The sequence below is a fragment of the Myxocyprinus asiaticus genome, chromosome 21 (genome assembly GCF_019703515.2).
Source record: "Myxocyprinus asiaticus isolate MX2 ecotype Aquarium Trade chromosome 21, UBuf_Myxa_2, whole genome shotgun sequence".
Taxonomy (NCBI): Eukaryota; Metazoa; Chordata; class Actinopteri; order Cypriniformes; family Catostomidae; genus Myxocyprinus; species Myxocyprinus asiaticus.
Window position 1 is genome coordinate 39655728 of NC_059364.1, and position 144179 is coordinate 39799906.

Sequence of the window (144179 nt, forward strand, 5' to 3'; positions counted from 1 at the left end):
CACTTTTGGAGATTCTCACTGTGGTTGTGTCGCATTTAACAGGTTTTCAGCTAATCTAGCCATAAGTGGCACATTTTTTAGGATGCTAAATCAAGTTAAATGTAGTTTGAAACTTTTGGCGCCTTGCAGCTAACTTGAACATCAGAGCTGTACGTATTTTTATTTTTTTTGACTGTATAGCTGCATGTTGTCTACAGCTGAAGTTGTGCTGACTGCCCCTACTGAATGGGATTCATAAAAACATGAATGTGGTACTTCTAGCTTGAATGGCTCTTCTAGTAAGAAAATTCCTTTATGCTGAATTTATATACAGTCAGGGGGCATGATTAATTGTGTTAATTATTTAAACGTGCTTATCACGCTGTAATAACATGTTAAATTGGCAGCCTTATTTCTGTATAATTAATAGTCATTTCTGTGTTGAATTAACAGCACTTTGTTCGACATTGTACAGAAACCACAAACGTGCTCGTTTCTTCATGCTATCTGCCTTGCATTAGCTCTTTCTCTCTCTTAAACTTCTCTGTTCAAGTCATAGCTGTGACCTTAAAAACTCCATTTGAGGTAGGGCAGGGGTTCTGATAAAAGCCGCTTGGCACTATAATTTATTAATGCTATGCTATTAATACTGTGGGGCTTTTGGAGTAAGTCTTGTTGACTCTCTGACTTAGACCACTGGCATTGAGAGGATTTCCACAAAGAAGTCATATCCTGGTGGTCATCCTTCACACCCCCATACGTGCACTTGGTCACTGGGTATCAAGGGCTTATGGCGGATTGTACTGATGGGGCTTTCTGTGGGCAAAAGCCTTAGTGACTTTCTGCTGTCCATGCAGGTTTGGTTTATAGCATCTAAGTGTCATACTGCACTGTCATGCACAAAGCAAATAAGTAATTTGTAATAGTGGCCATAAATTAAGCAACAACTGTCAAAGGAAACACACACATACGTTCTTTTTCAGCATCTAGTGAGCTGCCTTGCTGCCTACTGCCTGTATATGTAGATGCTTTAAAAACAGCATCCTAACTGAAATGAGCCTCAAAAGTGACGATTTGGAATGCTTCACAAAGGCAGAAAATCTGTGTCTTACAAATAACACTCCTCACGCGAAGCACAAGAAAAACTCAACTTAGAATTGATTTCAATTGAGTTTGGAGTTAGCATGTTGCTAGGCTAACACTGTGGCACTCTAATAAGCATATGAATACAGAGCAAAAACTAATATTGGGTTAAATAGTTTATTTTTTTTAATTTTCACTATTTTCTTTATACAGTATATATCCCTAAAAGCACACATACATCACCCTGACATCTATGTGATGTGTGTGTTTACATCACATTACATTAAATTTTTTATGTTGTCATCTGAAATACATCTGTAAGATGTACACTACCGTTCAAAAGTTTTGAAACACTTCACTGAAATGTTTCTCATGATCTTAAAAATCTTTTGATCTGAAGGCGTATGCTTAAATGTTTGAAATTAGTTTTGTAGACAAAAATATAATTGTGCCACCATATTAATTTATTTAATTATAAAACTAATATGTAATAAAAAAAAAAAAAAATTTTTTTTGAAATTGATGACTTGGACCAAATAATAAAGAAAAGCAGCCAATAAGTGCCCAGCATATAGATGGGAACTCCTTCAATACTGTTTAAAAAGCAACCCAGGGTGATACCTCAAGAAGTTGGTTGAGAAATTGTCAAGAGTACATGTCTGCAAATTCTAGGCAAAGGGTGACTACTTTGAAGATGCTAAAATATAACACAGTTTTGATTTATTTTGGATTTTGTTTAGTCACAACATAATTCCCATAGTTCCATTTATGTTATTCCATAGTTTTGATGACTTTACTATTATTCTAAAATGTGAAAAAAAAAAAAAAAAAAGAAATATAATATAGAATGAGTAAGTGTTTCAAAACATTTGACCGGTAGTGTATGTCAATAAGTATGTCTCGGATGTCATGTAAATCGGATCTTTTTAAGATGTTTAATAGACGCTAATTAGAATGCGACGCTTTCCAGATTAAAAGATCTAAAACAGACATCTCGGAGATGTACGTGTGCTATCTGGGATATATATACTATATATATATATATATACAGGGTTGGGAGGGTTACTTTTGAAATGTATTCCACTACAGATTACAGAATACATGCCGTAAAATGTAATTTGTAACGTATTCCGTTAGATTACTCAAGGTCAGTAACGTATTCTAAATAATTTGGATTACTTCTTCAGCACTGGTAGATTTTTTCACTTGTTTTGACTCTAAAAACTCTGCCAGTACAGTAAGACAAAAAAACACATTCTCTAAAAAACCTAAATATCTTATGCAGTGTTGTTTCTAAAACAAGATAAATATTTTTAAGATATTATAAGATATTTTTATAGGAAAACAATAAAAAATTATTATCAAGAATATGATTTTTGCACTAATATCAAAGGTCTTAGTGGAAACAAAGAAATTATTATCCAACGTGAATTTTCTTGATAAAAATATGATTATGCCTGGTAACATGTGCATGTAAAATGGTTAGAAATAGCATTTTCGCTTGGCGTAAAGCTGACAATTTACACAAGGTTTATTTCTATTTCTTCTGCTCCAAACTTACTTCAAACGTACTTCTCTGTCTGCTCGTATGAATGTAACACATCATTAGAAAGTGTTTCACCGCTGTTCAAATGCACTTTGGATTGCATAATTTATATGTATAGATGTTTTCCATCTGAAAGGACTAAATATTAAATGACAATAAAATGCAAAGTAATCTCTTCAGTAATCAAAATACTTTTTGAATGTAACTGTATGATAATTACCAATGATTAAAACTGTAACTGTAGTGGAATACAGTTACTTATATTTTGCATTTTAAATACGTATTCCCATTACATGTTTTCTGTTACTCCCCAACCCTGTGTATATATATATATACACAGTGCATCCAGAAAGTATTCACAGCGCTTCACTTTTTCCACATTTTGTTATGTTACAGCCTTATTCCAAAATGGATTAAATTCATTATTTTCCTCAAAATTCTACAAACAATACCCCATAATGACAATGTGAAAGAAGTTTGTTTGAAATCTTTGCAAATTTATTACAAAAAAATAAAAACAAAAAAAAAATCACATGTACATAAGTATGTCTCTGTACATTGCTGCATTCATCTTTCCCTCAATCCTGACTAGTCTCCCAGTTCCTGCTGCTGAAAAACATCCCCACAGCATGATGCTGCCACCACCATGCTTCACTGTAGGGATGGTATTGGCCAGGTGATGAGTGGTGCCTGGTTTCCTCCAGACATGACGCTTGCCATTCAGGCCAAAGAGTTCAATCTTTGTTTCTCATGGTCTGAGAGTCCTTCAGGTGCCTTTTGGCAAACTCCAGGCGGGCTGTCATGTGCCTTTTACTGAGGAGTGGCTTCCGTCTGGCCACTCTACCATACAGGCCTGATTGGTGGAGTGCTGCAGAGATGGTTGTTCTTCTGGAAGGTTCTCCTCTCTCCACAGAGAAATGCTGGAGCTCTGTCAGAGTGACCATTGGGTTCTTGGTCACCTCCCTGACTAAGGCCCTTCTTCCCCGATCGCTCAGTTTGGCAAGGCAGCCAGCTCTAGGAAGAGTCCTGGTGGTTCCAAACTTCTACCATTTATGGATGATGGAAGCCACTGTGCTCATTGGGACCTTCAATGCTGCAGAAATGTTTCTGTACCCTTCACCAGATCTGTGCCTAAATACAATCCTGTCTTGAAGGTCTACAGACAATTCCTTGGACTTCATGGCTTGGTTTGTGCTCTGACATGCACTGTTAACTGTGGGACCTTATATAGACAGGTGTGTGCCTTTCCAAATCATGTCCAATCAACTGAATTTGCCACAGGTGGACTCCAATCAAGTTGTAGAAACATCTCAAGGATGATCAGTGGAAACAGGTTGCACCTGAGCTCAATTTTGAGTGTCATGGCAAAGGCTGTGAATACTTGAAGCATCATACTCAAAAATATTTGAGGCTGTAACCAAAGGTGCTTCAACAAAGTATTGAGCAAAGGCTGTGAATACTTATGTACATGTGATTTTTTTCGTTTTTTATTTTTAATAAATTTGCAAAGATTTCAAACAAACTTGTTTCACGTTGTCATTATGGGGTATTTTTTGTAGAATTTTAAGGAAAATAATGAATTTAATCCATTTTGGAATAAGGCTGTAACATAACAAAATGTGGAAAAAGTGAAGCGCTGTGAATACTTTCCGGATGCACTGTATACTGTCTCTCTCTCTCTCTCTCTCTCTCTCTCTCTCTCTCTCTCTCTCTCTCTCTCTCTCTATAAATTTATATACACACTGGTGGCCAGAAGTTTGGAATAATGTACATATTTTACTCTTATGGAAAGAAATTGGTACTTTTATTCATCAAAGTGGCATTCAACTGATCACAATGTATAGTCAGGACATTAATAATGTGAAAAATTACTATTACAATTTGAAAAAAAATGTAAGAATGTCTTAAACTACTTCAAAGAGTTTTCATCAAAAAATCCTCCACGTGCAGCTATGAGAGCTTTGCAGATCCTTGGCATTCTAGCTGTCTGTTTGTCCAGATACTCAGTTGACATTTCACCCCACACTTCCTGTAGCATTTGCCATAGATGTAGCTGTCTTGTCGGGCACTTCTCACACACCTTGCAGTCTAGCTGATACCACAAATGCTCAATGGAGATATGATCCATAACACTCTTTTCCAGTTATCTGTTGTCCAATGTCTGTGTTTCTTTGCCCACCCTAACCTTTTCTTTTTGTTTTTCTGTTTCAAAATTGGCTTTTTCTTTGCAATTCTTCCCATAAGGCCTGCACCCCTGAGTCTTCTCTTTACTGTTGTACATGAAACTGGTGTTGAGTGGGTAGAATTCAATGAAGCTGTCAGCTGAGGACATGTGAGGCATCTATTTCTCAAACTAGATCTGGCCTTCCACATCACTTTCTGTCCTTGTTAGAGCCAGTTGTCCTTTGTCTTTGAAGACTGCAGTGTACACCTTTGTCAAAATTTTATGTAAAAATTTGTATGAATGCATAAGGATAGATGTATATCTACGATTTAAAAGTATAAATATTCAGTATAGTCTCTCAGTTAATGTGAGGTCAATAAAGCTGCTTGCATATTAATTATAAAATAAATACATAAAAATAAAACGTTTTATTGTTTTAGAGATGGAGTATATCCAACTTCCAAAAAGTATTTCATGTAAACTTCAGAAATGCGATGTTGCTTAGAATTTGACCTAAAAATTATCTTTAAGCCTTAAAATGTTGCCTCTGTAGGCAGCTCACTAGGTTTTTGAGCAAAACCTATTAGGGCGAGGATAGGTAATGCACGGTTGTTATCATGGAGCATCCTAGGAAAGTAACCTTTTGTTTTAATGGATGATAAATATCTGTGTGGAAAAGTGCACCATTAAGAACATGTCTTATCTGCAAATAACAAAGACTTGATGCAATATTAATTCATCTGCAGCGCTCACTAATGCTGCTACTTAAGCTGCTTCTACTTATGCGCGAACCAAAAATGCAATTAGATGAATACTTTCTGGAATAACTGTGAGCCCCCTCCGATACACTGTTTGGGGATGCCTACTCTCAAATTAATAAATAATATATGAGAATATTCTGTCTGATAGAGATGCAAAAGGTCAGTCCAAACACATTGGCTGAATGATTTACAGTTTGTGCATATTGATTTGTTTGATTTTAGTATCATGTAAGTGTATACACAAAAAGAAACAATTATGTTTTATTTTAATGCAGTCTCCATTCACTTCCCATAGAATTCCGAACCACACATACATATGTAACAGTACCACAGATATTTCACTTTACCTCCATTAGTAACCCGGAATACACATGACTCTCTCTCTCTCTCTCTCTCTCTCTCTCTCTCTCTCTCTCTCTCTCTCTCTCTCTCCCTCCCTCCCTCCCTCCCTCCCTCTCAGTTCAGTGCATTCTGCTATTAGTCAGAATGTATGAAAATGCAGCAGGACAATGCTTACCCTCTTCTCCTGCTGCATGAATTATTTACAGCTGCATGGGAACTCCATTATGCATACTGCTCACTACTTTAGACCACTCTTAACCAGACAAACACACACATGCACATACAGGATCACACACAGAACACATGCACGCATTCAATAAAAAGCATTTTTACTTAGATTTTTTAATTTTACTTATATTGGTGTGTACAGTTCATGCTTTGTAGATATAATTCTGTAAATAATTCAGCATGAATCACTAAACATACAGACTTGTTTAAACTTTGTTTTCTAGATAATTTTAGACTTATGTGTGCTATTCTTGGTTGTGTGCGTGCCACTCCCAAAAACATTGCAGAGTAGGTGGCGCAGCTGTAAATACTTATAAAACTTAGATCTGGGAATGCCAAAATGTTGAACCAAATTTTCAAAAGGTCTCAATATTCCACTCTCATATAGGTCACCAAGTGTATTGACCCCCCTCACAATCCAATCTGACCAACAAAAATGGGACTTATTAATACATAGTTTAGGGTTCAGCCATATGCTCGAGGCTACGTTTAAATAAATATCAGAATTAAACACTCTGGACACTTTTGTCCATATCGAGTGCAAATGCAAAATAACAGGGTGCTAGTTTAATCGAAAGGCTTTGCAGTGGTGAGATATGGGCAAGAACTTCCTTTTCAATACAAAACCAGGGAGGGGCTCTCTCAGGTGGAAGTGACCAATGAGCCAAATGTCTAAGACCGAATGCATAATAATAAAACAAAATCTTGGGTAGGCCTAACCCATCTTTTTTCAATCGGCCTATGTAACATATTGAAATTTAACCTGGGACGCTTACCATTCCAAATGAAGGACTTCGCTATGCTATCAAATTGCTTAAAATATGAGAGGGGAACATCTACAGGGAGAGACTGTAGCAGGTAGTTGAATTTTGGAATACAATTCATTTTAATAACATTAACCTTCCCAATCATCAATAAGTGTAATGAAGCCCACCTGTCCACATCATTCTAAAACCTTTTTATTAAGGGATCAGAATTAACTCTGACTAAGGCAGACAAAATTGCTGGGAATAAAATTCCCAAATACTTAATTCCCTGTTTGGACCACTGGAAGGCACCCGGCTGGAAGGCTGTTACTGGACAGTACGCTGTCAAAGCCAAAGCTTCGGATTTAGACCAATTGACTTTGTACCCTGAGAACTTGGAAAAGGAGTTAATAATTCTGTGGAGGCAAGGCATAGATCTAGTAGGGTCGGAGACGAATAATAAAATATCATCTGCGTAAAGCAGAAGCTTATGCGCCACGCCTCCCGCAATCACCCCTGGAAAATCCTTTATGGATTCACCTCCTTTCTTATCGCGGCTGCTAATGTTCCAGGGCAAGACAGAACAATAATGGGGAAAGAGGGCAACCCTGCCGGGTGCCCCTATCCAGAGTAAAATAATCTGAAATTAACCCGTTTGTTTGTACCGCTGCTACAGGGTGTCTATAAAGTAACTTAATCCAACCAATAAATGTATTCCCGAACCCATACATTTCTAAAATCTTAAAAAGATAATCCCATTCTACCATATCAAATGCCTTTTTGGCGTCAAGTGAGATGGCAGCGACCGGAGATTGATCATTCGCTACTGACCACATGATATTGATGAGACACCTAACATTATCAGAAGATCTACGGCCTCGAATAAACCCCACCTGATCTGTATGTATAAGTGATGTCATAACTTTAAATATTTCACCACCCGCAGATTTCACCACCCGCAGATATCACTGAGGGAATGGTAGAAAAAGACTCTCTCTGCTTTATATATCTAACAAAAAGCTTCCCTGATTTGTCCCCCGACTCAAAGTATGACTGTCTTGCCCTGAATAACCAAAACTCCACTTTCCGCGACAAAATAGTATTATATCTATATTTCAATCGGGTCAATTCTCTGAGGCCATCAGATGACATACGGTGCTTCAGCTCTGCCTCTGCACTTTTAATATTTCCTTCCAACTCCACAAGTTCTTGTGCTTTGGATTTTTTGGTGAATGAGGCATACTGTATGATCCGGCCCCTCAGAACCGCCTTAAGTGCCTCCCAAGCCACACCCACAGAGGATAATGAGGACCAGTTGGTCTCCATATAAACATTGATTTCAGTCTTTAACATTTGTTGGAAATCAGGCTTTTGCAATAGGGACACATTAAGGCGCCAACTATATGATTTCTTTTTCTCTGTATATGGCAACACTAAACTCACCAGGGCGTGATCTGAGACTAAGATATTTCCAATTGAGCAATCAACAACATATGAAATGAGGGATTTGGATATAATAAAAAAAAAAATCTATTCTAGAATAAATCTTATGGACTGATGAAAAAAATTTATAGTCCCTACCAGATGGGTTCAAAAGTCTCCAAATATCCGTAGACCAAGATTTTTACACATCTTGTGAAGCATCAATGTTGCTCTATGGGGTTTACACACTTTTGCTTCACTATGCTCAAGGACTGAGTCCATCAAAAGATTAAAGTCTCCTCCCAATATTATATCATGAGGGGTGCCAGCGGTTTGCGGCATCCCTTCAAGATCTATAAAAAAGCCCTGATCATCAGCATTAGGTGCGTAAATATTCCCAAATTTTTCAGCTTCCTGCGGGGAGAGATGTGTTTCTTGAAGAAACACTATATCATATTTCTTACGTTTAAGAAAAGAAATAACCTTTCTTCTTTTTATGGGGTGCCCCAACCCATTCACATTCTATGTGGAGAGAGATAGTACACTCATATTAACATTTGACATTTTGATATAATAGAAAAAATAAATTGTGTGTCATAAAAACAAAATTATACAGACCACATTCCCCATTAGTGAAACAATCAAACCCCGAACTTCCCCCCGAACAAAACAAACAGAAAAAAGAAAAACGTGCACGTTAACCCCGCGCACAAAAGCGCCAACTGGCAACAATCCCTCTAAACTCAAAAGGTCCATGAATGCCCACGATCCCCCATGACAAATTTGCCATCTGATTGCTCAATTTTGCCTCACAAATTTGTGAGGCAAAATTACATAACAGAAAACACTTTGTAAAATAAACCCCAGCCAATAGGAAGAATGAACACAAAGAACATGTAGATTCATTCACAGAACTGTCTCAAAGGTGTGATCTTCCACAAAACAAATTCCAGCTGATATAAAACTGTTCATATTCCTCGGACAGACAAACGAATGTTCAGTGAGCCGGCTGTTATGAGTTCAGTGGATGACGTAATCATTCCAGTGTCCCGTAAAAATACTCAACAAAACAAACTCCAGCCAGCAGGAGGAATAAGCACGAAGAATGAACAGATTAATCCACAGCTGTTTGGTTATAATCCCGTACAGTTCCTTGAGTGCCCGGTTGACTCAAGATGGTGCCGAGTATGGCTGCTGCGTTGCGAGCTCCGACACAACATGGTAGTGCTTTGTTTGTTTTGTTTACAATTCTTATGTTTTTTGTCTTGGATGTTGTCTGCCTTATTGTCTACGACAGACAAACACTTTTGGACATTGTTTCAGCAATCACACACTGTAAACCGGACTTCAAATTCCTCAATGCCGACCCGCTGTTTACAAACACGGCAGCGGAGCCCTTTGTCTGGGCTGCCTGGCCGTGGAAACGCAGGAGGAAAAGGGGAAACAGAGCCGGCGTTCTCATCAGAGTAAGATGCCGCACAAATCGACCCCTGCTACCCAGTATTCTACTGGCAAATGTTCAGTCTCTGGATAACAAGCTCTGCGAGCTGAAAGCGCGGATCTCTTTCCACCGAGAGACGAGGGACTGCTGCATTATCTGCCTTACCGAAACTTGGATGTCTGCAGAGATTCCAGACTCAGCCATCGAACCCGCGGTGTTCTCTGTGCACCGAGCGGACAGAGCGAAAGACCTCTCAGGTAAAAGCAGAGGTGGTGGTGTATGTTTTATGATCAACAAATCCTGGTGTGATCAGAGGAACGTACATTCCATCAAGTCTTTCTGCTCTCCTGATCTGGAATTTCTCATGCTTCTGTGTCGACCATTCTGGCTACCAAGGGAATTCACAGCGGTCATTATCACAGCTGTGTACATCCCCCCACAAGCCGACACAGACCGGGCACTCAAGGAACTGTATGGGATTATAAGCAAACAGGAAACTGCGCACCCTGAGGCCGCATTCATTGTGACCGGGGACTTTAACAAAGCCAGTTTCAAATCAGTCGCACCAAAATACCACCAACACTTTTGTTTTAACACATGAGGGAACCGGGTTTTGGACCATTGCTACTCTCCCTTCCGAGATGGCTACAAATCCCTCCCCCACCCACCATTTGGCAAATCGGACCACTCCTTCATTCTGCTTCTGCCCGCTTACAGGCAGAAACTGAAACAGGAAGCACCCGCCCTCAGAACGATCCAGTGCTGGTCGGACCAATCAGACTCTACGCTACAAGACTGTTTTGATCACATGGACTGGGAGATGTTCCGGTCCGCCTCTGATGACATCGAGCTTTACACTGATAGCATAACGTGTTTCATCAGAAAGTGCGTAGAGGACGTTGCTCCGACCAAAACAATACGGATCTATCCAAACCAGAAGCCATGGATTAATAGTGATGTTCGTGCGGCACTTAATGTGCGGACCTCCACTTTTAATTCCAGGAACACGGAGGAGCATAAACAAGCCAGTTATGCCCAATACGCCAGTACAGGGACAAGACTGAAGGACAGTTTAACACCACCAACTCTAGAAGCATGTGGCAGGGAATTAATATCATCACAGACTTTAAAGGGAATGAAAACTCTGCCATGAACACTGCTGCCTCTCTCCCGGATGAGCTAAATACTTTTTATGCTCGTTTTGAGGGAAATAACACTGCCCTCACGGAGAGAGCTCTCACAGCTGAAGCTACAGAGGTTAGTTCACTCTCCGTCTCTGTAGCGGATTAACCCGATCCTTCCGATGGGTGAATATCCGCAAAGCCGCGGGTCCAGACGGCATTCCGGGCCACGTCATCAGAGTGTGCGCGAACCAACTGGCTGGTGTTTTTATGGACATTTTCAATCTTTCCCTCTCTTTGTCTGTAGTCCCCACATGCTTCAAAACATCCACCATTGTGCCTGTTCCAAAGCAATCCAAAATCACTTGCTTAAATGACTGGCATCCTGTTGCTCTGACCCCCATCATCAGCAAATGCTTTGAGAGACTAATCAGAGATTACATCTGCTCTGTGCTGCCTCTCTCACTTGACCCATTGCAGTTTGCTTACTGCAACAACTGCTTCACTGATGATACCATTGCATATACAATACACACTGCTCTGTCCCACCTGGAAAAAAAGAACACTTATGTGAGAATGCTATTTGTAGACTACAGCTCAGCATTCAACACCATAGTGCCCTCCAAGCTTGATGAGAAACTCCGGGCTCTGGGCTTAAACAGCTCGCTGTGCAGCTGGATCCTGGACTTCCTGTCAAGCAGACGCCAGGTGGTTAGAATAGGCAGCAGCATCTCCTCATCACTGACCCTCAACACTGGAGCCCCGCAGGGCTGTGTTCTCAGCCCACTCTTGTATTCTCTGTACACACATGACTGTGTGGCAACACATAGCTCCAATGCCATCATTAAGTTTGCTGATGACACAACGGTGGTAGGTCTGATCACTGACAATGATGAAACAGCCTACAGAGAGGAGGTGCACACTCTGACACACTGGTGTCAGGAGCACAACCTCTCCCTCAACATCAGTAAGACAAAGGAGCTTGTGGTGGACTTCAGAAGAAAAGACAGAGAACACAATCACTGAGGAACTAACATGGTCCATCCACTCTGAAGCCGGTGTGAAGAAAGCTCATCAATGCCTCTTCTTCCTGAGACGGCTGAGGAAGTTTGGAATGACCCGCCACATCCTCACACGGTTCTACACCTGTACTGTAGAGAGCATCCTGACTGGCTGCATCTCCGCCTGGTACGGCAATAGCACCACCCACAACCGCAAAGCACTGCAAAGGGTGGTGCGAACTGCCAGACACATCATCGGAGGTGAGCTTCCCTCCCTCCAGGACCTAATTACCAGGTGGTGTGTGAAAAAAGCTCAGAGGATCATCAAAGACTCCAGCCACCTGAGCCATGGGCTGTTCTCACTGCTACCATCAGGCAGGCGGTATCGCAGCATCAGGACCCGCACCAGCCGACTTCATGATAGCTTCTTCCCCCAAACAATCAGACTTTTGAACTCTTGATCTCCCATGATCAAAATACATTAGCACTGCACTTTATTACTCTTACTATTATATCTCACACCGGACAGTCATAAATTATATTATTATTATATTATATTCTCTCTTAACAACTTACTATCAACCGACAGCCTGAATGCCAATACAGTATAATACAACCTACTGTATATTCTATATATACTATATATACTTTTTTATTGTATTGTATGTATTGTATACTGTACAGTGTATGTTATTATTTGTATATTGTGTTGTGTGTAATTATGTGTATATTAGACTTTAATTGTGTTGTGTTAATCTGATGTTTATTGTAAACTGGTATATGTCTCATCACTTTCATGACTGCTATGTTGCTCGGAACTGTACCCAAGAATTTCACACACTATTGCACTTGTGTATATGGTTGTGTGACAAAAAAAGTGATTTGATTTGATTTGACAGCTGTTCCAAAGGAGTGTTATTCAATAGAACAAGCTCCAGCCGCTAGGCGGAACCAATACAAAAAGAAACAAAACCGGCATCCCAGTTCCCCGGATGGTCGAGTCAATTCACTTGGAGGCCGCATAAAAGTATATACCATGACTTACACCGTCAACTTTATAAAAGACATACTTTGTGTGAGCATGTGGATATTTTGCGGTCATCCGTAGTGTCCACTCTCAAATTGGCGATCTTTTCAATGCAAAAGTAATCTTTCGAAAATGCAAAAGTTTCTTTAAGGAAAAGTGTTATTCACAAAACAAACTCCAGCTGCTCGGTGGAGCCAACGCAAAAAGAAAAAAGAAACCAAAATGACGCCCAGCTTCCTCAAAAGCCAGAGTAAGTACAGCAAGTCGACCCACTCACATGAGAAACATGTAAATACTTTGCGACCGTCCTTCGTTTCTATTCTCAGTTTGGCCGGAAACATCAGAACAAAAGTGATCTTTCGCTGATGTATTGAGTTTCTTACATTCCTTGAACCGAACGCGTTTCTCTCTTGTCGAACTCGCAAAGTCCGGGAACAAGAAAATATTATGGTTCTTCCAAGAAAGCTTCCCTTTGCTCCTCACCTGGCACAACACAAGATCTTTATAGGATGATCTCAGAAATCTGGCCAGCACTGATCTTCCTCAGCAAATCTTTGAGCTGGGAATCTGTGAGCTTTCCAGCTTGTGGCCTGTTATGTCGAGCAGACTCGGGAAAAGCTCGTCTAGGAATTTCACCATATCTCTGCCCTCCTCATGCTCAGGAATTCCAACAATTTAAACATTTTTCCTGCAGCATCTATTCTCAAGATCTTCAAGCTTTTCAAGGAGATATTCCAAATCAACTTTGGTCACGGGTGGATTAGCAGTTAATTCCCTCTCTGAAGACTCCAGACAATCGATTTGTCTCTCAACATCAGTCACTCTTGTAACTAACTCAGAGAATTTTAATTCCATCGCCGTAACCGATTGACGTATTACAGCGAGATCCTCCGAGTCAGCAAGAACCTTCGTCAACATCACCGACATGTTGGACAACTGACGCTGGATCACCTCTCCCACCGTGCCATCCAAATCGAGTCCCCGGTCTGTAGGCCTGTCGGGGCTTTCATCCTGAGCACCTAAGTGTCTTTTAATGTCTCCAGAGAATGAGGATTTTGACTTCTTTGCCATGTTTTGCCTCAAAGAGCAAATGTGTAACTGGGTGTATCGAATTTCACCAGATTATAACATGAAAGTAATTAAAAATGTATCAAAGTGCGCAGAGCTCGTCACTCACACGTCTGCTTCTTGCATGGCCTCATGTAACCATTGCATCTTCATTTTTAAAAATCAAGTTCAATAGTGGAATTCCTAAGAACTACACTACCCATGATCCTGAAGACAAACGATCCACCAATCAGAGAATCACTGCTAACAAAGCATGCCAAAAGAACCCAGCAATGACCGCCCACTCTCATGACTTTCAGGGCAAATAACGTAAACAAGTTGTCTCTATTCTTTCAAACTATGAATATATTGGTATATATTTCAATTAATACAATTTAAATATATTGTTTATATACTTATAATCAACACATTTAAATAAATAATTTTATATTTTTTATACATTTTCATTCACTTACGTCATTCACGTAATTTTTTATGTCCTCATAGAAAGTCTTGCTCCTATCTTTGTTTTTCAAATGATCTGCAAATCAAAGATAGAGAAAAGATGAGATATCAGCAGAACTCAAATATTAGACTGGATTACCATAACTCGATTGAGTTCTAATATCACAGCTCTGTATAAACAGCAGAAACACTTCCCACTTACTTTTGAAAGAAAACCTGAACAGACACACTAGATGTCACTATTGTAACTTGATGCAGAGCTTGTGTTACACACAGACCATGGGAGGGAGCAGTCAGCTGTGAAATATTTTAAACACACACACACAGAGAGATAGAGAGAGAGAGAGAGAGAGAGAGAGAGAGAGAGAGAGAGAGAGAGAGAGAATAAGAAAACAAGATACTACAGCACAACTAGGAGTTTTTTAATGTACTGTTTTTAATTATTATTATTATTATTATTATTATTAAAGTATAAGCCAGAATTGGGCTGTGCATTACAGTGATTTTACCATGGTTAAGGGGTGTTTATGCACAATCCAAAGTGAATAATAATAATAATAGTAGTAAAATAATAATAAAAAAATAATAACATTTAACGATTCTTCCACCAAGTAATAGTTGCCTAAAACCCACTTTCCTGTGGTAAAATCCCTGTAACGCATGACCTTGAGTGTTTTTTTTTAATATATAAATAAGGCTACATCCACACTAATCCATATTTGTTTGAAAACTCAGTCTTTTTCAGTTTTCTAACATCATCGTTTTCCAAAGTATATGGTACCAGAGAGCGTTTTCGAAATGCTCTGTTTTCGTTAGAGGAAAATGCAGTTCTAGTGTGGATGAAAGGCGTAAGCATATCGAAATCCATGTGTTTCCCAAACCACACATTTCTGCACTATTTTACATCATTTTGAAATGTAAGTAGTGTATGCTAATGCTGAAAATTAAATAGAGAGTGTTCCTTGAGTACCCAGGTTATGTACTTCTTCAACCGTCAATGATTATGGAATGTTGGATACAATATGCCATACGTTTCGGAAGGGGTGGAGTTACCTGGCTGCGTTGCTGGTCTGGTCTAAATGTACTATTGTAAATTTACTATTTACAATAGTAAATAATGGAGAATGTAGCAATTAGCAAAACTTCAGTGAAGACAGCACCTTACAAATGTAAGTTGAATACTTTACAATCAACCCACGCTATGTGAATAAGTATGTTGTTTAAGATAAAAGTGTTGAACTGAGGTTGGCTAACATGCTAAAGGTAGCAGCAACACATTGCATGCATTTGAAACATCACTTCCATCAGCTGTTAAACGACGAATGCTTCCGTGTAGTAAAAGTTTTTTTAAGTATTCCATTTGGGACGATACTACACTTTGAAAATTCATACACTAATGGCTAAGTGCATATTGTATTCTGTAAGTGCATAGTGTATAGTGTGTCATTTGGGAAACAGCTATAGTTCCGACACTAAATTATGAATTTTAAATATAACTCTAAATTCATTCAAAAACACAAAACACCATCTATTTTAAATTCTTAATATTAAACGTAAGAATTTTGTGCGTTTATCAGCATTTTACAACAGCTTCAAACTCGGCTCATCCAATCCGAATTTATATACGAAACTATCCATTTTAAAATGACAGACTGACATGTTGAGATATATACATATACATTTCTCATTTCTTACTCAGAAAGGATGAAGAATCATATATATTTTTTACAGCAGGAGATTTGAAAAGCGATGATTAAAATGTTCTTCGAGAGACCTTAAATTAGTTATGTGTCCCACATAATTATGATGGAAAGGCAATCCGTTATTAGCTCATGAATAGATTAATAGATATGCACACCTTTCTTGAGTAACTAATGTTATTGTAATGGACTGAATTAATTAATTGCTAATATGACACTCATCACTTTTTTAATGAAAGAAAATAATTATTAGAGTTCTTATCTTGCCATGAAGGGGATTTGTATATAAGCAAATATAGTTATAAATATGAACAAAATCTGTAATTCCATCTTATTTTTGTACTGTATTTATACCCAATAATTGAGAAGATTTTCTCATATCCTTCAAGATATTTTACATTTTTGGATGCAATACTTTTCAAATTTGCTGCTGTGGATTTGTCTGTAGTTTTAACTGAGAAGACATAACTGAGCAGATGTGGTAGATTAAATATATATATATATATATATATATATATATATATATATATATATATATATATATATATATATATATATATATTAGATAACAAACAAAATACAGTAGCTGATCTGATAATAGGTTTACCTCATTGGCAGATTTTATTTCACTTTCACCATTTTAAAGCATCAACATTGCTGACATCCATTTTCCCAGAGAAGTAAAATGTAACCCAACATACTTTTAACCCTGATATAGCAAAACATCATATTCTCAGAGTAAACCATCTCTTAGATCTATGGTGGTATTCTGAAGTACTGATTTAGATCCCTGCGCCCTTGAGACAGACTCGAATTGCAGTGGAGATCAATCTTAGAGCAAATTATGGTCAAGATACGAATATTAGTCTGGTTTGGCAGATAATGACCAAACTATAAAGGACAACATAATGATAATAAATAATATCAGCTAGACTATGTCTTATTACTACTTCTGGTTTTATGACTGATAATAACAGTCAGGCACAGAAGACACACACACATACACAAATCTGAACATTTGCAAAAAAGATCTGAACATCTCTACTAGATTGTATTACCATCAGTCCCTGGACCAGGATTTAATTGAAAACACATCTTCTCTGTCACCCACCAGATACACAACCCTGAGAATATCTTTAATAACAAAGCAAGATTTCTTTGTATAAAGCTAAAAACAAAGTTACTGTAGTATAGTGTAGAGCTCTTTGGATTCAACAAACATTCATTTTCTTACATTTCTTACTCTCTTGAATCAAATCAGAAATTACACACTTTGGAAAGCAGTCAGTCTGGGTTGACTTTCCATTCATGTGATATTTCTGGAAAGTAAACAAGGCAGTGTTTAAACAAACATATAATTCAAGTGTTTAGAACTGAGACCTTGATTAATCTGACATCAGTCGCTATTTTTGTCCTTCAAGACCTCAGTTCATCCCAGCATGAGCAGACATACATTTTGTGAATGTGCTTGCCGAGAGTGCATGCGTGTATGTGTGTGTGTTTGGTATTAGCGTGTACACGTACACTTTGCGCTAAGGTTACCGTTGGCAGATTTTTAATCTACATGTACGATGTGCCCTCCCGTGTCTTGTGTCTACTCAGCAGTATGTGGTCGAGTGTGATTTGGAGCGTTGGGCCGCAGTGTATTGATTGGCTGCGGCAGGATAGGGCACAGGCAGACGACACACTGGTGACTTTGTTGTAAATGCAGAACGGGTGAGTAGTGGGTGTCAGGCTTAGGGTGCCGGCCAATCATCAATCATGAGCTGTCAGGCCTCCCTCAATCCCCGCAACCATGCTTTTTTTCTGCCTCAATGATCACTCTTTGTTTAAATTGCGCAGTAAGACTCCCGCTAGACCTCGAGAACAACCGCCAAGTTGTTTGCAGGTGCTATCGTTCACAGCTGCAAATTAAAGTCATGTGATTTCCTTTGCCACAGGGCATGGTAAACATAATGTATTTTAATAAATGTATATGCATACAATAGAAAGGTGGACTTTTGTGGAAGCTGTTGCTGATAATGTTTCGGAGGGTGTAAATGCAGACATTTGGTTCATTCATTGAGCATCATCTATGTTTAGCGAGGGCTGGGGACTTCAATAAGAAAATTAGCTTTTTAAGCTGATAAAATGGGAGGATGTGCAATATTTGCATTTAAGAGTATAGCACATGATTGCCTGAATTTATAAAATGTTATAATGTTATAATGGTAATATAAAACCAACAGTTTCGGTCCTGGTTGCTAATTGCTCAATTCTGTGTTTCAGCCATGCTAAAATACAAAACAGAGCACAACAGTCTATTTCGGAAAGTAAAAATCCCATAATTGTTTTCATATTTGAATTGATTATTAATAAGGATGACAGTTTAACATGTTAATTCAGTGTGATTAAATAACATGTTAAAAAATGTACGCAATTAATCATGCCACATTAATATGGAATTTTCCTACCAGTGGAGCAATTCAAGCTTGAAGTGCCATCTCTATGTTTTTGGGAGTCTCAGCAGGGGGCAGTAAGCTCCAACTGTATAGTTAGAAAACCGACAGCTGCTTCTGTTTTTTTAAAGATTCAAACTACATTTACATTAACACAGCGTCCTAAAATATGCTGATTATAGCTAGAGACGCTGAAAATCAGTAAATTGTAATGCAACCTGGGTTTGAAATTAACACCCACCAACCCACCAAATGCGGCAGTGGCGGGTAACTCCATCACTCTAACCAGCCACTTCGGCAGGTTTTTTCTGCATTGAAAATTCTGTGAATGTCGGGCGACTTGGAGCCACTGCCGAAGCAAATGTAATTTTATCTTGCGTTCAGTGCTTTATAAACATTAAATTTGCCTCTCATAAGTTATTAGTGCATCTGTGCGGGCAAAACTGCCGCAGCACACTTCAGAGCACAGCGTACTCCAGAGATAAGATTGCCAGAGCTCTGGGACAGCATAAAGAAAAACTTGCGTGATTCAGTCCGGCTTCACTAGATATCGTGGTGGCTGGCGGAGACTACAAACCTTATGTGACTCATTTGAATTCTACAGAGAACATTCTAGTAAGGAAGTCTGACCTCTCAAACTGCTAGACAGCCCCTACATCATAAACAGCATTGACGAGGTAAAGAGGAGACAAATACACATCATCGGTTTTTAAATCATCCTTACTAAAATGGGGATTTTGGCTAGTTGAAATGCTGAGTGGCTAGTGACCTTGGAACACTAATAGCCACAGTGGCCAAAAAGTAAATTTTAAACCCTGGATGCAACCACAAGCAAACACATCAAAAGCGTCCACCCAACATGTGTACAGACAGAACGCATGAATGTGTCCTGTGAAAACATCTATCTTGGACAGATTGACGAACTCAGTTGTAAAAGGAATGGCTGTGAACAGTAGGCCAGTGATAGGCTTACATTCAACAATATGGAAATAAACCAAACACTATATTGACTTCTAAAGCCACTTTTTGAATTAAGTAATCAATGCTTTACTCATCTGCCATGTCTTTGTAATGTCTTTGAATGATCTGATATTATTATTTTATTATTAAAGAATGTTATATTTGTAAACATTTTGATTATTATATAATGAATTATCTTCATTTGTAACTTTGTTAACCTTTGCTATCATTGTTTCAAAGATGATTTTAGAATTAATGTGAGTCTCTAAAATATTAAGACAGGAGAGAATTAATCCTTTAATACTTTCCCACACACTGTAGCTTGCTAAATGTATTATATTTATTTAAATAGCAATTTTCAGTCTATCAGCGATTTATATACCTGAAGAAGTGTGGCTGTGTAAATAAATAGAATGATTTGTGCATAATAGTTTTGTTTTTGTTATATGTGCACTTTTTATTTCATAGGTTCTTGATTAGATTTTGTACTGATTTATTGTCAGTGTGTTACTTGGAATAAATAAATAAAAAAAATAAATTAATAAAAAAAAATCAAGAGTGAGTTTAAAGTGTGTTCCCTTACCCTACCAATGGCATGGCATTCGCTAATATCAATTTGTAAAATGTATGTATATGATAAACAAAGTATAAAAATTTGTCATATCAATGAAGTCTAGAAGTCTGTTCCAAATGCTGACTAACGCCCCATTGGTCTGCACTCACATCACCAAAATCTGGACTCGGAGGAGGATCGCAATGCCATTTGGGACAGGGCCATACTGTGGCAAAAGAGCTATGCAGCGACTGCCCACTTCCATGACACACTAAAAATGATGCAATCGAGTTTTCTACACTCTCAATATGATATATTATATTAGAATATTTTGCAGTTATACTTATAATCAACAAGTTTAAATCAATCGTTTTTTCCCCCCATAATTTTTAATTTGAATACGTCATCTGCAATGCTTCACGGTATTGTAGTTCATGCCCTCATACCTTTGTCTTTTTGTCCGACTTTGAAATACTTTTTTACTCCAAAGTTTATTTTGTGATTAACCTCGTAGCTGGTTACTATATCGACAATATAGCACAGCCTCTCGTACCTTATTGCTTACTTATAAAGCCAAAAGTAGGACAAAAAGAGAATTTTTCTGGTACCAGTCTTACCATTTGTTCAGCAGGGGCAACCTATTTGATGTATTTGTAAATTTGAGTATATTCTCTGTTAACACATTTTCGGATAGGCACATTAAAGTGTCGATTTAATAATGCATCGTAAAGTGTTTTACTATCCCTGAATTATACTTTTGCTTCTTGTTGGGAAATGACATGTTGTAAATCAGGGGACCCACTTTTAACAGTAAGTGAGAGTAGTCACACTTCTTCATATCGCTGAAGAATAATACATTTCTCAATTTTTTTTATTTATTTTTTTAAATACCATCTTTTGCAGCATGGCACAGACTCGCTTTAAGGCTTGTAATTTACAACACTCATTAGGGTGCTGAAAGCACCTCAGTCACACTACATCCTAACTGCAGTGCCTAGAAAAAAATCAATTACACTTTAAACCGAGGTAAAACTCTAATGCCGTCCTACTATGGAGTGTGCATGTCCATAAAGCTACAGTATGAATAAATTCCTGCAGTCTTCAAACACTGAATGACAAATGATTACTCTCTTCTAAGTGCACTTTTTGATAGGGCATACATTTTTTTTTTTTTAAATCCAAAAAGTTAATTAAGCCAGAGCTGCATTAGCATCTCAGATTTCTTTGTTTATTTGTCAGTGCATACTTGCATGAGCCTGCGGCTTGTGTAATTGGACTGGGAACTCCAACTCTGCCTGTAAGGCTCCGTTTCATGTTGGAAATTTTTTTTTCTCGAGTGCAGTGGCTGATCTCCAGTCAGTGGAGAGCCCTGGCCGTCTCTGCTCCCCTCCACTGCTGATCTCATCTCCATATATGAGCTGCTTTGCACTTCTCGTGCCTGCCATGATTAATTAGCCACATCCAGGTAAAGGAACTTCTGACGAAGTGCCAAAAGCAATAAACATTGATCATAGTCACAGACTTTTTACTGGCTTACTTGATGGAAGTGGAATGAAGCCTTGCGTGTGTGTGTGTGTGCACTCGTGCTGCCTTCATGTGCTATCAGAATTATCCTACTTCCCACTTTTGCAGTGGTAATTACGTGTACATCGCGTTCAAGTGCTTTGCTGTCTGAAAGAACAGAAAACATTGACGACGCCAGGTTCATTCATACATATTTTTGAGGAACTTTTATTCTGACAGCATAGTACATTACTCAGTTAGCTTGCTGATGATAATGAAATTTTGGTCAAATACAAGCTATTTTCATGGTGTAAAAATGTACAAAATGCAGCAAATGGTTGCTGATATACATAAATGAATATGACCAAAACTGCAAGTGTTAACAATTAGCTTTCAATGAATTATGATTTTTAACAATTAAATAATGTTATGAAATTATAGTTTAAATATGAAATTAAGAATACAGACATATTAAATCATCAGTATTAAAATGCCTTTGATACTATGGGCAGAGGTGGGTCAGAGCAGGTATAATTTAGTTTAGCTGTTATACCGTATAGCAACTTTATATAAAATGTTGAGCAGGAACAAAGCAGCCTTAACTGTTGCATTTGCATGGTAGTAGCAAAGTACCCATGTCCTCATTTAGGTCACATTAAGTAAACGTATGTGTATGTGTATGTGTATGTATGTGAATAATGCATCCCTGTGCGTTGGAAAAGACATGTATGAATACACCTGGCCTGTGCATGAGGATGCATTAGGATGGGTAGACCATAATGATCATGTCTAAGCATGCGAGTGTCTGTTGTGAGTTAAACCATAAACCTAATTTTGGAGGGATTTTATTTTCAAGGTCATACTGCTGGCAGCACACAGAGAGCATCGAAAACAATCCCATCTCTTTTTCCAGAGATTGACTGCCTGAAAAAGCACATAAAATGGCAAAACCAGAGCAGAGCATAATGAAGCTGCAAAACAAAAACATTGTGTAATGGCAAAAAAAGGAGAGAGAGAGAGAGAGAGAGAGAGAGAGAGAGAGAGAGAGAGAGAGAGAGAGAGAGAGAGAGAGAGAGAGGGTAATGGAGATGTAATGGAGGCCAGATGAGCTGACAGTAACAAATACCTCCATTAACTGCCACTGATGGAGGACTGGAGAAGTTGAGGAGGCTTTTACTACCATACGGTGGGTAGAGAGGTGCTAGAGGATGGTTGAGTCCACTATATATATACAGTAGGTATGGAAAAAATAGTTAGATTAGTATGGTAGTGTGCCATTCCGAACTCAGCAGATGTGTCCTGTCCAGGTGGGACATTGCAATTTCGAGGAAGCTGTTTTGAATAAAGGCAACTTCTGTGCCCGATGTGCCACCAACATCTGTCACCAAGTATAACTCAGTATGCAAACAGAAGCAATACAGAAGATCAATAGAGTGAAACAGTGCCCACCCACTTTTTCAGCCATCTTGGTTTCCCAAGTGTTTTTTCCATTCATTTTTCCATAGGGATTTCATAAAATCCTTCATAAAAGAGTTCTAATCCATGAACTAAACCAGCCAGCACTAAGGTGAATCACAACATTGATTTGAAGCAAACATGTTTTTGAAAATCAGACAAAAAGACAAAGGTACAAGACTGTGTACTTAACATCTTTTGCAAGAGCATTAACTACAATCCTATAAAGTATCAGGAATGCCATAATCAAATTACAAACGATGGAAAATGTAAATTTTTTTTATTTAACCCCTTATAATCTGGTACATTTTTGGGCTGCCACCCGAAATTTTTCACACTCAAACTTAAAAGCTCAGCACTGCCCTCATTGTTTTATTGTACTAGAAGCTCAATCTAGGTGTCATTAGAAAGCTGAGATCCTCTGCAATGACATATACATTTTTTTCTGATGATTTGTTAAGCATGCTTTTCCTGCTGGATGGCATATTTTGTTCTGGACATTTAAGATATAACAATGGATTATTCAGACAAGCAAGCTCACAGACAAGTAGAAAATTGATAATGTTTTAGAAAACTGCCAAAGGTAAAAGCAGATATAAAGTTTTTGGCTGCTTGGGGCTTACAGCAGCAGTTATTGGAGCATAAAGAGACATTTGGTTTTTTGATGACTAACAGAAATCATATTTCACTTTAAGATTCTTTTGAAAATCATTCAAACTGTGGTATCAGGGCAATAAGAATGAGAGCTTTCATTTGATATATGACTTGTTCATTTAGGTGTTATGTTTAGGACTTTTCTTTTCATATAAATATTTCTACCCCATTACCTCTAGGGGGCGCGAATTTGCAATGCGAATGTTTTGAGTCCTTATTTTGCTAATTTATGTAACAAAAATAAGTGATGGTTACATCTGAAAAGTTCATATTCTAAGCTTTCAAATGATACCTCATATGCCTAACTTATGAATACGGGGACTTTAACATTTTAAACGTAAACCATTTTCGCGATATAGCCAACCCCTTTGGTCCTGCCGGAAGAGTTTATTTTGAGTATAAAAACAATATAATTTAATTCTGTTTCAAAATATTCAGGTATATGCAAATAGGGAGACCGACTTTGTGTCAATTGCATTGTGTCTTGGAAGTGGACGGTTGCTGCAGAGCTCTTTTAGTGTGATTCTCTGACTACTGGATCATTTTCCTTGAGGATCATGGGTAGTGTAGTTATTCACCAGAAATTGTACTATTAAACAAGATTTTTGAATTAACGTGGACTGATGGATTTAGCAGAAGAATCTGCCATCGATTAACAACCTCAGAGCTCACAGTAGGTCTGTCTTTAAAGGTTTAGAAGTTATCGTTAACCATCAATTCACCTATGCAGAAAATTAATGGTATTTTTACTTCTGGAACCAGACTGTTGTGTTCTATTGCCTTGGCTCACTTGGCTGTAATGCACAAACAATGTGTCATGAAAAACATTCTTCCTGAAAAAAGAATGTCGTTACTGGAAAAGCTATGCTTTCTATACTGTCATGCTACTGAAAAATATAGTTAAGTTAGTAGTGCCACTACATTTAGTTAGTTACTCTCCAACACTGGTCCTTGGAAAGGGGCTGGGTCAAGTCGACCTGAGCGAGAAGGAGAGCCAGATAAAAAAGCAGGGGACTGAAGCCGAGCTCTGCATGAACGGGAAGCCCTGGCCGAAGACCACAGTTGCATTTTCCATGGACTATGTGTGTGTGTTTAAGGGACAGCTGGAATTTCAATCTTAGACTTCTTTATGCAGTCTTCTAACACATAATGAACTGAAGCACTGCTCAGCATGACCAAGCCTTATTGACACACACTACCAGTGTTTTAGCATCATTACGGAATGCACAGCGCACACAATCAGAACCAAATGTGCATTGAAAAGACACGTCAGAAATGACAATGTGCTGAGCGCAAAGTGATTTGTCCAATTCGTTAAAAGTTTATATCAACAATTAGTTCATAATAAGTCCGTTTGATTAAAAGCTGAAACCCACAGGCTGTGGAGCTCCTCGGGGGCTGATCTGATGTATAAAAAAAATTACCTCACCCTAAACCTGTCAGCACACCATTACAGCCCACGCCGCCATATGATGGCATGCCAAAGAAAAAAAAGGGGGAAAAAAATTCTGAAGCCATTGTAGCGAGAAGGTGTTGGCAGATGTAGGCTCAAGGAATGCAGTGACAGGGTTATTTGTTGGACAGAGTTTGTGCAATGAATAAATGTTTAAAAAAAAAAAAAAGCTTTAGTCTGTGGGTTCTTATCAGCAAGCCTAATATAATAAGATAGGGGAATATCTTGATGAGAAATCAGATAAGGAATGAACACTAGCAATGAGAGGTTACAGTCAAGAGAAGCAATGACTCATGCAGAACAAGGAGCCAAGAAGTTTGCAGCCCATCTGAAGGAACATGCATATTGCTGAAAGAATGAACTCAGAGAACAATGCAATGCATGGCTAAAAATGTGTTGTGGAAAAACACAAGAAACACAAATCATTCACCAATGCCAAAGCTCTGTCATATCCCACAAATGTTTTGAAAAATATACTATAATAGAGAGATTTTTCAAACCAACCATAAAAGCATAATTAAAGTAGTCCATATGACTCATATGATAGCTTGTGAAATTTTAGTTGTTTTTTTAGTGATGATCTTCCTCTCTGTCGTAGCTCTTAAATCTCATTTGCGTTTGCATTTAGATTAAAAAAAAAGAAAAGAAAATGGCGCAGAAATCTCATATGTGACAATATACACTCACTGAACACTTTAGTAGGTACACCTGTTCACCTACTTATTAATGCGATTATCTAATCAGCCAATCGTGTGGCAGCAGTGCAGTGCATAAACTCATGCAGATATGGGTCAGGAGCTTCAGTTAATGTTCACATCAACCATCAGAATGTGGAAAAAATGTCAGTGATTTGGACTGTGGCATGTTTGTTGGTGCCAGACGGGCTGGTTTGAGTATTTCTGTAACTGCTGATCTCCTGGGATTTTCACACACAACAGTCTCTAGAGTTTACTCAGAATGGTGCCAAAAACAAAAAACATCCAGTTCTGCGGACGAAAACACCTTGTTGATGAGAGGTCAACGGAGAATGGCCAGACTGGTTCGAGTTGACAGAAAAGCTACAGTAACTCAGATAACCGCTCTGTACAATTGTAGTGAGCAGAATAGCATCTCAGAATGCACATGTCGAACTTTGAGGTGGATGGCCTACAAAAGCAGAAGACCATAATAGTGTTCCTAATAAAGTGCTTAGTGAGTGTATATAAAACACATTTGTGATTCTGCCTAATGGTTCAACCTTTATGTTCCACGGAAAAAAGGAGTTGTATGGGTTTGGAACAACATAAAGGTGAGCAAATGATGATATAATTATCATTTAAATGTTGGTCTGTTCCTCACACAAAGCTATCATATAGCTTTGGAAGACTCAGAATATAATCGTATGGATTTCTTTTACCCCAAAACACTAGAAAACCAAAGGCTGCAGTCTGAAGAAATAATGACTCATGCAGAACAAGGAGCCAAAATGAAGTCTGGAGGCCAAACAAACACAGAAAGCCATGCAAAGCATGATCTATAATCAAAACTTATGAAATAAAAATCATTTAGCCATGCCAAAGGTTTGTTATATCCCACAAATGTTTTGAAAAATAAACTATAATAGAGACTGGGGTCTATTCATATTAGTGGATTCAGCATATTCCATGTACAATCTCCTGACCGACCTGTCTACGCAGGAATGCTCTTATAATGGAGAAAACATGAGGCTCCTTTCAGCTGTGAGATGTCTGCAGAGTGGAGAAGGCTCTGCTTTAGAGTGTGCATTAGCCCATTCATACCTGGGGGCCAATGAATAGTGCCCTCAGGTAAGCCTTGTTGAAACAAATCTAAGCTGCTAATGACACGCACTGTGAAAATATTCACAGTTCATTTAGCTTGATGACAACTGCAGCCCCCGGTGCCCCCCTGCACCGCTGTTTTGTGTATTAGTCTCACTTTTGTGTCGTAATCTGCAGTGGACGATGCTATGACAACAACAGTCATTTCAAGCGTGGCATAATGCATGGAAAAAAAAAAAAACATCAAAATGTTTGTTGTGATCTATCTCATACTTTTTTACTCATCCTCATCTTGTTCCAGACCCATATATAGTTTGTAGTAACCACATCTGCCAAGCTCCAAAAAGGACAAAAAAACATCATAAAAGTAGTCCATTTTACTTTTTGCTGTCTGAAATCATACAACAGCTTTGTCAAGAAAATGAAATCATTATTTTGCTAATCTACTTCACAGCTGAAGCTCTAAAATCTAATTTGTGTTCAGATTCAAAAATGGATGCATTGTACCAGGTTTGACGTAATTAATGCCACAACGTCATCGGTTGTCACATGTCAAAGCCGGATAATGGAGAATGAGATGAGAGCATTAAATTTCACACAAAGCTTTCATATGGCTTTAGAAAACTTGGAATGTAATGTACGAGTCATAGGGACTACTTTTATGGTACTTTTATTGTGCTTTTGTTCTTTTTGGAGTTTGACAAACGTGGTCACTATAAGTGGACAACAACTGCAAAAAGGCTCCAGTACGCTCACAGTGAAGTTGTTTCACGTTCAGAGCTCAGAGCTAGAACGAAAGTCAAAACAGCTGAGCAAACGTATACTGTTTGCAAACTTTTAGCCACCGTCCACACCACTGGGGTCGGCATGCAGAGGAGCATTTAAAGACGCACGTTGTTCTGACAGCATACAACATGAAAAAAAAAATAGCCAATGTGACATTAAATTGTGTTGACTACATGGCTATGAGCAGGGGTAGGGAGTAACGGAATACATGTAACGGGATTACGTTTTTAAAATACAAAATATTAGTAACTGTATTCCACTACAGTTACAATTTAAATCATTGGTAATCAGAATATAGTTGCTTTCATAAAGTATTTTGATTACTGAAGAGATTACTTTGCATTTTATTGTCATTTGTTTCATTTAATATTTAGTCCTTTCAGATGGAAAACTTTTATACATATATATGATGTGATCCAAAGTGCATTTGAACAGCGGTGAAACACTTTCTAATGATGTGTTACATTCATACGAGCAGACAGAGAAGTAAGTTTGAAGTAAGTTTGGAGCACAAGAAATTGAAATAAACCTTGTGTAAATTGTCAGCTTTATGCTAAGCTAAATTGCTATTTCTAGCCATTTTACATGCACCTGTTACTGGGCACGATTATATTTTTTATCAAGAAAATTCACATTAAAGCATAACTTTTTTTCTCTTGTAAGTCCTTTGATTTTAGGGCATAAATCATATTCTTGATAATAATTTTTGTATTGTTTTCCTGTAAAAATATCTAAAAATCCTTAAAACAAGATCAATTTGATTGATCTTGTTTTAGAAACAACACTGCATATGATATTTAGGTTTTTCAGAGAATGTATTTTTAACATGTGTATTTTGTCTTACTGTACTGGCAGAGTAGTCAAAACAAGTGAAAAAAATCTACCAGTGCTGAAGAAGTAATCCAAAGTATTTAGAATATGTTACTGACCTTGAGTAATCTAACAGAATGCATTACAAATGACATTTTACAGCATGTACTCTGTAATCTGTAGTGGAATACATTTCAAAAGTAACCCTCCCAACCCTGCCTATGAGTAGGATACACATATCAGCAAAATAAGCTGTTTTAACCACTTGATGATATAAAGTAATATATATGCAGTAGATAATATGTAATTTGTCTTGTTTACATACTGCATTCATGGTGCTTTTGCTAATGCTAACACACTATACATGGCCATATGTACTGGTTACCATTTGTTATTGTATTTTATATACTTTTATATATATATATATATATATATATATATATATATATATATATATATATATATACTATATAGACTTTATATTAAAAAAAAATACAAAAAATAAATAAAAGAAGAAGAAAATGACATGACATGAAATTATCTTGGACAGTGTTTCTACGTGAACAATCGCACAGATGTACGTGAGTTTGCACCATCTTGGCGACTCTGCATTCTAGTGTGTTCTTGTTTCCTGATCTCGACTGAGGGAAGAATTAACCGGAAACAAAATGTTGGTGTTTTGTGCTGGCAAGCTGTTTTGAACCACCGCAACTCAAAAACACCTTCTTTTTTGGCCAGATTTAGTTTGAAATGACGTCACATCCTAGAAGTTGACACCTTAAAAATAGTTAAAAACAGCATATACTATATATATGATTGGATTGACTTGAAGGGCGAGTAAATAAGGACAGAATTTTAATTTTGGGGTGAACTATTCCATTAAGGTCTTTAATTCCCCAGGTTGTTGCAGTTCTGGTCGAACGAAAAACTTGGCAGATGTCACCCATGCTCTGTCCTGATGCTGTTAACATAAAGATAATGCACTCTGTCAAAGATTAAATTGGCACCTTTTCAGCTCTTAAAGGATGATTTCACTTTGGTAAGTGGTGGCATGACACAACTTTAGACACCACTGAAGATTCAGGTGAGTGAAAGGGATTAGGTTTTGTTAGTTTTTGGAAAAGTACATTTTCATCACTGTACCCTATAAGCTCTAAGACACCACATTAACATCTGTTCACTGCAACAAATAAGAGTGTTTTAGTCTCCAGAATCCTTAAATTTACCGTTCGAGTTTCCTTCTTGGTTAAATCTGCGAGCCATTATCTTGTTTCTGCCCCAAACCAACAAGTATGCTGAAATGCAAATTGCATCTGGCAACAAAGCACAGTAATTTGACATAATTACTACAGTTTGATACCAGAGAACGCTCCTGCTGCATGGCAAGGATCCATCACAATAATCAGTAATTGCTCTACATTTTTGATGGAAAAATACAGAAACACCCATTAGTCTGTTCTCCAGCAGCTTGATAATGCCACATTAAAGAAAAATCCATCACCAACTTCTATATTGTATGAACTCAACACCTGTAGGGCCCGGCGTTTTCATCATCTGCTTGGAATAAATTGTAGTCATCATCATAACCATAATCACAGTAATAAAAAAAGTCCTCATCCTCTTGCCAAATTACTGTGGCATTTGATTTACAGTAATTGAACGGGAGAAGAGGGGAGCCGCTTTGCGCTACAATGTCTTGACTGAAGTACAAACACGCACACACCTGTGTGGCTTACACCTGAGAAGGGCCAGGGCCCAGATCCCAATGATATGCAGACATTCCCCAGGGCACACAATGACTAACATTGTGGCATATACAATGCACCAGGTGTGGAGGGGTTATAAATGGAAAGAGATATTTAATTAGCATAAACAAATGTAAAAAGATTATACTTTAAGAGCATTACATGTTAAGAATGTAATTTGTTATAGATGAGGTTTAGACATCTGAACTGATATTTCTGCATGTAATTATGTAATTGCACTGTTAGGCAATGACAGGGACCTGAAGATTGCAGTCAATGTTCCAAGTTTTTTAATAGACTTTGAAAGCAATAATACATGATTTCAGATAGGTTTCTTTGTTTTGTTTGCTTGCTTTTTTTATTATATACATAGTTATGTTTTTTTAACAGAAAAAAAAAAATAATTAAACTTAAAGACAACAAAGTAAATACAAACCAGATCTCTAGCTTGATAAACAAATATTCAAGTATTTTTCCTTCATTTACAATGAGTAAAGATTCTTTTGAAATGTTTAGCAATGATTGGAAGACTAAACCCAATCTTTTGACCAATTGAAACCTCTCATTTGTAATTGCGTATACTGGGATGTAGCCCACAGCACACACTCCTTTCAATCATAATCCTAGTGACACTTGTTTGAAATGCTTCATCAAACGTTGGCAAAAGGTGTGAAGAATCGCAGAGCTCTGCCATTAATTTGATTGACAATACTGGGTGGTAATAATGGAACTGTAATGTGCGAGAAATTCCTTTCATTAGATTGGCTGTTAGACAGATTTAACACTGCAGTACATTATTCTGAAAAGCATGAGAAATATTCAAATAACATTTCCTTCAAAGAGACAGTGTTAAATATATATTAGTAATGGATACGGAGGACTGGAGTGAGATCTCCAGGCTATGAGTCACAGCTTTTCAGAATAGCAGCTCAAGGAAACAGTGGCACAATGACAATAACATTATTAGTAAATTACAGCCCTAAACATTAATGCCATATTGCAGACTCCTCCGTGGTATCCTATGTAGGTGCTCCATTTTTCTGGCGAGCCTGCATGCGTAATCCCTTCCTCGCTATTGCTTCCTGTTTCTTCCTCTCAATCTCAGCAGCTGAACATTTCACTGTTGTAGGGGATGAAACAAAAACTGCAAAACAACAAAAACAAAACATGTATTGTAAAGCTTCTGTGCAATGTTAATGGGAAATTTGAAACTTTCAAAGCATGAATTTTTTTTTCTTTTATATATATATATATATATATATATATATATGGCGCTGAAAACTATTATAAGGAATAGTTCATTCAAAAATGAAAAATCTGCCATCATTTACCCATCCTCATGTTGTTCCAAACTCATATGACTTTCTTTCATGTAACACAAAAGGAGATACTTTTACATACAATGAGTCCCATTAAAGGGTTAGTTCCCCCACAAATGTAAATTCTCTCATGATTTACTTACCTTTAAGCCATCCCAGATGTGTATGACTTTCCTTCTTCAGCAGAACTGAAGTGAAGATTTTTATAAGCACATTTCAGTTCAGTTTGTCCATACAAAGTAAACAGGTGCCATCAGTCTGCTGGCTATTTGACGATCCAAAAGTCATATTTAGGCAGCATAAAAGTAATCCACATGACTCGATCAATTAATGTCTTCTGAAGCAAATCGATAGGTTTGTGTAAAAAAATAAATCGATAATAAAAACTTTATTAACTTGAAAAAAATTGCTTCCTGCCAGCAGTCGACATATCTATGACATAAGCAAAATGGCGCGTTCACGCGAGAAGTCGGAAGTGTGCGCTTTGTATACAACAGAGGAACGAACGTCACGCGAGAGTTAGGTCATTTCAAACAACAATAAAGTGCTGGCCGGAAGCAATGATTTAAAGATAAAAACATTTTAATTATCGATTTGTTTCTTACACCAACCTATCGGTTTGCTTCAGAAGACATTAACTGATCAACTGGAGTCATGTGGATTACTTTTATGCTGCCTAAATATGAATTTTGGACCGTCAAATAGCCAGCAGACTGATGGCACCTGTTTACTTGCATTGTATGGACAAACAGAGCTGAAATGTGCTTATAAAAATCTTCACTTCGGTTCTGCTGAAGAAGGAAATTCATACACATCTGGGATGGCTTAAAGGTAAGTAAATCATGAGGATTTTTATTTTTGGGTGAACTAACTCTTTAATAAAACACAAGCAGAATAAATTTGTGTAATTCGTTCACGTAAATTCTCGGATTCATGAAAGTTTTTGTATTTTCAAATTGTTCGCATGAGCAAAATTTTGGAAGTAAACTCTTTAATTTAGCAATTTAAGTGAAAGTAACCCTAATAACTGACATAAATTAGTAAAACAAATAAATGCTTGCATTCAAAGAATGGTTTATTTCCAAATCGGCTTCATACATTTTGTCTCGTTTTCCCGGGAAAAGTGCGTGGAATGGGGTGAATAGGTCGTGGGAAGACGCAGTTTGTGTTTGATTTTCTAGAAGAAAATTATCATGACTGGTTTGATAGTTTCTTCATTTGATTTGAGGTCGATAATTTACTTTTAACTAATTCAGTATAGGCATCTATAAATTGCATTCAGATGATAACGTATGGTCTATGTTAATCCTGTTATCTCTTTTAATGAACGTGTCGCGGGCAGAGAGGACACATCAATACAATGAAAAATGAAAAAGAAAAAGCCCTGCACACTGTCGTACCTTGCAAATCTTTATTATATTAAAACGTTTCAGTCAAATACCTTCTATAGGCATTCTATAAAATTTTCAGAAGATTCTTATAGTTGCTAGGGGGGTATATAGCTGATAGATCTGCCATCATGCTTAAAGGAATAGTTCACCCATAAAAGAAAATTCTCATCATTTACTCACCTCCACGCCATCCAAGATGTGTATGACTTTCTGTCTTCTGCAGAATACAAACGTAGATTTTTAAAAGAATAAGAAGTAATCCAGCAATCCATGTCTTCAGAAGCGATCCAATCGGTTTTGGGTGGAAAAAGTAACTTTGTAACTTTTAATGTAACTTTTTTTCACTGTAAATCTTGTCATTGCAGTCTCTAGGCACGATCATGATTTCAAGATTGATTACGCTTCCTAGTGTTTGACGCATGCGTAGAGTGCTAGATTGCGCTAGGAAGTTTAATCGAGCTTGAAATCATGATCGCCAAGGAGACCGCTGATGTCAAGATTTATAATTAAAAAGGAGTTACATTTTGGTCTTTTCACACCCAAAACTGATTGGATAGCTTCTGAAGACACTGAAGTCTTATGAATACATTTTATGCTGCCTTTATGTGCTTATTGGAGCTTCAACATTTTGGTCACCATTCACTTGCATTGTATGAGCCTAGAGAGTTGAGATATTCTACTAAAAATCTTCATTTGTGTTCTGCGGAAGAAATAAAGTCTTACACATCTGGGATGGCATGAAGGTAAGTAAATGACAAGATAATTTTCATTATTGAGTGAGATATAGTTAATGGTAGTGGACTTCCTCCTATCGGCGTGAACTGGTAAATTTTTTCCACTCAAGTTTGAATGTCAAAGCATTTTTCTTGACCTCCTGTACTGCTTGATTAACAAAAGAACCTGCTATGACACCAAGAAAGAACTTTCTTACTTTTTAACAATGTGTTTGCTTAAACTTTAGCGATTTTAATGCACTTAATTTTAAACCCCATTTATTGCTGTCCCCCAAAGATGTTTAAAGCTTCCAATTCACATTTACTATTGAGTGTGATATGTCTTTCTTATATGCCGTTTTCTGCCCTCATGTGTCTCGTAACCAATTGCGACTCGCCAAGTTTGAATATGAGATTTGAGAGCTGCAATAAAAATGATGAATTACAATGAAAAATGACTAAATTGTGGTCTGTTCATCACACAAAGCTATCGTGTGGCTTCAGAAGACTTGGAATATGGTGCACAAGTTATATAGAGTACATTAATGGTGAAGCTTTGTTTGTCCTGTTTTGGAGCTTGACAGCCCCTGGTGAAAAAGAGAAGTGTGCACATTATTCAAAACATCTCCTTTTGTGTTCCTAAGAAGAAAGAAAATTAAATGGGTCTGGAATGACATTATGGTAAGTAAATGATGACAGCATTTTAATTTTTGGTTGAACTATTCCTTTAAAAGCTCAAGCAAACTTGCTTATTACAGTAATCAGATGTAGAGTATACTATGATGCAATTTCAGAGCTAATGCAATACAGGTGCCACAGTGCACAAAGCTCACCTTTGTTGTTGAGCGTCACAGAGTCAGGCAGATGTCTTTTGAAAGTGAAATAGTGGGAATTAGAGGCCTTTCCCACTGTTGTGCTTTGTGGCGTAATGGTCGGTGATGTGCTTCTGACAAACCCGAGCCTGGGTCCAGAGGCATTTTTCACTTGAGTCAATTTGTTTTGTGCTTGCCCGAACTGGTTAGGATTATGACTTCCCATTCCAAAGTTGGACCCTTCAGTTGTCGCTAAAACACCGAAGTCCTGTTTAAATCCAGTGCTGCCACTGGAACACGGTACTGAGTTTGAGCGGACAAACACATGTGAGGACTTGCTGTTGATGCCCATGGTTTCAGCATGAATGGTGTCACTAGATGTTAAGCTTCTTGATTTGCCTAACTCTGCATAACCCTTGCTGTGTCTTTGCTCCTCCTGACTAGCCGACAGCCTTTCCACATCATTGCAAGCTTGACACAGGAGATCGTCTTCATCTTTGTCATTCCAGAGACCATCAGAATCAAACAGAGTCTTCAGGTCGTCTTCCGAAACCACGTCAAAATGAGCAGTAGAATTTTGGCCCGAGGCTTCACAAACTTTGATTGTTCTATCAAGCTCCACTGGCCTTTTTCCCTCGGACAACTGTACTTGATGCTTCACTTGGTCCACAAGTGAAGTCCTTAGCAGCTTCTCGTTAGTTTGATCCTGTGGCTTTAGCCTAAAAGTGCTTCGAGTAAACGTTTGGACTTCAGGACATGTCCTAGTAAACGTGCTGCTTTTGCTGGTGCGTTGTTGAATCTGCAAGCAGATGTCACTGCCATTAGATACAGAGGAGTTTGTTTTGGCCACAGAATTAAATTTCCTGGAGCAAGACATGGACTGAGTGGCCCTGTGTTTCTCAGTTACATTCAAAGGCACTAGGTTCTGTGTCATCTCCAACACAAAAGAGTCACTGAGAAAGTCATCATTTTCCCAGTCATAATCAAAGTCAACCTCGCTTTCTTTAGGTGCAGAAGTGTTCTTGATTGCTGCAGAACTTGAGTGTCCAGCCAGAGCCACAGGGTTGGTTCTGCTTTTTGGTGTGCAGTTTGTTGACGGTGGGCTCAGTCTCCCACTTAAGTGCTGAGTGGGACCATCAAACAGCGCACAAAGCTCCTCTTCTTCCGTCATGATTCCGATAGATGCTGGTGTTCTCTTTGTTGTTCCTTCACTTTGTAACTTATTGAGTTTATTTAAGTTTTCTATGCTTTTCTGCTGTTTCTCTTTGTCCTGACGAGTCATATTGATGTCAAACTGCTTGGCAAGTTTCATGAGGTCCTCAATGTTGCTCTGCCTAGAGGAGACAACATTAATATCATCAATCTGAAAATCACAACTGTAATTCATAGTTGATCCATTCTATGAACTTATGACACCGATCACTAACAGTCAACGGTATAGTAAAATCTCTACAGGTTCACATACTTCTACTACAGGGCTGGGAGATATGGCCAAAAATATTATCACAATATGTAAGGTGTGTGACCTCTTTTTGATGAAATTTCTCCAATTTAATTATCTTAAGCTGACGTTTCACTCCACTGAAAGACTTTCTTGTGACGCTCCACACTCCAGATCAGTAGGTGGCGGTACTGCACAAACATGTGTAATGCATTTCCTTCCCCATTAATAGTATGAAATGTACTGTACATTATTATTCTTTTGTCCATATCACCCAGGCCTACTTTATACATAAACTGAAAAGTGCTGTAAGCGACTTCATCAGTTTTTGGTAAATTCAACCACACACCCTCTCCCCCAAATCATGTCAGCAAACATGAACACCACAAAATGAAAGCAGACAGAAAGCATTTCTGATCGGCTAGTTTTCTGATTGGCTAATAAAGTGCGGGCCGCTCCCCTTACTCTTTTTTTTGGCTGCTTACAGAGTCAAAGGCTGTCATAGAGAGTGCATTTCATGCATGTTTAAAAAAAAAAAAAAGTCTTAAGTATGTTAGTGATTACAGGACACGCACTGTGCTGAGATCCTCCTGACCCGGGGCTGTCTGATCTCTGGGGTGCAGGGAATGGCACTGTCTCCAATCCACTGGAGCACTGAGTCCCCTTCTTTAGGCCTCTCAACCTTAAATATTGTATGATATTTCGATTAAATGTACCATGATACGCACAATACTTTCGCTTATTTATTTCATTTTGAATTGACACTAACCTTTGGTGCAATCCTACTGACAATCTCTGATATCTCAATGACTCTGCCATCTCCCCCTTTTCCTGTGAAGGGTTACAAATATATACTGCTAAATAAGTGACATATCTCTGTAGTAGAGCTGGGCAGTTATGAGTGTATATACAGTGTGACAGTAAAAGTTTTGTCATACAGTTACTAACGTGGTAGATTCATTTGTGTGGCTATCAGTGGGCAGGACTGCAATACTTTTTACATGAGTAATGCAAAAATATAGAGCAGGATGTCTCAAGTCAGAATGAGAAAGAACTTGTCACTATTGGATGTAATGCAAAGTGAGTCTTAATTTACTGATGTATAACATGTAATTGAAAAATAGTTTTCAACTGGTTTTGGATGTGTAGCCTACACAAAGAATATAGCATGCAAATTCCCCACACAAAGTAAGTCTTTTAATGTTAACTATTAATCGCAAGATACAAAAAAAGTGAAAATAATCAACTGAGATTTAATTCACTGTATTATGTAATAATAGCAACATCACATTGGATGATGTTAATATACAAGCCATTTTTTCATTGAATTTCCAGCAAAAATAACCATTTTTGTCATTTGTAAAGTTGCTCTAAAATAATATTATTACTCATACCATGAAAACGGTGGATTCTGATCCACCCAACAATTATCTGCATTGTTTGGAAGGAGATAAACACAGAATATATAATTTTATAGTCATACTCGCCATTCAAGCTTTGATTGGGTGAGTTCGGATCCCAGATGATGCCTTGCAGAAATTCGGTCTCATTAGGCGAATCTCCACTGCAACAACCATTGTATCTGATTTTTGGCCGATGTTTTGGGGTTGTGAAATCTGAGAATTAAAATGACAACAACAAAAGAATGTAATTTTGGTTCTCGTGAAACTAAAAAGTATCATGCCATGTAAACACCGTGGAACATGAATATGGTAATCATTCAGCACCATGTTATACATACAGGTGCATCTCAATAAATTAGAATGTCGTGGAAAAGTTCATTTATTTCAGTAATTCAACTCAAATTGTGAAACTCATGTATTAAATAAATTCAATGCACACAGACTGAAGTAGTTTAAGTCTCTGGTTCTTTTAATTGTGATGATTTTGGCTCACATTTAACAAAAACCCACCAATTCACTATCTCAACAAATTAGAATACATCATAAGACCAATAAAAAAAACATTTTTAGTGAATTGTTGGCCTTCTGGAAAGTATGTTCATTTACTGTATATGTACTCAACACTTGGTAGGGGCTCCTTTTGCTTTAATTACTGCCTCAATTCGGCGTGGCATGGAGGTGATCAGTTTGTGACACTGCTGAGGTGGTATGGAAGCCCAGGTTTCTTTGACAGTGGCCTTCAGCTCATCTGCATTTTTTGGTCTCTTGTTTCTCATTTTCCTCTTGACAATACCCCATAGATTCTCTATGGGGTTCAGGTCTGGTGAGTTTGCTGGCCAGTCAAGCACACCAACACCATGGTCATTTAACCAACTTTTGGTGCTTTTGGCAGTGTGGGCAGGTGCCAAATCCTGCTGGAAAATGAAATCAGCATCTTTAAAAAGCTGGTCAGCAGAAGGAAGCATGAAGTGCTCCAAAATTTCTTGGTAAACGGGTGCAGTGACTTTGGTTTTCAAAAAACACAAATGGACCAACACCAGCAGATGACATTGCACCCCAAATCATCACAGACTGTGGAAACTTAACACTGGACTTCAAGCAACTTGGGCTATGAGCTTCTCCACTCTTCCTCCAGACTCTAGGACCTTGATCTCCAAATGAAATACAAAACTTGCTCTCATCTGAAAAAGAGGACTTTGGACCACTGGACTTCAAGCAACTTGGGCTATGAGCTTCTCCACTCTTCCTCCAGACTCTAGGACCTTGGTTTCCAAATGAAATACAAAACTTGCTCTCATCTGAAAAAGAGGACTTTGGACCACTGGACCACCAGTTCTTCTTCTCCTTAGCCCAGGTAAGACGCTTCTGACATTGTCTGTGGTTCAGGAGTGGCTTAACAAGAGGAATACGACAACTGTAGCCAAATTCCTTGACACGTCTGTGTGTGGTGGCTCTTGATGCCTTGACCCCAGCCTCAGTCCATTCCTTGTGAAGTTCACCCAAATTCTTGAATCGATTTTGCTTGACAATCCTCATAAGGCTGCGGTTCCCTTGGTTGGTTGTGCATCTTTTTCTTCCACACTTTTTCCTTCCACTCAACTTTCTGTTAACATGCTTGGATACAGCACACTGTGAACAGCCAGCTTCTTTGGCAATGAATGTTTGTGGCTTACCCTCCTTGTGAAGGGTGTCAATGATTGTCTTCTGGACAACTGTCAGATCAGCAGTCTTCCCCATGATTGTGTAGCCTAGTGAACCAAACTGAGAGACCATTTTGAAGGCTCAGGAGACCTTTGCAGGTGTTTTGAGTTGATTAGCTGATTGGCATGTCACCATATTCTAATTTTTTGAGATAGTGAATTGGTGGGTTTTTGTTAAATGTGAGCCAAAATCATCACAATTAAAAGAACCAAAGACTTAAACTACTTCAGTCTGTGTGCATTGAATTTATTTAATACACGAGTTTCACAATTTGAGTTGAATTACTGAAATAATTGAACTTTTCCACGACATTCTAATTTATTGAGATGCACCTGTATATGTATATATAGATAAATATAAATAAAGCTGTATTATAGTCGAATACGGTCATTGCACCACGGTAGAGCAGCCGTACTTTATTGTAAAGGGACACATTTGTTTTAAACGATCTGAGCCACTCTTATTCGTTTTCACACATTCTGACTAGTCTAACACAAGTTGTACCTTTACGATAGTTTAATGGCTTGTGATAAGGAGACTGGGAGTCTTTGAGTACGATCGCACGTCTCTTTGTTTGCAGTTTCTTCTGGGAAAGTTTGGAAATTCTGCTCTGGTTTATTCTCGTACCATCTAATATAAGACGTACACCGATGCTTCTCTTCTCGGTCATGGTTTAATTTAAATTATATTAACGATACCGATCCAGTATTCATCATTTGATTGATCTAGCCACCAAAGGTTTGCGGGTTTTTTTTTTTTTTTTTTTTTTTTAATTTTTTTTTAATTCAGTAAAAGTTTGGCTCCTCAGGTTGGAGTGCGCTCTCACATCGCCGCCATTTGTTTTATTTATTTATTTTTTGCACATGTACTGGGAGACGCGTTCCTGATTGGTTGTTGGCATCTCGCGACATACCGCGAGACCTCACATTCTCACGGCGGCATGTACTGTAAACAGTTTTACTGTAAAAGTGTTTTACAGCGAATAAACTCCTTTGGGCTTAGATCGAGTATTTAACGGTGTATCATATATGTTATTTATTTAGGTATCTGATTCAAGAACTCATTCCATGAAAGCAGTACCAAACACAAACTGTTATGTGTTTTGCAAGTTACATTGAATAGTATATACATAGTAATACATGAATTCAAAATTGATTATAAACTTGTTCTATCAACAAAATGTTTAATGTGATAACGATATATTTAATATTTGTTTTAAATGAGTATATGAATTTTTACATGTCATTTTAGCCTGTCATAAAAATTATATTTAAAATATCTTTAATTATTTTTTTTATTTTTTTTTTTTACCAAAATCATAATACAATGTGTCTTATTTTTCCCATTCACACTAGACAAATCATATTAATATAACATTTTTAAAAAGTTATATAAAAAAGTCATTTAAACAGAATAATATAGGGTGAATATGGGCAAAGTGGGACACTTTTGGAAATGTTACTTTTCATTGCACTTTTAATTATGATTCAGCATAACATATCCACACAATCACATAAAACAGACAGGAAAAAAGCTATTTTTCTAGAAAAGTCATATTGTTCTTGAATGCTACTGAATAACCAACAATGATAACAGTAACAAGTTTTGAATATCCCAACATATTTGTTTGTATTAATTTAACTAAGACATAATTTTTGTGATAAAATGTTTAAAAATGTACAGAAATTTACTTAAAAATCTCCAATTAACTCCAATCTCCAATCTCCCTTTTTGATATTGCTTTCTCATGTACTCTGTCTTTTAATGATTGTATTGTTTTTGTTTAGCACAAGCAAAATCTTATATTTTGTCTTCCCCATTAATCTGACAAGACTGAGTGATTCTGAACATTGTGTATCTTTGTCCTCTGATTTTTAAAGACCTATTTCATACAACACATTTCTCCTTCCTGTATTTCTTGTATCTGCTAAACACCAATAACCTATTTCTGTTTAATCGCACTACGAAATGTATTCCATTGTGGGAACATGCTTTTGAAAACATATCTTTGTTGGTCATCTGGCTATTAATTTCTGTCCATTTCGGTAACCAGTAGAGCATTACTAATGCCTGCTGGACAGAATTCAGACAATGAGCATGTGTATCACTCATGCTCAGTGTCACAATCACGTAATTAGTATAGCTACAACATTAAAAGTGCAAACCATTATTTTGTGCATGGCTTTTAAATGTAGTATATTTTTGTATGCATAAGTCTTTGCCAGCCGAAAGCACTAGATGGTGCCTTTATACTTTATAAGCAGTTTGTGTGTGTGTGTGTGTGTGTGTGTGTGTGTGATGTTGTGGAGACTGCATACTGAGTGTGATGCTGATACAGAAATGCTGTCCACTGCTGCTGGGCTCCCCTGCTGGAATGATGTGTGTGAGGGCCAGACGCTGCTGTCAGCACTCACAGCCGACACACACACGCCTCAAACTCTACCTGCTGAGAGTGACCACTAGTCAAAATAAAAGACATGTTCTTTTGTAATAAATGGACAAAAAAAAAGAAAAAAAAAGGCCGCTATGAAAGCAACGGACCTTGTGGTAGAAGTGTTTCATGGACAGCGTCTGCTGTTGTTAATGCACTGTAACAAAATGATTTGTCAGATTACACAGCACAGATGTTCCAGCATTAATCTGTGACTCTGTAATGTAAGCAACTGATGGTGAAGACTGATATTAAGTGATATGACTATGGCTTTTCTTTTATGTCATAATCAGAAAGGAAACAAACTGTTAATTAGGACTGCTATAAAACTACTGTGTGTGTTAATGGATGAATCTTACCGAAAAATATCCAAGTCATATTTCACCCTAAAATCACAAAAATAAGAAATGATATAATATAGAAATAAAAGCCTACTGTTAAGATGTTTTGGCATTGCAGTATTTCAAGTACATTCCCCCCTCATCCACCCCCCCCCAAATTTGCATTACTGTAAAGTGTCTGGACATTTTACTTTAGTATTTTTATTAACACTTTACAATAAGGTTGTATTTGTTCATATTAGTTAACAACCGTAGTTAACATAAACTAACAATGAACAATACTTTTACAGTATTTATTAATCTTGGTTAATGTTAATTCCAACATATACTAATATTTTTTTACTTGATGCATTATGAACAATGAACTACAGTATGTAGTATATTATACTACAGTATATTAACTATGAATGGACAATTGTTCAAAACTAATTTTCATAAATTAATATTAACTACGATTAATAAATGCTATAAAAATATATTTATGTTTCTTGTTAGTTCAACATACCTAATGCATTTACTAATGTTCACAAATGAAACCTTAATGTAAAGTGTTAACATATTTGTTATTGTATTACAGATAGTCCTCAATACAATAATTAAAAAATAAGCATAAACTAAATGTTGTACTACAAATAGTACCATACGACGTATAAATTGTTTACAATTTAAATAACAGATTATCTATCTATCTATCTATCTATCTATCTATCTATATAATAAGAAGTTTATGTAAATAATGGTTCTAAAATATACTTTATTTTGTTTAATCACAATGTCATTACTTTCTTTTTATTTTTGATATGACCTGGACATGTTCTTGACTGGTTTTGTGAGATTCACCCATGTGTGTTAACAGACACAGAAAACTGTATAAAATTGCTAATTCGTAATGAAGGCCTATACATCAAATTAATTTTAACAGGGTTGATGAGGTATGTACTGTATAATGAAATGCAAGGATCATTAATAAAGAGATTAGAATACAGTGTCCATATGAAGATATACTGTATATGGACATTGTTATTGTTCTGTCAAGTGTGCTTTGTGTGTCATAATATGAGCCTTTTTCAGCGAAGCCTGGAGGTATGTGTGTTTAAAAGTCACCATAACACTCTCCGTCACATGAAATGTTAGCATTTCACAGAAATGGCTAGTTAGACGAGGAAATAAAGGGCAAAGAAATGTCACTTTCAATCTGAATATGAGGCTTCAAACTGGGTTTCTTTTTTTCTGCACTGTGTTTTTCATCGCCTTTCCTCCAAAAGCGGCAAAATGCCAAAGGCCGCTGAGGGAGAATATTTGGCTTCTCAAGCTCAAGCCATCCAACCGCTCCGCTCTCTTCGCCTTTTTTATTCATCTGTTCCGCCTTGGTTGTTTAGACCCAATTAAGGGGCTAATTGTGGGGATCAGGGAGGATTGCATTGTTGTAAAAGTACAGAGCACATGGCTAATTGCCGCAGCAGCTGCCAGTGTTTATGAAAAGCCAGGCGGTTCCGTGGTTCTCTCGGAGGAGAGCGAGCTCTCATCCTCCTTCTGATGTGGTAGAGAAAGCCAGGTGAGCGGCAAGCAGTCGCCAGGGTGTGCATTCCGGGGTGGAACCGAATGGAAGCTGCAGGAATAATTACCAACATCGAGGGCTTCTTTTTCTCTTTTCTTGGGCTCTCACTCCCCTAGACATGCAAAACCTTGAGGATGACACCAAGCATGTGGTGGGATTCGGCGATATGGAAGGACTCCAGGATACAGATCCTCTGCCAGCTTTTATCTAAATGATCTCACACTTCTCGGTGCCAGGTGTTTTGGGTGGGAGAATGTGAAATAAGGCACGCATTTTTGAGTCACCTCAGAGGCTGTTGTCAAGTGATACAGCTTCCACAGCATATGGAATTTTTTAAAGTAAACTTTAGGAACGTCGTTCTGCATGGTTGCAGCTTCTTTTGGATGTTTCCTAAATACCATCATTTCTCTGCTCAAAGCAGAACATAAAATAAATGACATGACATTTTGTAAACCAAGTCCACTCTTATGATATTCTTATTATAGCATTTCAACATTATTTTGGCATTACAATTTGTTTACATTACGACATTATTTTGACATTATGATATTTTATGGCATTATGACATTCTTTTGGCATTACGACATTCTTTCGACATTATTTTTTTCAGCATTACGACATTCTTTTGGCATTACAACATTCTTTTGGCATTACAACCTTCTTTTGACATTACGACATTCTTTTGGCAATACTACATTCTTTTGACATTATTTTTTTTTTCAGCATTATGACATTTCTTTTGGCATTACGACATTCTTTTGGCATTACAATAATCTGTTGATATTATGACATTCTTTTGGCAATACTACATTCTTTTGACATTAACTTTTTTTTTTTTTTTTTTTTTTTTGCATTACAACATTTATTTTGGCATTAATACATTATTTTGATATTACAACAAATTTCTGGCCTTGCAACATTCTTTTGACATTATGATTTTTTTTTTAGCATTATGACCTTTTCTGACATTATGACATTCTTTTGGAATTACAATAATCTGTTGATATTACAACATTCTTTTGGCAATACGACATTCTTTTGACATTAATTTTTTTTTTTTTTTTCAGCATTACAACATTTCTTTTGGCATTACAATAATCTGTTGATATTACGGCATTCTTTTGGCAATACTACATTCTTTTGACATAATTTTTTTTCAGCATTACGACATTTCTTTTGGCATTACGACATTCTTTTGGCATTACAATAATCTGTCGATATTACGACATTATTTTGGCAATACTACATTCTTTTGACATTTTTTTTTTCAGCATTACAACATTTCTTTTGGCATTACAATAATATGTTGATATAACGGCATTCTTTTGGCAATACTACATTCTTTTGACATCATTTTTTTTTTCAGCATTACAACATTCTTTTGGCATTACGACATTCTTTTGGCATTACAATAATCTGTCGATATTACGACATTATTTTGGCAATACTACATTCTTTTGACATTACAACAAATGTTTGGCCTTGCAACATTCTTTTGACATTATGACATTCTTTTGGCATTATGACATTCTTTCAAAATTACAACATTCTTTTGACATTATGACATTCTTTTGGCATTATGACATTCTTTCAAAATTACAACATTCTTTTGGCAATACTACATTCTTTTGGCATTACGACATTCTTTTGGCAATACTACATTCTTTTGACATTTTATTTTTTTAGCACTACGGCATTTCTTTTGGCATTACGACATTTCTTTTGGCATTACGACATACTTCTGGCATTACAATAATCTGTCGATATTACGACATTCTTTTGGCAATACTACATTCTTTTGACATTACAACAAATGTTTGGCCTTGCAACATTCTTTTGACATTACGAGATTCATTTGGCATTATGACATTTTTTGGCATTATGACATTATTTCAAAATTACGGCATTCTTTTGATATTACAAAATTATTTTGGCAATACTACATTCTTTTTACATAATTGTTTTTTTCAGCATTACGACATTCTTTTGGCATTATGATATTCTTTTGACATTACGACATTCTATTGGCATTATCATATTGTTCAGCCTTACAACATTCTTTTGGCCTTAAGACATTCTTTAGACATTACGACATTCTTTTGCCGTTATGATATTTTTCGGCCTTACGACATTATTTTGACCTTAAGACATTCTTTTGACATTACGGCATCCTTTTGATATTACAACAATCTTTTGGCAATACTACATTCTATTGACATTATATATATATATATTTCAGCATTACAACATTCTTTTGGCATTACAACATTCTTTAAACATTACGACATTCTTCTGGCCTTAAGATATTACTTCTTTTGGCATTATGATATTTTTCGGCCTTATGACATTATTTTGGCCTTAAGACATTCTTTTGGTGATTATTGCATTATTTTGGCATGAGTTTTTTTATTGACATTACGATATTCTTTTGACATTACAGCATTTTTTCAACATTACATCATTCTTTTGACAATAAGACTGTCTTTTGGTATTACGGCATACTTTAGGCATAACAACATTGTTTTAACATTACAACATTCCTATGACAAAGAAATTCTTTTGGCTTTACGACATTCTTTTGGCATTATGATATTCTTCTGGCATTACGACATCCTTTTGGCATTACAAAATTATTTTAGCAATACTACATACTTTTGGCATTACAACATTCTTTTGACAAAACTATATTCTTTTGGCATTATGACATTCTTTTGGCACTGCTATATTCTTTTGGCAATACTACATTCTTTTGGAAATACTACATTGTTTTGGCAATACTACATTCTTTTGGAAATACTACATTGTTTTGGCAATACTACATTCTTTTGGAAATACTACATTGTTTTGGCAATACTACATTGTTTTGGCAATACTACATTCTTTTGGAAATACTACATTCTGTTGGCAAGACTATATTCTTTTGGCCTTTCGACATTCTTTTGACATTATGGTATTCTTTAGATATGAAGACATTGCCGTTACTTTAGTAGTGTTAGAAAGCAGACATGATTAAAGGGTTGTGCAAATAGGCAGAGCAAAATGTGAGTAAGTAGACAGCCATTGAAGTGTCTTACATGCAACATTTAGTGCAACATTTTAGGGGCTAGTCAGACAAGGATCTCTGTTATAGACCAGTGTGAGGATGCCTGAGGTGGAGGAAGCTGAAATTTGCCTGTATCTCTTCACCACCATCCTCCCCTCTGAGTACTCCCACCCTCTCCCCTCCAAGGGAGGCTCAACCTTCCCGGCTGTCCTGTCGCTCATTCTCTCTCATTAATCTGTCCACAGGAACGTCCGGCTGCGCGGCAGCTTGACTGCTCATTTATTCTGTTTAGAATACCGACACCGGTGATAAATGTCCCGCAGAGCGCACATGTGCTAAAATATTCATAAATTGGAACTCTTAATTTGGGAAGGTGGAAAACCAATAAATTTAAGGAGTGGTGACAAGTCATGTTATATTTATATGAACATGTAGGCCATGGGTGAGGCATTGAGATTAATTCGCCATGCGCTTGCTGTTAACCAATCGTAATTTCCTCTTTTTGAAATAAGCATGGCGAGTGATGAGCGAGGAGCAAACAGTGTGTTAGATGCTTTAATGTGGTCTACTATGGAAACAGACCCAAAATTGGAGAATTGTTGTTGTTAATTAACAGGCCCATTAAAAGGAAGAATGTCAACCACTAGAAATCATAATGCCAAATCTGAAATCAAGCCCCTCTGATTAAATAAAGTGTGCACAGCTGTTTTATACCCCTTCCATTTCCTTTTATTCTTTGAATGCAAAAGGAACCTTAAGCACAACTTTTAGCAATATGAAAAGTCATTATTTTTTAATAAATCCAGCCATTTTTCTCTGTCCAGGGAACTGATGACAATGAAAGCAGCTGACTTTTTAAGTTACATTTAATATTTCACAGCTTAAAAGTCTACAATGCATTGTTCTTGTTTTGCCAATAAAACTTTTGCCACTATGTGGGGATATGTTGCAGGTGAGCACAGGGTGGCAGCTGCTTCCTGCGGTGTTTTCCTGCTTAGGTCAGCCTCTCCTGGAGAAGGATATGACAGAAAATAGGCCAGATGGTGCAGGAGAGAGAGGCAGAGTGGGCTGCTACTCTCAGCCTGACCAACTGTACTGTATTCAAGGTGAGTGAAAACAGTCCCCATAGGAAAGAAAAAAAAAAAAAAAAAAAAAGAAATCACAAATGTGATCTCTTTAATATCTCACTCCTCCTTGACAGCTATGAGATTAAATGGAGAGTTCATGAGATCTCAACAATATCTCAAACTGTATTTAAGATTTGTCAAGATACCAAAGTCTGCTATTAAAAGATTTAAATATAAACTTGAACGTTTCTCATCAAGTCCAAATTATCTACGCTATTCTATCAGTTTGTTCATACATCTAGTTGTGGTTAGGGGTTCAAATCGAATTAAACTGTGGCATGTAACACACCCCGCTCCATTTGTGCTATGGACACAAATGATACCTCAAATAGTGTGGATTATTGAGGTATAACTTTTTCAAAAATTGATCAGACTTAAAAAAGACTAGTCAAGTCAAGCAATTTTTATTTGTCTAGCACATTTCAGAGCAAATGTTGTTTCAAAGCAGCTTTACAGAAAATAATGCTGTAACAGAAAATGATGTTGTAATGGCTGTAATGTTTTAAAGTCCTCATTGAGCAGTTTAAATGAAAACGTGATTAAAAATCATGCTTAAAAATTATTTGTCTTTAGGCCTCTAGTGAGCATGCCAAAGGCGACTGTGGCTATATAGTATGAATATAATGCCAATATTATTTATCTATGTGTAATACAATATATGAATTAATTAAGAAAACTGAGTAGATGTTGGTGGGCAATGTTTAAAACTAAAGGATATTGATTTAACTGTAAGATGAATGATTAAGTGACTTTGAAGTCCATCCCAGAATGACTGCGGAAGTGCACGTAGATGCTGCGTCCTTTTTTATTTGGCTAATGAAGGCTTTAGTCAGCATTAATTCATTGTCAATGTATACCCTTTTAATAGAGAGTAGTCCATCCTAAGTCCAAAGTGCAGGCAGTGGCCTGTGGAGTATCCCTTGAAGTACAGAATGACCAAAGTTTAGCCATGCAAATCTATGTGGCGCAAGCTGATCTTTGACTTGTTATCCGTTAGCCAATCGGCTTGCTCATGTGACATGTTAAGCCAATCGGCTCACATGGCGTAAGCTGATTGGTTCTCTGACTTGTTATCTGACTCTGACTTGTTATCTTGTGTCTCTCTCCTTGTGTTTTATTTAAATAGTTTTTTTTGTTTTTTTGCAGTAAAGCTGGTTTCTCTGCAGCGTACTGTGAGTTTTTCTCTGAAAATGCAATTTGCTCAGGTGGTTTGCTGGGGTTTCCTTCTACCAGCTTGTACTGTAAGGTCTGCCGTGGCTATGACACATAGAACTGTGTCTTAATAAGGTAAGCCTTAGCCAACTCTGGCTGGCACACATTGCTATCTTAGGTCATTAGATTACGTAAATCCACAAATAGCTAGTTTAAGTCACTAGTTAAATAATCTTCAGGCTTTCCAAGCTCATGTACACATTATGAGCTAGGTCACTAGCGTTTAACTATTCAGCTCAGCAGGTCGAGGCACACAGAAATTTAGTGGCCTAGGCACACATAGCTAGTATGCACTCGGTACACATAGCTTTTCGGAGCAGCAGCAGTACATAAGTCTTGGTAATAGATATGCTTGTTTGGGGGGTTTGTGTTATGTGTTGTGCATTTGTACAGCTTCCCTGCTATGTTGGGGTATTGTTTATGTCTGTTTCTGCAGCAGCATGTTACACATGCTTGATGCAGCATGTCTTGTGTTTTGTCTCATTGTGCAGCAGCAGCAGCATGTCTACATGCTAACTCAGTATGTACAGCATATGTTTTCTAGCAGTAGCAAGTCTCTGTACTTGCTCTGCAGCAGCAGATGCAGCATAGCAGATCTAAGACCAATATCCAATCAATATGTCATACCCACATTCACATGCTAAATCTTTCAGAGAGTTGGCATGACTGAACTGTAGTAACCACCTACAACACCCTAGCAACAACCCAGAATACCATAGCAACTGCCTGCCAAAGCCCTAGCAAAGTCCCAGCAACTGTTTAACAACACCACAGTAAGCCACTGACAGCACCTTTGCAATATCAAACACTGAAAACCCTAGCAACCACCTAGCAATGCCCTAGCGACCACCTAGAACATCCTAGCCACCAACTAGTAATGCCCTAGAAACTGCTTAGTAACATCATAACAACATTCAACATCATGTTTCTTTACTTTTCTGAGGGAATAATTTTCTTTCAGCATCTTTATTTTGTAAGACTAATTCCATCCGTTCCTCCAAATGGCACAGCTCAACTCATATCAGATTTCGCTCTGTTTCTTTCTCTCTCCTCTTGTGATCTGTAACTTTCTTCTCTGTTCTGGCTTTGATCTAAAATTGGCCTCTGTAGAAGGCTTGTGTACAGTCATTTTCATATGGGCTTTGAACATATTGAGAGGGCTCATAGCTGCTGTCGCTTTTATCCTCTGATTCCTTTTCCCTGAGAAACCACGAGCATATGGCAAACACCCTCACTGGATTCTCAGACAACGGGAGGAACCGTATTCCGATTCCTGCATCCTGTCATCGGCGAATCCCTGGGCACTGCCCGATCCCTCCCTCCCTTGCGCATGCACAAACACACCGTCTACTCCAGACTTTGAAATGCGCCCTGCGTTTATCCTAAATCCTTAAACTGGAAGACAATGCTCTAGTCCCTCTCTCATTTCGCTTAATTTTCTTACCTTAATTTCCTTAAAAATTTACCTGCTTATACATTTTTTAAAATGTCTGGGCTTAAGAAATGAAATTTCTGTCATTATTTACTCAACATCATTTTATCCCAAACCTGTATAACATTGTTTTTACTTTGGAACACAAAAGGAGAATTTTTGAAGAATCTTCACGCTGCTCTTTTCAAAACATCAACAGTTCATAGTGACATCTGTTAAGCTCCAAGGGGGAATTTGTTTTTATTTTATTTTTTTTACTGGTGCACTATATTACATCTTATAACATCTTCTGAAGCCATATGCTAGCTTTGTGTCATGAATATATTAAATTAAACTTGTTAAAAATTATATTTTCCTCTGCTGAAGCCACTGATTCCAAACTATTCCTTTGGACATGCCTCTTTTGTATTTAGTTAAGTGGGCTTAGCAATTGAACGGGCAAAAATGGACAATCCACTACGATTCATTCTTCCTTTATCGTTGGAGCCTTGTTTGTTAATGCAGGAGAATTAAGTCACACTAATAATGATCACCATGTCTTTCAGTTGGAGAATGAGCACACTTGATTTGACAGCCACTTGATGCTATTGTCACCTCACCTGCAAAGGACAGAGAACATGAATTAAAGCCATCCCAGTCTCATAAAATAACAGATTTGACAAACTCAGCATTTGTTGGGTGGCGATCAATGCAATTTATTATCTTAATTGAATGATCTCCTTTTTTCTCTTGTAATTAATGTCAAGTGTGTCTCCTTAATGTAGGGCAATCACAGTAATTGGTATAAGAAAAAAAGGTCAAAGCTTTATTCACAATATGCTCGAATGAGAACATTGGATGCTGGACTATTTAATTGAATTGGCCAACTTTTGTGTGTTTTTATTCATGGTGCTTGGTAAGGTAAGCATCACTATTATGATTGCTTATACTTTGGGTTTGGTAATTTGATTTTGCACTGGAAAGCACCACTCACATTTTCTTCAGAAAACATACTGTAAAAACTCTACTTTTACAATGCTGTAGTTCCTTTATGGTTCATATACTGTGTTGAGTGGTTTATGCAATTTTCAATCAATACGATCAGATGTAATTAAAATGAACATATCTAATTTTGAATTAAATCAGAGTGAAAATTGCAATAATTTTTATACGGACTATAAATACTTGTTTATTGACAGATTTTTCTGATGTTTTCAACAAGATAAAACAATTAAATCTACAACGCAAAGGATCATGCATTAAGTCTCTCTAAGGATGCGTATCTTGTTCTTTCATCATAAAGATAATACATGTAGCGCTTAAACTCAGGAATTTGCAATTACCATAGATTATCACCAACACAGTGGTTTGAAGTAATTATAACAAGTCCCACATCGTCCATATAATCACCTCCCAATTTGAGCCTGTTTAAAATAGTTTTCTGCAAACACGCATTAAATGGTGCCTGTAGCTTTCCCTTGGAGGCATATCATTGAGCGGGGGAGAACACTCAGCTCAGCTTTTATTGCAAATCGGCACACTATTTGCCATAGACTTTTAGTATGTCAGGGTAGGCTTTCAAACACAGTGGAGGGCTAGGTGATGCCAGCTCTTGTTAATGCATTATTGGCAATTAGCCGGAATTAGTTTTAGAGGACTCGAGAGGGGACGGTACAATGCTGAGAGTAATCTCAGGCCACATCCACACTAATACGTTTTTGTTTGAAAACTCTGTTTTCTAACGTCGTTGTTTTCCAAAGTATGCAGTAATGGAGAGTGTTTACTAGAAGAAAACACAGTTCTAGCGTGGATGAGAGGAGTTAACAGTGAAATGAAACGTTTTCAAACAAAAACGTATTAGCGTGGACATGGACTCAATGTAATTACTGTATGATAATTTACAGTCTAGCACCTGGAACTAGTAAAAGAAACTGTGTAATTTTCTCCTTAAACTACACTGAAAAATTGACTAGTAAAATGTACTTAATTTTTCTATTTTGCAAGTTTTTGCACACGGTTTGTCTTTAATGGCATAAAATGAAGTAAAATCAACTTCACAGGATCATTTTAAAGTGAGTAAATTTAACTTAAAGATTTCAGTTAAAACAGTTACTTTTACTTACAAATCTTATGTACGTAGTACTTAAGTAAACTTAGTTAAATTGAAATGAATATTTTATTAGAACAATTTAAATTTTGAACTTTCCTCATAAGCACATGAGTAATCATGTACCACATAACATACAAAAGCCTTCCACAGGGAAGCTTAATTCATGTTAAATAGTATATCGGACAACATCACCTGGCACTGCTGTCAACAGAAACAAAATACAGAGCTGCGCACGCAGACCTGAACACTAACAATCAACAGGTAACTTTTTTTTTATTTATTTTTTTATCATGAATGGGTAATTTTGAGTAGAAAATTAACTTCAGAATGAAGTTCAAAACAAACATAACAACAACATCAACAATAAAAGGTGTAAATAAACTTGCAAAAAGTGAAACCATGAAAGCTCATTAATTATACTGGGAACATCAGCTTCAAAATGTTATGTAAAATTGACTTCTTTTATTTACCAGTGAAAGTTACTCAAATTTGCAAATAAATATGACAAGGTTTTCAACTTTAGGATTGATACAAGATGACGCATTGTACAGATAACAAACACTCATAAATAATATTTTCTTATAAGCTAGATCATTTATGTTTGAACTGTAGAATTTACTTAATATTTTCAAGTTCACGCTTTAAATTATTCAATTTTTACTTCACCACAAAATATTATTTTTTCTCTTCAGTGCAATTAAATTTAATAATCAGTGACACAGTGTCCAAACAGATGTGGAGTGATAAAGTGATCTTTTCAATATGTTAAAAACTCTTCGACGCAAGTTTGTGTCTAAACTAGCCACCGCCGCAACAAAAGGTCAACAACAAGACATTTTTTCGCTGGGTTTCTATTTTTGTGGCCTTGCGCTGGGCTGCTCCACCCTCAATGACATATAATCGATCCAAAATATCGCTCCAGACGGTGCAACAGTAGGGTTACTGTTCTGTAGATGTCACAATTTAGAATCATTTGAACTTTATTTAAAGCTGAAGTATGAAAATTCTGTGACACTAGCACCACCAAACGGAATTTCAAAAATAAACAATATTTTCAAAACCGCTTTCTGAATACACCCGCATCTGTAGTTGTTATAACAGTCAGATATTCTCACCTCCAACACATGCCATTGGTTGAGTAATGTTGTTGGGGCGAGTCTAAGCGGGTCACCCAAAACAAACACAGGAATTTTTATAGCAGCACAGAAACAGTGTTTACGGTTTTCAAGAAAATGTATCTACAAATGGCTTATTTGTCTCTGCATAGTAAGCTGGGATAGAAGAAATTACTTTAACACTAAAAAAAGTCACATATGTACTTCAGCTTTTTTTTTTTTTTTTTTTTTTTTAAAGTGACAAAATTCCAACATACCAATATGTTACTTTCATTTTTTATTTGATTATGTCATAGTAATCCCTCACGGGATGAGTAGTTAATTTCCTTATAAAATAATTAAAGTAGACAGGCTTGTACTTTTTTTCTCTTTAAATTTTGTTTAAATGAAATTTCAATAATTAAATTTTTTAATTAATCTCTGAACCGGTTGGTATGGTCCATGGCTTCGAAGAACTGTTTTGAGCAAATTCATATTTAAAAAAAAAAAAATCTTCTTGAACCAATGCTCTTGAAAAAGTGGATGTTCAAATATATTTAGATTGCACGGCGTCGCACAGCATTTTCACTTTCAGTGTGGACAGACCTATGTTAGTATCATTAATCAATAGTAAAATTAAAAATAAATGACTAAACATTTTCATTAACAGAAATAAAAATAACAAACATAATTGGAAAAACTGAAATTAACCTAAAACCACTGATCTAGATCAATGAATAAAACCAAAACTAAAAACAAATAAAAATGTTAACAATTCAGTTCAGTTTTTGATGCACAGTATGTAATAAAATTTGAAACCTTTTCAACCCACCTTCATTAAACATGAAAATGCCACTAGATAGCAAAAAAAAAAAAAATAAATAAATAAATAAACAGCCCTGAGAAATGGCATCAAACATGCTTAAATATATCAGTTAATGCATTAGATTCAGAAGCCCTAAAATACTAAAACTAAAATAAAAACTAAATATACTAAACTAAAACTAAACTAAAACTAGAAAATCTAAAACAAACAATCATGGAGTGAAAACTAAAGAAATGCGAGGACAAACTGAAAATAAAATTGTAATAACCTACATTCCTTGTCACTGGAAACATGCCGTGTCATGTCTGGTTAGGACATGGATGTAAAATGATAAAAAAATCATTAAAAAATGAAAAAAATTCTTCAATTCCTCACTTTTAGATGTCTCTCCTCCACCCACTTGGAGCAGCTGTTGGGTTATTTATATCTGAACCTGCTGATGTAAATAGGGTAGTAATTAGAGGCAGGAGCCCAGAATGCCCCTCTCTTCTACCCTACCTCCCTCCCTTCCTCTCAGGACCAGGAACAAGTGGTAGATAAACCAGAACTTGACTTCACTGAATAATTGAAGCGGTTTTTACAAGACCAACAGACCGCTATCTGACCTCATAAAGAGAGTACAAAAAAACTATTAGATCCTTGCAGGAGCTGCGGGAGAGGGATTCATCTTGGCACAAATAATACTGTGCTTGCATTTGATAGACAAGGAACAGGACAGCAATGTTGTTTGTTACTTTTGATTTAAGTTACATTTGTAGTTACAATAGTTATTTTATGGAACTGCCTTCAGAGTTTTTAATTATTCTAGAAATGATTATATTATATAGAATTTATGTTATCTAAATAAAAGTGTTTTGCAGTTATTCTATGCATTATGTCATTATAGCACCTTAACCCATATATTTACAGTATGATTAGTGGAGCTTTCCACAATTAGGGTAAAATATTAAATATACTGTATATATATTTTTAAGGAATATTCTGGGTTCAATACAAGTTAAGCTCAATCGACAGCATTTGTGGGATAATACTGATTACTACAAAAATACATTTTGATTTGTACCTACTTTTCTTTTAAAAAGCAAAAATCTGGGTTACAGTGAGGCACTTACAGTGGAAGTCAATGGGGGCCAATCCATAAATGTACAGCCACAAGATGTAAACAATATGCATGTTGTCATGTGTATTTTGTTGATTCATGTTTTTCACGTCTTTTATTTTGAAATTCTAGTTCCTGTTTCATGTCATGTGGTTCCCTTGTCATGTGATTTCATGTTTCCTTCCATGTTCATGTGTCTTGTTTTCATTGGTTGATTGTATTGTTATCTTGTTTAGAGTTCTTTGTGTTTACTGATTATCCTTGTCATGTGTTCTCCCATGTTCATGTATTTAACCCTCATGTTTTCCATTGTCCATTGTCAGGTATTGTTGTTTGTAACTTTGGTTGTGAGTTCAAGTTTATGTCAAGCCAAGTTTGTCAAGTTTATGTTTATGTTTGATTCATGTTTGTAGTTAGGGTTTTTTGGAACACATGTTGGAATAAATTTGCACTTGGGTTCTTTACACTTTCATCATCGTCTTTGTCATTGCCAGTGCCAGCAACAACTTTACACATGTTTATATGATTTAAGTGTAATAAAATTGCTTACTAACCTTTTCTGTGTAACTTTGTTAAATTGTACAGCTTTGCTGCCGTGATGATGTGGTCAACAAACTAGGGATGTAAAAATTAACTCGTTTTCTCGGTGCATCAATTACCAATCCTGCCAATTCTTCTGCATCAATCTTGAAATACGATTTCTGAATTGAGAATCATTAGTGTTGGTTAATAATCAATTTAAACTGTTTAAAATCAAATGAATCTCGATTCAACAAATTAGTGTACAATATTTTATAATTATATAAATATTAACTTAAATTAGTAACTCTCACTGAAACTTTTTCTGAGTAGCTTTCCGAGTCTTTCAAGCACCTTTTTTCATCTTCCAGATGGCCACTATCTCACAAGCAAATGACAACTAGCAATAGTGCCCTTGTTTCGAGTCAAACGGGCTCAAACCTTTTGATACAGCTGTCAGCTCGCTGTGTGGCCACTTCATGTTCTGAAATTAAGGGGAGCTTGGGGCAAAAATGGCATTAAATATCATAAAATGCTCCCAAATTTCTAAATGTAGGGACAAAAAAAAAAAAAAAAAAAGCCCTCAAAGCTCTTCTGTTTTTTATTTGTAACCTATGATATGTTCATGTAATTATAGGGTAAGATTTAATACATTCTCAGACTTAAGAATTTGTATTAATGAATTGATTAAACTGACATTTTGACATAAATGGATGACACATTTTGTTTTAAATTGTTAGAAAAAAATATGCCCTGATAAAGGTAAAAATGCCCATGAAAATCAAATACAGGGGGCATTTTCAAAAGACTTTTTATAGTGAAATATGGAATACTGTTCTAGCTATGGTCAGCTCTGAAATATTTGATTGGCACATTGTACTGTTGTACTATTATGTATTACAAGTAGACTGTATATTCAGTACTTTTATTAAATGTGTTTTCTTTCAAGTTACTTTTGGTGGCATAGTAGAATGTAGTTTGTCTTTCTTTTTCTTAAGACACAGTAGGGGAAGTATTTAAAAAATACTATAAATGCATTTAAAAAAATGCAGAATAGAATTGTTAATCAAATCAAATTTAATTGTGAATCGAATCAAACTGAATCATTTTGAATTTGCAAAAATCGTTTTTGAATCGAATCGAAAAACCTGTGAATCGTAAATCAAATCGATTACTTTCAACCCAAATATTCACACCCCTACAACAAACCGTAACTCGACTGTTAAAATTATTTAAATAACTTTACAGCTGTAAAGTTTTTAAACATTACCTGCCTGCTGATCATCTTGCTGGTTAGGACCCAGCTCTTTACATGTTTATTCATTATATTAATACCTGCCCCATCACCCAAAATATAAGTCTGGGGCAATATAAGATCGAGTGCCCAAGACCTCACAAACAAAATTCTGAACTTTTGACCAAAACTCTTGAATCTTAGTACAGGACCAAAAAACATGGGCTATGTCCCCATCCTCCAACTGGCATCGCCAGCAAGTGGAAGTATCTTTAAAGCCAAGCCTATACAATCTGGAGGGAGTCCAATGAAAACGATGCAGAATCATAAATTGAATGAGGCGCACCCTTGCATCTCTAGATGCAGACTTGACGTTTTTTTCAATCTTACCCCATTCAACATCTTCCAGTACTAAATTCAAGTCTCTCTCCCATAGCTTCTTAAGAGATGTGAAAACTCCGTCCCCTAAACTCAGAATTAGCCAGGAATAGTACACTGAAGCCTCGTGACCCTTTCCAAAATCAGTAAGCACCATCTCAAGAGCATCTGCCACTTTAGGGGGCTGCGTACTACACCCAAAGATGGTGCAAAGTAGATGGTGCAGCTGTAAGTACCAGAAGAATTGAGATCTGGGAATCCCAAACCGCTGTATAATATGTTCAAAAGATCTCAACACTCCATTTTCATACAGGTCACCCAGTGTAGAAACTCCCTTCTCAATCCATTCTGTCCAGCAGAAAGGGGACTTGTTAATGCACAATTTAGGGTTTAATCAAATACTTGCGGCAATGTTCAGGTAAATTGAACATGTGGGTAACATTTGTCCACACTAAATGCATGTGCGAGATAATGGGATGTGTCTTTACTTCTCCGGGCAGCTTGGTAGAAAGACTTTGCAATGGCAAGATAGGGGCAAGGACTTCCTGTTCAATAAAGAGCCAGGAAGGGGCTCTCTCAGGCGGAAGCGACCAGTGAGCCAAATGTCTGAGACCAAAAGCATAATAGTAATACAAAATCTTGGGGAGACCTAACCCACCTTTGTCAATTGGCCTGTGTAACATATTAAAATGCATCCGAGGATGTTTACCATTCTAGATAAAAGATTTATCAATACTATCGAATTGTTTAAAATAAAAGAGGGGAACTTCAATGGGGAGAGACTGTAGTAGGTAGTTGAATTTTGGAATATAATTAATTTTTATAACATTAACCTTTCCAGTCATAGATAAATGTAGTGAAGCCCACCTGTCCACATCACTCAAAAACATTTTTATTAAAGGGTCAAAGATAGCTCTGAATAAATCACATAAATTTGCTGGGAATAAAATACCCAAATACTTAATGCCCTGTTTGGGCCACTGAAAGGCACCCGGCTGAAAAGCCATTACCGGGCAGTACGCTGTCAGAGCCAAAGCTTCGGTTTAGACCAATTGACTCTGTATCCTGAGCTTAGAAAAACGAATTAATAATTCTATTGAGGCAAGGCATAGATCTAGTAGGGTCGGAATCGAATAATAAAATATAATCTGCGTAAAGCAAAAGTTTATGCACCATTCCTCCCGCCATCACCCCTGGAAAATCATCCTCCTTTCTTATCGCGTCTGCTAATGGTTCCAGGGCAAGCCAGAACAATAATGGGGAAAGAGGCAAACCCTGCCGGGTGCCCCTATCCAGAGTAAAATAATCTGAAATTAATCCATTTGTTTGTACCGCTGCTACCGGGTGTCTATAAAGTAACTTAATCCATCCAATAAAAGTATTCACGAACCCGTGTATTTCCAAAATCTTAAAAAGATAATCCCATTCTACCATATCAAATGCTTTTTCGCTGTCAAGTGAGATGGCAGCGACCGGAGTCTGATCATTCGCCACTGACCACATGAAATTGATGAAACGCCTTATGTTATCAGAAGAGCTGCGGCCCTGAATGAACTCCACCTGATCTGTATGTATAAGAGATGTCATAACTTTACTTAAACGGTTAATTTTAGCGTCTAGCTGGATCAGGGAAATTGGACGGTAACTTGCTTGGATCTTTGTCCTTTTTAAGAATCAGACTGATCCGGGCTTATGTCATGGTTGGTGGAAGCTTTCCATTCTTTAATGATTCAGTATAAACTTGAGAAATCAGATTTGAGCCGTTTTATTGTACTTTCATTTTTGATTTTTGTGCAAATTTCACAAGCCTGATACTAAATTTGGGCATCTCTAAATTAAAATTTAAACCCTGATTCATTTCATTTGTTGTTTTCAAGGAATAAACATCAAAATTAAAAGTGCACTCAGAAAAAATTCCTCATTAAAAAAGTTTAACTTCTAATAGACATGAATTGTAAGTTCCCTATCTGTCACTCACTCGACGTTGGTGTCGATGTAGTGACACTAGGGGTCACTCTTGGGAGCCCGAGACACCTCTGGTCTTTGATAAAAGGCCAATGAAAATTGGCGAGTGGTATTTGCATGCCACTCCCCCGAACATACGGGTATAAAAGGAGCTGGTATGCAACCACTCATTCAGATTTTCTCTTCGGAGCCGAACGGTCATGCTCATTGAGCTGAATACTACTGTTCATTCACCTGCTGGATCTGACGGCGCATTTCAGCGGCTTCTCCCTCCTCTGTACTGGTGCACTGCAGAGAACGCCCCTGGGCGCTTCGGCAGAAAAACTAGAGAGTATATTTTCTGAAAGAGCATTTTTCCCCTCTAAAAGAGTATATATTTCTCTAAAAGAGCGCACACACGGAACGTCTTTTTAAAGACGCGTCTTTTTAAAGATGCTTTTCCGATTGTGTGTTATTCCTGGTTGTGCTCGTTATCTCTCGCCTTCTAACGGTCACGATCACTGTCTTTCGTGTCTGGGCACTGCTCACGCGGAGACAGCGTTCGTGGATGGTCACATTCTCATTGCGAGAATGTGTCCATGGCAACGTTGCGGTCGCGGCTCGCCTTCGTAAGGAAGCGAGCCACCCCAGAGGCTCCCGCCTCGGTCCTTTTACCCACGGGTTTGAGGCCAGCGCGGCTAGCACTGGGGGCGATTTGGGGACCCCAATGGGACCGCCTCCGCCGGGTATCCCCCCGCGGAACTCCCATCCCCCAGCACGCTCGTCTGCCCCGATCGGGCTTCCGGGTGAGTCCGCCGGCTCGTCTCACGGCGAGTTCGACCTCTTATTCGGAGCCCGCGAAAGTGATGAGCTCTCGAGCGCAGCATCGGAGAGCGGGCTCGTCCAGTCGGAAGCCTCGGCTGGGCTCCTCCATTCGGGGTCGATCGCCCAGTCACAGGCTGACGCGGAGATGACGACATGCTTTCCCGGACAGCCGCGAGCGTCGGTTAGAGTGGATTTCACCGCTCTTCCCTGAACCCTCGCGGCTCTGTGATTGGTTCCTGGGCTCGCGGCACCGCTCAAAGCCACGCCCCGCCCCGTTCCTTTCTTCCCGGAAGTGCATGAAGAGCTGACAAGATCGCGGGAGGCACCTTTTACTGCCCGGTCCCGATCTTTTCAGCTTCCCCGCTCTCACTACCCTCGATGGTGGGGCGGCCAAGGGTTATTCGGCAATCCCCCGGTGGATAAAGGCGCTCGCGGTGCACCTATGCCCGCAGAGCGCCGCCACCTGGCGTGGGTGCCCAAAGCCCCGTCCAAGGCCTGTAGGTTTACGTCGTCTCTGACGGTCGAAGCCTACGGCGCTGCTGGACAAGCCGCCTCCGCCCTGCACGCCATGGCTCTCCTGCAAGTCTGCCAAGGCGCTAAAGGAACTGCACGAGGGTAGTTCCGCCCCGGGATTGATGCAGGAACTGCGCTCGACGACCGACCTCGCTCTCCGAGCGACGGAGGTCACGGCACGGTCTCCCGGGCGGACGATGGCCACACTAGTGGTCCAGGAGCGCCACCTTTGGCTCAACCTGGTCAAGATGGGTGAGGCCAACAGGACACGATCCCTTGCTGCCCCCATTTTCCAGGCGGGCCTATTCGGCGACACTGTCGAGGACTTTGCCCAGCAGTTCTCGATGGTAGAGCAGTAGATGGGTGCTAGCCGGCTTGTCCTGCCCCGGCGTGGCTCAAGATCCCCCCATCTACTCATCGCCGAGGGCGTCCCCCTGCGGTGACTGCACCGGCTCCGCCGCAGCCCGCCCCTCCGGCCCGGCCCCGGCGTGGAGCCCACCGCAGGAAGCCGACGCCACCCGTCTCACAGCCGGCACCGAAGAACCCACGGAGGTCTTCGAAGCGCCCCTGAGACGGGCGACCCAGGGACAACGAAACCCGCTGCTCTGGAGCTGGTAAGCAGATCTTCTTTTTGTTACCTTTTGCATTTAATTGCGCTGCATGCCCAAGTGGCTGCAGTACTCAAGAGCTCCGCAAGAGTGGTTTCCTTGTTCCCTGGGTCACATATTCGGTGTGTACGGCTGGCATCACGACCACCGTCCACCACTCCATTTGGCAGGTTGGCGCTCCAGCGGCGGTCTCCCGCCCTGAGCGCCCAGCTGTGGCACAAATCTGCCCCCGATGTGACAGTCTCCACGGGTCATGAGGACAGGCCTCTTCCTCCCCCGTCCCAGGCTGTTCCGGGGGTGGTCACAAGGAGCCAGGTAAGTGCTTCGATGTCCTCTGACTCAGCACGGCCACGATGGGGTGTGGCACCTCAGGCTCCGCCCCGCCGCGAGGCCCCACCTGCCGGTACATCTGATGACGTTGTCCCTTTGGTCCCCCTTGCGCGGAACTCGGGTGCATGGCTTGCGCTTTCCAGTCCGTCGCGAGGGCTGGTCCGGACCGTCCGACTCGGCTGCACGATTCACTTCGCTGGGCATCCGCCCAGGTCCAGCGGTGTCCACTTCACCTTGGTGAAAGATGGAAAAGCTGCTACCTTGCGCGGAGATCGCTACCCTCCTACGGAAGGACGCGTTAGAACCTGTCCCTCCAGCCGAGATGAAGAGGGGGTTTTACAGCCCCTACTTCATTGTACCGAAAAAAGGCGGTGGGTTGCGGCCAATCTTGGACCTGCGAGTACTGAACCGGGCCTTACACAGACTCCCGTTCAAGATGCTGACGCAAAGACGCATTCTAGCGTCCGGCATCAAGATTGGTTCGCGGCGGTAGACCCGAAGGATGCGTACTTTCACGTCTCGATCCTTCCTCGACACAGACCCTTCCTGCGGTTTGCGTTTGAGGGTCAGGCGTATCGGTACAAGTCCTCCCTTTCGGCCTGTCCCTGTCTCCTCGCGTCTTTACGAAGATCGCAGAGGCTGCCCTTGCCCCGTTAAGGGAGGTGGGCATTCGCATTCTCAACTATCTCGACGACTGGCTAATCCTAGCTCACTCTCGAGACGGGTTATGCGCACACAGGGACCTGGTGCTCTCACACCTCAGCCGACTAGGGTGTATGTCACAACTCGCCCGCCGTCTCCTCCTCCGGAGTCAGCAGCACCTCAAGTCGCTGCGAGCCACTCATATCCCGGGCAACCTCAACGTTACAGCGGACGCGCTGTCACGGCAGGTTCCCCGCAGGGGAGAGTGGAGACTCCACCTTCAGGTGGTCCAGCTGATTTGGAGTCGATTCAGTCAGGCACAGGTGCACCTGTTCGCCTCCCAAGAATCCTCCCACTGCCCGCTCTGGTACGCCCTCACCGAGGCCTTCCTCGGCATAGACGCGCTGGCACAGCTGGTCCCCTGGCATTCGCAAATATGCGTTTTCCCCAGTGAGCCTGCTCGCACAGACCCTGTGCAAGGTCAGGGAGGATGAGGAGAAGGTCGTCCTGGTAAGCACCCTACTGGCCCACCCAGACGTGGTGCTCGGACCTCACGCTCCTCGTGACAGCTCCCCCGGGCAAATTCCCCTGAGAAAGGCCCTTCTTTCTCAGGGAAGGGGCACCATTCGGCACCCGCGCCCAGACCTCTGGAATCTCCATGTCTGGCCCCTGGACGGGACGCGGAAGACCTAAGCCGTCTCCCACCTGCGGTGGTAGACACATTCACTCAGGCTAGGGCTCCCTCTACGAGGCGCCTGTATGCCTTTAAGTGGTGTCTGTTCGCTAAGTGGTGTTCTTCCCATCAGGAAGACCCCCAGAGGTGCGCAGTCAGATCAGTGCTTTCCTTCCTGCAAGAGAGGTTGGAAGGGAGGCTGTCCCCTTCCACCTTGAAGGTGTACGTTGCTGCCATAGCAGCGCGCCATGACGCAGTCGACGGTGAGTCCTTAGGGAAGCATGATCTGATCATCAGGTTCCTAAGAGGCGCCAGGAGACTGAATCCCTCCAGGCCACGCCTTGTTCCCTCATAGGACCTCTGTAGTTTTTCAGGGTCTACAGAGAGCCCCCTTTGAGTTTTGCAGTCAGCCGGGCTTAAGGCACTCTCCTTGAAGACTGCCCTCCTGACTGCGCTCACTTCCATCAAGAGGGTAGGTGACCTGCAAGCGTTCTCTGTCAGCGAAATGTGCCTGGAGTTCGGTCCGGGCTATTCTCACGTGATCCTGAGACCCCCGACCGGGCTATGTGCCCAAGGTTCCCACCACTCCTTTTAGAGACCAGGTGGTGAACCTGCAAGCGCTGCCCCAGGAGGAGGCAGACCCAGCCCTGGCGTTGCTGTGTCCGGTGCGCGCTTTGCGCATCTATTTGGATCGCACGCAGAGCTTTAGACTCTCTGAGCAGCTCTTTGTCTGCTTCGGTGCACAGCGGAAAGGAAGTGCTGTCTCCAAGCAGAGGATCGCCCACTGGCTCATTGACGCCATAACTATGGCATGTCTCGCCCAAAACATGCCGCCCCCGGTAGGGCTACGAGCCCATTCTACTCGTGGTGTAGCGGCTTCTTGGGCCCTGGCCAGAGGTGCCTCTCTAACAGACATTGCAGAGCAGCGGGCTGGGCAACACCCAACACCTTTGCAAGGTTTTACAACCTCCGGGTGGAACCGGTTTCGTCCCAGGTAGTGGCACGCAACACAAGCGGATAAGCCCGGGATAGCCGGCCGGGTGTATCGCTTGCACATAGCGCCTTCCACCTCCTTTTGAGCTGAAGACGTGCGCTGTTAATTCCCAGTAGTGTTCACAAAGGTTGTTCCCTGGTTGACTTCCTCCGAGCCCTGTGGCAGTCGAGTTTTCGGAGAGACTCGCTGCCGGCCCAGTACACGCGCTAACTAAGAGCCCGGTTCTGGGGTAGGTGCTCCGCATGTGGCGGTTCCCTGTAAGGCTAACCCCATGCGATCTATATCTTCCGCTAGTTCGTTTCCCTACTGGCAAACTGCGTCTTCCTTGGGCAGAGCCCCTCAGTCTCCATGTTGTAGTAACTCCTCCCCCATTGGGTAGGATCTACCTTGAAGGCTCTCCACATGGTTGGAAAGACCATGTGATGTATTCTTCCACTTAAATATCCCCCCTCTCTTGGGGCGAGGTGTGGTCTCCGCGGTGTCCTCCCCTTGGGAGGGACACCCCCCGACTAGACCTGGCGGCCCAGTCGGATAATCCCCCTTCTTTTTTAGGGAGTGGAAAAGAGAAGGGGAAAGAGGCCATGACTGGGTTAAGCCTGTCTCTATCTCTGGGTAGTCGACTTGTCCCCAAAAAGGGCCGTTCGACACTCATAACTGTGTTGGGGGAGGTTACGTGTCGACCTGGTGTGCTGGCTATGAGGCACACAGCAAGTCTGCCCACCACACACCGCCAGTTCACGTAACACAGTTCAGCCTTGTGGCGTTTTGTATAGGGACCCCTAGTGTCACTACATCGACACCAACGTCGAGTGAGTGACAGATAGGGAACGTCATGGTTACTGGTGTAACCTCCGTTCCCTGATGGAGGGAACGAGACGTTGGTCCCTCCTGCCACAACGCTGAACTACCCGCTGAAATGGCCGGACCTTATATCGGCTCCTCAGCGTAAAACCTGAATGAGTGGTTGCATACCAGCTCCTTTTATACCCGTATGTTCGGGGGAGTGGCATGCAAATACCACTCGCCAATTTTCATTGGCCTTTTATCAAAGACCAGAGGTGTCTCGGGCTCCCAAGAGTGACCCCTAGTGTCACTACATCGACACCAACGTCTCGTTCCCTCCATCAGGGAACGGAGGTTACACCAGTAACCATGACGTCTGCAATATATGTAGGAAATCATGAGCACTCACATTAAAATGAAGACTCCAGTCATATCAGTAACCTTATAAAAGCTGTTTTATTCTACATGGAGAGGGTCCACACATGGGGGCTGCCATGTTAGAATCACATGACCAGCCGAATACTACTCGCTTAATCTCAGTAACCGTCCTGTTATTTGACACTTTCACTCATTGATTAAAGTAATCATGGCTGACTGTGAATATTAAATTTCTACAATGGCATCTGAAAATGAAAACTATTGATTTTAAATGATGCTGCATCCAAGCTGCTAGGTGTCAGTGTAAGTCCAAGATGACACAAAACAAAAAATTACTGAGTGCACCTTTAAATAAACTGTTAAATAAACAAATAAATAAATAATAATTAAAATGAAAAAGCAATGCCAGGAGGGCTTGCAGATTTTACCTTAAATTTAGCTATCACTTGAGAAGTTATCACTATTGCTAGTTTGGGATCAAATGTTGGTTTCTAGTAAATTATACACTTATTTCCCAAAAACTGATATATATATATATATATATATCAGAATTATTTTCTTTTATTGGCAACAGGGTTGAATGGTTGAGCTTGACAAATGCAAGTTAACAAATGTAATGAGATTATTTTAAATGTACTTGTCTACTTTTCATGCATTGTTAATTTTATGTTGAATAATAATTTATCTAACACATTTCATACTTCTTGCTTCAACATATGAAATTCGTGCCTCTAATGTTTTAGAAGTAATGGGATGCTATTCGTTGAAAGTTTCTGCATGACTGCTTCACCATGGTAAGACAGCATAGCAGCATTTGTATTCAATAAAGCAGAACTACTTTTGCCAAAAACAAAATAGTCTTTGTGTGTGTTGTGCAGGTAAAACAGATTCAGATGCGTTTCCCATATTCTTTGACATGGCAAAGAGAGGAGAGGCGGAAAACAGCTCCCATTGTGGGACTCGTGTTCCCAGGTGAGCCCTGATGCTTCATGCAAATTTCCAACTTTCAAAGCTTGTAAACTTTATCTAATTATACGCGAGAACACAGTACCGCGCCCAGGTTTTGGCAGGTTGCGCCTTTAATTTATGAAAAACAAATCTGAAATATGCAGATGTCTTTTGTTTGAAGCAGATGTTTAGTCTTGTTTGCCAGAATTCAATCAGCAGTCTCCTGGGGGTCCTGCATGCGATGCATGTCCGAGGGGCTGTTTGAAGTCTGACGGGGACACAGTGACATGACAACCACCGATGTTCACTGCAGCTTGCAGTCGCAGCCTTCAGCAGCATTTTGGGTTGCTTTGACACTGCTTTCAAGGAATCGTAATGGAAGAGCAGGCTGATTCAATAACGACGGGATATTGTATCCACTCCGCTTTACTAACTTTCTTATGTAGTTTATTTGAACCAGCGCAAAATGGTGGAACACACATAGTCAGTGAGCGCGTTTAAATGCACAATATTACAATGATTATGCTTAATAAACCGACAACGTGAAAGGCCATGTAAAAGCCTTAAATGGTTTAGAGCAAAAATTGTTTGGCACACATAGATTTTTGCCAATTATCCCCATTTCGTGCTGCATGTAAACACCTTTATTGGTGTGCAAATTATTTGTGCATGCCTGTTTACATTGTGACATCAAAAAGTATAGCATTATCCAATGATTTCAAATCTCATGTAAATGTAAAAGTGGATTTTTGTTAATTATCAGCATGCTGGTGTGCATGTAAACGCTCTCATTGAGGCATTGGTCAGGACTTAGATGCTTTATATTTTTTTAGATATGATATCCAGGAAAGAATTCCTGGTTATCTCTGCGACAGAAGATGTTGTTAGGACGCACTTTCCAAATTTCCAAACTTCTCCCCAGTGGCTAAATCTGAAACTACAGTTGAACGCATGCGCATGCATGCTCCTAACCCTAACTCTTCTGAAACTAAAACTCTGTTCTTTCAGTTTTTTCTTTGCAAATGTAGTAGTTCACTAGCGGAAGTCACAAGGCATTTGACATCAAATGATTTTAGGGCATGAACATTCACCACATAGTAGTGCCTGTCATAAATTCAGCATATTGTGGCCAAATTTGGGGGCATAACAATTCGGAACCAATACACCAATTTACTACGTAATTTGGTTCTGCACCAAATGAATGATAATAGCAATTTTACATCCTTTTTTTGTTATGTTGAGAGTAACTGATAGAACACAGCAGAGGAATATGGAGAAGTGTTGCAGCAGGCGGAAGAACGATTTATGCCTGTAGTAGAACTTTTTGTGTCACTGCCATGATATGTTTACATCAGATGTGTTCTGACAAACACTGTCAGCTGCATTCATTTTTAATTAATGGGGCTCATTAAATGATGGGATCGAAAAACGCAGCAATTATCATTTATCTTGATATATTATTTACAAGGTCTCATTCTCCAGGCTGGGGAGGTAAATGTGTGACGGGGGAAATCTGGGAGGTTACAGGAGGTTGGGGAACAGGCCTTTGGGATTTTGAAGCACCTGGCATCAGAGGGGGGAAAGAAAAATAAGAGCAGCATTTGACTTCTAAGCAAGGTACCAAGGACCATTGTTGTAAAGCTCATTGTTTCGCTCCTTTATGAAGCTACAGGATGATATTAATGAGCAGTCTCTTCTAAACCCTGAACTCATCAATTATTTACCCTTTCTTTACCCTCATCAGTTTGTTTTATTCATCTGTTCTTCAATTTGGCTTATTCATTCATCTCTTCAGCACGTTTCGTCTCATCAACAGATGGGTGCCTGTCTGAATTTCCATCTAGCTTTAGTTGTTCTTTCATCTTGGGCCTAGCCTATTGTTAGAAGGACAGCAGAAAAACCAAAACTGGAAACACAAAATGACAGATTCACATTTATCGGATGTTTATTGGAAGAAATGGGAATGCAGAGAGAGTTATGATGTTGATGCTATGCAGGTTTTCTGAAGCCATACGATAATGTACTGTAATGACATTTAAGTTGCTATTCACTGCTTTTTTTGCCATCAAATGACATCAAACCTGGCGTAATGTTCCAAAGGCACCAGTGGTGTAGTAGTGTCTGAAAAGGTGGGCATACTGTGAATGTATGATGACCCAAAACATGTACCTGGTCTCTAAAATGTATATATATTTACATTATATACAGTACATATGTAAAATGTGTAAAATATATTTTTTTCCATAAAAAAATAAAATAAATATTGGCTGTTGTAATCATAGTATCACATGATCTTACAAAATGTATATCAAGTGTGTTTCTTGCTGGCATGGTGTAAAGTACACCACTAAGAACCATGGAATGGTAACTTGATGATAAATATGTATTTAAATTAATAGGTGTCATTAATGTTCCTTTTATTAGGCTACTATGAAAATTGTTAATACTTTATAATTACTCTAATTAATAAACTAAACACATAATAGGCAATAAACTAAGCACTGAATAGCTCATATGAGTGTGGTAATGTTCACGTTAACACATTATCTAGTATTACCATATGTAGCCTAAATAAGAATTTATGGTTATTTGTTTTATACAGTATGTGTACTATAATATGCTTTTCTGTGTATAGTGAATTGCTGTCCTACTTAGAAATATAAATTGAAATTATTTGATATCACAAGAAAAAGGCACCACCGAGAGCAGTAAAGGGCAAAAAAAAAAAAAATAAATAAATAAATAAAAACATTTTGATATAATTACGGGACACAGTTGTCCAACATCTGCGAAGAGCATCAGAAACTAGCACGGGTGCAAAAACATGCTGTATTTTCACAAAGTTTAATTGCATAAGTTATATTTAAATGTATAAATATATATTTACGTTTAGCAGGGAAATAAATTTACAGCGCAAATTATGGTTACTCTAGGGATGTTTGTGCATCAGCATTAGATGCTGGAAATGTCCTGTCTCTTAGTGAAACTAAAAGAAAATATGATTGGTTAGCAAATATCCAATCACGTCTGAAATAAACATTCTGATTGGTGGATCAGCTTTGGACTGTCTGTCTTGCACATGCCATCAGTTGCGCTCCCACCTCCGCAGCTTCATGCGCATTTAGAGAGAAGGTCTGTACACTTGTAAAAAAAACATAATTCAAAGGTGCTGCGGCATCACATTAGTAGATTATAAAAGTTCCAGGTCAAAAGCCTACTCGCTGTTCTGGCAGCCAAACGTATCATCACTTATTTTAGGTGGACATACGCAAAATCCTAAGAAAGGTATGCCTGCGTATGCCCTAGTATACACTGCTGAAAGGCACCATTTTTGACAGACTGATCTGGAAAATCAGTGAGAGGAGATCGTCTTTTACATTGGTCTGAGCTTTTTAGGGCTGGGCTTTATTCCATCAAAGATGCAAAAATAACATTAGTACCACCAGCTTTTCTTGCATACCATATCTGAAGGCTAAATCTTGAACAAATATGTGATGGAGGGGTTTGCTTTAGAATCAATACAAATGCTTATATTCAACAAGAGTAAAGCCAAATTTGTTTTGACTGGATTGAAAACAACGCAGATAAAATTTTACTCTTAATAATTTGTTTTTTTTTTATTGATAGTTTCTTTTTTATTGCAATGGACATGATATGTCTACCATTAGGCTACACTGAACATTGTTTTAAATAAATAAGTTTAATCATTTTTTCAGCTTTTTCCATCAACATGTGTAGGCTATATCATGTAGGATATATCGTCATATATATTGTTGTTGACCAAAAGTGTTAAAAATATTGCAATATAAATTTTTGCTTAGATTGTCCGCCCCTAAGACATGGTTATTTAGTATATGGTATAAACCCTTTTTTGTTGATTTTTCCAGAAGAAAATGAGTATATTGTGATCTACCCTTACTGTGATATAAAATTACTCATACTGTGATATAGAATTTTGGTCATATGGGCCACCCATAATGCTTTCTGAACTCCCCAGTGGCCAAAGCTGGAGTTACAGTTTGATACAGTTTGGAACTACTGCACAAGATATGAGCAATCAGCGAGTCTGGTTTTTAAAAAATGAATATGTTAACACAAACTCTAAACCTAACCCTTAGAGTACAGTACATAGACCAAAGCAGTGTGATTTCACTTACTACTTTGCAAAATGTAGTATCTCGCTAATCACCTAATGACGGCCCTGAGTTGTTGCATGGAGCTGCTTGTCCAGAAAAATGTGGAACCAAGGCCATATTCATACTAATCTGTTTTCATTTGAAAACTCAGTTTTCGTTATTTTAACGTCATTGATTTACAAAGTAGGTGATAATGAAGACCATTTTCAGTGGAGAAAAACGCAGTTCTAGTGTGGATGAGAGTGGTAAAACATAGCAAATGATTGCTTTTTATACGAAAAGGTATTAGTGTGGGTGTGGCCTAACACGCTAGTGTTATCATGTTGATGTTTTGAACACAAGCGTGAATTACATACTGCATGTGAGCTCCGGTGGAGGTGAAGATTATCAGTGGGAAACAACTGTTTTCAAACAAGTTTTAAACACTCCCCTTATCTACGATTTTGTTGTACTCATGCCATTGGTTGAACTAATGTTGTATGTTTGACTTAGTCTGGTCATTCAAACAAACAGTTCGCAATTCTGTTTGGTTGCTAGTGGTGTGGAAATCACACAGGAAATGAACATGGTTCTTCTGATTGTTCATGTACCCTTAAATCAACCCTATACTGCAGAATTTTGGACAAATGCCACACCCTATCTCTTGAAGTATTCAGAGACATGGTTTCTGGTCCTGTGGAAACCAGGAAGAAGTTGCGTTTACATAAATAATGGTGAGTGTGTTTCGGAGGTTGATTTATTTGCTCTAAAATTACAATTTAACACCACTTTAGGGTTGGGGTTTGGGTAAGTAAGGGTTAATAAAATCTGCATTCCTGTTGACTAAATTACGTTGTGACAAGTGTCTTTAACTCTCTGAAGGAGGGAGCGGAAGCCGGGTGAACAATCCAACGTGAGTGTAACAGATAAAGGTCAGGCAAGGAGGAGGCAGGAATCGGCTGAACACTCAACGTAAAGTTTAATGATATAAATTAACTTAAAACAACATAAAACATAAGGACACACAGACACACATGCAGCACGGCCATATCCGCCTCTCTCTCTCGATCTGGTGTCTCCAGCCCCCCTTTATCTCGCTCTCCTGCTGATCATCTGATTCAGCGCCGGCCATATACCCTCACGGCCAGGCCAGGCCACGCCCTCCTCCTCGTCACAGTGAGTCTTTTTATTTACAACACTCTTTGCAGTGTAACACACAAATGAATGGCTTTTCAGCCCAAGCAGAATCACACGTAGTCAGCATCATGTGTCGTCTCCTTTCTCCCCCCCTCCGGTAGCCTGGACATCCTTTTTACCCTTTCCAGCTCTCACTAAATCACAGAACAGTTGTTAGAGATAATTTACCACAGGTGTCAAACCTTACCGTTCTTCCTCTCCCAGCCTCGCTCTCCACAGATGTTGCTCGGCAACAGCCACATCACCACATACGTCTTATATATAAATAACTCACTTTTGGCACCACTCTGTGGACATTTTACCTCAACAACACTTTTAGCTTTGGCCACTGGTGGCAGTGGTTCGAATTTCAGGAAGCACAGACTGAACTATCAAACTCCTGTCGCCAAATTCATAATGTGATCAGTCTGAAATCAAATACTTCACCTATAAAGGGAGAAAGATTATTGTTGCTCAGAGATGACAATCTAGTAATTTTCATGTATCTGGGAAATGAAGTGATTTATATTTGCAACAATAGTTAATCTCCATTTATGCTCGATTTGAAGACAGAAGGGTTTTCTTAGTGTTTATCATTAATGAACCTTCTTTGTGGCACTGTCACTTTCATCTCACATATGTGACATCATCTTCATTATATAACAGCTGCACATCAGTCATAACACTGTCATTGCCTTGGCATTGCAATTAACTCCCTTAGGATTGTCTTCTCTCTCCTCTGGTCTTGAGCTGTAAGTAGATTTTGTCCCTGTCCCTGCTTTCCTTCACCATGTCTTGGCTTGAAACTTTCCCCCCTTTTGTGGATCTATGACAGATGCCTAATTGAATGATGAATGTTCTTTTATTACACTGTAATTTAAGTGCCAGATCAGTGATTGGTCAAGGTGGCTGTGACTCATCTCTGATTGGTCGGGGTTCCGTGCAGCTGGCAGCCATGGCCCACTCTCCATCTGTCTGCATATCCTCAAACCTTCTTCTCACCTCACAGACCCATCGCGAGGGCGGGGGCTGCTCTGCGAATCATAATAAATTATGCAAACGAGGCCTTGGGCTGACAATACAAATGCAGCAGTATTGTTTGGGGTCTTCGCGACTCATCCTGACCTAGGCCTGACACCGCCCTATCCTGTTCTCCTGCTCTTCTTCTACTCGCCTGCCTGACCTGACAAGCAAGCGATGAAGATTAATGACCCTACCCTGACTGACAGATGCGGGAATTGAAGGGCAAAGGAGGTCGTTTATCATCCTTTGACAGGTGCCATTCAGTCCCCCAGCCAGGCCGTCTACCGACCACATGCCGTTTTCTTTTCTGTTTTGTTTCTGCTCTGCCGCCCCCTGCACCCCTGCTCTCCATCTTTAATGCAGGCTAAACACAAGGCCTTAATAACTCATCCAGATTTAAAACTCATTCTTCAGAGCAAGCTTGACATGAAAATAAGAAAATCAATCCTGCACGTGTGCAGGGACTGCTTCTCGCTGACTCTGAGGCACTCAGCTTTCATTTGAATCTGGAGACTAAGGGCCAGTGCAGGAAGACATTTACAAAGCATCATCCATTATAATTTACCAATAATGCTAACTTTGGGGATCATTACTGCCCGAACATTAATGATTAATTCTTTCATCTGCAGTCATTCCCGCTGGGTTCCAGTGTTAGTGTGTGAGGAATGCTTCTTGGAAATGCACCTCATCCGTACCACTGCTGTTTAAGCCACCATTTCTCACTAAAGACTGCGTGTGATTCTGTTTAACTAGCAAAACTTTAAAATATGTTGTACAAGGTTTGACATTGGAATTGATCAGTTTAGACCAGTGGATCTCAGCTGGTTTTTCTTCAGTACCCAGATTTTGCATTGGACATCAAAAGACAATCCAACACAGTATCAAAATTGTTCTGCCTAAACACATGAAAATTACGTAACTGTGGTGACATTTTTGGAAAATGATATTACACAGCTCAGCACTCTTATTGCTTCTGTTCAGATGTTAAATGTTCTCTGTGTGGCACTAAAAACTCATTCCCTTGTCCTTCGCATTGCAAGAGCAACGCTCTATCAAATGAGCTACCACGCAATTTGATCGCAATCGAACAAGCTTCTAAATGTAGTTGGTTATGTAATTCAAATGTTGAAATGTATCGCCTTACAGGTCATACACTATAGTAAAAGTATTTAAATAAACAGATATAGCATTGTGTGAGGAATAGGGTGAAAAGTAAGTGTTTATGAACTGAAAATCTGCAGTTTAACTCATGATTTGTGTGAAGATGAATTGAAGTCCTTGTTGTTGTAGCGCCTCTAGTGTTCGCAATACGTACAGTAAGCCACGTAAAAATAACTGAAGAGTATTACAGACGAAATTGGAAGCGTTTTCTCCTGCTTTTTAAAAGTTGATAAGCCTATTTACTTTGCTATACTAACTATGCTTAATAATATTGTTAGTTGCATTTTATTATTTTATTTAGCATTGCTTTTCCCTGCCGCCCGACCCACCAGTTGAGAACAAATAACTGTACAAAGTATTGTCGTCATATAACCCTCACAGATTGTATTATTCATTCTAAGTGATTGTTAGTAACTTAATGTAGCATATTTACATGTCAAAAATTACTGCAAATTTGTTTTACTTGCATACAGTCATTGGCTGTGTCTGAATATGCATACTTCCCTACTATATAGTATGCCAAAAGCAGTATGCCAGTGGAGTATGATGATGAATCCTTTGTATTCATAAATAAAAGCAGGCGAGAAATACTTTACTATCACATGATACCACTGGAGATGAGAAAACATCATATTCAAAATAGTGTCTTTAAAACAAGGGTGGAGTCAGGTGGCTCTTTTGTACTGTAAGTGCTATATATACTGTACCAAGAATGTTGTTGCAAAACCAGAGTAGATTATTTCTGCGGTTGTTGTTACTAGGTCATATATTTGGGTCACAGGACAATGCCCACGCTCCTGGATAAAGTATGTCCTGGAAAGTATTAATACTACTCACCTGCATACCTAAAAGATATACTTTTGTAATGGCTGAGAAGTATGTTCTTAATCAAAGGAAGTACATACTTTGACAATGCGTGATATCAGACGCAGCCAGCGTGCCATTAATTAACACAACCATAAATCGCCTGGGTATGTCACTAAAGAAAAACACAAACAACACTATGATTTTATTTTGAAAATGTACTGTATTTTACTCTGGTGTCATTGCAACATCTACTAGTATGTTTCTCCTCAGGAGTCTTCTCCTGTAGCCTTTTCTTCAATAATCAGTCGCAAGCTAATCAATCTCTGACACATTAGCACTGAGCTGGATTAATGAAGTCACTGCTGAAATCTATCATTTAGCGCCAACCAATAAAGCAAAGAGAGTGTGTCTTTACCTGTCCCACAATGCCCCGCAATTCTGAATTATTTTATGCACAAGGTTTATTAGTTAATGGAGCTTAATAATTCATGAACGATTAATGGAATCTTACCAAGTAATTAGCATTGTGTTTGAGAAATACGGGTATGTACAGTATCTTCATTAACTCTCACAGATAGTCTTTTCATCTTAATTACAGCCTCTCGCTGTCATTTTTCACTTTCTTATTATGCCTTCTTTTTGTTTCTAGATAGCTGGCATTACACAAATGGCTAGCGCTGAGAAATATGCTCATTACGGATGGCTCCGAATGCAGACTACAATGCTATTTGAAGGTGTAAAGAATGACTGTGGAGTGTGCTCAGAAATGGGCTCTTGCGGCATGCTTGCAGTAGCACTTAGCATGATTAAGAATCAACCTGCAATTCTTATTTTTGGTCTAATATAAATAAATTGTATAATGAAGCCATAAAAGTGCCTCCATTATTTTAGCAGAGGCACGGAATTAATTATCAGCGAAAGCTCCATTGACTGAAGGATCCTGCTGAGGTATTTAGTGTAAACCTCCAGACTACATTAAAGAGTCTGCGGTCAGTATTAAGAAATGTGATCCTTTGCTTCCAGCAGGTATTTTAGTGAAAAGGAGGTTAAAGTTGGGATTGAGTTGGCAAATGTTCCGTTTTGCTGTATGAATTCTAATACTTGAAGCCACTTGGAGTCATATGATTACTATGGATTAATTATTTTCTCCAGCAACATGATTATCAGTAGTCATCCCTTTGTAGGACCATCGCTACAATTTATGGGGCATGGGACAAAATCCATATGGATGGCAACATCATAAAGGACCTTAGTGGGGTCACCTCATAACAGTACCCAAGACATATGCAGTGTTTTGTAAGTTACTTAAAAATAGTAATCCACTAAAAATTACTAAATATTTCTATTACAATTTTAATCAGATTACTTTAATAATTAAAGTAAAACAAAAGTGAAAAAGTAATCACGTTAATAATTACTTAACTTTAATTACTTTCTAAAACACTTTTCTGCTCAACAAATTCAAAATATTGTCTATATTTCTTCCTTGTTCATTGTTACACACAAGTTATACACTCAGCACCTCAATTTCTCCTTCATAATGACTCGTTACGGGGCCATAATTCATGTATTCTACATAAATAATATATTAGAAATAAGCATAACCCTAACATGTACAGTACTTAAAAGTAATTTAATTAACTGAAAGTCAGTAACTGTAATCTAATTACAAGAATTTAAAATGTAATGCATTACACTACTTTTTTTTTTTTTTTTACTAAAACGTAATTAGATTACAGTAACTATTTACTTTGTAATTGGATTACACCCAACACTGGTCATACCATGGCACTTCACTTTATACCATTGAACTGGATGATTTGCATATTCATGTACCAAAAACATGGTATTATTGTGGTACCATGTTTAAAAAATTTGGGTACTTTCTTGTTTGTGATAGTGTTATGTCCCGTGAGGGCTGTAATATATGTGAATATCTGGCACTGTGTGGTGTTGTTGTTGCCATGTGTGTATCTCTATTTCTCTCTCTCATATCTCGAAAGAGATACACATTGCAACAACAACACTACAGAGCCAAATACTCACATATACTGTATTACGGCCCTCGCGGGATGTAACAATAGATTCTAGTCAGTAGTCTTGTGCTATAATAGCCTATCATAGACTTTGTCCATATATTTATATATTGCATTTATAAATGTATTATTTACTCAAATATGTTTGCAAACTTGCTGAGAATTAATCATTTTCTCCAGAGTAACATGATTACCTGTAGTAATAACTTACAAAAAATGGTACTGTTGTAGTATCATGGTACAGTGATGGTAATACCATGGTACTTGGTTGTATACCATGGTACTGAATGATTACCAAATTCATGTACCATGGTTTTTACATGGTGTTTTAAAGAATTTGAAAGAATGGTATAAAATATAGTACCATGTCCAAAAAAAAAAAAAAAAAAAAAAAACTTTTGGTAGTTTATGAAAATAATGTTATTATTTTGGTAAATGTATTATTTTGTCTTAATTGGCAATTATAGTGTTTCCCCATACATTTATATATACTGTATAATAAATGTATTACTCCTTTTTTATTAATAATTATGTTTATTAAACTATGTAATATCTGCGCCACTAGTGGCACCAAATGGAATTGCAAAAAGTTTAGCTCTAAAAACAGATTTTTAGAGCTAAACTGTGCAAATTCTCACATGATCCACTGTGAAAGAGCTTCTCTCATAGCTCTCATGAACACGCAAAGGACGTCAAGATTTTCACTGAAACATGACAAAAATTTGGGTTGTTTCCCACTAAAACCCATCATATGACTTCAGAAGCCTTGGAATATGATGCATGAGCTGCATGGATAACGTTTATGAAACTTTTGAGTGCTTTTTTAAGCTACGCAGTGAGTCACTATCAAATGCCATTGTATTGAAAATACATAAGAACATCATACAAGTTTGGAACGACATGAGGGCGAGTACATTTATGTAAGAATTTTTATTTTGGGGTGAATTATTTGTTTAAACTGGGATAGGAGAATGTATTAACACTGAAACCTTCACCTTGCAAACATCACCTTTATGAAAGTAAACATGTCCTGCACTTGTGGTTGATTGGCATAGCTGGTTTAGTAATCTCAGTTTGGGTCGGCAGTCTCATCCTCACCCTTATTTGCAGCATGGTTTCTCTCTTCTCCCCTCCATGCCTCAAGGGCGTGTGTGTCGTAATAGCCATACCACTCTTTACGCTGGGATTCATAGGCCCTCTTTTTCCAGTTGTATTATCTTAATTGTCCTGGCAAGTATGTTCGGCGGTTATATTATCAATTTATTGCCCCTCTAGCCACCCCATTAATCCAGCCGTTAAAATACTGTAACCATTGGGTCTGCATAAAGCTGTCCCTGTGTTGCCTGTGGCTGTGTAAATGCCATTGACTGTGTTGGAGAGTTATTCTTTCCTCTTCCTGGTCTGGCTGATCTTTGTCTGCTCTGTTTCTGCTCAACTGTGGCCATTACTCTGGGTTCACATAATATTTTCTCAAAGGTTTTGAACTTTTTATTGGCCATCATCTCCTTGAGTGTCATTTTAAGCATTTACTATCCTGTAGGACAGAGTAATCACCACTGTAATACAATGTTGGTAATGTCTCAGTTTTTCCTCCTGGACTGCAATGAGATTAAATTGAGAGCAAATGAATACTTTCACTTGAATTCAATGTGAAACGCTCTATGCAACCTATTTTACTTTTGTAATCTAATGTAATTACGAGTTTAACAGAATAATAATAAAAAATAAATAAATAAATAAATAAATACAAAAAATAAACAAATATATATATATATATATATATATATATATATATATATATATATAATAAAAAATAAGGTGGGACTTGATTTTGTCCATCAGGAATTAATGGAATCTGTTATGGATCTAGGTGGTTGGAGGGGAGGGTGTGAAAAGTAAGAGGGCTTCAAGATGTCAGATGAAATGGAAACTCGTTTTAGAGTAGCGTACTTAAAATGAAAGTGAATGGGGCCTATCCATAAATGCTAAAATATACTTTAAAATTTTTAGCAAGAAGATGTGAATGTTATACATGTGAATATGATTTTAGTATGATTTTCTGTGTAAAGTTATTTACAATACCTGAATTAGAGTGCTTTGTTTTCGTGGCAGTGAAGATGTAATATTAGATATGTCTTTACAGAGATAAGTGTAGCAGTTTTTTTTTTTTTTTTTACACTAAAATCATCTTATAATGTCTTGTGACTATACTTTTTATACAATGTGTATTTTAGCCTCCATTGTAACGTCCATTGTAAGTGCCTTAGTGTAACTGCATTTATTTTTATTTTTTTTATAAATAACTGAGGGGTGAGTCTAAATTATTTTTGTGGAAATCAACATTATGCCACAAATGCTGTTAATTGAGCTTAACTAAACATACAGTATACATATATATATATATATATATATATATACTGTATATTAGTTCTGTCAAGAGAAAAAATATTTACAATTAAAAGTCAATTGCGATTAATCGCAGATTTTGAAAGTGCTGAAATTTTACACTATACTGTATATCTTCTTTTCCAGTCAAAATGCATTTAGTTCCATCTTAGGAAAGAAAACAAAACAATATGTAACAATATAATGCTTTATTAACATTTTCCAAACAAAGCATTCCACAGTATAAAGATAGAAATGCACTAAAAAAGCACCAATTTAAGTATCATTAAATGATTCTCGAAGTCGAAGTGGGAGGTTGACTAATTGAAAGAATTAGTTTCCCCATAGGTTGCATATTCATTGCAATTGACATTAAATCTCTTTAACTCTCATCCTCCACAATATTAATCAGCCAGCAGACTGTGGCTCTTTGCTTTGCTACAGCAATCATGAAGCCACATTCATGATTGGCATCAGGGCAGCAATGTCAGCGTCAAGTGTCGCTTTGAACTCCACATGAAAAGCGGTTGCAGACAAAAACATCTCATTCTGCATTTTGGTGATAGTTAAGACTTGACGAGCTTCTGTGGTAATTAAAATGTGCCTTACTTAGGCTGAAAAATACTTGATTTCTATCACAAGTCTCATCTAGGCTTGTTTTGTACATCAAATAGCGTGAAGAGGTCCTTTCCCCGTTATTTGATCGCTGATACGGAAGCTGTGTTGTGTGTTGTGAAGTGTGTTCATGATTCGCACAGTCTAATAACTCTGGGCGGACACCTCTGAAACGGCAAAACTTGTGGGGTGCTTCCGGTCAGCAGTAGTGAGTACCTACCAGCAGCGGTCCGAGGAGGGACAGACCACAAACCAACGACAGGGTGTTGGGCGCCCAAGGCTCATCGATGCGCAAGGGCAACGAAGGCTATCCCGTCTGGTCCAAACTGACAGAAGGTCTCAGAAAATGTTAATAATGTTTATGGGAGGAATGTGTCAGAGTTCCCATGATGACCCCTGTCCACTGTCAAAAGCACCTACAATGGGCACGTGAGCGACGGAACTGGACCTTGGAGCAGTGGCAGAAGTTCGCCTGGTCCGATGAGTCTCATTTTCTTTTACATCATGTCGACGGCCTCGTATGTGTACACCATTTACGTGGGGAATTGATGGCACTGGGATGCACTGTGGGAAGACGACAAGCTGGTGGAGAGTGTGTGATGCTCTGGGCAATGTTCTGCTGAGAAACCCTGTGTCCGGCCATTCATGTGGACATCAATTTGACACATGCCATCTACCTAAAAATCATTGGAGACCAGGTACACCCCTTCATGGCAATGGTATTCCTTGATGGCAGTGGCCTCTTTCAGCAGGATAAAGTGCCCTGCCACACTGCACACATTGTTCGGAAATGGTTTGAGGAACATGATGAAGAGTTTAAAGTGTTGCCCTAGCCTCCAAATTCTCCAGATCTCAATCCGATTGAGCATCTGTGGGATGTGCTGGACCAACAAGTCCGATCCACTGCAGCTCCACCTCGGAACTTACAGAACTTTGAGGATCTGCTGCTAATGTCTTGGTGCCAGACACCACAGGACACCTTCAGGAGTCTTGTAGATTCCATGCCTCAGGGGGTCGGCACTGTTTTGGCAGCACGTGGAGGACCAACAGCAAATTAGGCAGATGTCATAATCAGTGCTTGAAGTGGGCAGGTTCTCACCAGTACGCAGCCCCTGCACTTCTCTAATTTAGTCTACAGAGTTCTGGCAGTTTGTCTTGCGTACCACCACTTCTCAGAGTCTCCCTGTACGATGTAATGTTTTTACTAAATGTAAGTCAGTGATTTGATGAGGCACGCCAATCACTTTTATCTGACCTTCCAAATGATTTTGATAAAATTGCGGTAAACATCCGAGCGCTCTCTGTACAAAACTCAGCGGTGAGTTTAACAACACTCAACACGTGCAAGAGCATTGGTGGTCGTCATACGATCCATGGTCCAGTTCCAGAGGAGCGCGCATGTTTAAGCTTGTCTGGGCATAGTTCAGTTACACACTACTCCAGCAACTTTTGGGTGAGCACATTATATTCCGTCTTATCCATTCAAATGTATTGTGCAAATTTTGGTGCTGCTGGGTGCAGTCAAAACAACAGACTTAAAAAAAATGTCAAAGCTGTTACAGAAGTGATGTCAGCTTATATACACAACCTTTTTTTTTCACAAAAGGCAAATCGATGGTGAAAACCGAACCTTCAAAGAAAATACACAGGAAAATTTGCTTTTTGTTCTTCATTCTTTTCTGTAGTGCTCGAAAAAAGATTATGTGAAGTGTCACTGAACTTGCCTAAGCATAAGTCCTGACAGTGTTTGGTTCTATATACAGATATGTGCCAGAATTCACAATCCTGAACATCATCAAATCAGTTTGTTCACCTTTTTTAATGATTATTATCTGCACAAGTATCTGGCTCCTATGTGCAAATTCATATTACACTCATTGAATGAAAAAAAAAAACAAACATAATGCTCTTTTTCAGTCTTAGGCTACTTTTATTTTGTGTAAAAAGACAGTTCTGCATTAGATTGCCATTGTTCTATTATGTGGGTTGATATTGTCAAAGATACAGACTTTAGCAGATCTAAATATTCTTCCTCAGTTTTCATAAACGATAACCCTACATTGTATGTTTTTATTTTCAAAGTAAAGGTAATCAAAACATATTTGTTAGTTGTGGGTGTGAGGTCATGTTTGTTCTCCAGCTAGATCAGATAAATTCCAGGAATATACGGCCAGAATGTGAAAATTAATTTTTAATGTAATTAAATACTATTTTAATGTAAATAAACACATACTATTAACAGTTTTGTTTTTCATGTTAACATGTTAGTGACAATAAAAGTGTTAGGTAAGATAAATTCAGAAAAAGAAGTTTGGCCTCAGTTCAGTTAATAAAACCCCAAGTTTACTTATTTTTAAATAAACATATGTTGCAAACAAAAACTGCGACTGCACCTCAGAGTATATTATATTTCCTTTAAAAAATCAAGTTTAATACTAACAAGGAGAGTACCTGCAATTTTTTTTCTTCCTCTTCAAGCACTGGTCATAATGTTTTTGGCTCATCAGTGTGTATATATATATATATATATATAGTTAAGGCTTTTAAAGAACATTTTTTACATGTAGACTGTACCATTGAAATGCCACGGCAGTGTAAGTGTCTGCATAAAATATAGTTCGCTATTAATGCATTGATGTGTCAGGAGAAGCTAGCTGACAAGGCTGGGCGAAATGTAAATTGATACGTTCTCTCCAGCTCAGTGTGTGGCTTGAATGGAAGGATGTCCGAGGGGTTATCTGCTTCAAAGAAAACGCTTGCAGTTATGTCACATGAAGAAATTAGCCCTGGCGTGGTCAGTGGCAGCTCTGTGGTAGAGCTTGAGCTCAGTGTAATGCTAACAGCTAACGGCATGGGGGTGATGTCATATGTCAGAGGTTAAAGGTTTAACACTGATCCTCTTTCAGACTCTGGCAGTGAGCCTTAATGTACCACATATGATACTGATGACTAAGCCAGCACTTGCTAAATGCCTGCTCTCCCTCACCTGCTCCTACCAATAAATATAGCTAAATAAGTGCCATGATATCATATTTGCTGACATTGTTACGTTTATGAGAATGACACATGGTTTTCTGGGGTCCAGACAGCAATATGGCTTATTTAATATCATTTAATCACTTGGTTGATGCAATCTACTCTCCAGAGAGATGCATGGACAGACTTGTGTCAAGAAATCCAGTATTTCCCTTACAAAAATAAACTGCAGTAAAACTGCAGTCTGCTTGCAGTATTTCTGCAATCTATTTAGTAAAACGTGTAGTTCTGTGTAGTACAATAGGGCTCGAATTGAGGGGGGATGCAAAGGATGCCATCCCCCTTGTTGCAAGAAATACCAAAAAGCATCCCCCTTGTAAAACCACCATCCCCCCTTACCATCCATTTTAGATCAACTGTGTCATGTGTTACTTAGAACTAATCGTGCAAGTAAAATATTTAATTTTAATACATTTGATAAATAACAGATTTTAAATAAGGGCAATTAGATTTTGATGTGTGAGGTTGCCAGATTTTTATAGCTGAAATCCCCCAGTCAGATCTGGACACTTGTACACTTAGGATATATGCTGCCAGGGTGACACTTTAGTCCTGTAATCTGGCAACCTTGAGCGCGCAAGCTCCCTCTCCACTGTGATAAAAGATGCCAGTTTTCTGAAAACTTTGGCAGGTATGTTGGAGTTTGCGATGATTTGATTTGTCCTTGCTTGTGTTCACGTGAAACTTACGCCACAAGTTTTCAAATGTTTCACACACTTTCAAACATGGTCAAGTAGTAGATTGGAGTAGAAAAAATGTGTGTCTGCAGTGGGTGAGCGATCTAGAAAAAAAACTTTTCATGATCATAACATGGATTCTTTTCACAAAATTAATCATAAAATACAATTACAGAGGGTAACAGGTGCATATTATGGCCATGTGTCCTAACGGTCAATGAAGTGATGCTCATTTATGTCCTGATCTATTAAATTAAAAATACATAAAAAATGCAATTCACACAAACCATTTACTTGAATACACCTCTTCTATGATGAACATTTTTCAATTGCTGAGTTTAAAGTCATATTGATATTTTTTTCTGGGGCTTAAATAAAAAATGTGATGTGGTGTCCAGAGACAGTAAAAAAAATATATATATATTTTTGCAGAATAATATTTTATTGTTGTTTCTTAAAAAAAATAAACAGTGAAACAATTGTTTTAAAATATAATTCATATTTTAAAATGCTTTTTGTCCACCAAATCAAAACCTTTGGGTGTAACCAACATGTAGGTAGCCATTCTGTTGTTTATGTTGACCATAAAAACTACAAAACACAGTAAAATAGTGTTTTGTCAGTATTTAGTTTGCTGAGATAAACATTGGTACTGAGACTATTTAGTATAGACGGATGCCCAGCAGTCAAAGGATGTGAAGGGAAAGGAAGATGTTTAAAAAATATATGATATTATTTTGACATGGTTATGAAAAGGCACATTTTGTTCATTTGGTGTAACCCTGAGAAAAGTTATTGATATTTTTGACTCAGAAATTCATAATATTTATATAGAGAGTATATGTAAAAAAACAAATGTAAAAATTTGTTTGAAAACTTTTTTGGAAATTAATGAATAAGTTGTTTATACTCTCATGTAATCAAGGTGCAAAGAAAGTGTTATAATACTTTGTACTTAATGGTTACACCACATAACAATTAGAATTTATTATTTTTTTATTTTTTATTTATGAAACCAAACTGGACAAAGATTACATTTCTGAGAATATGACATAAGTGTTTTAAACTAGATTTTTAAAAAGTTTTTCATTTTATTTTTAGGTATAATTTGTCAATGACCCATAAGTAATAGTGTACCATAAGTAATAGAGTGCAGTACAATTGCAGGTCAGTGTAGTACTACTACAGTTTAGTGAAGTATATCTGCATTCCACTCTGGTATAACTGCAGTACATTGTAAAATAATAGCAGTTCAGTGCAGTAAAATTTCAAATCAATGCAGTAGAGCTGTAGATTGTATAGTTCACCTGCAGTTAAAAAACTGCACTGCAGTATATATGGAGCTGCAATTGCAAATGCGGTTTTAACATTGAGCAAAGCTGCAGTTCTAAAGTGTCTAAACTAGGGCTGTGGAAATTAACGCATTCGATTAATTTACAACGTTTAATGCATATTTTTTTACACGATTAACATAATTACCAATTTGAAATTAGATTCTGGCAATCTATTCAGCTCTATGTGAGATCTAATCACTGGTTGCAGTAGGGCGGAACCTTTGCAAAGTAACCGGGAGGACCTTACACAGAGACGCACACACCACAAACAAACACACAGCAGCAATTCAGAGTCGTTGATCAAAGTGATGGAAAAAGGATCTCTTAATGGTATTGATTTTTGTACAAAACAAACCCAGATGCAGCAAACTAAAGCCACATTCACACTACTCATTGGAGTGAAGCAGCCAGCGTTGGTGCCTCGTTGTGCTTCCGTCTTACCGGACTATTTGCATAAAGTATCATTATGTGGGCAGTATTAGCGCTAAAAGCAAACAAAGTCCTATATGGAAGGTCATTGTTTCTCAGGATGATATCTGTAAAAGACAACGCATGCCTTCGGATGACAATTAATTCACTGTGGAAGAACTCCTGGGTCACATATCTGGTGCGCACTGCTGTCGTCACGACCACCGTCCACCGTCCCATTTTGGCAGGTATGGCGCTCCAGTGGCGGACCCCCCACCCCTGTGTGCCCAGCTGTGGTACAAACACGCTCACACGGTATTGGTTCCAGTGGACTATGGGGACGAGATTCCTCCTCCCCCCTCCTCGACCAATCTTATGGTGGGCGGCAGGAGCCAGGTAAGTGCTTCGATATCCCTGGACTCAGCACGGCCACGGGGCTCGAGTCCCCTCGATGTGGCACCTTGAGCTCCGCCCCGCTGTGAGGCCCCACCCGCCAGTACGTCCGACATGATCATTCCCTTGGTCCCCCTCGCCCGGAGTTTGGAAAGGCGGTGGGTTGCGTCTGATCCTGGACCTGCGAGTACTGAACCGGGCTTTGCACAGACTCCCGTCCAAGATACTGACGCAAAAACACACTCTAACGAGCGTCCGGCATCAAGATTTGTTCGTGGCGGTAGACCTGAAGGACGCGTACTGCCACGTCTTGGTCTTACCTCGACACAGACCCTTCCTGCCGTTTACCTTCGAAGGCCAGGCGTACCAGTACAAGGTCCTCCCCTTCGGCCTGTCCTTGTCCCCTCGCGTCTTCACGAAGGTCGCAGAGGCAGCCCTTGCCCCGGTAAGGGAAGTGGGCATCCGCATCCTCAACAATCTCGACGACTGGCTAACCCTAGCTCACTCTCGAGAGTTGCTGTGCGCACACTGGGACCTCATGCTCTGGCACCTCAGCCGACTGGGGCTTCAGGTCAACCGGGAAAAGAGCAACTCTCCCCAGTTCAGAGCATCTCTTTTCTTGGTTTGGAGTTGGACTCAGTCTCGATGACAGCGCGCCTCACGAACAAGAGCGCGCAGTCGGTGCTGAACTGTCTGAAGGTGTTCAGACGGAGGACAGTGGTTCCACTGAAAATTTTTCAGAGGCTCCTGGGGCATATGGCATCCTCAGCGGCGGCCACACCGCTCGGGTTGATTCATATGAGTCCGCTTCAGCACTGGCTTCAGACTTGAGTCCCGAGATGGGCATGGCACCGCGGGACACATCGCATGACCATCACGTCGATCTGTCGCCGCCTCTTCAGCCCTTGGACCGACCTTGCATTTCTACGGGCAGGGGTTCCCCTAGAGCAGGTCTCCAGGGTCGTCGTGGTTACAACAGATGCCTCCAAGACGGGCTGGGGTGCTGGATGCAACAGGCACACAGCCGCCGGCTCCTGGACTGGCCCGCGGCTGCGTTGGCACATCAACTGCCTAGAGTTGTTGGCAGTACTGCTCGCCCTGTGGAGGTTCCGGCCGCTGATCCGGGCAAGCACGTGTTGGTCCGGATGGAAAACACAGCGATGGTAGTGTACATCAACCGTCAAGGTGGTCTACGCTCCCATTGCATGTCACAACTCGCCCACCGTCTCCTCCTCTGGAGTCAGCAGCATCTCAAGTCACTATGAGCCACTCACATCCCGGGTGACCTCAACACCACAGTGGACACACTGTCACGTCAGGTTACCCTCAGGGGAGAGTGGAGACTCCACCCTCAGGTGGTCCAGCTGATTTGGAGTCGATTCGGTCGAGCACAGGTAGACCTGTTTGCTTCCTGGGAATCTCCCACTGCCCGCTTTGGTACGCCCTGACCGAGGCACCCCTCGGTATAGATGCGCTGGCACACAGCTGGCCCCCTGGACTATGCAAATATGCGTTTCCCCCAGTGAGCCTACTTGCACAGACCCTGTGCAAGGTCAGGGAGGATGAGGAGCAGGTCATCCTAGTAGCAACCTACTTGCCCACCCAGACGTGGTTCTTGGATCTCACACTCCTCGCGACAGCCCCCCCTGACAAATTCCCCTGAGGAAGGACCTTCTTTCTCAGGGACGGGGCACCATATAGCACCCACAACCAGACCTCTGGAATCTCCTCTGGAATGTCTATCCCCTGGACAGAATGCGGAAGACCTAAGTGGTCTACCACCCACAGTGGTAGACACAATCACTCAGGCTAGGGCTCCCTCTACGAGGTGCCTGTATGCCTTGAAGTGGCGTCTTTTCGCTAAGTGGTGTTCTTCCCAATGTGAAGATCCCCAGAGATGCGCAGTCGGATTGGTGCTTTCCTTCCTGCAGGAGAGGCTGGAGGGGCGGCTGTCCCCCTCCACCTTGAAGGTGTATGTAGCCGCTATTTCGGCTCATCACAATGCAGTAGATGGTAAGTACTTGGGGAAGCACGACTTGATCATCAGGTTCCTGAGAGGCACTAGGAGGTTGAATCCCTCCAGGCCGCACCTCATCCCCTCGTGGGACCTCTCTGTAGTCCTTTGAGGTCTACAGGGAACTCCCTTTGAGCCCTTGGAATCAGCTGAGCTTAAGACACTCTCTTTAAAGACTGCCCTCCTGACTGCACTCACTTCCATCAAAAGGGTAGGGGACCTGCAGGTGTTCTCTGTCAGTGAATTGTGCCTGGAGTTCAGTCCAGGTTACTCTCATGTGATCCTGAGACGCCAACCGGGTTATGTGCCCAAGGCTCTCATGACCCCTTTTAGGGATCAGATGGTGAACCTGCAAGCACTGCCCCAGGAGGAGGCAGACCCATCCTTGGCATTGCTGTGTCCAGTGCGAGCTTTACGCATCTATTTGGATCGCATGCAGAGCCTTAGAAGCTCCGAGCAGCTCTTTGTCTGCTTTGGTCGACAGCGGAAAGGAAGCGCTGTCTCCAAACAGAGGATCGCCCACTGGGTCATTGATGCCATCACGATGGCATATCAGGCTCAGGACGTGCCACCCCCTGCGGGGTTACGAGCCCACTCTACCAGGAGAGTGGCGGCCTCCTGGGCCCTGGCCAGTGGCGCCTCTTTGGCAGACATCTGCAGAGCAGCGGGCTGGGCAACATCCAACACCTTTGCGAGGTTCTACAATTTCTGGGTTGAGCCGGTGTCATCCTGTGTATTGGCAGGCACTAGCAGGTAAGTTCCGGGACAGCTGGCTGAGTGTACCGCTTGCGCATAGCGCCTTTCCTCTCCCTTGAGGTGAAGATGTGCGCTCTTGACTCCCAGTCATGTTCGCAGACTGTGATCCTTGGATGACATTCCTCCTTAGCCCTCTGGCAGTTGTGTTTGTGGAGAAACTCGCTGACCCGCCCAGTACATGTGCTAATGAGCCCCTGTACTGAGGTAGGTGCTCCACATGTGCTGGTTCCCCGAAGGCAACCCCATGTGATATTTTCCGCAAAATCGTTTCCCTGTCGGCAAACTGCGTCTTCCTTGGGCAGAGGCCCCTCTGCCCCCGGTCGCCATGCTCTGTAGAAACTCCTCCCCCTTCGGGCAGGACCTACCATGGGACCTCTCCACATGACATACTTCCGACAAGACTCGGTAAGACCATGTGACATATTCCACTCAAAATATCCCCCTTTTTGGGCAGGGTGTGGTCTCCGCTGTGTCTTCCCCTTGGGAGGGACACCCCCCAACGCAGACACTTATGGCTCCCAGTCAGTGAACAAATTCCACTCTTTTTGGGGAGAAAAGAGAGGGAAAGAGGCCTTGGCTGGGCTAGCTTGTCCCTATAGTTGGGCAGTCGATTTGTTCCTGATGGACCATTCGACGCTCATAAGATTGTTGGGGGAGGTTACGTGACGGCCTTGTGTGCTGGCTATGAGGCACACATCGGTCTGCCCATCACACACCACCAGTTCACGTAACACAGTTCAGATAGTTGTGGCGTTTTGAATAGGGACCCCTAGTGTCACTACATCGACACAACATCGAGTAAGTGACAGATAGGGAACGTCCTGGTTACTTTAGTAACCTTCGTTCCCTGATGGAGGGAAAGAGATGTTGTGTCCCACTTGCCACAACGCTGAACTACCTGCTGAAATGGCCGGGACCTGGTCTCGGCTCCTCAGCACAAAACCTGAATGAGTGGTTGCATATCAGCTCCTTTTACCCGTACGTCCGGGGGAGTGGCATGCAAATTCCACTCGGTAATTCTCATTGGCCTTTTTTCAAAAAGTTTGGGGCTCCCAAGAGTGACCCCTAGTGTCACTACATCGACACAACGTCTCATTCCCTCCATCAGGGAATGGAGATTATGAAAGTATCCAGGACATTTTCAGTACTGCAGTAAAAGTGTGGTAATTTGGATGCAGTATTCCTGCAGTTTCCAGTATTGCAGTACAAGTGTGGTAATTTGGATGCAGCATTCCTGCAGTTTTCAGTACTGCAGTAAAAGTGTGGTAATTTGGACACAGCATTCCTGCAGTTTTCAGTACTACAGTAAAAGTGTGGTAATTTGGACGCAGTATTCCTGCAGTTTTCAGTACTGCAGTACAAGTATGGTAATTTGGATGCAGTATTCCTGCAGTTCCAATACTGCAGTACAAGTGCGTTAATTTGAATGCAGCATTCCTGCAGTTTCCAGTACTGCAGTACAAGTGTGGTAATTTGGATGCAGTATTCCTGCAGTTCCAGTACTGCAGTACAAGTGCGTTAATTTGAATGCAGCATTCCTGCAGTTTCCAGTACTGCAGTACAAGTGTGGTAATTTGGATGCAGTATGCCTACAGTTTAAGTTTAAAAGTTTATAGTTTAATATCAAGAGTCTGGGTCTGGGACAAGGCTAAAACAGCAAAATCTATAGATTAAAGGCATTTGAGAAGTACCAAAAATAATAGATGAAAACCTGGTAAAAAGTTTCCAATTCAGTTTTAATGTGACTCATATAACAAAAAGAAAACAAGTTGAAATCTGTTTTTATGAAAATCAACCCTGGGGACATGAAAAGGCCCAAAGTTGAAGGAACACCCATAAATGCTTGCATCAGTTAAACAGAGAGAAATGATGATCAGTTACAGCTTCTAAAAAAATACATTTTCTCTGAAAGTGGATATTTAGAGTAAAAAAGGGACTTCAATTTTGATCTGTTTCTCAACCACACCTATCATATCGCTTCTGAAGTCATTGATTTAGCCACTGAAGTCATATGGATTACTTTTATGTTTTCTTTATTTGATTTTTGTCGCTTCAAATGTCTGGTCACCATTCACTTGCATTGTATGGAACTTGAGCTTAAATATTCTTCTAAAATCTTTGTTTGTGTTTTGCCAAATAGAAAGAACGACAGTATATCGGTCATCGGCCAACCCTGCTGTAGATATCAGTAATAGCCATTAAAAACCCATATCATGAAAATCATGATGTTGAAAAACACTTTGTACTATCCACATACCTTTGAACGTCAATTAAAAGAAGATCTGACCTGTTTAATACTGGCCTTATTTCCCAAACCCTCCCCCCCTGCACCCCCCCCGCCCCCCCCTGTTTGTTCAGATCCACCTTTTATGTTAATATAACGTTCATTAAATGTAATTGAATTGGAGAGCCAAGAAAAGTGGCAATACTTGCTCCTGAAAACCAAAAGGTCTATGTGTCTGAGAGGTGCTGTGCTGATTGCCTGAAGACTGTCATGGCTGCACTTCCACTGTGAGCATGTGTGTGTGTGTGTGTGTGTGTGTGTAGGTGTGTGAGTGTGTGCATGTGTGTTTGGCTTTATCTCCCCATTTTAGCTGCCTCTCATGGAAAGTCTCACACACAATAATTGCCTGACCTTTACAGCAGTGGCATTGTCTCATTAAGGCTGATGGATAATGATAGCGCCTCTGCCGTACGTGAACCTCGCTGATAATGAAACAACAGAGCAGCTCCACCGCTCCATCTGGGGTCGTCGTGTTCCCCTGTCCTCTCCTCTCATATGAGAAGGGATTGGAATTGGAGGGAATTTAATGATTCTGGTGCCGATTTCAGTAAAACTTCATGATTCTAGATCCTTAAAGGAATATTCAATACAAGTTTATCTAAATCTACAACATTTGTGGCATTTTCGTTTTTACGATTTACAAATTCATGAAAGTACGATTTCAGTATTTTTTTTAAAAAAAAGAGTCCCTTACAAAAGCATAAACACATTCATCCTGCTCTCAAACACTGCAGCTCACACTTTTTCATTCTAATAATTTTACATCCCAAATCCAGTGCTGAAATGATCCATGGAAAGGTTATGAGTGGACATAGCTGTTGGCCACAGTGACTACAACTCCATTCACCATGTTCTCAGGCTGGAGTAAACAGACAGTGGACTCTCTCTCTCTCTCTCTCTCTCTCTCTCTCTCTCTCTCTCTCTCTCACTCTCTCTCTCCCTCTTTCTCTTTTAAAGCAGTATACTGGAAGGGCCTGTGCTGTAGGGTTGCCCAGGGCAGATTGGAGAGTAGGAGGGTCAGAAGTTTCAGCCCAGGGTGTAACCAAACCAACAGGGGGTGCTGACACTCTGGGAACCATATTCTGCTCAACCCAACCTTCCCTACCTCACTCATTTCCACTCTCTGTCTTTCTGTCTTTCCCCATGCTTTCACCCTCTATAGATGAGGGTCTGTGTTTGTGCAATGAGAATAAGGATTCAGCACTGAGAAAGGGATGTGGATAGTGAATGGGACTAACGATATACGGAGGAAAATTCATATTCATTCACAGCAACAGACATGTTTTTTGAATATGGGACACAGTCAGTTTAAGCAACCAGCTATTTTTTATTTTACTTAAATGATTTATATTTGTAGATATTTTTTTTTTTTTATAATAGTTTATATATTTTGCTATAATTTTAGCCTACTATTTATTTTTATTTTGTTCCAATAATTTGTGTGCAGCAAATTAAATAATAATAGTTCTCACAAATCAAATGCCATTAATGCAAAATGGGATAATTGACTAAAACAGAAGACTAAAATGTAGAACAATTGTCAAATTCACTTTTGACCATTTTGATTAAACATTATAATATAATAAATAATGATTTTAAAAAAATAATAATGAAAAAAGGAGGATTGATTATTTGTAAATTACCACAAATTATATATATATATATATATATATATATATTTAACAAATGTAATCAAGTCAAAGATTTAAATATTAATGCAAACAATTCTCATCCAAGTCCAAATTACCTGAGCTATGCTATCCACAGTAATTTTATAGCTTTACAATATTACTTTCTATCAATATCTCTCTCTCTCTCTCTCTCTCTCTCTCTCTCTCTCTCTCTCTCTCTCTCTCACACACACACACACACACACACGCACACACACAAAATGATCTACAAGAAAATGTATATTGAACAAAACTTAGACAGACCAAATTTTATCTACAGCAAACAATATTTTGTTTATAGTATGCATATCTGTTTGTTGATATTGTTATTTGAACTATAACACAAAATAATGTGATATTAGATCACATGACAAAAACATTAGCTTTTTTTATTGTTAAATATTTCTGAGTCTGTGGGCATTTTCTTTTTAAATAAAATAATTATGAAAATATGTTTTAATTTTGCTGTTATACATTTATATATTCACTGTAAATGGTGATGTCTGTGCAGTGAGACTATATTTGTAGTCAGTGTTTTATGCGTGTGAGTTGTTGGGCCGTTTGTAAGTATGGCTGGAGTAGATGGGCTCTGTGATTGTGCAAAAGCCTCCGGGCCCCCGCCTCAGGGATGGGTCAGAAGTTCAGCTCCCTCGTCTGCTGTTCACACAGGAACAGCAGGCCCATAACCACACACACACACACACATACTGGAATCAAAACAGAAATATGCTTTTCAATATGGCCTCCCAGACACAGAGCAGTTAAAATAAAAATAATAATTTGTAATAATTTTTCAATCCCTCACAAATTCTATCATCTCTAACAGACAGCAACTTGTTAAATTGATGTAACGCATAATTATCACAATCAAAAGTCAGAGTTTTCAATATGAACGCAAACATTTCTCATCAAAGTCAAAATTATCTGAGTTATCCACATTAATTTTATAGCTCTGTAATATTACTTTGTTAATGTTTGTCTCATTTCTGTCTATTTTTATTTTTCCAAAGAAATTATAGGAGAAACATCTGAGATACAGTTGATACTTAAATTAAACACAACAAATCTCCTGAAAACAAGCAACCTCTAAGCAGTAGTTTTTTCTTCTTCTCTAGGTTCACCCTACATGATTTGCAAATGTACTGTTTGCAAATAGTCACACATATGTTCCTGGGGGCAATGAAAGGTTAGAGTCTGAATGTCCAGTCAACAAAAAGCTCTGCTCTTACTGGGTCGCTGGTCTCATTTGCATTGCAGATAATTTCCAATTTATTTTGACATATATCACACGTTCATCATTGCAGGCCTGATGCTGTACTGTTTTTAAATACCTTCATTCCCAAGTGAAATATATGTTAAACATATCAGAACGAATGTGTATGTGTTCAGCTTCTCCAGAGATACATAAAGAGAAGGAAATGCCATGGAAAAACCCTTTCAAACAGTTTAATTTGACTCACACGAGGTGCCCACAAAGTGCTATGGCATAAGAGCTGTCAACAGCACCAAACAAGCAGCCAAGTATTATTTACTCACTCTTTTAGATCATAAAAGGGGGATTTACTTTGATAATCCCTCCTTGGTAATCTTCCATTTGATGACTGTGCCAGAAAGCACCCTCGTCGGCCCTCAACGGCCGTGGTTTCCTATGTAACAAAACACATAAACATTCCCTCACAACATTTGCGCTAATGCTAATTGACTGCAGGGCTGCCTGGGTTCACCAAAGTCTAGCGAAATGGTGTTTCTAAGCACAAGTTTGTTTTATCTACGCAAGCGAAAAAGTTCAGAGACATTTCTCAAATGTTGAAAGGATCTGATAGGCTTTTGGTCATTCTCTGCCCTCTGCAGCAGCCATCTTGCGTCCTGCTCAGGCAGAGCTCTCCCAAGGGCTGGAATGATCCCAGCCCTACAAGGCTCTCTTTCATGGGGCAAGGCAGCCAGAGAGGAGTACATCCCCTGTGACGGCAAGCTGGCTCCAGCCAGGCGCACAGAGGAGTGGGTGTCAGGCCTAAATGTATTTTTCAAACCCTGACAGAACACAAATGTCTTGGTTAGCTTTGCAGTTAAGTATTGTTTTGAAAACTTACTTGCATTTCATTATGATATACACTACCAGTCAAAAGTTTGGACACTCCTACTCATTCATTATTAGCAGTATTTTATCACATTTTAGAATAGGTTATCTGCAAAGATAACACAAAAAGAAGAAAGTATAGACCAAATAAAATGTTAAACAAATCAAAACTATCTTATATTGAAGCTCCTTCAAAATAGCCCCCTTTTGCCTGGATTAAAATCTACCAACTTCAAGAAAAACAGATCACCCAAAAAATTAAATCATGTACATCAGAGGCCATCTTTTCAATCAATGGCAGTGCCTCACTTTAAAGCTTAAAAAAGGACCCACAAGTATCATAAAAGTAGTCCATGCGGCTTGTGCGTCATCGTCTGAAGGTCTTCTGAAGGAATACAATGGGTTTTGGAGAGAAACAACCCAAAATGTAAATAATTATTTTGTGGAAATCCCAACGTCTGTTGCGTGTCCATGAGCACTACTTTATTGGAGAAGTTCCTTCAAAGTGGCTCGCATGCTTTGTTTTAAAAAAGATTTGGAAGCCATAAGAGTAAGACATAACAAATCAATATCTCCTCAAGACTGCTGCTTTGCCTAGAGCAGAATCACAATAATAAAAAAACATCTGACTTTTTTTGTAAAACAGATTAAATTTGCTTTAAATTTGAGCAAAACACAAACAAAAAATAATGTGTAAAATAAATGCTGCATCAAGTGTGCCTTAAACTTTGCTGTTGTCATGACAATCTGGGAATATCTTGTTTTTGTTGCAAACAAACAAACAAAATTTTGCGCATACGGATAAACAATGGACCCTTTCACATTTTCAGGTTTGGAATGTAGAGGTAAACTACTGCAGGGTAAACTCCTATAGTGGTGAATGGGAGACCAAATCAAATATTATTTTTGCCTTACCATTTGCTCCATGTCTAAAGAAAAAGAAAATCCACTATTACGTTTCCATGACTTGCCATAACAGGAAAAAAATAGAGAGCGGTGGATGATGGCAAACTTCCTGTCACTCCCTCAGTGGCTGTATTTGAAACCCCATTGTAACAATGCCATTAACTGCCAGGATATTATAATACAAAGTATAATGTTATAAATGTACATTAAATAAAAAAAATAAAAAAATGAATAAATAAAACAAAACACATCACCACAGCCCATTAACCAACATTGGATTAACCAATGAGGTGGGACTGTGTGTTTGCCTGACCAATGGCAAATGGGGGACATTTTTTGGAAACCAAATGCAAAACAGTCATTATTTTTGCAATTATGTTTGGTTACTCTATTAGCACAGAAATTACACACTTTTAACTGTTCTGTGTTAAGAAAAATCTGTTCTGTTTATAATTATATTAATTGAGTGATATATGCATACTTAGCACTTTATTAGGAACACTATGGTCCTAATAAAGTGCCTGACGTGGTCTTCTGCTGTTGTAAGCCATTCGCCTCAAGGTTCGACATGTTGTGCACAATGAGATGCTATTCTGGTCACTAGAATTGTACAGAGTGGTTATCTGAGATACCGTAGCCTTTCTGTCAGCTCAAACCAGTCTGGCCATTCTCCATTGACCTCTTTCATCAACAAGATGTTTCCATCCGCAAAACTGATGCTCACTGGATGTTTTTTGTTTTTGCTACCATCCTGAGACTGTTGTGCATGGAAATCCCAGGAGATCAGCAGTTACAGAAATACTCAAACCAGCCTGTCTGGCACCTACAATCATGCCACATTCAAAATCACTGAGATTTTCCCCATTCTGATAGTTGATGTGAACATTAACTGAAGCTCCTGACCTGTATATGCATGATTTTATGCATTGCACTGCTGCTACACAATTGACTGATTAGATAATCAAATAAGTACGTGTACAGGTGTTCCTAATAAAGTGCTCAGTGAGTGTTGATGATTAACTTCTGATTAACACATTGCTAATTTGCTGTTCTCTGCTCTATATATCTAAATATTTACATGTGCATAACATGTAAGTCACATCATGTCAAATGTAAAAAAAAAACCTCTGTTGGAATGGCAACCACCACAGTATCAATGGCAGACATGTCTCTTCCAGATGATGCAATGCATTTACATAAAGAATGTGTTGGTTATGTGTTCTCAGCACAGGCTTGGATGTTGTGACCTGTAACTGTTTTTGTCAGTGAATATGAATCTCAAGTCCTGAAGTGTGTGTGGCCTGTACAGCAAATATGGCAAATGGCCTGAGCTCCTCTCTTCCTCCAGCATCCCTGCAAGTATGAACTTTCCGATCGCTCATCCCACCGCTAGCGCCATTTAACATCAGCAGCCCAGGTTTCACCTTGTATTCATTTGTGCACTGCTGAGAGCAAAGCAAATCTGCAATCTCCTACAAATGCTCCCTTTTGGAAATGCATAGCAGTGGCATCTAGCCAATGATAGATATGCATAATATTTCACGGGGAGACCCATCAAATAGAATACCCTGCTGTGCTAAAGAAAACAATGTGTTTCTAAGCACTGCGATATAATCCATCACCGTGCCGTCAAAGACTGGGGGAAGCGAGGGGGAAAAAAAACACCTACCTGTTTTTCACATCAGAGGGGAAAGAAAAATGACAGGGCCTGGCTTCCAGAAATGTCTCTGTGCATTCATGCGTGATCCATGAGGTCTTCTCAGACCCTAATCAAAGGATTGCTCTGCCTTTGACACTGAAACACAAACCAATTCCAGCCATGGCACAACAAATCCTTCTTTTCAATCAATCATCATCCACTTGAATGAGAAGGCCGACATTTTCTGGGATTAATTGGGTGCCCTAATCCAGGGGTTAGGCTAATCATGCTTGGTTTTTTTATACCATTGTTGGGAAATTACCTCTGTAAAGAATTTGCTTTAAGCCTCTCTTGGTTTATAGTGGTTTAGATGCATCCAACCTGAACATGGGAGTAGAGTGGGTGTCAGCATGTAATACATGCTGGAATTAAGTCCTTCATTTCAATGAAGGGGCATAGCATTTTTCCCTGTGTTGTAATCTTGAAACACTTTTAGGAGTGAATTCGCTAAGAATTTATTGGACCCACTGATCAGTTATTTGCACATGTTGTTGTGTTGTTTTAGCACTGATTCAACAAAGCGAATCAGGTAACAGCAAAAAATATTTGCGCTGAAAGCTATTTTGCATGACACAATTCTACTTCTGGCAGTCCGGTTGTGGAGGATGCAAGAGACTACCATGTTATGGTTTACTTTACTGGGACTGTACAGAATGAATGGTGTGAAACCATGGATTTCATTGGTGATGGTACCCAGATGTAGAAAGAAAATGCAAGAGTTTGCGAAAATGATGCTTATCATGTATCCAAAAGTTAAGACCATTTCAGCTTATGCTGCTTTAACTTCAACACACTCAGAAGTAGCCATCCATTGACCAAATGAGAATGCCTGAGAGGCAGATTCAGTTGTGTTTTAAAAGATCCTATTCAGTGTTTTCCTGTTTGATTTCAAACTGACATGGCTCTTTCCACACCCTCAAAATAAATATTATGTATTCATGTCCATCAAACGCTTCATCAGAGCTTTCTCTAGTGTGTAGGCGTCCTATGACGCAGGTTTCTGGACTGAAATACAACACTCAAAAGTTGCGCAACTGTTTAATGAATTTGCCCCTCAGACTTCTGAAATGGAAAACACTCCAAAATACCCCAAAAATTACATTGATTCTGTTTTTTGCTGCTCAGTTAGGTGCTTTATTTTATGGCCCATCAGATTTTCGGCCCCATATCTTTCTGAGTTGCCCTTAAGTGCCATTAAAAGCTCTGGCGTGGAGAGCAACAGTACAAAGGGCCGGGAAAGCAGAGCAACGGGCCAGCCAGCAGCTTTGGCCCATGGCCGAATCTTCAACAGAGGCCTGATGGATGTGGTTGAAGGACTAAGGCATGAGTGGGGGTTTGCTGGCCCTGCTGCGGATAGACAGGTGTTTTGTGAGGATGTAGCAAGGCCGTCGGATCCCTGGATCTGCAGTGATGTGTGTGCCATCACTAGCTCTTGGCCCCATTTCCAAGCCCAAGCTTGCTCCCTGGTAGGAAACCATTCATTATCTGCACAGGGACAGCCAGAGGACCTCTTGTTCACATCGACTCAGTCTGATACCTACATTATGCAAAGTGACTTTCGCACCACTTCGACCTAAGGGAATGGCAAATCATACCAAAGTCATTACTAATGATAACAAATCTATTAATGTTGAATGATAACCTCATTAAATGCTTCAAATGTAAGTCCAAGCTTATGTGTTAATGATATGTTAATGATTCTGCCAATTATTAGGGGGTTAATGGCACCCAAAGAAATAACATTACAGACTGAAATCAAACTTCCAGTATGGTTCTTTGGCATAGCATGAGACCTTCATCATTAGGTGAAAGCACTCAAGACCAAGCCCTAGAATGTCAGGGGACACATTACCTGTTAACATTGAAGGAAGAGATGTTATCACACTTGCTGCTTGTTTACAGGACATTTCTAGCTTTATTTTCTATGGTGGACAGTGTTTTCCTGTTCTATTCTTTTAGAAAATATAATTTACAATATCTGTTTCTTCTTTCCTTTATTACTGAGTTTCCAATTTTCCAGTTAATTCCATGGAAATCCAACTGGTTGTCATTCAGTTAGTCAGTTTCCCATTCAGAATTTTATTTCTAAATTTAGTGATAAAGATCATTCACAATAATGTTGTCCAAACCCATATTATTATTATTATTATTATTATTATTACTATTTTAAACACAAAAATAAATCTTAAGGCCTATTCACACAAAATCCGATAAGAATTGAGAGACGAACCACCGACAAATGATCTATTCACACCAAGTCCTTGACAGTTTTTGACTATATGAAAAGCAGATTCCCTCCTGAACAAAAAGTGGTGCTTAAAAGCAGTTTTATTCCAGTACACTAGGTATTCAAGTACACCACTGCACAACACACAAAAGTTAATGAAACGTTAATATAAACATTAATAAAGCCTGCTAACACTTTCAGAATCGCAAGACTACTAAATAAAGTACGTCATAAAAACTCACCGTTTTTTCTGCAATTTCTTTCCATAATAACTCCTTCCTCTCCACATTTTTGTTTTCGCTGTGGCATTTGTGAAAAAATTCCTTGTGCTCAAATACCAAAGACAAGAGCAACTCCAAATCCATCTTCAAAACCGGTTCCTAGTCGTTCTTCTTCAGATGTTTTATATTGGTTTGCTTAGTAACTTTTGGTGCGTTGGTGCAGCCGACACGCTGGATTTTGTAGATGCAGCAGCTTGGGACACGTGACTAAAAGCACTTCTCTCACTGGTAGGTCAGTTTTCTTTGAAGTCCGAAAAAAAAAAAAAAATTGGACTGCTCTTGATAAAACAAATAAAAAAAACCTTTGGGTTGTCGGTGAACGATTTGTTGGACCCGGTGTGAAGAGCGTCATAGGAATTTATTGTTCCTATTCAAAAGCTAGTTTGCAATGAACATTCACAATGGAAATTCAGGCCGGATGTGAATAGGCCTTTAGAAACAATATCGGAGTTTCTGTTTTACATGCCTCGAAAGTGGATGGTGATTTATACTGCCAAGCTCCAAAAGGACAAAAATGCACCATAAAATCTTGTGTAGCTCTCAAATCTCATTTTTATTTTGAAATGCATTGTGATCAGTCACATGACATGCAAGAACAAATGGAGTTTGGTGTCAATGACATTGTAATGTTGAGTAAATAATGACAATCAGCTATTCCTTTAAGCAGTTTTGATTGTCAAAGTTGCACTAGATGCATAAATCCATGCAGATGTTAGCCATCATCATCTCCTCGGTTCAGCTATCGTGACCCCTATGTAGCCTTTTGGGAAGGCTGGGGCAGGTGTCAGGTCTAAAGGAGGTTACTGGTGGTGTACTGGTCTCTCTCACTCCACCTTTAGATCTCCACCTGTCAACTATACAGTCATGGAAAAGCACACATCACATCAGCCTGTACATTCTAGACCTCCTCTCTCTGTGACCCTGCTGACCTTGTTTGGGATTGAACCTCTGAAAGCATGCAGCCGTGACACATCAGAGATCAGAGTAGATGGTGGGCATGCAGGGATAGGTAAGCATAATGGCAGATGAGACTCAACGCTCTGGGACTGCTGTTTCTAGAAAGCTTTTACAAAATCAGATCTGACAGTGACAGTTCAGACAGTGCGAAGGATAATATGGAAATCATGATATCTCCAGAGATCATTCTGAGACTTGTCAAAATGCCCAATTATTCTCAGTTTTGGGCAGTTTGCACCAGTAGTCTCCAATGCAATGGCAGAAACCTCAAGGGTGCATCCACAAAACTAAACAGAGATTCAAACCGACTGGAAGTTTTGAAGTAGGAGGATGGAAATGACAAATAATCTTCCATACTGATGGTGGAATGCTGGCTTCTTCTTCCATAAGGTGGTATGTGCACTCTCTGTAGACCAGTGCCAGCTGTGTGATCATAGTGACTGATGCCTTGGCAGAAGTGGCTTCCACATTTCTCTCCTCAACCTCCCTTGCCAATCTCCCTATTTCCCCCTCTCGTCCAGAACCACAGTGAAATCACTCGAAATGTGGCATGACAATCTGACAGGACAAGCATTGCGGGTCCATTCCATCTGCTTCCAATTTAATTTTGTAAGGGGGAAGCTGTTAGATGAACAGGGTTGGGGGGTTGGCTTTAGTGGGTGTCAGGCTTGTTAGATGAAAGTTGGATGGGTTATTTTCAAATGGGCCACATCACCATCTCCACAAGTGTGTCTACAGTTGCCCAAATCTTGGAACTCACCACAAGGATCATTCCCTGATCAAAGACTTGCAGACAATGGCTGAGCTCATTCAGACCATTATATGTAAGTACCGCGTCGGGCTGGATTTGTTGATGGTTTGGAGTTAGTGATGGTAAGTGCAGAGGTAACATCTTATTGCAGTTTGCTCTTGTCAAAGGACGGGAAAAACAGAACCATTACTAATCCTGGTCTGCAAAAAGCAATTTTCCTAATTATGTGATGAAGGAAGTCAAAGGTCTGGAGAATGTCAGACTTCTAGCAGTCAGAAAACCATTTCAATCGGTTTACTGTGAACCTCTGACTGAGTTGGCTTGTGGTCTTCCTTTCCCAGTGTCCTTAATTAAAGTAATGTGTGATTGTTTTGTTCAACAGTATACAGCAAGGAGTTTTGATGTTACAGTAATAGCTGTGTATGATGAAGTTCAAATTATGTCTCTGTGAGGGGAATTCACTGAGAATTGTTTTTGCCTACTGACAGTTTTGTTTGTTTGAGCATGCTGTCTGCATTGATTCACTAAAGGAATTATGCAAATCAAGTAACAGCGAAAATGTGCCTCCCTAAAAAACTGGTTCTGTATACAATTTGAACAGCACAACTGCCCATCTGGCAGGCTGTTTCTTAGTGCATGGTTTCGAGGATGCACATCTGTCACACTTTATTGGAACGGTACAGCATTGCTCCATCACTGTGATCCGTTCCGAAAGTGCCTCCAACTGCACAGTGCATCTAGATATGTCAGATTTTCTTTGCTTTTTACCATCATTTGTTAAATTACTGCTGCCATGATCACTAGAAAATGTACACAAACTCTTTTAACAAAGTTCTGTTTGCCAGTTCTGTTCTGCGGGCAGTAATGATGTCATTAATTGCAAGGGGAAAATAGTGCTGTCATTTTTGATTAAGGTGCAATTGATAATAATCAAAATTTTCTTTGAAAGGAGGCATGTTTGCACTGAAAGGAACTGCAATAACTTAAATACTGTATGCATGGGGGCCTGGGAAGCTCAGCGAGTATTGACGCTGACTACCACCCCTGGAGTCACGAGTTCGAATCCAGGGTGTGCTGAGTGACTCCAGCCAGGTCTCCTAAGCAACCAAATTGGCCTGGTTGCTATTGAGGGTAGAGTCACATGGGGTAACCTCCTTGTGGTCACGATTGTGGCTCTCGCTCTCAATGAGGCATGTGGTAAGTTGTGCATGGATCGCGGAGAGTAGCATGAGCCTCCACATGCGGGGTCTCCACGGTGTCATGCATGACAAGCCACGTGATAAGATGCGCAGATTGACGGTCTCAGACACGGAGGCATCCACCACCCGGATTGAGGTGAGTAACCGCGCCACCACATGGACCTACTAAGTAGTGGGAATTGGGCATTCCAAATTGGGAGAAAAGGGGATAAAAAAAATAAAAAAATAAAAAATAAAATACTGTACGCATGGATTCTGCAAGATGGTGCCACAGATGGCAGCCTCGGTGTGGAGCTCTCCAATTGTTTTGTTGTTTTTGTTTGTTTGTCCTGTGTTTAGTAATTTTTTCCAATCAGTTTTACCAGGGACAAACTACTGAACATTCGGCAGCACATACCAGACAATCTTTTCCCAGTTTTGGACTATTCTGACATTTTGCTGGACATTTTAGTCGGAGGCACAGCTGTGTTGTTTAAGGGCAAGGGAAGCTTTCGAACAGTGCTGCCGAGTATTCATCTAGCGAATCTCTGCTCTCTCCCTAACAAAAAGAATGAACTACATCTCCTCACCCATACAAACAAGGGCTTTTCAAACTCTGCTGCCTTGTGCTTCACAGAAACCTGGAGTGAAGCCATTCCGGACAGCGCATTACATCTGCCAGGCTTTCAGCTGTTCTGAGCACATTGCATTGTGGAGTTAACAGGGAAAATGAGATGCGGTGGAACATGTATTTACATCAATGAAAGTTAGTGTACAGATGTAACAATGTTAAAGAAGATGTGCTGTCCTAATTTGGAAGCGCTTTTTATTTTTCTACTCACCGCGGGAGTTTTCCTTGTTTATTCTGGTGACTGTTTATATTCCTCCACATGTGTGCATGAATGCAGCGCTGCAGCAGCTGGCTGATCAGATCACAGACATGGAGCAACAATACCCGGATTCAGTTATTTTTATTCTAAGCGATTTTAACAAAGCCAACCTCACCGTGAACTGTCAAATTACAGACAGAACATTACATGCCCCACCAGAGACAGAAATATACTGGATCACTGCTACACAACAATAAAGGATGCATATCGCTCTGTCCCTAGAGCAGCTTTGGGACTCTCTGATCACTGTCTGGTTCATCTTCTTCCAGCCTAAAAACTAAAATCAGCTAAACCTGTAGTAAAGACTGTAAAGAGATGGACCAATGAAGCAGAGCTGGAACTACAATCCTGCTTTGACTGCACTAATTGAAGTGTATTTGAGGCTGCAGACACCAATCTGGACGAGCTCACAGATACTGTGACATCATACATCAATTTCTGTGAAGATATATGGGCATTCCTACTAGGATTTATTTATCATACAACAATGACAAACCATGGTTTACAGCAAAACTCAGACAGCTTCATCAGGCCAAAGAGGATGCTTACAGAAGTGGGGATAAAAATCTTGTACAATCAGGCCATGAACACACCGAATAAGGAAATTAGAGTGGCTAAAAGAAGCTATTCTGATAATCTGAAAAACAAGTTTTCAGCTAACGACCCTGCATCAGTGTGGAGAGGCCTGAAAGATTTTACTAACTTCAAGACACCATCCCCCAACACTGTAGGGAACCAACAACTGGCTGAAAACTTGAATGTGTTTTACTGTAGATTTTAAAGGCCCAGTCTCACACCCCACACTCACTCTGACCTTCACTTCACTCAAACGTCAACCTCCTGCAACCCCCCTCCTGCTACTCAATCTGCACTTAAGATCTGTGAAGAGGGGGTGTGCTGTGTTTTCTGGAAACAAAAGACAAGGAAAGCACAGGGCTCAGATGGTGTTTCACCCACTTGTCTAAAATCCTGTGCTAACCAGCTGGCCCCCATCTTCACACAGATCTTCAACAGATCACTGGAGCTTTGTGAAGTTCCCTACTGCTTCAAACTCTCCACCATCATTCCTGTCCCAAAGAAACCCAAAATCACAGGACTTAATGACTACAGACCCATCACTCTGATGTCTGTGCTTATGAAGTCATTTGATAGACTGGTGTTGGCCCATCTAAAGGACATCACTGGACCCTTTCTAGATCCCCTTAAATTTTCTTATCGAGCAAACAGGTCTATGGATGATGCAGTCAACATGGGATTGCATCATATCCTGCAACATCTGGACAGACCAGGGACATATGCAAGGATCCCTTTTGTGGACTTCAGTTCGGCTTTCAACACCATCATCCCAGCTATTCTCTGGACTAAATTACACCAGCTCTCTGTTCCCACATCTATCTGCCAGTGGATCACCAGTTTTCTGATGGACAGGCAGCAGCTAGTGAAACAGGGGAAATTCACTTCCAGCACATGAACGATCAGCACTGGTACTTTCCCCTCAGGCTATCCATCTCATGAACAGTTAAAACTGCCCCATTGAGCAATAATTATGTGCAATACACAGCTTAGTCTAATTATATTTATCCAACATACCCTACCTCTTCTGCCATACATTCCCTTGCATCTGTATATAACATATTTGTATTTGTTTTTGTACATACGTATATATATATATATATATATATATATATATATATATATATATATATATATATATATATATATATATATATATATATATACAGTGGTGTGAAAAAGTGTTTGCCCCCATCCTGATTTCTTATTTTTTTGCATGTTTGTCACACTAAAATGTTTCAGATCATCAAACAAGTTTAAATATTAGTCAAAGATAACACAAGTAAACACAAAATGCAGTTTTTAAATGAAGGTTGTTATTATAAAGGGAAAACAAAATCCAAACCTACATGGCCCTGTGTGAAAAAATGTTTGCCCCACCTGTTAAAACATAACTTAACTGTGGTTTATCACACCTGAGTTCAATTTCTCTAGCCACACCCAGGCCTGATTACTGCCACACCTGTTCTCAATCAAGAAATCACTTAAATAGGACCTGCCTGACAAAGTGAAGTAGACCAAAAGATCTTCAAAAGCTAGACATCATGCCGAGATCCAAAGAAATTCAGGAACAAATGAGAAAGAAAGTAATTGAGATTTATCAGTCTGGAAAAGGTTATAAAGCCATTTCTAAAGCTTTGGGACTCCAGAGAACCACAGTGAGAGCCATTATCCACAAATGGCGAAAACATGGAACAGTGGTGAACCTTCCCAGGAGTGGCCGGCCGACCAAAATTACCCCAAGAGCACAGCGACGACTCATCCAAGAGGTCACAAAAGACCCCACAACAACATCCAAAGAACTGCAGGCCTCACTTGCCTCAGTTAAGGTCAGTGTTCATGACTCCACCATAAGAAAGAGACTGGGCAAAAATGGCCTGCATGGCAGATTTCCAAGACGAAAACCACTGCTGAGCAAAAAGAACATTAAGGCTCATCTCATTTTTGCCAGAAAACATCTTGATGATCCCCAAGACTTTTGGGAAAATACTCTGTGGACTGACAAGACAAAAGTTGAACTTTTTGGAAGGTGTGTGTCCCATTACATCTGGCGTAAAAGTAACACCGCATTTCAGAAAAAGAACATCATACCAACAGTAAAATATGGTGGTGGTAGTGTGATGGTCTGGGGCTGTTTTGCTGCTTCAGGACCTGTAAGACTTGCTGTGATAAATGGAACCATGAATTCTGCTGTCTACCAAAAAATCCTGAAGGAGAATGTCCGGCCATCTGTTCATGACCTCAAGCTGAAGCGAACTTGGGTTCTGCAGCAGGACAATGATCCAAAACACACCAGCAAGTCCACCTCTGAATGGCTGAAGAAAAACAAAATGAAGACTTTGGAGTGGCCTAGTCAAAGTCCTGACCTGAATCCTATTGAGATGCTGTGGCATGACCTTAAAAAGGCAGTTCATGCTCGAAAACCCTCCAATGTGGCTGAATTACAACAATTCTGCAAAGATGAGTGGGCCAAAATTCCTCCACAGCACTGTAAAAGACTCATTGCAAGTTATCGCAAACGCTTGATTGCAGTTGTTGCTGCTAAGGGTGGCCCAACCAGTTAATAGGTTTAGGGGGCAATCACTTTTTCACACAGGGCCATGTAGGTTTGGATTTTGTTTTCCCTTAATAATAACAACCTTCATTTAAAAACTGCATTTTGTGTTTACTTGTGTTATCTCTGACTAATATTTAAACTTGTTTGATGATCTGAAACATTTAAGTGTGACAAACATGCAAAAAATAAGAAATCAGGAAGGGGGCAAACACTTTTTCACACCACTGTATGTATGTATATGTCTTATTGTGTATTTCTATATATACTTACGTATATTTTCTATTCAAGTTTTATTCAATTTTTTTTTATTATTATTATCTCTGTTTTGTTGCTGTATTGTTTGTGCTCTAGAAGCTACTGTCACCAAGACAAATTCCTTGTATGTGTAAGCATACTTGGCAATAAAGCTCATTCTGATTCTGATGGCGCAATGCAATATCAGCGCGGGTAAGGCCTGGATAAACTGGATTGCTGTTTGTTATTGAATAAGATGCATGTTTGCAAAATGTTATGTCCCCAAGGAGTTTGTCTCCTATCTGCTCAGTGTGCATGCCAGGAAATTGCTCCTCACCTCTTTCAGAGGATCAGGAATGTGTCTAACCAATACAGATGGTATGAGTGTGGGGGGATCTCAGAGAGCCTTGCGCCAATCTCTCGCACCATCCATCACCCTCTCCTTGTTTTTCCTCTGCTTCTCTTCCAACTTTCCATCTGACTAAGCCCAGCTTTATGCGCTTCTCTCCAGATGCGATTGGTAAAGGAAGTGTTTGAGATACCACCGGAAGAAATTAGTCCATGTCGGTTCTCATTTATGAGCCGCAGAACTGGCAGATGCAGCAGAGAGGAAAGAATTGGTTGAACTCTCCAACTTCTACTCCCTATTAATGCTCCAGTTCTCAAGCATGGCTATTTTCATCAAGGATTATTGGGTCAGTAAAATCCCTGCCCTTGCCCAATCATAAAACAGTCACAGCATTGAAGTGGCGATTGATCAAGTTCATAACTCGATTTGAGGCGTATTGAGCGAGAACAATAAAAATCAAGATATATTAAAATAAATATTATGTATTTATGTCCATCAAATGCTTTATCAGAGCTTTCTCCAGTCTGGATTGAAATACAACACTCAAAAGTAGTGCAACTGTCTAGTGAATTCGAACCTCAGACTTCTGAAATAGAAAACACTCCAAAATACCCCAAAGATTACACTGATTCTGTTATTTGCTGATCAGTTAGGTGCTTTATTGTATGGCCCATCAGATTTTTGACCCCATATCTTTCTTACTGAGAGTTTTGTTTGTTTGTGCATGCTGTCTGCATTGTTTCACTAAAGGAATTATGCAAATCAAGTAACAGCGAAAATGCGCCATTTGAGGATGCAGCAAACTACTGCAATCTGTCACTCTTTCTGGAAAGGTACAACATTGCTCCATCACTGTGATCCGTGCCGAAAGTTCCCCCAGACTACACAGTGCATCTAGATATATCAGATTTTTTGCTTTTTACCATCATTTGTTAAATAACTGCTGCCATGATCACTAGAAAACTTACACAAACTCTTTTACAAAGTTCTGTTTGCCACCTGTTTCTGCGGGCAGTAATGATGTCATATTAATTGCGCGGGGCAAATAGTGCCGTCTTTTGTGATTCAAGTGCAATTGATAATAAGCCTAATTTTATTTGAAAGGAGGCATGCTTGCACTGAGAGGAATAGCAGTAACTTAAATACTGTACGCATGGCACAATGCAATATCAGCACGGATAAGGCCTGGATAAACTGTTTGTTTTTAAATAAGATGCACATTTGCAAAAGTGCATCTGAGGATCAGGAATGTGTCTACTCAATACAGATGGTATGAGTGTGGGGGAATCTCAGAGAGTCTTGTGCCAGTCTCTCGCACCATCCATCACCCTCTCCTTGTTTTTCCTCTGCTTCTCTTCCAGCTTTCCGTCTGTCTAAGCCCAGCTTTATGCGCTTCTCTCCAGATGCGATTGGTAAAGGAAGTGTTTGAGATACTACCGGAAGAAATTAGTCCGTGTCGGTTCTCATTTATGAGCCGCAGAACTGGCAGATGCAGCAGAGAGGAAAGAGTTGGTTAAACTCTCCAACTTCTACTCCCTATTCCTGCTCCAGTTCTCAAGCAAGGCCATTTTCATCAAAGGTTATCATGACAGTAAAATCCCTGCCCTTGCCCAATCATAAAACAGTCACAGCATTGAAGTGGCGATTGATCAAGTTCATAACTTGATTTGAGGTGTATTGAGCAAGAACAATAAAAATCAAGATATATAATATATTAGAAAATAAATTTAATGTGGGGCTATAAATCCACAAAATCAAAATGTAAAATGGATGTTTTAATGGCTCCAATTTTCAGGTTTTATCTCGAATGTTGCACGAGTTTTCATTATTAACTTCAGCATTATTTATTAATATTCTTTTTGTGGCCAAAGCTTTGAGACAGGGCACTGAAGTGTGTAACTTCTGTGTCGCTACCGTTACCAAACGTTCTGGAAAAAAAATAATAATAATAATTTAAACAATAAATACTGCTTGGCATTGGTCAGCAAAATAGATAGTACCACCCAAACTCAGGCTATTGGTTGAGTCAATGTTGCTTTACCAGGTTTGCCTAGGTGCTCAAATAAACAGATCATTATTTTGATAGCGCCACAGAGTCACAGTGTTTCTACTTTTTGGGGAATTAACCTACAAATGGCTTACTTATAGCTGTCTCTGCATATCAAGCTGGGATAGGAGAAAGTATTTTAACATGGGAAAAAAAAAACATACACACTTTAAACAGCTTTAAACTTTTACATTTGGTCCCTCCAATCTTGAAAATGTGGTTACATCCTTGCTTTGAGAAAGAAAAGCACTACGCTTTGATAGTGCTTTCCTGTGAAATTGTACTAAGCACTCAGTCTTGGCAGTGGCCATATGGTTGTAATGTTAGCTTGAGTAAGTGGGGACTTCAATGAGACTTACCTAGTCCAAGTCTCAGCTACTCGAATGACTAACTCAACTTATTCCATTTGTGGAGGTCAAAAGTTGATTGCACTGTTTCTCCATTCTAATGGGAGATTTCTCCTTTTTAGCTTTGAATAGGCTTAACGTCATATTGCTGGCTCATTAAAAAAATCCTAGCTAATCAAATGAGCCACCACTTAGAAGAAACACAAAAGCAGAGAATTTGGCAAAGGCATAGCTTGGCATTAGAGAACATAATCTGACACTTTAATGAGAAAATTTTATGAACAGACATCCCGAGTGGCAAGGGATGTCTATAATTAGACCTACTCACATTTCCTAATTACTTTCACAGGTCTCAAAGTCATCTCAACAAATAGGTGAACATGCTATGTCTCTGCTACTGTCAAGGCCTGGTTACCTTCTTATTGGTGCCTGTTCAAGGTGTGTGGTGTAATTACTTATCCGACTGGAAAATTGTTTATTTTTTCTTGTTTTAAGCATAAATCTAGCTAAATTTAGTAAGGTCTATTCTTTAAACAAAAAAACAAACAAAAAACAAAACAAAAACAAAAACAAAAAATGCCAATAAGGTAGGAAATGTAACTTAATTCAAGTATATCACACAAATGAATCTTAATGTTTTTTTTGTTTTTTTTATCTAGTAATTTTTTTTTTCTTATTTTAAGAATGTTTGCATATTTTTATTAGAAAAAACAATATGAAAATTTAGAAAAATTAAGGAAGATTAAGAAAAATACTGATTAAGAAAATTATTTTTTGCAGTGTTCTTCATTACTTATACTCTGAGGCCGCACAATGAGGGCATGTGCTGACCAGCTAGTGGGGGTGTTTACTAGCATTTTCAACCTTTCACTACAACTCGCCACCGTCCCCACCTGTCTTAAAACTTCTACAATCATCCCTGTGCCCAAAAACTCTGCAGTGAAATGCCTCAATTACTACAGCCCAGTTGCTTTAACCCCTGTCATTATGAAGTGCTTTGAGGGACTCATACTATCGCACATCAAGACCATCATCCCCAAGGATCTAGACAGCCACCAGTTTGCTTACCGAGCAAACAGATCTACTGATGATGCTGTCTTACTTGCACTTCACACAGCCTTGGCTTATTTGGAGCAGCCAAACACCTATGTTAGGATGCTATTCATTGATTTCAGTTCCGCCTTCAGCACCATTTTTCCGCACAAATTCAAACAGAAACTGGGCAACCTGGGCCTAACCACTTCACCCTGCTCATGGATTATGGACTTTCTCACCAACAGACCACAACATGTCAGAATAGGTAATCACACCTCCTCCACCCTCACCCTGAACACAGGTGCATCGCAGGGCTGTGTGCTCAGTCCAACCCTATTCACCATTTTCACTCATGACTGCATCCCAATTCACCACTCCAACACTATAATAAAGTTTGCTGATGACACCACCATTGTGGGTCTCATATCAGGAAATTAGGAAACAGCCTACAGTAAGGAGGTCCAACATCTTGTTGAATGGTGTACAGACAACAACCTGGCCCTGAACTCAAGCAGGCCAGACTACCCACACAGCTCATGGTGAACTTTTACCGGAGCACCATAGAGAGCATCCTCACCCACTGTACCACAGTGTGGTATGCCAGCTGCACTGGGGAAAACTGCAAAGACTTGTTGAGCATAGTTAAAATAGCACAGCAGATCATAGGCTCTGAGCTCCCAAACCTGGACACTGTGTACGCTGGTCGACTACACAAAAAGGCTAGCAACAGCATTAAGGATCCCACCCACCCAGGACACAAGATGTTTGTCCCTCTACTGTCAGGGAAGAGGTAAAGAGCCATCAAGTCCCATACAAACAGACTAAAGTGCAGCTTCTTCCCCAGAGCTTTAGCTGCCACTGTCCCGTTACTGATGTGAAAAACAGCACCATCACTGATTGAAGAAAGGAATTTTTGATCAAATCTACACAGGCCCCATTTCCAGCAGCCGTCACTCCAACACCTCATCCTTGAGTAATCATGCTAAATTGCTAATTTGGTACTAGAAAATCACTTGCCATTATATCAAATATAGCTGAAAGCTATTTGGTTCGTTAAATGAAGCTTAACATTGTCTTTGTGTTTGTTGTTGAGTTGCCACAGTATGCAATAGACTGGCATGTCTTAAGGTCAATATTAGGTCAAAAATGGCAAAAAAGAAACAGCTTTCTCTAGAAACTCGTCAGTCAATCATTGTTTTGAGGAATGAAGTCTATACAATGCTTGAAATTGCCAAAAAACTGAAGAATTCATACAAAGGTGTACACTAAAGTCTTCAAAGACAAAGGACAGAAGACTCAGGGGTGCAGGCCTTATGGGAAACATTGCAAAGAAAAAGCCACTTTTGAAACAGAAAAACAAAAAGAAATGTTAGAGTGGGCAAAGAAACACAGATATTGGACAGAAGATAATTGGGAAAGAGTGTTACGGATCTTAACCCCATTGAGCTTTTTTGGGATCAGCTAGACTGTAAGGTGCGTGAGAACTGCCCGACAAGACAGCCACATCTATGGCAAGTGCAACAGGAAGCGTGGGGTGAAATGTCAACTGAGTATCTGAACAGACTGACAGCTAGAATACCGAGGATCTGCAAAGCTGTCATTGCTGCACGTGGAGGATTTTTTGATGAAAACTCTTTGAAGTAGTTTAAGAAGTTCTGAAACATTTTTTCAAATTGTAATAGTAATTTTTCACATTATTAATGTCCTGACTATACATTGTGATCAGATGAATGTCACTTTGGTAAATAAAAGTACCAATTTCTTTCCATAAGAGCAAAATATGTACATTACAGATTTGCTGCCAGGCTGCCAGATATATATATATATATATATATATATATATATATATATATATATATATATATATATATATATAATCATATATATTTGTCTTTTCATTATACTTTTAAATATTTTAACACCACCTCCAGAAAGCAAGTTAAATATTATATTTTTTATCTGCCAATATATTTGTAATTATTCTATCTTTCTTAATTAATCTATTTATCTTTATTCTTTAAGTGTAATATGTCTGCTATTGCTTTCTGAGGGTTGCCACACTAAGTTTAGTTGTATTGTATACAGTGACAATAAAGTGTCTTATGTCTTATGTCTTCACACCAAATCATTTGACTTGTTTTAATACTGTAATGTATTTTTTAGCTTATTTACCATTCATAGTTCATACTGTCCTAAAAATGACCTTGTAGGTGAAGTGCATGTCAAGAGAATGCTTTGGAAAGCAGGTGATGGTGATGGTAATAGTACAAGCCCAGCATCCTTGCATCCATATGCCCTTCTGGAAGCCTGGCAGTCCAGGCAGATGGTACGGACCAGGAATTCATTTCTGGTGTTTAATTATGCTCATAATCAGGGGAAATAAAGATCAATTAAAATAAAAGAGAAATTAATGAAACGAGAGAGCCATAACCATTGCACAGTTGTCTGGACAGTCTTGAACTTTTACAGGACAACATGCTGCTCCAGTGCTATATGTATATACAGTACTGTGCAAAAGTCTTAGGCACATAAGATGTTTCACAAAAACATTTGTCTCTTGCAAATAGAATTGAGTAGAATAGAATAGAAGAACAGGGAGCCCTTCAACAGAGCCCCTCACTGAACATAGAGTCAATCTGGGATTACATGAAAAGACAGAAGCAACTGAGACAGCCTAAACAGATAGAAGAACTGTATTTCTCCAAGAATTCTCAAAGAAGCTTGGAACATCCTATCTGCCAAAAATAAAAAATATAAAAATAATAATAAAAAAATTGTGTCCAGGTGTTTCTAGGAGAATTGGTGCTGTTTTGAAGGCAAAGGTGGTCACACCAAATATTGATTTAGCTTTTTTAAGTTTACTGAACTTTGTATGACATTAATTGAAAAATGAAAACTATTTATGGCATTATTAAAAAAATAATTAAAAAAAAACTCACCATGCAACATTTTTCACAAATGCATAAAACGTTTGCACATTACTGTATATATAGCTCATAACTCATATATATATATATATATATAGCTCATATAAAGCTCATTACTAAATTAACTGGCTTTGTGACAATGATTAAGGATATAAGGTAATTTGACATGCAGATGCAAGGGACTTTAGCATTTGAAAATTAACTAATGGAATTAACTACTAGACTAAATAAGTACATATAATATCAATCACTCTCACTCTTATCCGTCAAACATAGGAATTCCCCTGCACTCACTTATCTTAAGTGCCCATTAATGATTTCATATCACTCCTAACAGTTGCATACAAATTCCTAAATTAAGAGGATAATGGGATAGGCATTTTTAGATCTAAGTCAGATGACTAGATATCAGATACATATTAGATTTCAGACCACAGTTGAATGTGGCCTAAATAAGAAATAAATAAATCCTACAGTATACTTGTTTTGCTGCATGCAACAAGATCCAATCTGTGCCAGATTTTGGTGAAAAGGTTTAGAATAGGCTGACAGTGTAAATGTGGTCATTGATTCCTGAAATGAATTGAGTGATGAATTATTGTTGCTGCTTTCAGTGCATATTTTGAAGTACAAATTCAAGCTTCTCTAACATTACAGTGTTGTAGTTGCTTTTCTTATTTAGCTACACTACATGTTTTATCTGGATCTGAGCCAATTGTGCATGTTGCAACAGACCTGCTGAGTTATTTCACTGATATTATCAAGAAACAGTGAAGCATGTCAAGCGATATTTGATGCATGTCATAATAGAGTGCTTGCACAATGACATCATTCAAAAAAGTAATTCTGGGGAACAAGGGGGAGGCGTGATAACAATTAGTTATTAAAAAATCTGTTCCCTTTAATAGTTCTCTTCGATGCTGCGTCAGTAACTGACACAATGGGAACACCTCCAGGTGTTCACTATGGTCTGAAGCCCTATTATATTATGCCAATTTATTGGCTCATGGTGCTTTATAGACATCTACTAAAGAGCTGCATCATGGGCTCTTTTGTGTTGTTCCAGCGACTCATGTTGAAGCAAGGATTAGTTTTCTTAGAGACTGTATTGGAGGATTTGTCGCAAGAAAGATGAAGAAGGTAGACCCCGTTTTTTTCCTATTCTCTACTATTGTGTCTTTCTGAAAGAGGTTGCGACATGAGTGACCTGGCCCCAGCCCCTCAGACTCTCTTCTGTTTGGGAGCACTGTCTCATGGTGGAAGTGCTCCTGTGTGGACTGGTGCCCCAACCCGGGGAGCTAAGAGGCCTGAAAAGAGCAAATTTCCTAATACAGTGATGGAGAGCCAACGCACGGGGTGCTTCATTGGCGCTGCTGTTTTCCCCGTATTCAATCCAGAGACGGCGAGGCTTTGGAACTCGTCTGGACTGCTTCATTGATGCACAGCCATTTTTGCAGGAGAAGAGATGCTAATTGCTTTCTCTGTTCCTCTTCGGTGATGCATAGGCATTGCACTCCTCACTCCTTTAAATCTGTGTCACAGATTTAACAGATCATGGCTGATGTCTTGCTTATGCCCCCTGTCCGGGTTTCACAGGGCATGCATGGCGCTGTGCGATGAACAAGTTACACTTTGATAAGCACCACATATTGTCCCCCTATTGCACATGCGGTAGCTCTTATGTTTGGTCATATAGTTCATTTATAATTAGAAAAAAGCAGTGTTTGTTCGCTCTCATTTATGATCATGGCAGTGCTTTGGAAATGAGACACAGGTGATGTATGCTGGTTCTGTGCCTCCTACTACAAATTGGGGCTCATGAACTCTCTCCCTTGTGCTTTCATGTCCATGCAAATGCTTTAAGATTGGATCAGCACTGTTCAGAGAACCGTGGTCTACTGGCCACCTTAAGCACACCTGACATGTTCATTGTAAAGCAGTGGATGAGCCCCCACTCAACAAATGCAGCTGGATTGTTCAAATGCTTCCACCTCTCTTCTGTTTGCCCTCCAAACACCAATGTAACAAGTTCACAGTTTGTTACACTCAAATGCTCAACACACACACTATCAGATTTTAAATTTACACTCATGCATTTGGCAGACACTTTTATCCAAAGCAACTTACAGTGCCCTGATTACAGGGACAATCCCCCTGGAGCAACCTGGAGTAAAGTGCCTTGCTCAAGGACACAATGGTGGTGGCAGCTGTGGGGATTGAACCAACAACCTTCCGCTTACCAGTTCAGTGCTTTAGTCCACTACACCATTAACTTTAGTACGCTACATCATTGATTCCATGATTCCTATGTTCTGTCTGCTGGAACAGAGTTGGACTTCTAATTTGGTATGTGTAGTCCGCTTGTGAGCAGCTATATGGTTGCCACACGGGCTGGTACAGTTGGAAGCTAGTGGTAGTATGGCGTCATAGTATACTGTTTTCGGTTTGCTAGCTACTGACACAGTATTGAAGTGAACTATGAAAAGGAATGTCTCGGTTATGTATGTAACCCTGGTTCCCTGAGTAGGGTACAAGACGCTGCGTGGCTGGCCGTACTCCCTGGTTGCTGAATCTAGGGGAGATGGCTTTGAAGTGTTGAGAGTTCCACTCAAAAAAGACCCACTTCCAAATATATGTGTTAACTTACCATCTGCACCAATAGCCGAGGTAACTGCATCCCACACTTTTTCCTTTGTTAATAAATCCTTATAAAAAGTAAGTTGATGGTCATAGAGCACTTCATTTCTACATAATCAATCTTGTGTCCTCCATCGTCAATGCAAGACTGAGGTAAGTTCTGAATTTACTTACCACACGTGGTGTCACGTGCATTTGTTTACCTGTTAACACTTGGCTGTGTGTATAGGTATTGCATTTAAGCCTTATGCTCTCTATTTAATATTATATAATAGGCAGTTTTATTTTAAGCAAATGACTATAAGCTAGTGTACTGTAGTATTATGTGATAAAACATTACTTCTGCTTAAACTATATAATTAAAATATAATTTTAATATTATCTCCTTGCTAGAGCTGCTTGTGCTAACTCGGACTGCTTCATCAACGATGGTCAACACAAGGCTGGATTTGCTTCAAAGCTAAGGATCAAGGATGGATCGATACCAACTCTCCGTGACCCAACTTCAGATTTGCAAGTTGTAAGTTTAGCACTTTAAACTTTTTTAATGTTTGCAATTTGGCTTTCTGAATTTTCTTGTTTGCACGTTGCGCGAAAAACGCTTGTTGTGAAAACATTGTGCTTTGTGTAACATAGCAACTAGTCCCTAAATACCTTATTCCATAACAATGAAGCTGTAGCTCTGTTTCGGTTACGATATAAACTGATTGCCGTCCTCCACAGTCCCACTTGAGCGGTCATGCAATGACGATTTTCCGTGTAATAAAACTGGTCATTCTTTCAAAAACGATTATGAAACGAAAGTGGTATTTTTGACAACTATAGCTGTTTTTCATATTTCATAACTCAATCTTTGTTATGCACAATACAGTAAGATGATCGACTTAGTGTGTTCTCCATGTTATTGATCATATTTTAACTGTTTAAGTTCTCATTCATTATCGTCGCCGGGGTATCCATGGCACCAGCAGGAAAGGCACAGCCTACTTCCAGAAAGGGGTATGGGGAGCAGCAGCTCCTTTGCATTTAAAGCTACAGACACTAAAACAGCCCATTCGGAACATGTTCATACTGTATACAGCTCTGTTTTGACCTACACATTAAGAAAATATTTTAGCAAATATTTGATGATTTGATAAGAATAATTCACACAGTGTTTGTTTGTTTGCAGAAAAGGTCAAGAAATAAAACACACCGTACAAGCAGCTATACCTAAGAGCTGTCAGTGGAGGAGCCGTTCTGTTCATTGGCGCTTGTCTTTTGGTTGCCTGGCACAGTTTAAGCTGCCCTTCCCCAACCTGTGTTTGTCATACGGTAGGGCTACCACCTGAGACAGAGAGACTGTCAGAGTGTTGGGAGCGCGTGAATCCTGGCACACAGGTGCCACCACACTGACTGTTACCTCGTCAGTTTTAAATAGACCCAGAGCCATGCTGTGCCAACCCTCAGCTATATGAGCTGTGGAATCAAAACATATTTGCGGACTACAGCTAGGAAAAGTAGAAGTTATTGTATATCTTAAATCATAAGCAGCTTCTTTTGACCTTATACAACTACAGAATCTCATCAGTAGTTTTCAAGCTATATTCCAGCATTTTAGGGGTGAGGGCAAGAACAGAACATACTAGATTATAAAACTAACCACCATATGCTTGGCAAGCCATTTTTAAATTACATTAGCATAATTCCACCTTTACAGGCTAATGCAATTTTCATAGTGTACATATAAAAGGCTTGAAGATAACAAAAGATCATTAAAAGTCTTATGCTGTGCATTGTGCGGCAGAATTTGCTGTTATAACTTGGAATATTTTGCTATACATTTTTGAAGCAATATTAAAGTTCTTAAAGGAATAGTTCACTCAGAAATTAAATTATTTTTTTTTTCCCAAGAAACACCAAATATATTTTTTTAAATCATTACAGAGCTCTTTTTCTCACAATGATAAAGCAGTTAGGGATCATGTCTGTCAAGCTCCAAAAGGACAAAAAATGTTGAAATAACAATAAAAGCAGTCTATATAACTACATATATTCTGAGTAATGTGATAGCTTTGTGTGAAATTTTAGTTGCTATACACTGAAAATCTTTCATGTGGCATAACTCGTACAAAATTATCTATTGGCTAGAGAAGACTGACAGTGGCACCGTTTTAGTTGTTACACTGCACAAAAAAAAAAATAATAAAAAAAAAAGAAAATAATAGTATTTATGATAATAATAATAATAATAATAATAATAATGACAGAGTATTTTGTCTTGTTTCCAGGAAAATCAAACAAAATTTAGTAATGTCTATGCTTATAAAAACTAAATAAAAATACTTGCCAGTGGGGTTAGAAAAATAAATGATTCAAATATTTTTTTCTTGTTTTAAGCATAAACCCCACCAAATTTTGATAGATTTCTCTGAATTGTTTTTTTTTTTTTTTAGAGCACTATACCTATTCCAGAGCTTTATACCACTATACTATAGGGCAGCGGCATGCGATATGTCATATGCGCAAAGTAGGTGGGCATGACCATTAAGTTTTGATATTTTCGTGCAAGCATGTAGTAAGTCTAGCAGCAAGTAGGTTGGTGAAATCGCTTGCACAAAGCGATTCTTCGGTAATTGCAACGTCTGCATCCTATTACATATGTCAAGCACCGTTGATATAAATGGGCTGTATGCAATGCATCCACTGCTCTGTGACTGTATTGTCACCTGCGCTGCTCCGTACCGTGATGTATGTACTTTATGTTCTTTATCGGCCTCTCTGGGATTGTTGGCTTTCGTCCTGCTTGCCCATGTCTTACCTGCTTAAAATATGCTTTGCTTCTCTTCCGTTGTTCATTGTTTTGTAATGTGTATATATATATATATATATATATATATATATATATATATATATATATATGTTTCTGTTTAATGTTTTATGTTTAATTTCTGTACAGTGTTTTTGAGCTATGGAAAGGCGCTATACAAAATAATCTTATTATTATGATTATTATTAAACATATTGATCTACTGTCACACAAATCATGGCTACCATTAAAAATAATTAATAGATTTTTGATATGATCTAATGGTGGAATCCCTAAACTGCAAATGCAGGAACTGATATTAGACTTTGCGCCGAGATTAGATGTGCTTCTCAAATTAGCGCAATGATCTATTTCTCAGGAAAATATCAAATTGTGCTTTGCATCACTTCATTAACATACAATAAACCCACAGTCCGCATACATACACCCACAGATAGCGCAAGCACTCCCACCCGCGGCCACTTGTGCTTTGTTCTGGCATGAAAATTGCACTTAGAATTAGCTCTCTCAAGAAAATTGGATTAGACATAGAGCACGGTCATTGTGCGGTTTTTTAAAAAAAAAAAATTTTTAAGGATTTTTAGATATTTTTAATGGAAAATAAGAAAAACATTTCCGTAAGAAAATTTGTTCCAGTACTGATAGTCATTTGGACTACTTTTACTGTGTTTTTGGTGTCCTTATTTGGAGCTTGACAGCCGAGGTCACTATGTACTGTTCCAATTCAATTGGAAATAAACTGCATAAAGATTCTAGCATACAGATTTGAAATGACAAGAGGGTGAGTAAATAATGAAAGAATTCAAATTTTTGTGTAAACTATCCCTTTAAGAACTATTATAGTGCTTCAGAGATGTAGCAATAACAAGATTAGCGAGAATCTTGTCATCCACTGCTAGCGATTGATGCGTGTTTTCCCTGGGAGAACGTGTGGGCTCACTACCGTGACAGGCACTCACTAATGTCAAGCTAAGTATGCTGTGATGAATGATTCAATGATATTGTCTGAGACAACAGGCCACTAATTGTTCAGATGTTCTCCATGGCTATAGTTTCAAATGTTTAAACAAGGAAACTGCAACAGAACCATTTTCTTTTCACAATATACTGCTATTCTGATCCAAGCAAATTTGTCCGTTGTAAACACACAAAATGCAGTGTATCTACCCTCTGAAAGCCTGCAGACTTCAGTCGTCTTTACATACTGTCTGTTTTACTAAATAAAGCTTACAGCTGGAGTCCCCCTCCTTCCTCGGCAGTATAAAAGTGGGTTTACATTATGGCTTTCGGCCCCTCAGATGTGCCTCGGAGGACTCACTTGCACCGCACTAAAACTCTGCACACACTGTCAGGCCTATCCACTGCTCCGTCTAAATAATTCATTCATGCATCACTGCTCCTCAGACACTGTTTTTCAAATGCTGTAATGAGAAAAGCTGTAAAAGGGTTCATGGTGAAAAAAGCTGAAAGACAAGCTGGCCCATGCAGTCTTTCCCATAGACTTAAGTGCTAAAAAAACAAGCAACTTCAAAAGGCTGACCTGCATACCTCTGTGCAATTAGATATTTCTAATGTTACTTTTAAGGTGCGATGTTCAGTCGACCTTGCTGTGCAGAACAAAAGACAAAGCGTGAGGGACAGGAATGGTCTCGCTGATTGTCCAACATTTTAAAGGTGAAAACATGAGGTTGTGCAGGAGAAATTATGTGGATTGAAGGAGCTGGCATGAGTTCAGAGGGCTTTTTTAAAGTAAACCAGATTGATTCTGGAGGCCTGTGATTGGTTTATTTTCCTAGTCCCCATGGTCTTTACGCCAGGCTCACTTGTAATTGTCTTCATGTTTCAACTAATTCTCTATTTCCAGGGAGGAGATTGGGAAAGAATTTCTTCAATGGAAAAGGGATGACATAAGAGCTATGATTCCTTTTTGTCAACATTTCATCTAGCTTCTGCACTGCTGCCTGTTGCAGCTCAGGAATACAAATGCAACAAGTAATCGCTGGGTTCAAGGAATAGGTGATAGCACATACAGTATTTTCTTTTTGATCCAATAACAAGTACTATCAAGGCCAATATCGCCAATGCAGATACCAAAATTTCACAAACATTTTTGTGATTTCCGAGGATAAAAATGGAAACTGTTTTAGTTTTAATAAAAAATAACAGCTAAAGCAATATTTCACCCAAAAATTATAATTCTCATCATTTACTGTACTCACCCTCATGCCGTCATAAACTCGAATGGCTTTTTTTCTTCTGTGCAACACAGATGAATATATTTTGAAGGATATGTGAGGTGTTTTTTTATATACAATATAAGTCAATGGGGTCCAAAACTTCCAAGCACGGAAAAGAACAAAAAAGGACTTGAAAACCGGGTCGTCCTCAACCCTGGGTAAACAAAATCCTGGGTTATCTTGTTTCATATTTTTACACTGTTCATGCTTTACCCAGGGTTAATAATCAATCTTGGGTATTCATGTTCCAAGGTAACACTCTTATATGCAATTTTGCGGTGTGAATAGGAATGATTGGACGAATACAGCTCTCAATGACACACAAGCTGTCAATGGAGCTGCTCTTCTCCAGAAATGTCGCCAAGCAAATCAGTTCTGTTTGTCTTTCATTTTATGGAATATACTATGTATTTAGCGCATTTACCATAACTGTTCAACATTTCACCTCAGATGGAGAAATAAAACAGAGCATGAAAGTTTTTGCAACTGTACAAAGCACACTGATATTAAATGAGTTAAGCACTAAAGCATTAATGATTTGTTGTGTTGCTAAATAATTTTCGGTAACATTCTAACACCGCATTGTTTCACACTGTATACCTTTGGTACCGCAAACCCTCTGGAAAAGGGTTTCATAACCCCTGGTTGAAAGCATTGCTAACCCCCATTCAAAATTTTACGTTTGAAACTTTAAAAAGATGATAGCCCAGAAATGTCATCCAATCACAATACAGCCTCCGCTTTATAAGCCTTCTCAGGTGTTTGTCATTGTTGGCTTACTTCTATTGTTTTCACCCCACTTCATCCCATCATCACTAGTTTGGGTCCTGCCCTGGGCGGGGGTAAGCTCCGCTCCCCGACCGTCATTGCTTCCGGCAGGATCCGACGGTTCAAGCAAGTATCAGAGTGCTGAACTGTCGGACGAGGCTTGCGCCAAATGATATACTGTTATATTTCTACGATCTTATTAATCCCAATAATCACAAATCTTTTCTGATAGAATTGAGCACAGTGAAAAGCCCTAACGGCAGCATAAAAGTAATCCATATGACCCGAGTTGTTTAATTTATGTATTCTGAAGCGATGCAATCACTTTGAGTGAGAAACAAAACAGTAATTCAGTCTTTATTTTATAAAACCTCTCTTTACCTATTCCCAGCTCTCCTATGTGAATTAATGAGAGAAGCTCATTCGGGCCTGACGCATATGCATTTGCATGTTTATGCGAGAACATCCAGTTGTATCACGCATGTGTTAGTTCTTGCGTGAAAATGCATGCATGCATGCATCAAGAAAAAAAAGGATACATTTTTTTTTATGTAAGGATCAATCCTCAATCCAACAATTAAAAGTATTGAAACTTAAAAATTGATTCCCCCATCCCTACTGGGTGCAGATTCAACTACGTTCAGAAGTGCTCCCTGAAAAGCTGCTGACTGACGTTATGATAAAAAAAAAAAAGTTTTTGAAGTCTTTCAAATTAAAGCAAGGCATGCTTTGAAATTAAGCCAAGGGGAACGGCACTAGAATGTCACAAAACTTTAAAGATTGACAATCTTTGGTTTCCTTTGTTCATCTCTGGTTAGAAAACGTGGTAATGAACATGAAACCCAATGAGCCGTAGGAGTAGGTCTGCCACATAGAGAGCCAAACCTTTGATGACAGTTGCTGTAGACATGATGTAATAAGTGTTATAGAAGGACAGTTTTTATATAAAAGATGATCTGCATGCTTTTAACTCTGAAACACTTGGCATTGCATGAAAGGACCCCAGCAATTAACACATTTGTTGAACTTCTCATGCTGATGCAATGTAACAGCATACGGCCTTTGGAATATTGTGTTACCTGTGACCCCGGTAGATTTCCACAGTGTCTACTTTAATGTGTGTAGTTGACACTTATTACAATTTCATTACTGGCACATAAGATATGCAAATGCCAGTTTGGGCACATAATGGCAGATTGATAACTTGGCTTAAAGTTTGTATTCCCTCACTGTGTTCTTCCTGGTTCGCCCAATGATGATCTTTTGAGGGGGATGATGGAAACCATTTATTGCCACTGACTGTTAGATTGTAATCTATGTCAGATGTCTGGACTGCTTTTGCATTGTAAGTAATATGTGTGATCATCAGTGTGCCAGAAGGTTCCAATCTGTAGCAAGCGTCATGAGAAAATGCTGGCATAGTGAAACCTCACATCTCTAACTTCAGACTGGGGTAACAGTGCCTTTAAAAAGCTCTCCAACTGTCTGTAAACTAACATCCTTTAGATTGGTTCAAGCTCCGCGATCAGGTAATTGCATCATTACAGACTGCATTTTGTTTGCCTGTAGAATGCCAAACTATTCAGCTCTACTCTACATTGATTTCCTCCCAATACCAGACTGATCTCGCTGTGAATTCGACAACAGTAGGTTGAAAGTTCTTCATCTGAAATCGGTCTAACAAAATTCTAAGCACTGCCCCCAGTGGCTGGAGCTGGAAGTGTTGTTGAATGAATGGGCGCATGTGAGCTCCAGTTTCCACGTGAAATGTCCACAGAGTAGTGACAAAAGCAAGTTGTAAAGCGAGTTGTTTTTAGTTGTAAATTATGTAATACAGTCAACATGAATGCATATTTTATTAACCATACAGCCTAACCCAAACTCCAACCCTAATCCATCAATGCAGTAAAAAAATAATATTAAAAGGAAAATGTAATGTCTGTATAGTGCTGATCCATAACCCTACACTGTAAAAAATGTCTGTAATTTTAACAGTAAAAGACTGTAAAAATGCTACAGAAAAAAACCCAAAAAAACCCCCGTTAATTTATTAACCAGTATTAACTGTAAAATATACAGTTAAATGTTTTAATATATTTTAAAAGACAACACAGTAGTTTTTGCTATAAAAATGAATTTTTTAGATGTAAGAAGTATGATTTTCCTGTATAATTGCTAATAATGTTTAACAAGAGAGGACGTGTATTTTACAGTAAATTATTTTTAAAATTACAGTAAAAAACAATAATCGGGCATGCCCACAATTCCCTGCATGACCCATCATATTTCATTATATGTTATGGGAATAGTTTGGGGTGTTCTATTTTATATTTAATGTAGTTTAGTTCATGTTTATTGCATTATTTAAATTTCATATTTGTTACCCTGATGGTGTTTAGTGTTTGAGTGAGTGACACTGAGCACTGTCTCTACATGTTTATTGGTCATTGCTCCTGGAAGAGCCACTATTGTTGAACTTCATGTCATCATGTGCACTTCTGTAATTTTGATGGCGATTACCTTATAAAGTAAAAAGCAGATTTTTACAGTTTCAGAAAGTTTTCAGTCAACAGAATGTTTTTTTTTTTTTTTTTACAGTGTCAGTGCGGTCATGTAAATTACAACAGTTTTAAACTGTAAAATGTACAGGTTGTTCTGTAAAGTTGTTTACATTTTTAATGTATTTTTTACATAATTATTCTGGCAACCACAGCTGCTAGTTTTTTTTTATTTTTATTTTTTTTTTGCAGGATTTTTTTTACAGTCTGATGGGAGATGGCGCTTGTCAGTAACTCAGAATGGAGTCAATGTCAAGGTACTGGAACATTTGGTAGCAACATGTCAACTTCCCGTGTGATCATGTTGCCAATACAACCTTGTATAGTGAAGGTTTCAGATGGTAATAGCATGGCAGTTTAATATACAGTACACTATAGTGAATTAATGATATATATATATATATATATATAACATGGTATCAATATGGAGCATGTCCAAAAATCATTGTATTACCATACTATATTTTGGTACCTTTTTCCATGTTCATTTTATCCCCTTATGAAAAATTCTGTGATGTAACATGGTGCAAAATTATAGTACTTTGATATGTAAGGGATAATGTACAGTCAGCACATTATTTTATTATGTGAGAACACATGAGATTCGAGAAAAAGGAAAGTACTAGTAGAAAAGCAACTGTATGCTGGAAATCTACAAAAAAAAAAAAAAAAATATACAGTGTAGCGGTCATTAAGTAAGCAATAATGTACATTCAGCCGGTCGTTAGCGGAGTGGTCTGGTATCACACTAAAGGGCTTTAATTTACAATAGGGTTGCTAACTGTCCCGTATTAGCTGATACGTCCCTAATTATGGCTGAAATTAAGATGCATATTACCCCGTATTTCTGGCCGTAATAAAGACAGCTATCGCCCCATATTAAAGCGCAGAAACATCCCGTACTGAAGACATCGTGCCCCAAATTGAAGCAGCAAAATGCTGAAGCATCTTGTATTTGTATTGTACACTACCCTTTACCTTACAACACCATGCTGTATTCTCATTCAACCCACTCTGTGAAGGAAGGCCTTTTACATGTCCATGAATGTCTTATTGAAATGCCTATTAAATGGAGCTTGATAGAGTATGATGCAAAAAAAAAAAAAAAAAAAAAAAAAAAAGAGAGACATTTTGGGTGGTTGAAATTAGCATCTTTGAGCTATAACCCATAGAGCTAATCCCTCTGGGAATGTGACCGTCAACAGACACAGTTCAGAGCATATGCACATCAACAGATAGGATTACACATGTTAGCGCTCATTACGTGATTTTTTTGGCAAAGGGGTCTACTGCAGTATTTAGCATATGAACAAGGGTGTATTGCTTCTGTGTAAGCGATTTCAGCTATTTTGCCAACTTTACCATCATTTTGCTAACTCCTCCAAAATGAATGTTCAAGACATATCGGAATGATCACATTTACGAGATTACTGCACCTCAACACTACCACAATGTTGGAATTACCAGTTGGAAACTAGCAATATTCTTTAAGATTTTAAGGATTTTCTTTAAGTCCAGAGTTGGGGGTGTGTCAATCAAATAATTGTGGTGGAAGCAAATCTGAAATTGATCATAAGTTGTAACTGTGAATTTGGACAGTACAGTTTAGTTTGTACATTTTGTGTACTGTTGATGAAGAATAAATAAATAATGCTTGCCAAAACATACACAACTCCAGTGTCATGAGTTTAAGCCAAACTATTCATAAGTTATAAGCAAAAATATCTATTTTTCATACATTTTGACCAATTGGTGGCGCTGTGCCAAAACTGTGCAGGAACCCTCAAGTCATGCTTGTGATGACATATACCAAAATTCGGTTCAATACGCCAAGGCGTTGCGAAGATACAGCCTTACATTCATTTTGGCGTCCTCACCATGAAATTTGTTGAAGTGTTATTCGAAAACATCTTGTCACCGCAGTCTCTCGCTACAGTGCTATTTGTGGGAAAATGTAGCTTGTTACTGGAAAAGCATTACACTATTGTAAAAAGCTATTGAGCTACTGTCATGCTACTGAAAAATGTAGTCAGGTAATTAGTGTCGCTAGTTTTAGTAAGTTACTACTCCCCAACACTGATTCTCTGTGTCAGCACAAGGATGCTACAATAAATCAATAATGCATAAACTTCACACCTAATGCACATCTTTATTCTGTTGCATCAGCTCTAAAAAGCTTCCTGTGTTTGTTGCAATGTGAAAATGAGAGAAACAAAAGAAACAAATATGATTTGAAAGCAGCAACAAAGACAGGTGTGATATCTCAGAACACCTATTTTAGTGATATATGTCAGCTGGTAGGGACATTTTACATGTCGCTTAAAGTATCTTACACTATGATGATTTTGCTGCAAAATATGCGTTATTTTATTATACAAGAAAGCTCTTGTATTTATACATAGGGACTTCGTCTTTTGCATTTTCGTCCTGCTTGACCTGGTAAACAGCATTTGTTTAAAAGGCTCCCTAAATTTACATGCTGCCCCATGTGTGTTTTCTGTATGGGCTGTTTATTCACTGAAGGTCAGGCTTTTGTGGAGAAAAACTTCTTGCCCGATAAGAGACCAAATTGCAGATCTATCATTTTTGTGCTTGCTCTCTTACTGTCCCTCTGTTCCTGTGTGGTGTTGACTAGAAGGGACTTTTGTGTGAAATCAGTGGAATAGCAGCTACTTCACTTGATTTATGACTCACTTTGGGCTCGGCCTTATCAGGTGCGCACAAGCCCCCTCTTTCTGATGCAGCTTGTGTCTGAATGACAATAGACGACCAGCAGCATTATACTTCAGATTTCCCCCCTGCTTTCTGGACACCGCAGATTACACCTAGTTTATTGATTTATGGTGGCCATCTTGAGAGGAAGCAGCCCTGTGCCATCGCAGAGATAGACTCATTTTCAACTTGGCAAACAGTGTTTTTTTATGTGAACTTGTTTGAAACTACAAAAGGAACATTTGCAAGGGCATTCTCACAATAGTTATAAGCTCTTGTTAAGAACAGCAGTGGGTGACTGTTTTTGAGACTGAAGGTTGGAAATTTGAGCTATAAAACAGCAGTCTCGCTACCATCCCGTGAGACGAAATGTTAATGTTTGATGATGGAAGTGGGAAAAAAAAAAGTGAAATCTGGGGCAAAGAGGTTTATTCTAAAAGCTCTGAAGGGGGAAGCAGCGCTCAACATTACTAATGTCTGTTTCTTCCTTGTTCCACCCCCCTCCCTGTAATTGAATCATTGCCATCTGTATCTCTAGAGATAAGATATGTTATTTGTGAAAATTATTTAAATTTAAGAAATGTGTTAGCTAATGTAATTAAGTTGAAAATACCACAGCTGCAGTTCTGCAGTTGGAAGTGTAATTATGTAATCTAACACATTAAATAATGGAAATGAGCATCAATCTGGTAAACTCAAACATCGAATGCCTTTTGTATCCAGCTGAACAACAAATGTGCTTCCATACTAAACATCTTAAACAGATCATAAAAGATTAGAACAATTATCTTTCTATTAAGATTCTATTGTAAAAAAAAACAAAAAACACTGGGATAGCATGGCACTATGGTGGTGGGTTTAGTTACCAGGGAAGACATGCATACTGATAAAATGTAGGTGAGACCAGGGCTAGTTGTAACATGGAGAAGTTGTCACAAGGGCCATATGTCACTAATTATAATGTTTTGAGTCAAAAGTTCAATGACTGCAATGCTTATTTCTCTAGACAGAATAGTTTTGTTCTATTTTCCAATCTAAAATCCCAATATCATATTTCTGAAATAGCATTTAGGTAAACAAGTGAGCATAATAAAAACACATTAGGATACATTGTTTTCTCATTTTACTGGGGAAAGTTGTCACATGCTTTATATATTGTAATTTTATACAGTTTATTTATTACAAAAACTGTTGGCCAAAGCTATGGTTTAATATTTTTTATATCAGCTTATACATTTGTGCTGTTTCATGAACTGTTTTGTGTTACATAATTATTTTACTTTTTCAATTTAGCTAAAAAGCTATAATTATCTAAACTGACAAGTTCCCAATGTGACTAGGCCAGTGTGAGTGAGTAATGTGATTACAAAGTAATTACAAAGTTATTAATTACTGTACTCTAATTGCTTTTTAGTCAAAAAAGTAGTGTAACACATTACAATTTAATTTTTTGTAATCACATTTCAGTTATTGACTTTGAATTGAGGTAATTAAGTACATTACTTACATATTTCTAAAACAATATTATTTATGTATAATACATTTAAAATATTAATTCATTTGTTCTTTATTTTTATTTTTTTTTTATTTATTAATTTTTATTTTTTATTATTGATTCCATCCACAAGACAGATAAACACAACATAAAATACAGAATCAATTATATAAATTAAACCCCTCCCCCTGAACAATTCATGTGTCTCAACACATCCCCAAAAAACATGGGTTGTGTCCCCGTCTTCTGAATTGCATCGCCAGCATGTGGGTGCGTCTTTAAGACTAAGTCTATACAATCTAGAGGGTGTCCAATATAATCGATGCAAAATCTTAAATTGTATCAGACGCACCCTTAAATCTCTAGATGCAGACTTGATGTTTTTTAGAATCCTAGCCCACACTCCCTCCTCCAATACCAAGTTTAAATATTTCTCCCATAATCTCTTGAGAGAAGTTGAAGCTCCGTCCCCCAGACTCTGAATTAAGAGGGAGTAATACACTGATGCCTCATGACCTTTTCCAAAAGCAGTAATCACCACTTCTAGAGTATCTGCCCCTTTAGGGGGGTGTGTGCTACTCCCAAAAACAGTACAGAGCAGGTGGCACAGCTGTAAATACCTAAAGAACTGAGATCTGGGAATCCTGAAATGCTGAACCATATTTTCAAACGATCTCAACACTCCACTCTCATATAGGTCACCGAGCATATTAACCTCCCTCACAATCCACTCTGACCAGCAGAAAGGGGACTTATTAATACGTAATTTTGGGTTTAGCCATATGCTCAAGGCAACATTTAAATAAATGTCCGAATTAAACACTCTGGACACTTTTGTCCATACCGTGTGCAAATGCGAGATAACGGGGTGTGACTTAACTTCTCCAGTCAGTTTAATAGAAAGGCTATGCAATGGCAAAATAGGGACAAGAACTTCCTGTTCAGTACAAAACCAGGGAGGGGCTCTCTCAGGTGGAAGCGAACAATGAGCCAAATGTCTGAGACCGAATGCATAATAATAAAACAAAATCTTGGGTAGGTCTAGCCCACCTATGTCAACTGGCCTATGTAACTTATTGAAATGTAATCTGGGATGCTTACCATTCCAAATGAAGGACTTCGATATGCTATCAAATTGCTTGAAATAAGAGAGGGGGACATCTACAGGGAGAGATTGTAGCAGGTAGTTGAATTTTGGAATACAATTCATTTTAATAACATTAACCTTCCCAATCATAGATAAATGTAATGAAGCCCACCTGCCCACATCGCACGAAAAACTTTTTATTAAAGGGTCAAAATTAACTCTAACTAAATCACACAAATTTGCTGGGAATAAAATGCCCAAATATTTAATGCCCTGTTTGGACCACTGGAAAGTGCCCGGCTGAAAAGCCGTTACTGGGCAGTACGCTGTCAGAGCCAAAGCTTCGGATTTAGACCAATTGACTCTGTATCCTGAGAACTTAGAAAAGGAATTAATAATTCTGTGGAGGCAAGGCATAAATCAATTGGTGTCGGAGACGAATAATAAAATATCATCTGCGTAAAGCAAAAGCTTATGTGCCATACCTCCTGCCACCACCCCTGGAAAATCATCTTCCTTTCTTATCACGGCTGCTAATGGTTCCAGGGCAAGACAGAACAATAATGGGGAAAGAGGACAACCCTGCGGGGTGCCCCTATCCGGAGTAAAATAATCTGAAATTAATCCATTTGTTTGTACTGCCGCTACTGGGTGTCTATAAAGTAACTTAATCCATCCAATAAAAGTCTTCTCGAACCCGTATATTTCCAAAATCTTAAAAAGATAATCCCATTCTACCATATCAAAAGCCTTTTCGGCGTCAAGTGAGATGGCAGTGACCGGAGTCTGATCATTCGCCACTAACCACATGATATTGATTAGACGCCTGATGTTATCAGAAGAGCTGCGGCCCCGAATAAACCCCACCTGATCTGTATGTATAAGAGATGTCATAACTTTACTTAATCGGTTAGCCAAAAAATTTGACAATATTTTAACGTCTAGCTAGATCAGGGAAATTGGATAGTAACTCTTACACTCACTTGGATCTTTGTCCTTTTTAAGAATCAGACTGATCCGGGCTTGTGTCATGGTTGGCGGAAGCTTTCCATTCTTTAATGATTCCATATAAACTTCTAACAAATGTGGAGCCAATTCTGTAGCATAAGATCTAAAAAATTTAGCGGCAAAGCCATCTGGTCCCGGAGCCTTGCCTGTAGGCAAGGCCTTAATTTCCTCGCCAAGCTCCTCCAAGTTTATCTCAGAATCAAGAGACTTTTTTTTTTTTTCGTCAGTTTACGGAGTTCTAATGGTTCCACAAAGTTTCTAATATCTTCATCGGTGGACGAAGATGTGGAAATATAAAGATAAATATACAATTTAAAAGCATTATTAATATCAATGGCTGAGGTAAATTTTCACACCCAGCAGATTTCACTGAGGGAATGGTAGAAAAAGACTCTCTCTGCTTTATATATCTAACCAAATTGTTCCTCCTTTGTCACCCGACTCAAAGTATGACCGTCTTTCCCTGAATAGCCAAAACTCCACCTTCCACGGCAAAATAGTATTATATTTGTAGTTCAGTCTGGTCAATTCTCTGAGGCCATCAGTCGACATTCAGCACTTTAGCTCTGCCTCGGCATTTTTAGAATTCATTTGTTCTTATGTACATCTGTTTGTGTTTCTGTGACAGCTGAAGGGACTGCAACAATGGAGGAAATATAGAAATTATTTTGAGTTTTTGAGTGAATTATTTTTTTTTTTTTAGAATGTAACTAATTAGCAATGTGATATATTTTTCAATTAAGTAATTATACAGTAATCTAAATGTCTAATTATAGTAATAATAAAGCAATCTAATCATTTTTAGAGAAGTAATTAGTCATTTGTATTAGATTACTTTTTGAGAAACTTATCCAACATCGGATGGGGCATGGTGTCACAAAAGGTCAACATGTGTTAAATTAGCTGTATCTTTATTGGGCTATAATAGTAGAAATATTCAGTAACTTTTCTGTAGGTACGTGACTTTACCAAAATTGACTAAACAGAACAAGAAGAAAAAATACACACTGAAAAAATATATTTGCTGGAGTAAAATATGTGACTACTAGCCTTGGTCTTCTGTACAGTATAACTTGAATGCATTGTAAGTTGCGCTGGATAAAAACATATGCCAAATGAATAAATGTGTGTGAATAAATTGTGTGGGTGAAACAGACCAGTGCTGTTCTTTGAAAACAAAATACTTAGTCTCTATGCCAGCTGAAAGTCTTTTAAACCATTTTAATGACACTGAAGAGTGCCTTTATTTATTAATAAAGACAGGGAAAGAGCATGCAAGCTGTTCACAGATCGCATCTCTCTCTCTGCAGGCATTGTTTGTTTGTATAAGCATTGACACAGGCATCTTGCAACACTTCCTTCGGCATGCCATATTTGCAAACTCCCCGGCTCCCAGTTGCGTATGTCAAGTGTAACCCAATCTAATATGCCTGGCTGCCTGTGTTCAGATGGTCTGTTTGTGTGTGTGTGTGTGTGTGTGTGCGTCTGGGCGGCTGCCCACCCAGCACAGGCTGTGTGAAGGACTGTCAGGGCTGGCTTCTCCTCCCAGCTCCCCCTTGACTAAAGGAAATCACCCACACCTCTGCCACAAGTCCTGGCCGGCGGCCGAGACACTGTCATGGATACGCACATCAAATTGCCCTAGGATTAAACAACAACAACAACAACAACATATGGCCATATAACAGCTCAGAGAGGGAGTGGAGCTCCCCAGAGAGAATGAATAACAGGAGACAAGTGACCGGTGCTTGGGCAGCCAGGGCCAGAGGAAGTCGAGAGCGAATGCTCAATAGTTAGGGATTAGAGCGCAGCAGAGCAGGGATTAGCCACTGTGAATACAACAGAGGTCGCTGGGCTAATATTCTCCTCACGACACACATCACAAAATGCACGTGCTCTCTTGCAGAGAAATAAAGAACAAGCTCTTGTGTGCTCGGCCGAGTGAGAGGACTAGCATGCAGCAGATGTTGTTGGTTTAAGCTGGGGCATGTGGTGGTTTGAGAGGCATAACCCCATTATGAGCACAAAGAGTCCATAAAGAGGCTCCAATGACTTCGCTCAGAGCTCCATGATGAGGAAGGCCCAAAACTTACACTGCCTTCAAGACATGTCGCAATGATCATATTTATGAGATGAGTGCATTTGAATAGCACCACAATGTTATTACCAATGGGGATCTCTGTAATTTCTTTAACCCTCAACATTGTGAGCTGAGTGTCAATTAAAGAAACATGGCATAAGCAAATAGAGCACAACATCACCCGTCCACTTTTTCATCCCCTTTGATTCCAGAAGTTTTTTCACAATATATTTTTTTTAACAGGCATTCCATACAATTTGCAATAAAAGAGTTCTATGCTATGAACTAAACCAACCAACTTCACAACATTATAACATTTAATTTTTTGCAAAAAATTATTTTAAAATATTCAGATATATACAAATATATAAGTAGTTTAAAGGTGTAGGGAGAGCTCTTTTGCTGTGATTCTCTGATTGGTGGATCGTTTTCCTTCAGGATCATGGTTAGTGTAGTTTTTCACCTAAAATTGAGCTATTAAACACGATTTTTAGAAGCATAGGCATATACCATCGATGAACAACCTCAGAGCTCATGGTTGGTGTGTATTTAAAGGTGCACTCAGTTATTGTTTCCTCATTAAAAAGTTTTACTCCTAGAGAAATTAATTTTGTAATTTTGAAACATATATACAGTATATATATATATATGTATTTCTATACATTATGTATATCTATCTATCTATCTATCTATCTATCTATCTATATATATATATATATATATATATATATATATATATATATATACACACAACAGTTAGTTCCGGGCTTTTGAATCTGATTGGACGAGATACATTCCATGAGTCCTGATGGTCTCACACCATCAGCACTCAGATGCTTCACTGTGTGTATCACTCCGATTGAGTTTGTGCCCTTCTAAATTAAAGTGTGAGTGCCATGCGGATGAGTGGTTCTTCTTTCACTGTAGAAGAGGCTGATGAGGAACTAGTCACTCCTAAAATGGTCGCCGAGCCAGAGTTTCCCGTCATGTCCGCCGAGCCAGAGTCCCACGTCATGGCCGCCAATCCAGAGTCCCACGTCATGGCTGCTGAGCCGGAGTGCCACGTCATGGCCGCCGAGCCAGAGTCCCACGTCATGGCCGCCGAGTCAGGGTCCCATGTCATGGTCACAGAGCTTGCGCCACCTTCTGCCCCGGATCCTGAGTCTGCTCCATGCCATGTCACAGCCATGCTTTGGCCTTCTCCATGCCATGTCACAGCCATGCCTCGGCCTGCTCCGTGCTATGTCACAGCCACGCCAGAGTCAGCTCCATGCCATGTCACAGCCATGCCAGAGTCAGCTCCATGCCATGTCACAGCCACGCCGGAGTCTCCTCCATGCTATGTCACAGCCATGCCTGAGTCTGCTCCATGCCATGTCACAGCCACTCCAGAGTCAGCTCCATGCCATGTCACAGCCACGCCGGAGTCTACTCCATGCCATTTCACAGCCATGCCTGAGTCTGCTCCATGCCATGTCACAGCACGCCTGAGCCTGCTCCATGCCATGTCACAGCCACACCTCGGCCTGCTCCGTGCTATGTCACAGCCACGCCAGAGTCAGCTCCATGCCATGTCACAGCCATGACTCTGGCATGGCTGTGTCACAGCCACACCTGAGACTGCTCCATGCCATGTCACAGCAATGCCTCAGCCTGCTCCATGCCATGTCACAGCATCATCTCAGCCTGCTCCATGCCATGTCACAGCAACGCCTGAGGCTGCTCCATGCCATGTCACAGACACACCTGAGTCTGCTCCATGCCATGTCACAGCCATGCCTCAGCCTGCTCCATGCCATGTCACAGCAATGCCTCAGCCTGCTCCATGCCATGTCACAGCAACGCCTCAGCCTGCTCCATGCCATGTCACAGCAACGCCTGAGCCTGTCACAATAACGCCTGTTGGGCCTCGTGTATTCAGATAGAAGACAAAGGCAGGCCTAACACAAGTCGTAAAACCTAACTCAGCCCCCACACACCAAGTCGTAAATCTTCCTGATAAAAATCGTGGCAAAATCAAACAAAGGTAGTCCAAAACATACTACAAATCCATGAAACCTTGCTCACTAAAGGATCGAACTCTCAACTCCTATTGGATGAGGCACACAACAGAACATCCCTCAAACATGACATCATCAGGAGTTGAAATACCTCTGAAATGTTTCGTGAATGGCTTCCAGCGACTTTGTTTGCAGTGTGTAGACGCAGCTCTTCGCTGCTCTCCGGTGCAACCTCGTGGCACAAGGAAGTAACGTCCGACTTGAAACTGTGGCCATACAATCTCCATCTCGCTGGACGAGTTGAGATTACTCTGTGTTCAACCGAACACTCTAACGGATCTGAAGGAGACCGCTGAGCAATTCGCATCTTCATCCGTTTGCCTGCAGAAGTGAAGAGATTAAAGATTTCTCTTCCATCTTCAATCAAGTCGACATTTCTGAGTTCTCCGCCAGCCCGCCGAGAATCAACAGCCGTACCGCCCGCCGACAGAGCGAGGAAATGGCCTCCCGTCATCACCCGAGCCTCAAGGAACCAGGTCAGAATTAAATGACGGAGGAAAACACATTCTACCTGTGTCCTCCTGCGATTCAAGTAAGAGGTTTACGTCTGGGCAGAGATAGAATATTATAGTGTGTTATTCTTGTGTTTCAAGGTTTTTGCTTGTACAGTTTATGGACCGCCATGTCCGCTCATTATTAATACTCAGGGTATTAATTATCACAAATTTGTTTTGCTGTATTGTGGTCCAACCAATTTGGACTGTTGTGCAATTTCGCCATCGCGGGTGAGACAGCAACTGAGTTCATCCATTAAAGAGTCAAATAACGCGGGACTTTTACGAGCTGTCCACCGCGTCTCTGATGAACACAGCTGCTTTCTCTCCCACTATCGCAAAATCGGCTTTAGGGCTGTCACTTAATCATCTCTCTCTCTCTCTCTCTCTTACTAATCACACACACACACACACACACACACCTTATGTGTTATAGGATTATTTTGATTTCCATATCTAATCATATCACTGTTTAGTTTGTAGTTGTAAGTCGGAAGTTTATTGACTGCATTGTATTAATTATTAATTGATATTACTGCATAAATAAACTTTGTTTATATTACAAAGAGAAGTGTTTTGGTTTGTTTTGCATACACCTGTGTCATGCTGACGGGATGTCAGTGCTCAGATTCAAACCTTCATTCATTGTTTTTTTTCCCGAAAATCGATATTCTTCGGATGTCAATTATGACTGCTCCATGCCATGTCACAGCCATGTCTGAGCTTGCTCCATGCCATGTCACAGCCACGCCTGAGACTGCTCCATGCCATGTCACAGCCACACCTGTGCCTGCTCCATGCCATGTCACAGCAACGCCTCAGCCTGCTCCATGCCATGTCACAGCAACTCCTCAGCCTGCTCCATGCCATGTCACAGCAACACACCAGCCTGCTCCATGCCATGTCACAGCAATGCCTCAGCCTTTTCCATGCCATGTCACAGCCACGCCTGAGTCTGCTCCATGCCATGTCACAGCCACACCTGAGCCTGCTCCATGCCATGTCACAGCCACGCCTGAGCCTGCTCCATGCCATGTCACAGCAACACCTCAGCCTGCTGTGACACAGCAACTCCTCAGCCTGCTCCATGCCATGTCACAACAACGCATCAGCCTGCTCCATGCCATGTCACAGCAATGCCTCAGCCTGCTCCATGCCATGTCACAGCAATGCCTCAGCCTGCTCCATGCCATGTCACAGCAACGCCTCAGCCTGCTCCATGCCATGTCACAGCAGCACCTCAGCCTGTTCCATGCCATGTCACAGCAATGCCTCAGCCTGCTCCATGCCATGTCGCAGCAACACCTGAGCCTGTCACAATAACGCCTCAGTCTCCTTCACGCCATGTCACAGCCGAACCTCAGTCTGCTCCATGCCATGTCACAGCCAAGCTTCAGTCTGCTCCATGCCATGTCTCAGCCAAGTCCCAGACTGCTCCATGCCATGTCACAAGCAAGCCTCTGCTCCACGGTCCAGACCCGCATCTGCTCCATTGACCAGGCCCACCTCTGCTCCAAGGGCCAGGCCCGCCTCTGCTCCATGGTCCAGGCCCGCTTCCGCTCCATGGTCCAGGCCCGCCTCTGCTCTACGAGCCAGCGCTCATGCCTGCCACACCAATGAGTCAGCATAACCACCTACCATGGCCAAGTCAGGATCCTGCTGTACCATGTTACCACAGCATGCCATGTAGCCACGTCAAGTCACCATGGCCGCAACCCCCTCCCCCCAGCTCCCTCACAGGGAACTTTGCATTTGAAAAATATGCATTTTGTACCATCAAAAAATGGAGTACATTCACTTGCATTGTTTAAAGGAGGAGGCCTGAAATGAAATCCTAAAAATCTTAAATTATGTTTTGATGAAGAAATAAACTCAGACTGGATGGCCTGAGGGTGAGTAAATTACAGCAAATTTTCATTTTTGGGTTAACTAGTCCTTTAATTTCACAAACTCAAGGTGCTTACCTCTTACCAGACTTTCCACATTGAAGAAGACAAAATGGTGGAGGACATTGCAGTTTCTATAGTGAAAGACTCTTGCCCACCGGCTACCAGTAATAGGGAGGAATACCCCCACTTGGACAGCTATTTTTCCACTGATAAAATCGCGTAATGAAGTAGTTCCATGCACAAATGCGTTTTTATAGCCGTACTTGGTTTTTCTAAATTTTTAAAAATTTACTTGTTCATTGAACTGTCGTAAATAAGCAATATCACACTCGCAATAGTGCGATATGGCCCTAAATCAGCACTGCTGTAATTACCTACGGCACTCGTCCTCTTGCTCGTGTGATATTGCTTATATATATATATATATATATATATATATATATATATATATATATATATATATATATATATATATATAGTTGTGCTCAAAAGTTTGCATACCCTGGCAGAAATTGTGAAATTTTGGCATTGATTTTGAAAATATGACTGATCATGCAAAAAAAAACTGTCTTTTATTTAAGGTTAGTGATCATATGAAGCCATTTATTATCACATAGTTGTTTGGCTCCTTTTTAAATCATAATGATCACAGAAATCACCCAAATGGCCCTGATCAAAAGTTTACATACCCTTGAATGTTTGGCCTTGTTACAGACACACAAGGTGACACACACAAGTTTAAATGGCAATTAAAGGTTAATTTCCCACATCTGTGCCTTTTTAAATTGCAATTAGCATATGTGTATAAATAGTCAATGAGTTTGTTAGGTCTCACGTGGATGCACTGAGCAGGCTAGATACTGAGCCATGGGGAGCAGAAAAGAACTGTCAAAAGACCTGCGTAACAATGTAATGGAACTTTATAAAGATGGAAAAGGATATAAAAAGATATCCAAAGCCTTGAAAATGCCAGTCAGTACTGTTCAATCACTTATTAAGAAGTGGAAAATTCAGGGATCTCTTGATACCAAGCCAAGGTCAGGAAGACCAAGAAAGATTTCAGCCACAACTGCCAGAAGAATTGTTCAGGATACAAATAAAAACACAACTGAGGTAACCTCAGGAGAAATACAGGCTGCTCTGGAAAAGGTCGGTGTGGTTGTTTCAAGGAGCACAATACGACGATACTTGAACAAAAATGAGCTGCATGGTCGAGTTGCCAGAAAGAAGCCTTTACTGCGCCAATGCCACAAAAAAGCAATATGCCCGACAACACCTTGACATGCTTCACAGCTTCTGGCACACTGTAATTTGGTGTGACGAGACCAAAATAGAGCTTTATGGTCACAACCATAAGCACTATGTTTGGAGAGGAGTCAACAAGGCCTATAGTGAATAGAATACCATCCCCACTGTGAAGCATGGTGGTGGCTCACTGATGTTTTGGAGGTGTGTGAGCTCTAAAGGCATGGAGAATCTTGTGAAAATTGATGGCAAGATGAATGCAGCATGTTATCAGAAAATACTGGCAGACAATTTGCATTCTTCTGCACGAAAGCTGCGCATGGGACGCTCTTGGACTTTCCAGCACAACAATGACCCTAAGCACAAGGCCAAGTTGACCATCCAGTGGTTACAGCAGAAAAAGGTGATGGTTCTGGAGTGGCCATCACGGTCTCCTGACCTTAATATCATCAAGCCACTCTGGGGAGATCTCAAACGTGCGGTTCATGCAAGACGACCAAAGACTTTGCATGACCTGCAGGCATTTTGCCAAGACAAATGGGTAGCTATACCACCTGCAAGAATTTGAGGCCTCATAGACAACTATTACAAAAGACTGCATGCTGTCATTGATGCTAAAGGGGGCAATACACATTATTAAGAACTAAGGGTATGCAGACCTTTGAACGGGGGTCATTTCATTTTTTTCTTTGTTGCCATGTTTTGTTTTATGATTTTTACTGCCTTTTTGACAAAAATATCTGCCATTATGTGTGCTACTCACCCACATGATCACTCAATAATATCTATATTGTTTCTCCTTGACAGCAATGAGATTGAACGGAGAGCAAATGCAGAGCTTTGTTGAAGCTTCCTACTCTGTAATTTTTTGGCAGTAATAACCATGGTAATCTCATGTGTCTCCTTTAGAGTTTCAGAAGAGATTGCAACAAGATTTCAATGTGAAATTTCAATATGAACTCAAACTTTACCCATAAAAAATCTCTCAAAACTGAACTATCTGGACTATGCAATCCACATGGATTTTACATCTTTATTCAATTATGGTTATATTTGTTTCTATTTTTATTTCTACAAAGGATTTGAGAAGAAACATTTGAGACAATCTGAGAAGTCTCCTGAACTATGAAAGATTAATTTTCGAGCAAATAAATGTTGATCTGGGCAATATTTCAGGTGTGTTTTAAAAAATTTGACTAAATTCTAGTTGACACTGTCTGCCACACTGGTCAGATTTTACCCAGTTTGTGTAAACTAGATAAACTAAGAGACAGTAGGAAATAAAGAGGAGGATGAAAAGGGTGAGTGAAAAGCTCAGACTGTAATTGCAGCTTGTAAATGTAATGAATTGCAGTGATGCTGTCAGCAGAAGGTCAGTGTGGTGGGCCTTTTTCACTCCTGTTGACATGTCTGCCGGGGCGTTGTGGATTACATCCTGCGCTGTTTGTCTTTGAGGCCTGGGGTTTGGCCCTGCTGCAATCCTGGAAAAAGACCTTTCCCTAGAACTCCAGAGAGCTTACACAGAGCTCTCCAGGCCAGAGACAGCAGTCCAGTTCAATAATCTTTAAAAACTAGCTCATCGTCATCTGACAACAGTTTTATGTCATTCTTAAATTATGATTGAATTTATTGAGCACAATATTCTTACATTAACATTCCTTTTGTTAAGGGTTTATAAAGGGGTTCATTAATAACCGATACGTCATTTACAAATGCCTTATAAACAGTGGTGGGTAGTAACAGATTACATATCATCTGGATTACATAATCCACTTTTCTTGTGACGCTGATTCACAAATATGACTGGTCTGATCTGTTAGCACACATGGATGGTGTTTATAATTGCCGGAATAAGACCAGATTTGTTTAACAGGCCCATGGGCACCAGTCCATACTTCTAGAAACTCTCGCCTAAGAAACACAAACACAAACTCAAAACTCTAACATATTTGAGTCTGTCATTGATGGAGGGCACTGAGCTCTTTCAGCATCATGGGGGAAAACAGAGAATCATAAGCCCTGCAAGAGTGCATGTGTGTTTCTCAAGAGGATGAATAACTAAGTTTCACATTTGGGTTTTGTTTGGTGAACACATAGTGAATGTTTTTCATTGTATCTGTTAGGACCATCCTTTGTAATTATACTTTTTTCCTTGTGATGGTGTCCTTCTTGTCTGTCCTCATGTGTGCACTATTTCCCAAGAACTCCTGTGCAGTTTGGGAGAAGGTCTGAAGGAACCTGGGCTTCCTCTCTTTTGTTGTTTTCTTTTTCAGTGTTTTGCATGTCAGTCCAAACTCATGAACGTTATGATAAGGGCAATATTTCTTGAAAATTTTGCCAGACAAAGAGAGCTTCTGGCGCCATGATGCCACTATGCCACTCTGTTTGTGTCTAAGGTGACTCATTGCTTTTTCTATTTGAAAATTTCTCTAGCGTTCTGCTTGCTTTCTCAATTTGTCCCTCTCCTTCATTAACTTCAAGTTTGCATTTCAGTGCTTTAATCTCTCTGAAGTGTTGTTTCCTTGTTTTGCTTCTTTCCCTCTCACCTGCCAAAAAAAAAAAAAAAAAAAAACTGCCCACTGGTCCTTGGTTCCTCAAAACTGATATCTAGAGGACTCTCAAGCATGGGTACAAAGACCTTGCTGAACTTCCTGTGCTTTTATCCTGCACTCTCTTGATTTGCTCTGTGTTTGTTTCCAAAACCTTCTCTTGTGCCTTCTTTCTTTATATCATCCAAATCATTGATGTTTTTTTATTTTAGCATCTTCCACACTATTTCTCCATCTTTCCCTCTCCTTTTTCAAGAACTCCTCTTGAACTCAGGATGGCTATTGATTTTTGATCGTCTTCTCTTTTGATACTACATACAGTATTCCTTTCTCCTTCTTTCCTCCACTATTAACTTATCTCTAGCCATTCTAGCCTGAAATGCATTAACATAATGATTGATTACACTGATCAGGCATAAATACATTTTTTCAAATGCAGATGAATAAGCTTAAGCAACACCTAACTCAATACATATCAAGTCCTTGAGAGGCTGTTATAATGAGATTCCATTTATTACAATACAATAAAAAATAACTATTAAATACAACAGTAAATTCATGGGAGGTTATCATACTTAAAAAAAATAAAAAATAAAACATTTAAATGAGAAAAACACATTTTAGTGGCATTTGTCAACACCGTCAGACAATGAGTCACCACCATCAGACAGGAATCCTGATGGTGTTGACATCTGATGGAGTTGACAAAATTTCACACTCCTCTTTATAACACCTGCATTATTTACAGAAGCCATCTTGTTTGGCATCAGTTGTTTGCTACCTCAGTAAGCTACTTGTATTAAGACTTTTTTATTTAAAATTCCACACATATCTACCGATTTAAGTGATATGGTTTTGACCATATTGTTGTGACACCAGCAGTAAAAATATTACAGGTATTATTTAAAGAAAAATGAGCAATTTAACTGGGCGAGAATGGTCTCATGGCATGAGGAAGAAACATGTTAAGGGGTTCTCAGAGTTATAGCTCTCCACAAGCGTTCTTGGTTTCTATTTATTTATTTATTTTTATCTGACATTGTTGACAGTAACTTAGGACACAATTAAGTCACCCAAACACGAAACTAAAAATTATTGTACATTTTTATATTTCAGTGCTTATTAAATGAACTTTCCTTACTTCTTACCTAATACTAAAGAATTTTAAATTTAAGCATTCATTTGGCATTCAAGCGATGATTGATTGGTATTTACGGGCCCAAAGTGTGCCAAGAAAACATTCCCCACACCATTACAACACAGCTATGAGCCTGGACTGTTGTCACAAGGCAGGTTGGGTCCATGGATTCATGCTGTTGGTGCCAGATTCTGACCCTACCATATGTGTGCCTCAGCAGAAATCGAGATTCATCAGACCAGGCTACGTTTTTCCAGTCTTCAACTTTCCAATTTTGGTGAGCCTGTGCCCACAGCAGCCTCAGCTTTCTGTTCTTGGCTGACAGAAGTGGAACCTGACATGGTCTTCTGCTGTTGAAGCACATCTGCCTCAAGGTTCGATTAATTGTGCATTCTGAGATGCTATTCTGCTCACTACAATTGTACAGTGTGGTTCACGTAGCCTTTCTGTCAGCTCAAACCAGTCTGGCTATTCTCCGTTGACCTCTCTCATAAACAAGGCATTTCCAGCCACAGAACTGCCACTCATTGGATGTTTTTTGTTTTTGGCACCATTCTGAGTAAACTCTAGATACTGTTGTGCATGAAAATCCCAGGGGATCAGCCACATGATTGGCTGATTAGATAATCGCATGAATAAGTAGGTGTACAGGTGTTCCTAATAAAATGCTCAATGAATGTATATATATAAATATATATATATATATACTGGCAGCCAAAAGTTCGGAATAATGTACAGATTTTGCTCTTATGGAAAGAAATCGTCCTGGTTACTTGAGTAACCTCCGTTCCCTGATGGAGAGAACGAGATGTTGTGTCGATGTAGTGACACTTGGGGTCACCCTTGGGAGCCCGAGACACCTCTGTTCTTTGATAAAAGGCCAATGAAAATTGGCGAGTGGTATTTGCATACCACTCCTCCAGACATACGGATATAAAAGGAGCTGGTATGCAACCACTCATTTAGGTTTTGTGCTGAGGAGCCGAGACAAGGTCCCGGCCATTTCAGCGGGTAGTTCAGCGTTGTGGCAGGAAGGACACAACGTCTCGTTCCCTCCATCAGGGAACGGAGGTTACGCAAGTAACCAGGACATTCCCTATCTGACACTCACTCGACGCTGTGTCGATGTAGTGACACTAGGGGTCCCTATACGAAACGCCACAACTGGCTGAACTGTGTTACGTGAACTGGCGATGTGTGACGGGCAGACCACAGTGTACCTTGTAGCCAGCGCACCAGACCGACACATAACCTCCCCAAACGCTGTTATGAGTGTCGAACGTCCCTTTGGGGACAAGTCGACTGTATAGGGCTTAGTTAGCACATGTACTGAGCCGACAGCGAGTTTCTCAGCAAACTTGTCTGCCACAGGGCTCGGAGGAAATCATCCAGGGAACACAGCTTGTGAACACTACTGGGATTCAACAATGCACATCTTCAGCTCAGGGGAGGTGAAAGGCACTATGCGCAAGTGATACATACACCCGTCCAGCTCTCCCGGACTTACCTGCTTGTGCGTGCCACTACACGGGATGAAACCGGTTACACCCGGAGATTGTAGAACCTCGCAAAGGTGTTGGGTGTTGCCCAGCCCGCTGCTCTGCAAATATCTGTTAGAGAGGTGCCACTGGTCAAGGCCCAGGAGGCCGCTACACTCCTGATAGAATGGGCTCGTAGCCCTGCCGGGGGCGGCACATCCTGGGCATGATATGCCATTGTTATGGTGTCAATGAGCCAGTGGGCGATCCTCTGCTTGGAGACAGCACTTCCTTTCCGCTGTCCACCAAATCAGACAAAGAGCTGTATAGGGCTTAGTTAGCACATGTACTGAGCTGACAGCGAGTTTCTCAGCAAACTCGTCGGCCACAGGGCTCGGAGGAAATCATCCAGGGAACACAGCTTGTGAACACTACTGGGATTCAACAATCGGTGCTTTTTTTCGCCCACAGGAAGGAAAGCACCGATCCGACTGCACATCTCTGGGGGTCTTTGCGTCGGGAAGAACACCACTTAGCGAACAGATGCCACTTAAAGGCATACAGGCACCTCGTAGAGGGGGCCCTAGCCTGAGTGATCATGTCTACCACCACAGGTGGTAGGCCGCTTAAGTCTTCCACATCCCGTCCAGGGACCAGACATGGAGATTCCAGAGGTCTGGTCGCGGGTGCCAGATGGTGCCCCTTCCCTGGGAAAGAAGGTCCTTCCTCAGGGGAATTCGCCGGGGGGGGGCTGTCGCGAGGAGCGTGAGGTCCGAGAACCACGTCTGCGTGGGCCAGTAGGGTGCTACCAGGATGACCTGCTCCTCATCCTCCCTGACCTTGCACAGGGTCTGCGCAAGTAGGCTCACTGGGGGAAACGCATATTTGCGAAGTCCAGGGGGCCAGCTGTGTGCCAGCGCGTCTATACCGAGAGGTGCCTCGGTTAGGGTGTATCAGGGCGGGCAGTGGGAGGATTCTTGGTAGGCGAACAGGTCTACCTG

At 39.5% G+C, this 144179-nt stretch overlaps 1 protein-coding gene and 1 long non-coding RNA gene across 2 annotated transcripts; one reads left to right on the forward strand and one right to left on the reverse strand.

Annotated features, from left to right (window-relative positions):
- Nucleotides 1-31217: 31217 nt before the first annotated feature.
- On the reverse strand, nt 31218-35328 carry LOC127412410 (uncharacterized). Its single transcript, XM_051648739.1, has 2 exons — nt 34465-35328; nt 31218-31352 (listed from the first exon to the last, which is right to left on the reverse strand). The coding sequence occupies exons 1-2, from the start codon at nt 35318-35320 to the stop codon at nt 31228-31230; spliced, it is 981 nt and encodes a 326-aa protein (XP_051504699.1). The 5' UTR covers nt 35321-35328; the 3' UTR covers nt 31218-31227.
- Nucleotides 35329-48644: 13316 nt separating this feature from the next.
- LOC127412417 (uncharacterized) lies at nt 48645-109931 on the forward strand. Its single transcript, XR_007892419.1, has 3 exons — nt 48645-48775; nt 109322-109410; nt 109753-109931. It is a non-coding gene; the product is annotated as an uncharacterized LOC127412417 (long non-coding RNA).
- Nucleotides 109932-144179: the final 34248 nt, after the last annotated feature.

Coding starts and splice junctions, on each gene's coding strand:
- LOC127412410 (XM_051648739.1), bottom strand. CDS start 35,320: ATGTCTTGCTCCAGGAAATTTAATTCTGTGGCCAAAACAAACTCCTCT. Junction 31,353..34,464: donor TGTGACGCTCAACAACAAAG/GTGAGCTTTGTG, acceptor GTTGTTTTGCAG/TTTTTGTTTCATCCCCTACA.